This window comes from Tauraco erythrolophus, chromosome 24 (assembly GCF_009769465.1).
Source record: "Tauraco erythrolophus isolate bTauEry1 chromosome 24, bTauEry1.pri, whole genome shotgun sequence".
Lineage (NCBI taxonomy): Eukaryota > Metazoa > Chordata > Aves > Musophagiformes > Musophagidae > Tauraco > Tauraco erythrolophus.
This window is the reverse complement of record NC_141488.1, coordinates 1,904,553-2,047,696: the sequence shown is the minus strand read 5'-3', so window position 1 is coordinate 2,047,696 and position 143,144 is coordinate 1,904,553. Positions and strand designations below refer to the sequence as shown.

Genomic DNA, 143,144 nt, shown 5'->3' with positions numbered 1-143,144 from the left:
AACAACTCTGTTGAGGTTCACCCCAAAAAGCACATCCTGCTAAGTTTCTTATTTGGCTGCCAACGTAATTCTTTCCATCATAGCGACCTCACATCATCACTATTTCAGAGTTATGTGACTTTTTTTTGACTTAACCCTAACTTGTCTGGAGTCAGATAGGAGCACAGACTTGGTAATAGTGTTTTATTTGAGGGGGTTGTGTTTTTTTTAACTATTGGGTTTTTTTTTTGTGTAGCCTGCACAAAGGAGGGCCCAGATGCAGTTTTGTTAGGATGGCTGTGCCAGCAGTGGGGTATAGCTGCTTTCACCACAGAATGTGTTACCAGATACCCCATATAGTACTAATTAAACGCTTATCAAGCATATACCAATGAGGTAAGTGAAATCAGTGACCTTGGCAAGAGTTCTTATTTTCGCCAGTAAAACTGTAGATGAGTAGCATATATATTTTGTATGTAAACACAGCTTGGGATGCAACGGGACTCTTCTGCTTTCTTCTAAAAACCCCCAGCCTGCATCTTCCCAGCTGCCTGGTTGAAAACCCAGAGTTATCTCCCTCTGTCCTCTGAGCTCATCTGGGGCTGCCTGGAGCCGGGATCCCGCTCGGGAGCCAGGACAAACACTGCTTTTTTCGGGAAAAAAATACTTTTGCCATCACCACGTGGAAGAGGGACACGCTCTGCAGATCTCGCCTGCCTGATCGGTTTTGCCTCGCCTGCCGCCGTATGAAGGAGCACTTTGTTTCCCCCTTTTAGCGCCAGGGCTCAGGCTTTCGGTTTGTTACGGCAGTGATAACTTTAAAAAAAAAACCCACAAAACTACAAAACAAACAAACAAACAAAAATAATATTAAAAAAAAAAAAAGGAAAGAAAGAAAGGGGTGGGTGCGTTTTGGGGCTACATCGGGCCGTTTGAGCGGGCGCAGGGTCCCGACTGCCGCCGTGCCCGTGGAGGCGGAGGTGCCGAGCGCTGCGGGCCGGCTCCGCACCCGCGGACCGCGCTCCGCACCCGCCCTGGGCCGCGCCGGCTGGACGCGGCCGCCGAGCTCGGAGTTTCCCTCCGCTGGAAGCCCCGGCGGGAGCGGGCGGCCCCGCCGGTCCCTCCTGCGGCTCACGGCCCCCTCCGGGACGGCATCCCGCCCCCCCGCCCCGACCGGGGCTGCCTGTGTCCCCCCCCGCCGCTCCCCGCCTGCCGCCCGGGGGCAGCGCTGCCGGCGGAGCGGTCGGGCTGCGCCGGTGGGGGAGCGCCTGGATCAGGGAGGGGAGGGGGGGGGGAGCCGGGGCAGATGGGGAGGGGACGAGGAGAGCTGGAGGATGTGGGGGAGGAAGGCGGCGAGGGAGGGATGGAGAGGGGAGGGAGGCGGCGGGGCGGGCGAGCAGCGCCGTTGCCGGCAGCGCGCTCCCTCCGCCGGGCCGGGGCTCCCCCCCAGCCCCGGGGCAGCCGCGCTCCCCCCGCCGGCACCAGCTGCTGCAGGCAAGAAGCCGCTTTTGTGCTGGAAAGCGCTGGCGTGTGCGGAGCTGGGGGGGGGGGGGGGGGGGGGGGAGGCGGGGGGGACGGGACGGGACGGGACGCACCGTCTCCGATCCGCTCCCGTGGTCCAGCCCGGATGAGTTTCGCTCCCCCCCACCCCGCCCCGTGTGTGGGCAGCCGGGACGGGGCAGGGCGGCTGCCTCGGCTCCTTCTGCAACACCCGGAGCCAGCCGGGGGCTGAAGGATTCCCTTGTCTGCTCCGAAAGCCACAGCAGCTGCTTGACAACAGGAAACAATGTGTAGTGAATGGAAAAAGGGGGAGGCGCCGCCTGAACAACTTCCCTTGACATCACTGCCCAAATAAGGAGCTTTAAACTAACCTTTTCTGTTGCAGCCCGGCAGAAGATCCCCCCGGAGCCTCAGGGTCCCCACCTCGCACCGGGCAGAGTCATGGGAGAGCCGCGGCTGCAGCGCGGGGGGCACGAGCAGGTAACAGATCCCATCGCTTCGTTCCAGGCACCCACCGCTCGCGGGAGGGGGGAGACAGGATGATGTGTGCTTTAAATATACAGCTATATATTTGATTTATTAGTTTTTTTTTCCCCCTCCTTGTGTCAGCCGTGGTCGGTGCTGAGGGGGAAGAGCAGCCGATGAGGCGTAATTAAGAGCACTTGTAACACGCGGGCATGTCTCGCTGATGAGGTCACTGCAGTGAGTAACCAGGAGTTACTGGATGTCGGGCTCCTTCGTGCTGCAAACACGGAGGGGTTGTTTCTCTTGATCCGCCGCCAGACAGCCCGGGTGCCCGCCCTGGCACAGGCATCAACCAGCTCCGCTCTTAATTGGCGGCCACCTCTAATTAAGGTCCTGCGAGCTGTGGGCTTTTGCTGGCGGCAGCATGTGGTAGGGGTGAGCTGGCTGGCTGGCTGGCTGTCTGGGACGGATTTCCTCCTTATCACTTGTACAGGAAAGCAAGTGGGGAGCGCAGGGGTTGTTCTGGGGCGACACGTGATGCGAGCGAGAAGCGGCGCGAGCGAAATCCCTGCGTGAGCTCCAGGCGAGCTGACTTTCCCAACCCAGAGGCCGAAACATCTGCTGGGCTTCTGCAGGCAGGGGAGGAAGTGGGACCTGCTGGATGCAGGGAAGGAGGGCCTGTACCTGGGACTGACCCTTTTGGGTGTTTTGTCCCTTTTTAAGTGTTTCTGGCTGCTGATTAGCACCTGCACATCAGCAGAAAATGAGGCGGCTTTAAAAATGCATTAAGTCTGAGTAAATGAGTGCTAACGATTTAAGCTTCTTAATCCTCCTCGATGGAAATTAATAACGCTTTTGATGTGCCCAGAGGTGTGATGAGAAATGCAGACACGCGCTGAGCTGCTCTATGCAAATGTGTGGATTGTTATTCCGGAAAAAGGCACCGTGCATTAGTATATTTCCCCTCCCTCCCCCCCCCCCCCCCCCCCCCCCCCTCGTTTGTTGGCTAATTGGCCAACCCTGGTGAAAGCGCCTGGCACTTTTACCCAGTTACACTCTGGTGAGTGTGGGGCAGCTGACATGGTGATTTATGGTGTGAGCAACACAATCCCAGCCCTGCTCTGCTGCTGGAAGATAACCTGTAGCTTACAGGCTTTCAGTTTCCCTGGTGTTGAAAGGTTATTAGTGTCAGTGTGTGGAGCCAGTTTGAACCTTGGGTGCCTGGATGTCCTGATGGCCCCTTTGTTGTCACTTTTATCTTGCTTATCGTGTTGGGCTTCAGTGATCCCCCAGGAAGCTGTGTGTGCTTGATTGGGAACTGTCATGTTTTTCTCACAATCTCAGACCTTCAGGAACTTTTCATTCTGATTCCTGTAGGAAGGTGTTCGCTATGCTGTCAGAGTGTGTTTCCTCAATAAGAATTGGGGGGATTCGTGTGGGGTGAGACGTTGTGGTTCTCACTTGGCTCACAGGTGTCAAAAGGCTCCGAAGCCCATTCAATGAGTTGTCCCCATCCCCTTCCTGCCTTCCCCTTCTTAGCAGACAGATCTAACCAACTGGGTCCTGGAAGTACGATTTCTTTCATGCCTAGAGAAGTATCCTTCAGTGGAGGATGCAGAGATATTGGTGTAGGACGGGGGTTGGTATGTGCTGTCCTGACTCGCTTCTGAGAAGAAAAGCCTTCTGCCTCCAAGGTTTGCCATTGGGCTTCTCGGGGTGAAGAAGTATTCACTGCAGTCCGTGTTAGGGAAGGGATAAACAAAATCTGTAGAGGACTTGTGTAAACTGTGCATCAAAGAAAAAACTTCCAGAAGTGACTAGTTGATTAACCAATGAGTGCATTACCACCAAACTGCTTGCAGCAGGTCTGGGCTTTGTGTCTTCTGGGACACATTCAGCACATGCAGAAGTGTGGTGCAGCCCCTGAGAAATGCCTTTGAGGAGACCTCTCCTCTGCTGGAGAAGCTCCTGTAGCATAAAGGAAGGAGATTTATGCACCGTGGCTGACCATTTTCATCCTAATCCACAATGAGTGCTTCTAATTTCTCCGTGTCGGACATCATCCAGTTCAGAAACATTTGTGTGTCCCGCTGCAGCTTCTCTACTGGGCTTTTAGCACCTGGACAAGGGACCCTCACAAGGTTTCTTTCCCCCCTGCCCTGACGAGTGGTTACCCAGGTGCACGTGTGGCAGAAAAAGCAGAGGCAGGACCGCAGGCTCCGCTCGTTTGGTTTTCCCGTCTGAGCAAAAGCACGTTCTCGCAGCTGGGGCGGAGGAGAGAGCAGCCGGGGGGTGGGGGGGCGAGCAAACTCGGAAATATTTGGAGTTTGCTCTTGAAAAATATACGGCAGCCGTCAGTAGAATAGCTCAGTGTTCAGCTTGCGTAGTTTGCAGCGTGCGCGAGCGGATGTGGGGGACTACGAAGGGGATCCGGTGGGGTGAGTCCCCGGAGAAACGGTTTTGAAAATAATATTTATTCTGAAGCGAACAACAAAAGCGCTGTTGAGAAACCTCTCCTGAGCTGTGGGGATAAGGCATCGCTGACATGGGTGGTTTAGCAGCAAGCGGAGAGAGCAGGGAAGTGTATCCCGGCTGGGGAAATCACCGCGGCCGTCCTGTTGATTGGGTGGCAGGTCATTAATGAGGGGCTCCTGGGAACTCCCTTGCCCTACGTCACTGGCAAAGTCCCATGGCCACGTCGGGTAGCTCCTTCTGCGTTAGGAGAGCTGGCTTTGCTCCGGCTTCCTCCGTCTGCCCGGATCGCCGAGGTTCCTGCTGACGGTGCTCGGAGGAGCTCCGCCGGCAGAACTTCTGGCCACGTTTGGCTGCACGTGTTGAATGCAAAAAGCGTTTCAGCAGACTCGCCGGTTCTAAAGCGCTTTAAAGCATTTGGTTTCTTGGCAAGGGGGTTCAAACTTAAGAGGGGGAAATAAAAAATAACCCTCTGGAAAGGAAAGCAATTTCTTTAAAATATACATTCAACACCATTGTCTCTGGCTAAAAATGCTGCTTGTTAGTCGATCTTTACAGCTCTGCTGGGACCTGCAGTCAGTAGGGCCGGTTGGGATGCAGGGAAATATTGATTCTGTTTTCCGTTCCGCCCGTTACACTCACTGAATTCTTCCCACCTTTCGCCTGTTAATCCGGACGGATTCCTCACTGGTGCTCCCTCTCCTGGGCTCTGCCTAGACCACCGTGCAAGAGGACGGTCGTCAGTAGTGTTCCTGCTGTGCCACGACTTGAATTCAAGAAAATGGTCTTTCCCAGGCTGGCTTTGCACAGTCGGCTGGGATCTCGGTCTCTGGGAATCGGTGTGGTAATCAGAACGGAGATTTTTATCCTGCCCGGCTCTAATTCCGTGCCTGCATAAGGTGAACCTTTTAATGAGCATCAAAGGACGCATTGTGTGTCAGGGAGGGCTGCGTTAAAGGCACTGGGGGATTATTCAGTCATTCAGAAAACATTTGGTGAAAGTAAATGTGCAATAAATCTTCCTGATCCTCTACGTTGCCTCATTTTCTTTGCAAAGCCCTGAACCAAGCCCAGCCCCTCGTCCCTGGGCAGTCCAGGCTGTGGCTGGCTCATGGAGCACTGGGGTTTGCTTACTGCCCACTTTTCCCAGCTTTCTGAGAAGGGGAACAGGGGCTGCACGTGCCGCAGGGAAAGGTGAGGAAATCAGCCGTGCAGAGCAGAGACGTCCCTGCCTGGGACTCTTCTGAGAAACCTTTTCCCTAAGAGGAACAGTAACTAACTCGATTAAATACATCTAGGTAGTATTTTTATAATTCTTTTTTTTTTCCAGTTCAATGGAAATTTCAGTTTGAGGACACTTTCTTTCTGGGAACTGCTCAGCGACTTTTAAGCTGGGATAACTAAGAGGAAAAGATGAGTGAGACTGAGTTTTCCTACTGTCCCAAAATGCACTTGCTGCAAGCAAGGACTACTTGTTCCTCATTGCCTTGAAGCCCGTGTGCCACCTCGCATAGGCACAAAGTGCCTGTAGGGCATGGCTGGATCAGCCCCGGGTGCCAACGCAGACTAAAGCATCTTCAGCATCGTGGGAAACCTTATTATACATTGATGACAGAAAAATCTTTTTTTTGTGTGAATAAGGTTCTCAGTTTCAGTAGCTCCTCAGCGTCCAGATCCTGAAGTGCCTTTTCCACGCCACTTATCCAGACCTTCCCTTGTTCTTTCCTCGGACTTTGGAGGGTCATCTACTCATTAAAGCATTATTCAGGCTTTGTAGCCCTGAGAGGCTTTGGGGTTTCAGTTATTTTGCTCTGCTTCTCCATTAAACCTACTGATTTTAGGCAGGAAGGCAAGGTATGTCGAAAATTGGCTAGATCCAGCTGAATTCAGACATAAGATTTGGATTTCTCTGCTAGTGTTGCTCTCAGATGCATCGAGACCTGGAGGGGTTTGCTGAACCCTCATTTGGTGGTGCAGTATAGAGGGAAAACCTCAGGAGAATCCAATAAAATTGAGCCTGGCCCTTTTCACAGCAAACCTGACTTTAAGTTCCCTGAAGCCTTCACTGCCATGCTCCTACATCCAGATTGAAATCCAACTTCTACATTGCTTAGATTGTCTCTCCTGAAGGGCAAAGTTCACTACTTTGCAGAACTCAGAAGGCACAAACCAGACAGAATCGTTAATTCTATCACTACCTGCTGTCACTTTTCGTAAGAATTACCAGTAGATTTAGGTATACACGGACTGGCCTTCTTCGTCTTCAGGTGTATGATTATTCTCTTGATAGCCCCATCTATCATCAATATCGTAATGAACCGTGAGCCAGCCGTGATGAAAGGACCCGAAGGGTGTTACGCTTCCTGACCCAGGGTAGGGTATGATCTTGGGGTAAAAGGCCAAACAGATAAGTGTGTGTCTGGACACGTGCTCCTCAAAAGCGATGTGGTAAGGTAAGTTGTGGGTTGAATGCTCTGGAGGTCTGCGTCACCGCTGGAAGTGATGGTGTGCCATCTCCAGCCATGTCATCTGATGAAGGTGAATGAGTTGTTGTTATTAAGGTAGTGGGGTGCTGGGTTCACAAAATAGGCCGTGAAACTCAGAGAGCTTCTAGGAGCTTTCAAGGGATTTAGGAGGAACACCTTGGGCCCTGGACTTTTGGCTGGTTCCTCCTGCCCTAAGCTGCTGGGAGATGCCGAGGAACAAGTGTTGGATAGGAAGGCTGTCCCCATTCCCTGCTGGTCAGGGTGAGGCAGTGAGGACCCCGCGGGATGCAGTGAGTGACCCGGGGCCAAAGCAGCGGGTTTGTCACTAACGGGAATGTGTTTCAGAGTTTTCCATGAGGCATCGTTGATTCTTTAAATAGCTGCCCACGGGTTTCCTGTGTTCCCTCCTGCCCTTTATTCAGTTTTTTTTTTGGGGGGGGAGTTTGTTTCCTTCTGGGGAGATTTACTAACATAAATTAAAGCTATAGAAAAACTGAAGGTGGGGCTAAAATGAGTCGAATAGAAATAAAAAAATAAAAGTTTCGCAAAGTTCACATGTTTCAGAAAGCGCTGGGATGGCACCCACCACCTGTAGAACAAGAGCAGCTGCTGGCCTGGGTCAGCTGTGACTTGGTAAGGGGCTGGTAATTTGCAGTTGCAACCCTGTTGTCACAGGGGTGTAAATCTGATAAACTCCCTGGGAGGCTCTAGGGCTACACCGGGTTGTATCAGCTGCAGAGGAGCAAGCTGAGGGTGATGAGCTGGCTGGGCGTGAGGAAGGATGGGGAGGTAATGCCCATTCCTTAAGGGAATGCGTCCTCCGGGAGGACGAGTGCTGCATGGTGTTTCTGGAGTGGATCTCCTTACCATAGCTGCTCACAGCAGTTACTCTTTGAACACGTGAGAACAGCTAAGGGATTTCTTTACTCAAAGCTGGAGTGCTGGTCTGAACTGGGAGGTTTCTGTTGCAGGGGATGTCAGGGCTGGTAGGGGGAGGACAAAGCGTTCTTGTCTGTGTTTGAACCCACCAAAAACGCGTCGGGTCTTTGCACGTTTTAAAGAGGAAAATAAAGTTTTGGTGGTGTTTAAAAGCAAAAAATGCCTTCGTTTTGAAGATGCAGAGTGTTTGACTTTGGAACAAAGTAGTGCAACGAAAGTTCAGGCTAGAAGCAAGTGCAAAAATAGAGTTGTAGATATCTACAGAAGAATGTGAAGCTTTTCTGAGTTGGAAGGGAAGCCAAGCAGGGTGTTTAATTACCTCCCACAAACTTGCCTGTAACGCTCAGGTATTTCCTTCATGACTTTCTCAGGCTAAAAGTAACAAAACCTGAAGAGAAACCACTCTTCCCCACCGTTTCGCCACTGTGTTTATGTGAGAAAATTGGCCAGGACACAACAGTGCGACCACTGTAGTTTGGAATAAGTGTACGTTTCTTCTGGGAGTGAGGATCTCTGCTGGAAGTTGTCCTGCAAGAATTCACGAGTGTTTCTGGCCAATATCCTTCGGTGGAAAAGTGCGTGCCTCAGTTCCCACTTCTGTAAAATGGGGTTAAAAATATTCTCCCTCCCTCCCAGAAGCATTGCCACACTCCCTCCGCAGCAGTTTGTAAAACACCACAGAGCTTTTTCCACCGGTGTGAAAAATGCTAAATAAAAGTAAATCGGTACTATTTTAAACAATATTCTAAGTGCTTCATGCTACAGTGAATGGCTACGAAGAACTATGAAAACATCTTATGGTAAAGATTCACAGTCACAGTTCATGACCGCTCTAGGCTGGGGAAGCTGTTGCTTTTCAGCACTGATGGCCCAGCAGCCGCCCAAAATCTGCCAAAATGGGTAAAAGATCTAAGAACTGCCTGAGATCTTCCTCGCACCGTACGAGCAGACCCGCCAGCAGCTGGATGGTCACATCTGATAGCATCCTCCAGTAATGACTCACTGCCTAATGAGTTTGCTGCCGTGGTTTGGATCCTTACTAAGGTAATCCTCCTTAATTCAGGGAGTGTTTATTAAAACCCAACCCTTGCTGCTTTTGCAAACCTGCTCCGAACGGCGCCGTTCGCGTTCAGAAACGGCAGAGCGAGGAAGGCTGATACCATTACTGCCAAACTGCGGCGGTTTTTCGGAGCCCTAAGGCAGCACTGGTCTGGTTTTCCGCTGAAGAAAAAGCCTGCAGTGTTGGTTTTATTATGTATTATGCAGGTTTTAGGTCTTTAAAGAAGTTAAGGGAAAGTCCCAGATGAGGTGTTGGTTGCCCTATAGTCTCCATGGAATATAGCTGCTTTTTGATTCTGCGTGTCATTCATTGCCGTGGACACGGTCTGCTGCCTTCGTGTTTTGATCTGTCACCCACCTGTGGGGATTTGCTGCAAAGTTAGAAAATACTTTGCCTTCATATTTGCATTCATCAGAATTCGGAATTATTCAGAAGATAGGAGGTGGTTATGCCAAAATGTTAAGCCAGCAGTTAAATTTTTTTTTTTAAGTAAACAGGTGTAAAGGCAGAAATGAAGTGTGTGAATATAACGGAAATCCTCAAATCCCATTTCTTCCGAACTGGAAATGAGTGTTGGCTGGCAGTCGGGGATGTATCTAGCCTGTCCTGGGAGGCTTCTGGTTGTGGATGCGTCAGTCGTGTCAAGCACAAAACCTATCACAAAAAATCTCAGCTGGACCTTGTTATTTAGAGTTTGGGGTGGTTTTTTTGTTAATTTTTGAGCCCATTTTTGCTGTCGTAAATGAGAGTGATACGTTCCTAAGTGAACAGCAGGTTGGTCATGTACTTTAATAATTTCTGATGCAAATCAAGGTGATAAACGCGGTCCTTTTTTACACAGATAAGTACGCTGAGTTCCTCTCGGGGGGAAAAAAGGAGGCTCTGGCTGGTGAGGACTCTGAAAGGACATGGGGACAGAGAGCTAAAAAGGAGAAGATGCTTGTGAGGGCATGGGGAGAGGGCAGGAACTGGTGCCCTGGTGGTGAGCAAATCATTTAGGTTAAAAAAAAAAAAAAGGAAAAAAAAAAAAATAATTTCGTTCTTCTCTTGAGAGTAATAAGCCAGTACAGAGTTTGAAGCTGGTGAGGGCAGAAAATGGCCTTGGAAAGGTGTTTTGCTCTCTCTTTTGGCAAGTAAAGGAGGAAAGTCAGAGACACGGTGTCAGCGCGGCGGCAGCGCTGGGGTCGGCATCGCCGCAGCCTCCGTCCGCAGCGTGCGGCACGGGGCCGGGGCAGCGTCCCGAAAACACACACACGGTTTCACGGGAATGGGAACTGCAGCTTCGCATGGCTTCAGCCTCCGGGAACTGGATGGATGTGGGTGCCACGGGCGGGTGGTTCAGAGACACCCCGGTGCTTTGCTTCCCTGCTTTCGCAGCGGGCTCGGTGTCAGAACTCACGTTGCCTTTCCCAAGGCAGGACGCGCCGTGCGGAGCGATCGTTTGGTCCTGCTTGTTAGGTAAAATATTCTGAATATTGTGCTTGGGAAGGTGCTTTTGGAAGATGGTCATGGCTTATGGCTCTATTCACGGGTACGCCATTGCGTGCTTGCGTGCAGAGGGCACCTGCCCGTGCGCCATCACCGAGACACCTACTTAAAAAAAGGTATTTTGACTCAATTTGCATCTCTGTTGGCATTTGCACTGGGGTGGCTGCTCGGCGCTCGGGCTCGTCACCGTGAGGAGCCGTCGGCGGTGCCGGCGAGCCCGTGTGTGCCCGATGGGCGGGTGCGAGAGCGGCTGCAGGGGATGTTTTCCATTTCACTGTTATTTCTGGCACTGCTGCTTTTTCTGTGATCACGGTGGAAACTGTTATGCTTGGGGGTTCAGCAAGGAAACACTGTAAGTTCTTCTAGGGAGAAATCTATTAAGCAAGTGGCTGTGATACTGGTTTCACAAGGGCTCACTTTAATTGGGAACAGTGTTTTCAGGAGATTTTTGCTGGCTGTGTTTCTAACGGAGTCGAGATGGCAGGAAAGAGCTCCCGGTGTGCTGGAAAAGGGGCAGTTTGGTGTTTGGACTCCGGTGCTGCGCTGTATGATGGTGCTTCAGGAAAAAAAAAAACAACACCCAAAATAAATCAGCTTTTATTTTGAAGAGGAGAAAAGTTTGAAGGTAGATGGGATGATCTGGGCCCTCTCCCAGAGAAATACAAGAAGTTACGGATGAAAGTGATTTATGGTGACAGAGGTTCTTTAGATCCATTAATGGGTCCCCTACTCAACCATGGCCACAAATGACGGTTAGAGCAGACCGGGGTGGCTTCGCCACATGGCTGAGGCAGGATTTGGGATGCCAGTGTGCCACAGTGCCCAGATACAGGAGCATCTCCTGTGCACCATGGCACGGGAGTAGGACTGTAGGTGGGAGAGCCCCTGGACCTGCTGTTGCTGGATGAGCCACCTCCAGCTCCCGGGGTCACATCCTTGCTCCGCATGGATGGGAGTTTCTGTGTCACACCTTTGTGTGCAGTGAAGAGCACCTGATGCACAGGCTGGGTTTGGGGAGAAAAGCTATGTAATTGTGAAAAAAAAACCCAACAACTGAGAAAAGCTATGGCATGTGACTGTAGGGAGGGGGCTGGAGTGGGGCTGGAGGGTGAGCCTCCCGTGCTATGCAGCCTGTGGACCTCTGGTGGCTGTTGTCCCGTGTCCAAAGCCAGCGGTGAGGACATTCGTCCTGTTGCTGCCGGCTCACCCTTGGTGCTGGGCAGTCTTCTCTTACCGTAATGTATGATATGTGTGGGCTGTCTTTAACCCAGTAGCATGGTATTCCTCATGGATAACATGACATTTCTGCATGGATACGGCAACTACACTGTTCACAAATTGGGAAGACACTTCCGGAGAACTTTTAAAACTAATTTTGTAGGTGCAGCACAAAGCAGGAGGCTGTGAAACACTGGCGTTTTGTGCAAACATTAGCTGCTAACCCTCACTGAACTACAGTTTGAGCTGTTAGATTTCCCCAATTCCTCCTTAGATGCAGAAATAAACCTCTGGAAAAGAGAAGGCTCTGGGGTGATCTTACAGCAGCCTTCCAGTACTTAAAGGGGCTACAGGAAAGCTGGAGAGGGGCTTTGGACAAGGGTGTGGAGTGACAGGACACGGGGCAATGGCTTTGAACTGAAAGAGGGCAGATTTAGATGGGATCTAAGGAAGAAATGGTTTACAATGAGGGTGGTGAGACACTGGACCAGGTTTCCCAGAGAAGCTGTGGCTGCCCTATCCCTGGAAGTGTTCAAGGCCAGGTTGGATGAGGCTTTGAGCACCTTGGTGTAGTGGAAGATGTCCCTGCCCATGGCAGGGGGATTGGAACTGGATGGTCTTTGAGGTCCCTTCCAACCCAAACCATTCTATGATTCTGTGATTCCAATATTTCTCCTCTGTTTGTGCTTCACATGCTGGAGGTGGTCATTATTCCTTGTCAAGAAGCTGATCTGACCGAGTCCAGAGGTTGGATTATGCCACTGCTGCTGGTCGGAGCACAAGGACCTGACTCTCTGGATCACACCAGCTCACCTCGCTCCGCAGCCCGTCTCTAGAGGATGCAACAAGCTTTGCAACACACCGACCGAGGGATAAATTTCTGTCGTTCCGGGCGCTCATGTTCGTTGTCGTGAGCCACTTATTTATTATCAGAACATCACCATCCCATCCTAGAAATCGCACGTATTGGAAAAACTGGCTGCGTGGTCCCAGCTTCAGGGGAGCTTAAGCATCGCAGGCAAAACTCCAAGGGAAGAGAAAGGGTTACGGCGGGCAGGCGGTGAGGTGGGCTTGGGTGTGCCATGTATTTCATCTGTGGTACTTAAGAGTGCTCTTTTTCATTGGCATTTGTGGGGAGGCTGATACCGGAAAGAGGAAAGGAGGTTTTGTCTATGCTATACATATTTGATGTTTTGCATTTTAATAATTACCCTCATAAGTTACTCAAACTCGCCCCTCACTTTATTTTGGGATCTCTGGAGGCATCCTGTTTGCTTAACACTCTGAAAGTCTTTACAGCATTCAGCAAATGATTTATTGCTATTGATTTCTATGGCACCCAGTACAAGCTTCATGGCAGCGGTGTGCAGAAATTATGGTTCTTCCAGGACCACTTCACCCACCATTGAAATAGAGACTCCTCTGATTAACAGGAGAGCGGAGAGCGAGATGGACAGGCTCGTGCAGTTTGATGACCTCAGCAATTAATTATTTATTGAGCTTTTAATTTTGCATCCATCATCCTAGCTTTGTCTCCCCTGACTTTCCAGAGTAGTTGCACCGGGAGGTAAAGCATCAACAGATACCTTTAGAGAGGGAGGTTTGTAGCTTTCTTTAGAGCAGCTCAGCTGTGCCTGTGTTAACCCCTGAGAGTCCAGAGAGCAGCTAATATCTACTTTACCCCTGAGTATTTCAGGCATTCAGAGACTCTTAGTTTTAAGCCCAGAGAGCTGTGTTTTCCCCACTACTGTGAGCTGTAGGGCAGGTTGATGGTGTTAATCCGTCGTGGCCTTGGAGCTGGTGTCTGCATAAGCCTCTTTTTCGTCTTGCTGTGGACAGAGAGGAGTTGCCATTCTTCTTCTTAGCATCTCGTGTCATTTGCTGCTCGGCATGAAAACTCTGCTGTCCTTGGGTCTTGTGCTCCAGGGCTTCCAGCGGATGTCCGCAGGTATCAGGAGGACAGTTTTTCTAAATGCACAAGCAACTGTTGATGTTTTGTCTTGGTTTTTGGCTGTTTTCTTCCCTCTTTTTTGAAGGATCAAGGGTGGCCTCAACTGGTAGAAGGACACTGAGGTTTAGGATAATCTGGTGGTATCAAGCATCAGCTTTCATGGATACGACCGTTTCTTTCCTCGACTGTGTTGTTTTGCTCACGAACACAGGATCACTCTGTCTGTGACCCAGAAGGAGATATCTCATGAGCTACTTGTGGGATTTTCTTCTTCCCTTACAGCCAAGAGCATTTCTGGGACCTGTGCACACCTGATCATGTCCAGTACCTCTGGGATAGATGGGAGCTTGTGTGTAAGCCCCAGAGCTGCCGAGTCTCCTACGCTTGTGCTTGTAGGTACTGGCTTTTACAGAAGCCACCAGAAAAATGTGCAGGACAGGAGAAAAGGTGATCTTGTGCTCCTGTCCAGCCCCCAGCTGAAACTATGCAAGATCTGAGCATGGTGGAGTGCATGGAGTGGCAGTCAGAGACCGAGCAGACCCAATCCCTCTACTTCATCCACTGAAAGCACTGGAGAGGGACTTTTTACAAGGGCATGTAGTGACAGGACAAGAGGCAATGGCTTTAAACTGAAAGAGGGCAGATTTCAATGGCATCTAAGGAAGAAATTCTTCCCTCTGAGGGTGGTGAGACACTGGACCAGGTTGTCCAGAGAAGCTGTGCCTGCCCCATCCCTGGCAGTGTTCAAGACCAGGTTGGATGAGGCTTTGGGCAGCCTGGTGTAGTGGAAGGTGTCCCTGCCCATGGCAGGGGGGTTGGAACTGGATGATCTTGAAGGTCCCTTCCAACCCAGACCATTCTAGGATTCTAGGTATGTCTGTCCCTCCAGCTCCCTGATGCCTCCCACTGCTATAATGGGAGCAAGAATGGTCATTCATCATTTTAGGGGAGAAAAAAAGCACAAATCATTGAGAGGTCTCCATTAGGTGGACAGATCCTCCCACCAGGCTGGGATTGTTCTTAAAAGGTCTGTGATGTGGGAAATGAAATGGCGAATAAGGAGCTTTTTGCAGTAAAAAGTGCTTTCCTCCCAGGCTGGACAAGCGAACTGTTGAATCTGGTTCTTCCATGCTCCGCTCCCAAAGGGATGCTGCATGACCCTCGATGAGTCCAAGCAGAAAAACAGGATCCATGGGCTGGACTCGTCCCACAGCCCACTTCAGGCTGGTTCACATCAGGCGTCAGTGCCGGGAACAGCACTGCTGGGCCCCCGCGCAGGAAAACAGCGCCAGATAACCAACCCTCTTACCACAGGCTTTCTTTCCTCTTTCAGAGCTACGGTATTTTATTGATGAACCGGACTCGTTTGCTCCGAAAGATCCACTTTTCAGTCTGTTCCGTTTGGGGCTGTGGAGAGAGCTGATGGGAATCACCACAATAAAATTTTAATTAAATGCCAGGCAATAATTTGCAGCGAGTAAATTGCGGTACCTGCAGTAGGCTGTTGACATCTGTTCACGGACCCAGAGGGCCATTAGTGACTTGGAGAACCAGGAGAAAAACACAGGTCCACTTACCTTGTTTTTTATTCTTTCAGTCCAGGGCAGAGAGACCTATTATGTTTAATATTTTATAGCAGTGCCTTGTTGCCATCCTTCCTGTGAGTCATTTTTCCACAAGAAACCCGTGCTCGCCGTGTTATTTAACCCCTTTACAGGGTTTAGAGGTGGATTGTAAATCTCCTGCAGAAATGGTCTTTCATACGCTGGGTTCGTGCCGCTGCATTGCTGCACAGTGCCAGGAAGCAAAAGCTGCTTTAATATTCAGCCATCTGCACGCTCGGGGGAAGGCCGGCAGCGCACCGGAGGCTGGCACAGACATCCCAAAATCACTTGGAGGCTCAGGCTCAGGCTGGAAGCTCTGACCCAGGCTGCACTGCTTTGCTTGGTGTTGTTTTTCCCCATGTCTGAGTCCACCGAAGCCCCAAATGGAGAAGATGATAATAAAAAGCTGCATCCTGGAAAGGAGTGTTTCCAACCCGATAGTATGAGGGTGTTTGTCCAGCCTTGAGATGTTTCAAGTGATGAGATGAGTCTTGGTGGAGAGATTTCCTAAAGTTCATTCAACTCTTCCCTTTCCTTGTTTTGCCCCATCCCATGAAGATGTACGTGCCTGTGCAGGTACCTTTGGACTCTCACTTTTCACATGCTTGCAGACAGTTTTGTTCTCCCTAAAACATCTCCAATGGCTTTGCTAAATGGTATCTTGAGGTCTTTCCAGGTTTCAGTTTAAGAAAATGACTCACTAACTGTTTAGGAGCATTTCTTGTGTTTTCTCCATGTTTCTGGCCAAAGAATCTGGACCTGTGCACAGTAACACGTCGTTTTACCGATTTTCAGCAGAGCTCCTGCTGTGTAGCCTCATAGGTTTGAGGACAAAAATATACACGAGTTTCATTTAAATAACTGTAGTGGAAACTTTCTATGGAAAGAAGATACCCCAAAAAGCCCCTGAAAGAACAAAGTAATTGCCTTACAGAATGACTTCCTTTTGCTGCATTGTTTTCCGTTTGCATCAGCCATTTGTCTCCTTTGGGCTGTGCAGTTGTGGTTCTTCGGTGTGTCATCCAGCAAAAGTACAGCAGAACTTCTGTGCACAGAAGAGGATTGCTATTTTTTTTTTTTTTTTTCCTCTCTCATAAGGCAAAAAAAACCTCAACCCAGCTATGCTTTGTACAAATTAAGTCTGTGACATGAGTGGAATTTAAAAATTATGATTAGTCTTGGACGCTGTGCTCAAGGTTACACTTTTGAGTTGTCCTTCAGAGGAGAAGGTTGAAGAAAGCAAGTGGTGGCACAGAAATTCCTCATATGTGGGAGCTTCTTGACCAGCGAGATGAAAATCCTGTGGTGTTTCAGCATGTGCAGTGCAGACACGTGCTTCTGTTGGCCACACCGCAGCAAAGAGAGCTCATCTTGTCCTGGGGCAGCTTTATCCAGCTGCTAAAGCCTTAAAACCCCCTGAAGGTTCTGGTTTCTGCTTTGGACCTTGGCGTGCCTGCAGAGTTGCAGGGAGCTGCGGGAGGTGTGATCTCTCCCCTCGCCGCTGATGGCGTGGGAAGGGTGGTGTGAGCGTTCTGGTTGCTCGTTCTTGGGAGGAGCCTGGATATTTGTATTTTGGAGGCTGGAGAGTGAAATTTTCAGTTCATGCTGCTGGGAAGATGAAGATTTTTATCTTAATGGGTCATTAGTACATATGTTTGGCCATCTTATTTTTTACTGAAATAACCACCTATGGTATGCTTTCTACTCGGAGAAGGAGGCCAGTGTTCTGCAAAGAGATTCTGTTTTCTTTCTGACGCTCTTTTCTACAACTGATTACATCCTAAGCTGAAGTCTCGTGAACTGCTGGTTCAATCTCAGTCTGCAGCCTCGCTCCACTTGCTTCAGCTCAGCACAGTGCTTGTACTCTGCACAAGTGTTGAAAAGTTGAAGTGCCCAACACTTCCTCGTGCCTGTGACTCGCTTTGCTTCGCTTAATGATTTCTAAAGGCAGAGGTCGTGCTTTTTAACGGCTTGAAAATCTTCTAAAACACCACACTGAAGTAAAATAAAACCAACGAGCACCAGAAACGTGCCACATGAATAATTTTTCTGTTGTTCTTGATATGCTGTTGATATGGCTGTGGGAAAGAGGAATGAATAGAATGAATGGCTGTAGAAACTGCCGTCGACACCGTGTCATGCTTGACAGCAGATTTCTTTTGAGAACGTTGTGTTTATAATGGGTGTACAAAACTTGGGAAGGGGAGCAGGCTGCAGATCTCCTAAGCGTCTTCAAGTCAAGACATCACCGTGCTTGTGATGCTGCAGCTATCCACTGCATTGTCAGGGCTGGAGAGGCAGTTTCATGGATCCCTGCCAGGCTGGAGAGGTTCGAGCTGCCAGTTTGAGGAGGAACGTCCTGTCCCCTATGTGGAGGTGACTAATGGGGTTGCAACGCGCCCCTTCACGCCACCTTTTTGCTGAAATGCTTGGTTTGAACTTGCAGTAGCCTGCTGAGCAAACGCCCAGAGGATGAGAAAGACGAGACCTTCTGGTCAACTTGGTCTTACAGAAAGCTGTGTGGAAGTTCAGAGTTTAAAACATAGTGAGTGACCTTATGACAATATGGAGCCTGATACACAGAGGTGTATGTCTGGAGGAGAATCCAGAGAAATTTCCTTCTCGGTTGCTAATCACTGATTTCAGAGCACCATTGACTGCTGGACTTGTTTGTCCTTTTTATACTTGTTTGTGGCTTGCAGTATCTTATGCTCAAAGTGCATCTCGTTCACCTCAGAACACAGCTTCAGGCTTCTGCATGGCTTCATGCTTCCTGCCTGGGAATGTGAAAATCACAGAATCACAGAATGGTTTGGGTTGGAAGGGACCTCAAAGATCATCTAGTTCCAGCCCCCCTGCCATGGGCAGGGACACATTCCACTACACCAGGTTGCTCAAAGCCCCATCCAACCTGGCCTTGAACGCTTCCAGGGATGGGGCAGCCACGACTTCTCTGGGAAACCTGTTTCAGTGCCTCACCACCCTCACGGTGAAGAATTTCTTCCTTAGATCTCATCGAAATCTCCCCTCTTTCAGTTTAAAGCCATTGCCCCTTGTCTTATCACCATATACCCTTGTCAAAAGCCCCTCTCCAGCCTTCTTGTAGAGCTCCTTCAGGTACTGGAAGACTGATATAAGATCACCCCAGAGCCTTCTCTTCTCCAGGCTGAAAATAAATGGTGAGGGTGGGTTTAGATGGGGTGCATGAAAAGCAAAGAACCAGCTTGGAGAGATGCTCTGAGTTTTCCCAAAGCAAGAGGTTTGTGCTGTGTAGCAGGCTGGTTTCACCTGAAAGCACCAGCTCCCCAAGGGTGAGCGGAGGAGCCCAGCCTGGAAGTTCGGTCAGTCCGTCATTATATGGGCTTTAGTTTAATTCCCTAGAAGATGACAAGAAAGTCCTGGTTAGGCACGATCTTAATCTCAACATTGATGTTAATTAATCCTGATTCATTGTTATAAGAGTACGAGGCCGGGCAGGAAATGAGCAAAAAGCATTACTGAGAAAAAAAAAATCTCTGATTTCACACTTCAGGGCGTGGGGAGGGAAAGCTTTGAAGATGCTGTGTTCTTGCTGCAGTATAATATATTAACTTTTCTGGTTTTGGCTCATGAAGTACTCTTTTCCCTCACCCTTAGAAGCATCGGATGTAATTAAGCTCAGAAGCAACGGCCCTTTCCAGCTCTTTCCTGTCAGCAGGGTGAAATAGCACATAAATGGTACATTTTATTTTTTTTTTTTCCTTCTTAGTGGGTGAATAGCCACTACAGAAGTTTAGCTCCTCAGTGCTGTGTTACCTCCTGAGAACCGCAGCTTTGCTGGTACCTGTTCTCAGCTGCTCAATCAAGACCCCGGATGCTTTCAGCTGCTCATTTAAGGGGCTGCACCTTGTCCTGCAAGTCCGTTCGGGATGCAGCAGTGGTGGGAGGAGACGGGCTGCAATCCCACCAGCAGCACTGCAGGAACCCACTGGTTCATCAGAAAGCAGAGCTAAGGGTGTGTTAGCGCCCTGGTCGGAGTCATTGCAGAGGAGACTTGCCATACTGGACTAGTTGTGTGGTTTACAAAGTTGTATTCAACTTGATCCCTGGAAGTGTTCAAGGCCAGGTTGGATGAGGCTTTGAGCAACCTGGTGTAGTGGAAGGTGTCCCTGCCCATGGCAGGGGAGTTGGAACTAGATGATCCTTGAAGTCCCTTCCAACCCAAACCATTCCATGATTCTACAATTTTATGATTTTTTTTTTCAGCTAAATGGTTTTGCAAGTTTTTTAATTCTACAGGAAAGGAGAAGCAGGAAGGCCTTTCCCTGTCTGAAGGCACCTGCCAAGGGGATGGCCGGAGCAGTCAGCTGCCCAGTGTATCTGCTAGTGCCACCGTCTTCCAGAAACGCGCAGAGAAAGGTCACAGGAGCTCCGACCCTCCGCTGGCTTAGCGCAGACAGCGTGGCTGGCGTATGAATTTTTAACTTGTGTTCAAACTGCTTTCCCAGAATCATTGCCTGCAGATAGAAAGCATACAGCCTGTTAGAGAGGCCGATAGCAGCTACTTTATCCTTTATCTCAAGTGCTTGGACTGCTACTTTTTTTTTTTCCTCATTTTTCCTTTTAATCTGATATTCTTTGTTCAAAACCCAGATGGGGCAGATGCCTCCCGGTGAAAATTGGTGTAGCTTCTCAGTAGAAGTCTACCTGATACTTCATAGGATGCTCCCGAAGTAAATTGGGGTAAAGGCTGGAGTTTCAGTTTGTCAAAGTTGGTATGAAAGGAAATCTGTTTGGATGTTTATGCATCAGCAAGGCAGCAAGGCCAGCATTTATTCCCACTGGCATTTCAGCTGCTCTTGGTGATTAGAGATGCCCTGGAGAAGCCTTGGCAGTAGAGGAGTGATGCGACAGCAGTACTCTGCTAAAGCCAGGGCAGTTTTGCGCTGGCTAGCATCGCTTTGTGCTTCTGAAATGCTCTGTTTGTTATTATTTTTTTCAACTTTCCTATTAAAATGAAAACTCACTTCTGTTAAAAGCATCTGTAATGCCAGTCCTGGCACTGGATTCTCCTGGCTTATCTACAGCCGGGTGGCAGCGAGGGCTGGGTGGTGCTGGGGGGTGGCAGTGGCTGCAGCGAGCTCCTCTTGGTTTCTTGAAGTCGTTGGTGAAGATCTCTGCATGGGCCAGAGACTGCCTGTTTGCTGGGTGTGCAGAGGGGAGATTTCATGTTTTAGTGCTGAGCCTGGACCAAACTGTCCCCCAGCCACTTGGAGGAAGTTGCGAGACCTTGTGCCAGCCCAGGTGAGGTGCCCTGTTGCCGCCTCCGCTGCAGCTGTCAGCAACCTGCCAGACTGGGAGAGCAGCTTATTAAAAATCTATTTTTGCACTCAATGAAAATGGCTAAAAATATTTGCCTTCACTCATCAGCCATCAAACTGCTGCCCTCCAGCCCCATCGTTATTCCATGCAGGTTGCTTCTGATGAGAAATTAGTGCTCTGAGCATTGATGTTGCAGTCTCTCACCTGCGAACAAGTATTTCACATGCCATGTGGGAAAGCATGTTTGTTCAAAAATAAAAGTGTTTTCATATCCTATTATGTTCTGTTGCAAGCAGGGCATTTGCAAATATTTGAGCGAGACCTCTACTGAATATACTTTAATATTTCCCTCAGTAATATTAGGGAAATTTCCATTTTAAGATGATGCCACGGGACAGGGCTCTTCGTTTAATGTGGCAGATCTTCTGCATGACATTGGTACGTGACTTGGTCTCTTCAGGTCTCTGTTTCTTCTCCACAGTGTTGATGCAATAATACTTCTTTCCTCTCCCTGGTCTGCAGAGATAGACAGCAGTTGGGGAAGATGGGCTGCCTGTGTGGAACGTGGTGGATGAGGCCATGGCCTCAACTGTCATAAAGTAGTTAATTAATAACAGTTGGGTTATGTAGGTTCAGCTGGTCAGTCATTGGGTTACTTCCTGAGGTGTTTTTACCCCTTGAAACAAAGAAAATTAAGACTCCAAGGTAGACCCAGCTCCTCCAAGCCCTTTCCTGATGGACGGTGCATCAACTTTTATAATCTAAGTGTTGGAGAGCCCACAGCTGTCCTTGAATTTGTCTCTCAGTGCTTTTCTTCCCTTAGCCAGGAAACCTTTCCTCGTGTCTAACCTGTGTTCCTTGGTGCAATTTAAGACTATGGCAACTTGTGCTACTCTTGACAAGCCAAGGAAATAGTTTATTGCTTTCTGTTGTGAGCCTGTTTATGTGTTTGAAGACCATTATGATGCCTCCCTGTTGTCTTTACTCTTTAGTCCAGATTAATGTTATTTTTTCATTATTTTTCCAGTCTTTGTTTTCTCACTCTCTGATCATTTTTGCTGTCTGCATTGGGACTTGCCCTACAATTTTATTGCAATGCAGTGTCCAATATCAAGACTTTAGTAGTTCTACATAAACCAAAAGTTCCCGTTGTGTATCTGGTGAACAGTACTCTCCTCTTCATATGGCAGTGTGATGATATAAGGAAGAAATTTTTTACGATGAGGGTGGTGAAACACTGGCACAGGTTGCCCAGGGAGGTGGCAGATGTCCCATCCCTGGAAACGTTCAAGGTCAGGTTGGACGGGGCTCTGAGCAACCTGATCATTTGGGGCTGTCCCTGCTCACTGCAGGGAGGGTTGGACTAGGTGACCTTTAAAGGTCCTTCCAACCTGAACCCTTCTGCAATTCTAAGTTGGGTTTTATTACAGCAACATGACGGTGTTCAGCTCCTGTTCAATTTGTGATCCATGATAATCCTGAGATCCTTTTCCAAAAAAAAAAAACCTTTGGGAGTTGATATTTATTTCCCTTGTGACCGTGTCATTGATTATTCTTGTCTTAGCACTGTTCACCCATCATTCCTGAATTGTCTTTTTCTTTTTCTCTTTTTATTTTTCCAGACCATTTCTACAATTTATCAAGATCATTTTGAATCCTAATCCTGGCCTCCGAAGTACTTGCAGCCTGTCCCAGCCTGGTATCAGCAGCAATTTTAGTAAGCATACTATGTTCCATCATTCAAATCACTTATAAAAGTACTGAATTGTGCTAGAGCTGGGACACCTTGGACACCTTGGCAATGCAGCTCCCTGGGGTGATGGGATTTATATCCTAAAGCAAGAGATTTCATCAGCCTCTTTGAAGTTTTGTAATAAGAAATAAGTTTATTTACCACACAGGTGTCTGAACAAGACCAGTTATGTGCGGGCCCAGGAGTTTGGAACAGTAGAAGCTATTGCTTTCTTGGAAAATCAACAAGTTGACTTTTTCCTGTGTATTTGTTATGGTTTTCTTTTTTCTTTCGTTCTCAACGAAAAACTCACGTTCCGTTCACACCTCGTAGCTGCCCTTTTGCTCAGCATCTGCTTGTTTATTAAGGAGTTTTTAGGGCTGAGACCCAGGGGGAAGGAAAGCAAACGGGGTTTATTTCATGACTTACAACCTGAGGCGGCAGTTGTGGGCGATGGTCTGGATGTGTAGGACCTGCTGGGGTGGCAGCAGGTGTGTCTCCAAGTAGATGGTCTATGTCCTTTGCTGGAATTTTTGCCCTCTGGCTCGAACGCTGCGTCGCTGTATCAGTGCATTATCACCTAGGTTCATTTTGGTGGAGATGGAGAAGGGTATGGTATTCCAGGATTTATGAATTTCCATGGGGTCAGTAGCAAATTAACTCAGGCAAGAACTTGGTTCTTGGTTCTCTCTCAGAAGAAGTGTAAAGCTGGGGTTTGTTGTTAGCTGCACCTACATGTATGTGTTTGTCAGAATAGCTCTCGATTTCAAACCTCCTCTCCTCTGTGACATCTGTTTCTGAAAACTGGACCTGAAACAGGAAAAATAATTTCTACTTGCTTTTCACCTCAGACTTCAGAGACATGATAGTGAATTAGGATTTCCAGCACCTGTGTCATAGGGTCAGAAATACTATTACCATGTTGCAAAGAGGGAAACTGAGGCACGGGAGGCCAGTATTGTGTTAGGCTCATAGAGTGAGCCTGGATGAGAAATGCTGATTTCTAGTCCCCTCCTCTGTGACCCGTGTGTCTTTCCCAAAGTTACAAGAATTTAAGAAGAAATGAAGTTCTGTGAACAAAGACTTGCAATGTGATATTTCCAAGGACTCTAACTACATAAAACTGATTCACTCTGGGGGAAAAAGCCTGAAATATCACTGTAGAGAGTACATAATGTGAATGATTTTGTATTTATTCATTGCATTTCGCTGAGTGGATGAAACCTCTCCCGACGGTAATGGAATAATATTTGGATGTGCTATCTGGTATGGTGGTGTTAAAAGCAGGTGCACAAAGGGAATTCTTTTGGAGAGGGGTTTATGGTACCAGTAAGTGATTCTTACCACTGCAATAATCCTAATCAGATTAATTAGGATTAATTTATCTGTCTGGCTTTTATTTACGTCAAATAATACTAACATGTCTAAAGAATTTTGTTGAAAACCTTTATGAGTTTTAGCAATATTTTTGACTTGTTTCAGGTGGTGCAATGTATAAATCTCTGGCTGGTTGGGCTTTCAGGGAGAATTATATTACATCCAGCGTTTAGAACCATCCATTAGTTCTCCATCTCCTCTTACATCTTTTGTTGTCATTAAATCCCTCCCCTGTCACCTTTCCCATATTGCCCATCCGTAGGTGGCCCAGCTACCCCTGTGCTAATGTCTTCGAAAATGTTTCTTCTCTTCTTGCAGCTCATTTTTTGAGAATTGTACCAAATCTCCCCTCTGGCAGCTGCCTAGTTCTGCTCCTGATCTTCTAGTATGGCCAAAACCCCATCTACGTAGCATCCTTGCCCCATCCTACACGTGACTTTTTCCCTCTGGAACAATCCTTCTGTAATTTTCCACTCGTGTGTCTCACCAAAAGCCATATCTTTTCTCACATGCATATGCCACTGACTTTTCCCATCACTTTTTTTTTTTTTTTACTGCTTCTTTCTCTCACGGTTTTCCGCTTCTGAAAAGCTGTTCAGATTTTTCCCAAAACAAAACTGTATGGCGCTGCATATGTGCTTGCCCATATGTGTCTGTGTATGGAGAAGGTTGCAGAACAGTAGCTGTCAAATGAGGTAATTTTCCATCAGATTCATCCATCTATTCTCATTCCATATTTATTCACCACTCAAAAGTGAGCTTCCTTGGAAAGCTTCAATCAAAATATTAAGACGACTTTGAGTTTTACAAGTCTGAAAGTCCAGAAGATTTTCCCTGTGAGAATAGCTGCGTGGGTGCTGTGACCATTCCTCTGCATCTTCATCGTGCTGAAATTCAACAGCGGCTTCATCAACCAATTTTCCCACAAGCTTTGATGAAAGGGCAAAGAGCACAAGGAGGTGCAGAGTGGACCCAGCGTGGCCTGTGGAGTGTTTGCTCCTGGCAGAGATTTTATTATGCGCAGGGTTTTTTGGTGGACACCTGAGGATGTGGAGCCTTCTCAAGTCCTTGTGTCAGGAGACAGCTGGAGCCTGTTTTGGGGAAAGGGCACCCTGCAGCGTCGGTGCTGGGGGTGCATGTCTGCAGGGAGGCGTGCTGCTGCCATGGGCTGTTTTTCTTTGCTTTTCCATTGCTTTACTGGTGCAGAAGGGTGTACTGGAGGTGCCCAATCAGGATATGTCCTCCAGTCTTGGCACTGAGACTGAGTTTCACAATAGCAGCAGCATTTCAAATCAAGAGTCCGCATCGCGTCAGAGTGTGTTTCAGACCCAGGGTTGGCTATCAGAACCCAAATCTCTTTCCCAAAGTTACAAGCAGCTTTTTCTTTTCACTTTTTAGTGGGAATAACACTGTTATTTCCAAGATCATCTTTGTCTCGTCCCTTTGCATCCCTCTCTATAAGCCCTGGCATTTTATTACATTGCCAGTGAGGTGTTAAGACCAATTTTGAACTTCCTCCCCTCCTTTTTTTTCGGTGTTTTCTCTCGGCTTGGTGGTGTGCAGAAGTCCTGGTGCAGGGTGTGAAGTGCCTCTCCACACCAGCATGTGTATCACTGCTCTTACATCATCCTTTACCAAAAAGGAGAGAAGATGGTTTTTAACAAGGTAACACACCCTCTATTTTAAGCTGCTTCTAAAAATAAATTCCCTCGCAAGTTGGTGTTGTAGCAGTAATGCTTTATATTTTAACTGGGACTGTTTCCTTAAGATGATTCATAGAAAGAAGGTGAGCTTTACTGGTTTTGCCCTGGGGTGAAACAGCGTAGGTGAGTTGCTGGTGGTACGTGAAGGACTACGCGGCCGCGAGGACTTTTCCGATTAGATCTGCTGTTGCTGGCTTTTCCCCTAAGGCCAAAGTGTCACATTAAACACTGGACAAGCTCTTTCTCCTGGAGGTGTCTGGTAGCTAATACAACACGTTCTGTATGTGGACAGTGTCCCACAGTGCTTCGGAGAGTTGATGGCATTGTCACGTCGAATGAGAAGTAATGGCTGAGGGAAGTAATGAGGAAAGAGATGGTTCCACTGGGAAATGGAGTGGAGATTTAGAACTTGTTGGATGTGCTCAGAGCTGCAGGGAAGAAGTGTAAGAGCTAGAGATATTGGGTGAGGTGGAGGGAGGCATTGCAGAGGTATCTAGAGAGCAGTAGGCGACTTTGCCTTCCCACGCTGTCACCAGATATCTTGACATCTTGGGGGAAACAGCTTCCTTGCAGTAGCTCCCAGCGTGTGAAACAGGCTCATTGTTTTTAATGTTAAGAACAAGAAGTCTTCTCCGCTGAGCTACTTCATGGCCTCCCCTTGCCCAGCCAACCATGTGAGCAGCTCACTCTTGTCCAACGCTAAGATATGTCATCTCCTGGGGTTAGTGCACACTTAGAGATGATTTAGGGATGAGTGTAAAGTAAGGAGAAAGGACCAAAAGAACAGAAGGAGCTGAAATGGTTCAAGTCCCCTGAGTAGACTGTTCAAATGACTGTGACTAATGGTGGTTCTTGTACGTCCGTGAAAGTGGCAGGATCTCAAGTCTGTTGTCTTGAAGTCAAATGTCTTTGAAAGGCCAAATACCTTGAGAACTGTGATCATAGAATCATAAAATAGTTGGGGTTGGAAGGGGCCTTTAAAGGCCATCTAGTCCAACCCCCTTGCAATGAGGCTGGACATCTTCAGCTAGATCAGTTTGCTCAGAGCCCCGTCCAACCAGATCTTGAATGTTTTCAGGGATGGGGTGTCAGCTACCTTTCTGGGCAACCTGTTCCAGTGTTTCACCTCCCTCATTGTCAAAAATGTCTTAATCATAGAATCATAGAATCATAGAATGGTTAGGGTTGGAAGGGACCTCAAAGATCATCTAGTTCCAACCCCCCTGCCATGGGCAGGGAAATCCTCCACTACACCAGGTTGCTCAAAGCCTCATCTAACCTGGCCTTGAACACTTCCAGGGATGGGGCAGCCACAACTTCTCTGGGCAACCTGTTCCAGTACCTCACCACCCTCAATGTAAAGAATTTCTTTCTTATATCTAACCTAAATCTCCCCTCTTTCAGTTTGAATCCATTGCCCCTTGTCCTATCACTACACGCCCTTGTAAAAAGCCCCTCTCCAGCTTTCCTGTAGCCCCTTTAGGTACTGGAAGGCTGCTATGAGATCAGCCCAGAGCCTTCTCCTCTCCAGGCTGAACAGCCCCAACTCTCAGCCTGTCTTCATAGCAGAGGTGCTCCAGCCCTCTGATTATCTTTGTGGCCCTTCTCTGGACTCGCTCCAGTAGCTCCATGTCCTTCTTGTGCTGGGGACTCCAGAGCTGAACACAGTATTGCAGGTGGGGTCTCACGAGAGCAGAGCAGAGGGGCAGAATCCCCTCCCTCGACCTGCTGGCCACACTCCTTTTGATACAGCCCAGGACACGGTTGGCTTTCTGGGCTGCCAGCGCACTTTGCTGGCTCATGTTGAGCTTCTCATCCACCAGCACTCCCAAGTCCTTTTCCTCAGGGCTGCTCTCCATCCATTCTCCGCCCAGCCTGTATTTGTGCATGGGATTGCCCCGACCCACGTGTAGGACCTTGCACTTGGCCGTGTTGAACTTCATGAGGTTCTCTTCCTTAGAGCTAGTCTAAATCTGCTCTCATTTAGTTTAAAACCATTACCCCTTGCAACAGGCCTTACGAAAATGTTTGTCCCCATCATTCTTATAAGCCCCCTTTGAGTATTGAAAGGCTGCAACAAGGTGTCCCCGGAGCCTTCTCTTCTCCAGGCTGAACAACCCCAACTCTATCAGCCTTTCCTCATAGGTTCTTCAGTCTACCCGCTTGGGGACAGCCATACTGATCTAATAATTGCCACCACGAAGGCAATGCCATCATTTGCTCTTCCTGTAGATTGAGCAGCAGTAGGCTCAGCTGTGTCAGGTTGTGGTCCATGTCAACAGCTCTTGTAAGCAGTAGGTGACCCAATGGCCATGGGATTGTGAACGTGGACCTAACGGCCGTGGGGGACAAAAGAGAAAGTGCAGCTTCCTGTAGGGTGTTCAGATGCACACACTGTTGATCTGGGACCGTGTAAGGTTGCCACTACTCCTCCCAGAAAACTTGCTCTTGTGCTGCCAGCAACATGTTTAGCACTAATGAAACATCTCTCCAAGCTCCCTGCTAGAAGTCAGGTTGTGCTTGACTCCTTCCTCTTGCAAAAAACAGCCAGTATGTCCTGTCCTCTTGCTGGTACACCTTGGCAAAGGGAAACAAGTTGAAGAAGGCTTGTTTGCACCTGCGATGCCCAGTTGTGTTTCAGGGTGACACTGTACCAAACTTGGTATGCACAAGAGAAGAGAATGTCCCACAGAAGTTGCAAATGTGACTTTTCTCCTTCTCCTGACCTCTGCTGTGGCACAAATGTATTACAGAAAGTTAGTATTTCATGGGAAGATACAGAGGACAGTTATTACGTAAAGTGATGAATTTCCTGGTATCCTTGTGTACCACAGATGGCCAGAAAGTCCTGGCCATATGGAGATGTGCCCATCTCCCTGCTGAACAACAGGAAAGCAGATCACTGAAATGAAAGGTTGTATGATAATGTACGTAAGCTCACGGTTTGACCCTGTTCTCTTTGAGGTCAAAGCCCTCTCGGTGTCAGAGGATTGGATGCTAGTCTGTAATCTTCCACCTCCACTCCTTCTCACATCAATATGCCATTCAGAGCTTGATAGCACCCTCCGTTCCTGCTTCCTAGAGCTTTCTGTGGTGGCAATAACCTGCAGCATGTTGAAGTGAAGAAGACAGTGAACCTCTTGCCCTCCTGGAAGAAGTGATGAGGCTTCACCACACAATTCAAGGGAAAGATTGCTGCATGGGAAGTGGGAGGAAAATATCATTGCTTGCTTACGGTGTGGTTCTTTAGAATGGAAAAAGAAAAGCTTATCATGATAAAAGGAAGCAAAACAGGACGTCTGGGCTCAGATCTGATACCAGCTTGTCATGCAACACTTCTCCCGGATCCTGTGTTTCAGCTTTAATACAGGGATGATGCATTTCTATTTTTGTGAGGCTGTCTAGAATTTGCTGGTGCTGGACTTGAGATCCTGGGATAAAGCACGCTGCTCAATAAATTCATTAAGGTTTGAACTGGCAGGAGGGATAGGAGCAGAGGGTCAAATTAGACCCGATTCTGATCTTATTTACCGTGCATTTCAGGAACGGCTGCCTCAAAGACAGCAGTCACCCTGGTGCTAGAACAGTTAAAGAAAATCAGAACTGTTACGGGGGCAAAAGCGTGCCAGGCAGGACCTTTGCTGAGGCTGAGCAGAGGCGTCTTGTTTTCACTTGCAAGGACAGAGGCTTTTTAACCTGGTGTGTCCTTCATTTGTCTTCATTACGACAATGACAATCGGAGGGAAGCTGAAATACCCCGGGGAAATAAAAGCCCTTCGACTGTCGATGAGATCTGCCCAGCACTACAGTGCAGCCCTCTCAGGAAGTTTCTTCCTTGCGTTGCCTCGCGGTGGAAGGAACGAGATCATCGGCAGAGTATCCAAGCCGGTGAGCGGGCGAGATGATGAAACTAGTGAAGAAGTGGAAAGAGCCCCGACCTCACCTGTCTGCGCTGAAATTCAGGGGTTTAATTAGCTCAGCTGGATGCGGGGGCCATCAATTACAGCGTCTGTGCCTCCAGTGCTGTGTGGTCAGGGGTTGGAGCGGTGCGGGGACTGGGGGAAGTCCCACTGCCGCCGCCGAAGAGTTAATCCCAACATAATCGTCTCATTCTCTTTCGGAGAGGAGTTTCTCGGTGGCAGCCTGCAGGGTGAGACGCGGGATTGTGTGTTCTGGCACCCGCTTTGCGATGTGAAATAAACACCCTTTGGGATAACAGCATCCATTGAGCATTGTGCCCGGGAACTCGTCATGACACGTGTCAGCCCCGGGGCCGGGGAAGCTTCCTCCTTTTGCAGCTCAGCGAAATGTTTCTGCAGCGTCTTCTAGCAAACCAGTTCCTCCGTGCTGTTGGGGGAAGCGGCTCAGAGCTGGTCTTGATGGCTGACCTTGCTTGGTGTCCCTGCTAAAACAGCGCGTGCAGCTCAGCTCCGTTCGATCTGCCAGGCAGACGGAACAGCCACCAAATTTGCTCCCCTGATAGATTTACTTTTTAAATTGCTATAACAGCCCTGCAGATTTGTTGTTGCTTTAAGTAACTGGAACGTAGCTTTAAAAACAACAGCCCTCAAGGTGGGCACTGGGATGCCAGTAGGGAATCTGCAGGGGCTGATGGTTGCGTTGAGTTGAACTTTGAGTCTTGGGTACTGTGCACTCTGTGATTATTAAGCCCTGAAGTCGCTAAGAAAAAAAAGAATCTTTTTTCTTCTTGTTTGCAATATTTAAGAATAACATTTTAAAAATCTCAGTGTTGCAGAAAAAATACTATGAATTTTGCCGTTGACGGATAGCCAGATGTGGGCACTGGAATGTCAGCTGGTTTGCAAAGAATAGAAATATCTCTTTTTTTTTTTTCCCTTTGACCTTCAGCACCATAGGGTCTCAATGACCAGAGAAAATAGTGATGGTTTCTGGCTCCTGACCATTGCTGCTCATCAAAAGCCGTTCCACAGTGTCACAGTCACCTTCTGCAGACCGCAAAACCAGTTGCAGCTAGAAAGTTTGTGTGAGATGTATAGAAAGCTGATTGAAAAGAAGCATGTTTCCAAGAATTCTCTATGTTTTGGTTTGTGTAAGGTCTAAAATTTAAAATATGTTTCTCTTACCCCAAATAGATCTCAAGTAGTAATTGTAGGTGGGGAATTACAACATACATGGCTGGTTTTAGGAAGGGCCTACAGAGATCTGTTCTTGGCTTGTGATGGTCAGGGTATTTCTCCTCGAAGAGCAAAACCAACAGAAAAAAGTGTCTGTTATTTAGTTTTATAGATGCAGATTTTGGGCAATGAAGCTAGACAAAGTAAGCCTAGAAAAAAGGAACAGAATCTTAGCAGAGAAGAAATCAATCACTGGAACATCTTAACTGAGAACTGATTCTTCTGTGACCATTTGCAGTCTTTAAATCAAGACTGTTTTCTATTTTCCTAAGAGATATCGAAGCTCAAGGACAAGCAATGAGCTTAGTGCAGGAATGTCTGAGAGGTTCTGCAGCCTGTTTTAGCAGGAGGTCAGGCTTTATCATTTATCACGCTGTCTCTGGTCTTAACATCTGAGGATCTCTGAAGACCATGTGAGATTGTGGCATCACATTTTCAAAATCAACTGTTTAATCTTCCTGGAAATGCTTATTCCAAAAAATCAAAAGCCTTGTCTACAATATAATTGTTTTCCTGAAATTCTCCACCTGTAGTGCCCCATAAATGTGAGCATGAGTGTTTGCTGTTCAGGCTGGGGCTAAGAATAGGAATTCCCAAGACAAATGCTGGACTAACTGCACACCAGTTCATTGCTGTTAGGACTTGGCATCCCAGAATAGCCCATGGAGCCCCTTCAGGTCATAGTATTTGGTTTGTGAGCTGTGCAGAAGCTCCCTGTGAAAACAAACAAGCTGTTGTGCAGTTATCATGCAATTTATGTATTTTTACTGTAACACTTTTGCATCCAGGCTTGAACTTTCCTCTTTTTTGGGTGCTATTTTTTTTTTATTTATTTCTGGGAGCTTTCTCCTAAACTCCTGGTTTGGTTGTAAGAATGCCACTTTTGCTGTGGGAAGGAACAGTATCTTCCAAACTGAAGGAAGAAAAATAAAAAAGGGTTAAAAAAAAAAAAAAAAGAGGCATGTTTCTCTCTTTTTGAGTGTGTGATCAGATTGCGACGTGTCTGCCCAAGCATCTTCTCTCTGCAACCAGAGCAGGGCCATATTTACGCCTCGCCTCCACCACAATCCTGTTGTTCATGAATGAAAGCAAAAGACTCAAAGAGGAAAATTATGCAAAGCAGATGACCAAGACCGTAATTTCAGGTTTCTCAGAAAAGGGCTCTCACCCAGATGGCCAATTAATTACTTGAGTTCCTTCAGCTTCGGACCGGGTTGGTTTCGGGTGAGCAGGTCTGGTAGGCGGTGGGGCTTTATGGAGCCCGAAGGATGATTCAGCATCTTCCACCCCAGCTCAGGTCGGCGGTTGTGTCTCCACCTTTCTTGCAGCACCACCTTCTGGTCTGCAGCCCCGCGCGGTGGAGGAGCCATGGCCAAGCGTGCTGGGAGGCCAGCGGAGAGGTGCTCGTCCCCAGCCACAGCCTGGAAGTGGAGGAGTGAAACCCCCCGGCAGCTCATGGCTGGTTCCCGAGGTGATGCGAGGAGTTGGAGGGAAATCTAAGCCACCTTCCTGCCGTGTTTTTCTTCAGGGTTTCCGAGCTCTCGGGGTGCTGGGCTGCTCTGGGTGCTGTGCGTTGCACCCTGGTGAGCCAACGTGCGCAGGAGGTGTGGGACCACATCCTGCCTCCCGCGGCGGGGCACACCCCACACGCCCAGAGCCGCTGGTTGCAACCGAAAGGAAACGTGCAGAGAGAATGACTGATCTTGCAGACCGACTTGCCGAACGAGGGGTGAGCGGCAGGGAAAGTGGCAGATCTGGTAGCCACCTGCCCTTCTACACCGTGCCGCGGGGGACTTTTCTCCTGCCGCACCTCGTTTTCCCACCGCGGCGGCGTGAGCGCCGCGCGTTTCTTTTAATGACTTACTCTTGCAGAAGGTGTAGAGTTGTTGACCTGCAGCGGGGCTGGTGTGGCTGAAAGCTCGTCTGGGTGTTTCCGACTGTATCAACTGGTCTATTTAAAGTCATGAACTCTTCCTCCAGACCTGGCCTCGCTGTTTGTCACATTAACGAGACATCTCCGAGTTCCCCTCCTTAAGAAGATGTGACCGAAGCCATCTGTTCAGGGACAGGCAGAAGCCTCCTCCAGCACCTTTTTTGAACCTGATCCCCACTGTTTTATACTTGTGCTGACATAACTGTCCTGTTCAGCTGCCAAGCAGACCAAAGACAGCCCAGCTTTCTGCTGCTAAAGTGGTGAAACACACCTCCACCAGTGAATGAAGGTCTGCTTGCCTGCTAATGCTCAGGCTTAAAGCAGGAATGCTGGCCCCTTAATAGATTTTTTTTTAAAAAAATATTTTTTTTAACCTTTCCTAAAGAGGTTATTTCAGACCTGCCTCATCTGCAAACATTGTTTTGCACATTGAGGGGAAGGCAGAGACCGAAGTCGTGTTGCAGCACTTGATGCTTCTGCACACAGTGGGTTTAACAGGCGGTTGTCCCTGGACCCAGCAAAACCAGCTTGCTAGGAGCACTGGAGGTGCTCTTTGTGTTACGGTGGAGGTAGTCGTGGGTCGTTTTCAATAGCCCTTTAACGAAACAGTTGCTGGTGAGAGGTTTAGTGCTGTGCTTTGTAGATGGTATTTTGCAAAAAACCTGTTGCTGCCCTGGGATACAGCAGGAGAACCCGATGTGGATCCAAACGTGAGGATTACTGGGTCAAACCAAAGCACCTGGACAGAAATTGGGCTGTCAGTACTTTCAGAAAGTTCTCCTGTCATTTCTCATGCTGAGTCAGCATAGTCAGAAGGAGAGATGGACACTGGCTGAAGGTCCGTTTTGACAACAGACATCAACCTGATGGTTTTAAGTGTTTATTTTGTTGTGGTTTGTTTTTTTTTTTTAAGTAGCCACTTCATCTAAAGTTCAGACGTGTAGCCAGTTGTGATCTTTGACCGAAGAATTTCTTGCTTGCAGTAAAATAATGAGGGTTTTTTGTGATCTCCGAGCTGTTTAATCAGAGATTACATCTTAGGTGAGTTTTCTTTAAACGTTCTTCCTCCGGAGGCGTTGCAAAGGAGGCTTTTTGGATCAGTAGCTGAGGCACACGAGTAATTTCTGGATCTAGGTTCTCTGCAGGTTTAAGATTTGTTATTTTTATTTCTTAGAAAAAGATAACCTGCTTTTTAAGAAAAAAAAATCAGATTGGAAGTGTTAATGAAAATCTTTGTCCATTTTTTTCTTGCCAAAGACATTTCAATTCTTTTAAAAATATCACCAAATACACGTTTTGAAGCCTAACAAGTTTCCCTTGAGCTCTGTGCTAAGCAGAAGGAATATGATCTCAGATTTCCTGGATGACTGTGCACACAGCTAAATCCATCTTCGCTAGGGCTGTGGGACCAGGCTTTGAAAAATATTTATTTGCCTGGAAATCTTTAATATTTGACCTCCATATCATTTCCTTAATGCCATTCCAACTCAAAGCCCTGATGAGCTCAGTTGTGAACTGCCGAAAGATATTTTAAAGGTGTCTCTGGTCACCAGCGTGAGCTCATTTCTAATTAAGCAGAAGTTCACACTTTATTTCATTAGAGGCATAATAATAAATGTACACATAATTGGCTGATTCTTAATTCATTAGCTATTAGAAACAAATTCCCTAAGTCTATTAGGATTAGAAAGTGGAGCTTTGTGTCACTGAAGTGGTCTCGTTCTCCTGCTCTACATTAAGATGTCATTTTGCTCATGGCTTTGGTACGTTGGGATAATTGATCCGGTCCGTGGGTACGACAGCAGCATATACAGTTCCTGCTGAAATGTTGCCGGAAGGTTAGACCGTACGTGAGATCCCTTTCTCTTTGCTTTGGGGTAAGTTCTGTCACTTCCCAGCTGCTTTCAGCAAAAATGGTGACTTTCAGTGCCACCTCTTGATTTATCAGCTTCATCTGCAGGTACCTTCAGCGGACAGATTTCAGTGGCCAATTAAATACTAATAAAAGTCACAAAAATTGAGTCGCTTCTCATGAATACTGGGTTGTCTAATTAACTGCCTTACAAGAATAAACAGGTGGATGTTGCGAACACAAATCTCACTCGTTAGCTCTTCCTTTGATGTATTCAGGTGTCCCCAAACAGAGGTCCCCAAGGGCATTCCCATGCTGTGAAGTTCAGATGGTTTCCCACAGTTGGTTGGGAGCTGGGGGGAGGCTGGAAGTCTCATAGAGCAGATTCTTCTGGGATGGATCCTCCTGCTCGTGCTTCACTCCAAGTCCATGCATGACCTGCAGTCGTTGGACTAGATGTTGTGGTGGACTCGTATGGCTTTGTACTCCAGGACTGTGTCCTGAAGTGTGTTTCCATTTGGAGCTCTCAAATCTTTTCAGAGATAAAGGGAAGGAAAATGTAGGGAAGTGGCATTGTTGAAGGAGCCTGGAGACTCAGAACAAGGAAAGGGCAAGGTAGCACCAGACTTCTTGATTTTTAAATCGACTTTTAAAACTAGGAATGCCTGCTCCATCTCAGGCACAAGCAAAAGTCTCCAGGTCTTCACTTTGTTAAAGAATTGTCCTTTGTCCTGCCACATGGCTGTATGCTCAGTAAATTTGTCCCACCGAAATGGAGAGCAGCTCCCCCATCCAAACCCACCTCAGCTCTCCAGCAGAGCCACCACAGCCCACTGGAAGCAGCAGATTCCAGAGCGAGTGTTTGGTCTAGCTGCATCCCTGTGTGGGAGTCAGGGATGTGGAATTTTTGACTGATGCTTTAATCCAATCGGATTTAAAAGAGCGGAGACTCTCTGGTGCGGAGGAGATCCTGTCTGGGGTGGCGAAGATGTGGAAAATGCTGCTCTGGGTTTTCTCTCATTCCTGCAGTGAGTGCTGGTGCTGTGGATTCCTGAGCAACAGGTTTACGAGGGGAAAAAACAGAATAGATGGACACACAGCCGATGGGGTCCCTACATAAATATTTGCATTCATCTACAAGAAGTATCTGTTAATGAGGGGCCAATCACCTGGAAATTAACCAAAACACATTCTGGTTCTCGTTAAACGCTGCTTGGTTTCACTGGCATAAGGTGTAGTTTTGTATGTGCTTACAAGGGAGTTTTGTAGAGCTTGTGATGACAAGGAAGCAAACACTGTCCAGACTTGAAACTTTTCTTCCTACAAAGCTAAGAACATTCCCTCCAAACTCAGTCATGTTTTTTCTTTCTTTCCTGTTAAACGAATGTATATCTTGATTTAAAATTATTTCTGCTTTTTGTGACTTGGCTTGGCCTTTCCTGGCAGTACGGGAGCTCTAAAACGTGACATTTCCTTCTGAACCTCCACGCCGTTGGTGTGAGGAACACCAAGGTCTTCCAGCGGTGACGTGTCTGCGCATCCATCAGAGCTGTTTGCAAAGAGCTCGTAATTTGGAATCGTTAACGTGCATGTAGATGCGTGTGTGTGCACAGACATCTGCAGGATGTATATTTTCCTTCCGAAGTGAGCTGTGAGGCACGTTGCTGGGGAGGAGAAGTTGTACGAGCTGCACCACCTATGGCAGCTGGTTCTGCGTTCCGTGGTGGAGCCGCTTCCATCTGCCGGTGCACGGCGCTTCAGCAGCTCCGCGCTGCCTGAGAAAATATTTATCTTGAGAAAAGTTGTGTTAATTAAACTGACTCTTCTACCAATTCCCCGGCCACGTTACAAAAACACAGCAAAATCTTTATCAAGGAAGCTTTGTGAGACGATAGTGGCACTGGGGACAGGCAGGAACTTGCTCAGTGTGTGTAATATGTGTAATATGTATTTTTCTTTTTTTTTTTTTTTCCATTTCTGTTATGTGACAAAATACAAATGACTTTCAGTATATGCTCCCAACGAGTCAAGACTGTTTCTGTAAATAGGAGGTGGCCAGCCTGGTGATAGGATCAGAAGCTCTGTTTTCCTATAGGGAATAAAAGGACCATTTTCTTCTCTTTCTGGCTTTCTTTTCATTGAGGAGAGGAAAAACCCTATTGTCTTTGGTCTTGAATCAGTGGGGGAAGTTTCCTTGTTGAATTATTTCCACTGAGATTCCAGGTTTTTTTTCACTTTCACTTACACAGAAATCTTTCAGCATCTCCCCTTTGTGTTTGGTTAAATAAGATGCAGACTGGCATAATATGGCGTTGTGTATTGATGCTGTGTCCAGAAAGTAACACGCTACTTAAGAAGATTTGATTTTTTTTTTCTTATCGGGGCTGTGAACAGATTCATTAATTCCCCCATCTACATCCAGCTTTTGCATCATCCTCATTCAGAGAATTAATAATTTATTTGTATTTCTATAGCATCTTCTGTCCTTACTGGATGTTAGAGCACTGAGGAACTTGGTTAATTCATAGAATCATAGAATGGTGTGGGTTGGAAGGGATCTCAAAGATCATCTAGTTCCAACTCCCCTGCCGTGGGCAGGGACACCTTCCACTACACCAGGTTGCTCAAAGCCTCATCCAACCTGGCCTTGAACACTTCCAGGGATGGGGCAGCCACAACTTCTCTGGGCAACCTGGTCCAGTGCCTCACCACCCTCAGAGGGAAGAGTTTCTTCCTTAGGTCTCATTGAAATCTCCCCTCTTTCAGTTTCAAGCCATTGTCCCTTGTGCTGTCACTCCACACCCTTGTCCAAAGCCCCTCTCCAGCTTTCTTGTAGCCCCTTAGGCACTGAAAAGCTGCTGGAAGGTCTCCCCAGAGCCTTCTCTTCTCCAGGCTGAACCGTCCCAACTCTCTCAGCCTGTCTTCATAGCAGAGGTGCTCCAGCCCTTGGAGCATCTTCGATGATGTGTCATTGATGCTTTCAATGCATCACTTGGGATGCTGGAATACCGTGCATGGGGAGAGGGCAGCTGGGTGAGAGCACGCAGCAATCTTGCTCCGTACTGCAGGGCAGCAAGGAAAGAAAAACCTCCTGTGCAACAGTGTGGGAATTTCAGGCTGTGGTTGCCTGAAAGGGCTTATGGGATCTTTAATGATCAGTCGTCAGGTTTCAATCACAAACTTCCATCAACCTACCCAGCCTGGAGCAGCTGCTCCTGTGGGTAGGGCGGCCGTCCGCCGCACCTCCGCCTGGATTTCCCTGCAGGGCTCCGAGCGAAATACCAACGTCTTCCAGATCTTGATGTAGCTGGTGAGACCTGATGAGGTCATGACCTGAATTGATGCAAACTGTTCACGTGCCAGGATTGCCCACCTGGCATGCCGTGGTCTGGGGAAGCGAGGCAAAAAAACATAAGCTTGCTTTTTGCTGCGTGGAGAAGAAAGCTGCTTTCTTCTGGCTCCGAGCCTCTGGGCAACCTGCAGTTCTGCAGAGCGAGTAACTCACCCTGGGTAGTGTGGAAGCAGCACGGCTTCTGGGTGGCATGAGAAACGGGGAGCCGGGCAGGCAGGGCAGGGTGCCCGCTGCCGTCTGCTCCCATCACCTGGCGCATTGTGCGGGTGCGCGGTGTGGCTGTGCGCTCGCTCTGTTGTACGCTGGTTTTGGTGTTTGGGTTTTTTCCAGGAGAAGGGGCTGGAATTAAGGACAGATAGATCCATTCCCACGGTATTATAGTTTATTGGGCAAAAGTGACTTCTTTCTGCTCTCTCCATGTATGATGAAGGCTCTGCTCCTCTCTCCTCCCGTCTGTTCTTGCAGCTCCCCGGGACGATGGCAGAGCAACGAGCATGTTTTCTAAAACCAGAGCGATGGCATGCTTTGTTGCAGGGCTACTTTATCAGGCTTGATCCCTCTCTTCTTCCCTTAACGGGGGAGAAAAAACCCAGCAAGAGAGGGCAAAGCTTTTCGTGTTTTCTGTGGAAACTTTCTGCTGAGCATGTGTTGGTTGTGCTGAAGCCGTGGGGGAATGCTGCGGCGAGGAGCCCGTCGGTCGGCTCTGCGAGGAGCTCTGGAGGTTGTGGCCTGCGTGTTTTTGGCTTCTTTCGACATTGTACATGTCAAATGGGATACTCCAGATTTTCCTGGCTGCCTTTCAAATGCCTCTCACCTTTACCAGTGACTGGCATTTAAACTCTGGAAGGATGCAGCCCTTGGCGCGTTCCGACAGTTTGCTAAAACCCTGTAAATTTACTTTGTTTTCCCAGAGAGGGAAATGACAAAAGCCCATAGATATTTAATGATTTTTTTTTTTCTAAGTAGAAACCAGAAAACATTAAAAGGAAAAAAAAAAAAAAAAAGTAACTGCCTGTGGGCTAGCCAAAACAAAGTATGAACATCAGAGTTGGGCTGTCAGTAATATATGACGGAAATGAACCTGCCACCTCCTTGGTGAATTATAGCAGAGGTCCCCTCCATGCCATCCAGACAGGATGTGAGATGCTGCATCTGCCAACTGCAGAGCCTTGGCTTGGGCAGGAGCTGCTCCTGCCTCCAGCTCGGCTGGTTCCTGCTTTGTTTCCCATGTGTCAGCCAGTAGCGACTGTCAGAGCATCTTCATCTGCCAAGAGCAATGGATTGCAGGAACCAACGGAAAGATGCCCTTATGTCTGCAGGGCCTTGGAAACGTGTGTGTGGGGAGGGCGAGGGTGGGTGGAGGTGGCTGGATCACCAGGCAGACCATCGTGTGGTCTTCGGGTGTTAGATCGGGGTTTCTCTTTGCCACCCCTGCAGGCTGGGGGCTGGGGCCCAGCGCATTTACAGGGCACTGTTTGCTGCCCACTTCTACCATCTCATGAACATGCTGCTTGAGGAATACCTGTTTTTCCAGAGCTGTTGTGTATCTGAAGGGCACAAAACTGAAACTCCTATGTAATCTTGCATGAATGAATTAATCAGGAAAAAAAAATCAGGTCATCAGAGACAAGGGCATCAGTCTGGGTGTATGTACATGATGGCATTGAAAGGATGGCAAACCAAAACTGATGAAACCTAAGCATTTATTTCTGTTTTGTCAATCAAAGCCAGCCTAACTGAGCCTTGTGTGTTGTTGCATAGTTTGGTTTGGATGTAGATGCACACAAAGGTGCAAAAGCATTCAGGAGTGGATGCTTCATCGCCTCGTTTCGCTCTGCCTGTATGAAGAGAGGGAGCTCGGACTGCAATTCTGCACGGGGATAAATGATAATGCAGCTCACCGACACCAGCGACCTCCATTCCCAGTGAGAGATGTTGTTTGTATAGAGATGGTTTCTGTAACGTTTCTTCTCCTCACTTCTGTATTCAAAGTGAACTGGAAGCTTTTTGTGATGTCAGCTTGAAAGATCACTTTGTCATTTTAGTGAGTTTATACAATGATCTTGGAGTCTGTTTTGATTTTATTTTGCTTAAGTTTTACGGCGTTTTGCTTAATTGCTTCTGCTTTGTTGTTAATGAGACAAAAAGCAGTTTGTGTAATAGCTCACAAAGTAAAATTATCAAGGAGAAGAGATGGAATTTGCATGTTAAAAGTTTGGGGTTTATTGTTTTCATTGTCTTCGAATTCCTCATTTGGTTTTGTTCAGTCCTACAAATCTGCTGTGCCCTGTAGACAACATCACTGACCTGTGTCCTGCACGCACATCCTTAGGGCAGACTTGTCTGGACCGTGGCAGAAGGATGAGCTCTCCGCGGGGCAGGATGGTACACAGCCCGTACTTGCACGTGATCAGAGCAGCGCCTTGCTGCCCCCGCGCTCCATCAGTCCTTCGTTTCTGGTCCCTTCTGCAATCAGCCACACACAGCTCTCTCGTCTTACATTTATGACATACACCAAAATTCCTCTTTTTCCTTATTGAGGAATGGCCTCAACTCCTGCAGTAACCAACTGTCAGAAAAACAGAGACTGAGTTAAACAATACAGCTAATAAGCCCATGACACTTTTTTTTCTGTAATTTTTTTCCTTTACTGAAGCCTGAGGAGAATACTGCTCTCACAAAGCCCATGAAATGCAAAATAAACTGGAAAGGACATTACATTAATTCAGCTGATGAGCGTCATGCAAGAAGCTGGAACATGCAGGCTTGTGCCTGGCGTTACCCCTGCTGCGGAGAGCTGTGGAAGGCTGAATGAGTTATTACTAGCTCCAATCTGAAAAGAGCACAGTTGAAACTTTTTTGCAGAGCTTCCTCTGTGTCCTTATGAAGCAAAACCCTATAGGAGTGACGTGGTCTGGCATAGGGTCTAAATCATGGGTGGTAAAATCTGTGTCTGTAAAACATCGGAGAATACTCTGCAAGGAACAAGAATTCATCTCGTTAGTACACACTCCTGACTTCCTTGCTGCTGCTGCCTCTTTTCTGTCGGTCAGTACAGTACTGCTCTGTTTTACATAGTGATTAACTGACCATCTAATTTACGTAGCTGCAGGCATGCCTGCTGGGTAGCCCCTTACTCCATGAACTGTTCTCCTGAAGTCAATGAGAGAAGAGGTTCCAAATCTGGTCCCTTATGGACAGCACAGTCCAGGCATGTGAGCAGGAGCCAGGACCAAGGACTTGCTGTGTATCATTTCAGGGTAAAATTAAACATGAAAAGCGCCGGGGTGAACTTTTTTCCATGTTGGTAGTTGATTTGGGGTCCGTTTTTTTTCATTGACTGCTGAAATCCCTGCTGTGTTGCTGCGATGCTAATTTTGATTCTCAAATACAGATGATGCTCTCTGCCTGCAACGCGCCGGCGCTCTGGGTCTGGTTTGGATTTGCATAGGACTCGCCAAGATGTGTGCAGTGAGCCCAGACTCCTGCGCAGGCACAACAGCAGCTTCAAGACCCGTGCTTCATCCGTCTGACTTGCTGCAGGTCTGCAGGCCAGCCCGGCCACGAGGGTGCGATGGGGCTGCCTGGGACCATCCCTTGTCCCGGTGCCTGCTGACAGGGCTTTTCAAACTGGAGCCTTGTGCTATGGGACAGCGTTGAGCGTGATGTCTGAAAGTTGGCCTGTTATCTGTTTCTTAACATTTTGGCAGCCTGACCTCCATTGCGGTTCATCTCTTCATTTAACTTCCCATACTGCACTTCCTTCTGCTCTGTCCCAACCCTTGAGTTCACCAGACAGTGAGGGGAGGGAGTTCCTCAGGGCAGGAGAAGCAGGGTGGTGACTAACTGCAGTGGCAAACCTCCACCCTCCAGCTTTGGAGCAACTGAGGCCACTCTTGTACCAGTAAATAAAAGGAACCAGGATCCTTCTTCTGACCCTGAGGGCCAGTGACATGGAAAGACCTCGCTCCATCTCAGTGTCTAGGCTTTGTGTGTGCTCTCTGCAGAAGGGTGAGCTTCATCTTGAAGCGAGATTCTGCTTCTCACACAGCAAAATGATCTGGGACACTCCCTATATGTGCCTGGGTTTTGCATTGCACTTGCAGCATCCACCGGCTGGTTGGCTTCTGCACAAGGCAAATGCAGAAGTGAGCAGCCAGTGTGCAGCTACTTTTGTGCTCAGCAAGACTGGACATGGCTGTGTGCATCCATGGAAGAAAAGCAGGGCGGTCTCTGAGATAAGGTTCGTCAATAAGTCAGGGGAGGGTCAAGGGAAACCATTTTCAGCTGATCCCTACAAAGCTTGCTGGCCATGAGACCAGGGACTGTGGTATTGACTGAAACCTCGTTCCCCACTGATTCACCCTGCAATTATGAGATCGAGCAGAAATCATAAACTCCATCTGAACTGTAGTTGTCCCTTCCTTTTTTTTCCACTCCTGTGGTTTGAAACTATGTAGGAACATTTTGGAAGGTTTCTCAATCCATGTGCTTAACCATAAGTCTCAGCGGGGGGAACATATTATCGGGGAAAGGCAATTCCTGCTTTGGCTGTATGCAAGACACGTTACCTTGGAAAGAATCGCCATCTCGCCAATAGCTGGCTTCTCACTTTTGGTTTGGCAGGTCTGGAGTGTTCAGTTCGGCTGAATTTTGAAAGAATTGTTACGCAGCAGTAGTTTCAAAATATTAGTTTACTAATGACCTTCTTGCACCAATGAGCATGAGAGAAGTGAAAGCAGCAGAGATTTTTACGGTCCTCTGGAGGAGACGCGACGGTGATGCGCGTAATCCCTCTTCACAGTCACGAGCGTTGAATGGCTCTTGAGGGTTGTCTTAAACATTGCAAGAGAACGTGGTTTTCTTGAGTTTTGTTTGCAAGAAAACAGGATTAGGTTCATTACGAGTGTAAAAAAAAAACCCAACAAACCTTCTGGAATATGAGTGGTATATTGGCATGCGCCTCCTGTCGGCGGGAGCCTGCCTTCAAATCCCAGGTGCTCTTAATGATGGAAATGATATTCCTGAAATCTCCTGCTGCCGAGCGTGTGTTTGCTATGGTAAAACGGAGCAGCCGTGAGCTGGTCCAGGCGGGATGCACGAGGCTGTGTGCAGGAGCTGGCTCTGCCTTGGAACCCTACCAAAGGTTGGCGTTGGATGTGGCACGGATGGGTATCGGCCTCTAAGGTAGGACAGAACTGCCGTTATCTTCTGCTCTTGGTGAGCGTGACGAGGAGGAAGGGAGCTCTTGGCTGCTGTTTGCCATGTCTGGGTTTGAGGAGCAGAGAGCCTTCCTCCATCCCCGGGCTTCTGGTGGTGTTCCTCGTCAGGCTGTGCAGGGCTTGCTGCTTCTTTTTCTTCTAGTTTCAAGGTTGATATTTCTGGCAATATTTAGCTCTAAAATATGCAGATTTTGCAATAATTATTAGTCTGTTCTGACTCAAATGTTTTTCTGGAAAAACTGTGTTATGTTATGAAAATAGATTAACCCTTTGCTGGCAAAGTTGCTTTTGTTTGTCTGCCTTCCTCGTGGTGCAGGTACCGGTGCCCGTAGCTGCCTGGAAAGGTGAGACGGGAAGTCACGGCAACCACGTGGGGCATAAGCAAAAATTAATAAACGCAACCTTCATTCCTAGACTTTTTAATGAGCAGAGGAAGTCTCCTGGATGTGTTCCCGTCTGTTTCTAGTTATATGGATCCCCGTTTATCTCTGTGGGTCTCTCCCTTCCTGTAGTGTCCGAGGGCCTCACGGACATTAATGGATGACTCACAACACATCTGTGAAAGAAGGAAGTATCCCCGTTTTAGAAATGGGGACTAATGCAGACCGTAGATGAAATGACTCGCCCGGTTTCACACAGGAAATGTGTAACCGAAGTGGGAATTGAACCCAAGTCGCTTGAGCTTAGCACCGGAGTGCCTTCCCCCTCGGCAGGCCCGCGGCAACTCGGCAGATGTGGCGTGTGGGAAATTGGTTTAGGAATCGAACGCCTGAATCATGTTGGGAGATGCCTGAGTTTGTAGCTTTAAAACAAAAAGCTGCTGCTTCCTAAAAAAAAAAAACCATAAAAAATTATTCATTTTCTCACAATCAGCTGCCACTGAGGAAGAATAAAACTCGTTCTGTGTGTCTGCCCTGGACAGAAGGGAGACCTGGGCGGCGCGTTCCAGCCACGCAGGGCTTGACCGGGTCAGGCAGCGGCGAAGCTCAGACCGCCCCAGCGAGTGGATTCCCCCGGGGAGCACGTCCAGCCCCACGGCACTGCCCTTCCCGCTCGCCTGCGCCGTGCCGGGGGCTTCCTCGGGACAGTGCCCGTACCCCGGTACCGTCTGCTCCGTCCTCACTGACAGCACTGGGCAGCCCCTCCATGCCTGCGGCCGTGCCCCCCGCGGCTCTCGTCCCTTCCCCTCCCCTCTTTGCCTTCCTCGGTCCCTCCCGGCCCCGCTTTGCCGGCGGAACAGGACACGCAGTGGGGTGCGTACAGTGTGGGACACGTATGGCGTGGGACACGTACCGTGTGGGACATGTACGGCGTGGGACACGTATGGCATGGGACATGTACGGCATGGGACATGTACGGCGTGGGACATGTACGGCGTGGGACACGTATGGCATGGGACACGTACGGCATGGGACATGTACGGCGTGGGACACGTATGGCATGGGACATGTACGGCGTGGGACACGTACAGCATGGGACATGTACAGCGTGGGACACGTATGGCGTGGGACACGTATGGCGTGGGATGTGTACGGCGTGGGACACGTACGGCGTGGGACACGTATGGCATGGGACACGTACAGCGTGGGACACGTATGGCATGGGACAGCAGCTGGAGACTGGGTTAGAGGGCAGGGGGCCGCAGATGGAGATGAACCACCTGAGCGATATTCACACTTCATACGGATACGCTCATGTTATCGTCGAGCCGGAGGAGCACAGAGGGAGACATCTTTTGCCAATCCCGAGTGTTGCTCCGAGCAACGGAGGATGCACTTTTTCTTTCTGTCACTACCTTTTCGACTGCCTGTCCCCGCTTAGGGAAGCAGCAGTTGCCCCAGAGCACGGGGGGTAGGTGAGTTGGAGTCGGCGTGGAGGTCCCTTTGCCCTCGTGCACGGGGCTGCGCTCATCCCAAGTTGACTCCATGCGCCTGCTTGGAAGAGCTTCAGCTCCCATTGGAGCAGAGTCCTCCTGTCTCCAGGAAAAGCAGATGTTGGAGAGGCAAGAGGAGCGCTGCTTGTTCATGGCCCCCTGGGGAAGAGGGGAGGAGGATTAGAGCCCCACAGCTTCTCACCCCCTTCAGTGTAGAAGCTGCTGTCATAATTGACGTGATGCCATGGCTAACAGTGGTTTGGGGAATTTCTTGCTCAGGGATTGGCCTGAGGACTGGCTGTCCAGAGTGGGCACCACGGACATGACAGTGCTGTATGGACTAGGAATGGGCAAGAGGATATTAGGAGCTTTTGCAGAGCCCGTTAGCATTAACTGCTGCTGTACGTCTCTTCCAGCCCAGGTGCATCTGCTCTGCTTCCCTCACATCCACCTCCCCTCTCCTCTTTCCTCTCCCAGCGTGTAAGCTGCTCGTGGCAGCACTGAGCGTGTCATTGGGACGTGCAGGTGGATAAATTGTGGCTTGCGGAAGTAGCGGATCGCTGGGTCCAAACCCTTCATCAGCTCTGGGTATGACCAAGAAATACGGGTGTGACCCTGTGGTCTCTTGGTGCACAAAGTTCAGCAGTGGGTCTGTGCAACTCACGGCTCTTCACCTGCAGAGCACAACTCCGAGCGCTGGGCTGAAGGTGGGAGCAGGACCCAGGGCATGCTCCTCTCTCCATCGTCACACAGAGCTGCAGGGTGAAGGGCCTATTTGTTTCTCCTCTCTTTGACTCGTGACCACCGTGCTCCTGGCTGCAGGCTGGGCCAGCCCTATCTGGGAAGACAAAATACACCACACTGGTGATGGGGCTGGGACAGTAACATGGGACATGTAGTGACAGGACAAGGGGCAATGGCTTTAAACTGAAAGAGGGCAGATTTGGATTAGATCTAAGGAAGAAATTCTTCCCTCTGAGGGTGCTGAGGCACTGGAACAGGTTGCCCAGAGAAGCTGTGGCTGCCCCATCCCTGGAAGTGTTCAAGGCCAGGTTGGATGAGGCTTTGAGCAACCTGGTGTAGTGGAAGGTGTCTCTGCCCATGGCAGGGGGGTTGGAATGAGATGATCTTGAAGATCTCTTCCAACCCAAACCATTCTATGATTCTGTGATTCTGCGTGGGATCCAGCTTCCTAAGGGGCAGGAGAGTCAAGTCTTGCATTTCACTACCATGTGCTTCATGGTGGTGCAGGGGACATCTCTTCTTTTATGAATACTGCACTCATAACACCATGGAGGCAGCAGCTGATTTCAAATACCAACAGGATTTAAGTGCTTTGAGTTGTTATCTGAGATTTGGCTGGATTTTGGGAGGCATGGCCCCAAGGGAGGTGAAATTTCAACCCTCTTCCCAGCCAAACGAGTGCTCCTTGTCCCAGAGTTTGTGGTGGCTGCAAGGTTCAAATGGAGTTTATGACCATTCACCAAACTTCTTTCCACTTTGAGCTTGGGATTTGGGAGGAGACAAGGCATTCAGGCACTTCAGTGCCACCCGTCTGCTGCTTTGCTCTTCCTGAACTTACAGCTTCTGAGAGGCTGGATGGCAAAACTGGAATGGAAACCTAAGTAAGTGGTGAAAAAAATGACTTTTTTCTCATGACTGTGGTTGGGCATGCTCCTCAGATGAGAGGAGGCTGCTTAGCAAAGTGTTCAGCTTCCAAATTCATTCTTCTTTAGATATTTGTATGTCCCTCTCTGCCTGGACATAGTTGGTGTCTGTGTACGTGTCCATCGGGATGTCCTGGCACATTCCCAGGGGTTCCGCTGTCTGGAGCAGTGGGCTGGTGAGGTGGCTTCCTGCTGCAACCCCATCTTTATGCAACTGGTGCTGGCACAAGGAGGTGGCACCAGGGCTTGCAGCACTGCGTTTTCAGGGGGAGGAAAGGGATGGGGAGGTGGAGATCTGAATAGCGTGGTCAGGTCTGTGGTAGCAGGAGGTTGGAGTGATAAGGAAGGTGCAGTCCAGAATGGGACATAATATGATAAAAAGGCAAAGTGGAGTTGAAGGCAGATTGAAGAAGGTGGCAGGAGTGAAGCTCAAAACTTTGGGAATACTTGGTACATGGGCCGTAAAGTTAGAGATTGTCCTGCAGCAGCCAGTTGTGGAAGGGGTTACTGACTCTGAACATGAAGCTCCTTGAAGCTTTCATAAATTTGTCACTAAGCCTGAGAAATCTTAAACAGCTCATGAAAACCAGGGTTCTGTGCAGTCAGAATTGTGTTCTGGAGGTGCAAGATGTGCTGCCACCCTTTGTTCCTTCCCTTGTTCGGAAACGCTGTGACCATGTAGGAGAGGAAGAGAGAGGTGCCCAGTCCCGATGGTGTGCGTCTGTGCGCCAAGCTCTGGTCATGGGTGCAAACCTCTCTGCTGCAGAGTGGGTGGCACAAGTGCCACTGGACGCAGGATTTGGTGATGGGGATATCAGCTTGGAGGATCCATACGTTCTCCCATAGCATTGCAATGCTTGTGTCTGTGAAAGAAATGTCTTTTTTTCGTTGCATGTAAAGTGTTATTCCGAGCATGGTCCATACTCAAGGCCCTTTTTCAAAGTAGATCTTCACTTGGAATGTTGCTTTCCTTTGCCTAAACCTGACCCACGTGCAGATCAATGTTAGGAGCTTGGTGGAAGGTAAATATGGAGGAACTGAGTGGTTTGCTTAAAACTAAAGATGGTGTAAATGCAGAGCTCAGAACTAAATGCGAGCTTTGGAGGAAGGGCTGCAGCACCTGTGTGCTGATCCGAACCCTCAACATCTGAGCAGACCTGAAGTCCAAACCAGCGGCAACACTGGCCAGGCTGGGGCTTCCCGTGCAGCCTCCTCCAGGAGGAGGATTGTCCCGTGGCGACGTGTTTCCTACCAGCACGTCACCATCAGGGCAAGCGCGCGCGGGAGGGGAATGCAGTCTCCAGGGGCTTCTCCAGCTGTTGGGACCGAGTTTGTGTACTGTTTCGGTTACCAAGCAATCCTCTCCATCAGGGCATCTGATGTAAGTCCCGTGTGCCCGCTGCTGAGATGGCATTTTAATATACGCGCGTTCCGATTCCAACGTGCTGTTTCTTTTACAGACTGCATTAAATCGTGGGCAAGCAAAAGAGAGACACCGTCAAAATTGCAGACTACCAAGTCCACTGTAAGTAATCTCTTTTTTTTTTCCCCTAGTGATTTATCCTGGACGTGTGTGCTGCCCTTTGCAGTGCGCTCAACCAGGGAACAGGACTTGCTTTTCTGTATGTCTGGTTTACTTTGCTTTTTCCTCAATATATTGGAGAAACTTTTGCCTGGTGAGTCCTCCCAGTGCTGCAACAGCATTTTATCTTACTGAGTTTGGTTAAAAGAGGTTATGACAGGAGATCTGCCATTGCTGACCACTCTTTTTGTAAATCCCTCTCAGTTGTGAATCACTTTGAATATCTAAGGTGGCATCTCCCTTTTGTTCAAAGCTACAGTTGGGATCTAGCTGGAAAGACCACGATTCTGCCCTACCACCCTGTGCTTTGCCCATCGTCTTACCTGCTTTTATAAAGTGTGGATTTGCCTTTTTTTTTGTAAGAACTGAGGAACATCATGAGCTACTGAAAAGAGAGATCTGGTTTCCCACAGATGTGCCTCTCCAGATTGATCCATCTGTAGATTAAAAAGAGGTAAATGCTGAACGTGGCTATTCCATACACAGGACGTTTTAGTGGCTGCCAGTAAGAAGGGAGCTGTACCTGTCCCTCAGTGGTGCAGAAATAGGAACTTGTGCTTTGCCTGGTTCACTCACTTTCACAAAACTTGTAAGATTTTAAGATATATTTAACATATGTCAAAATATGTTGGTCTGGTTAAATTTGGTTAAAATTAGCCAAATGGCTAAAAAGTTATCATGGGGAATAAGCAGGCGGATTTTCTAGTAGCACACCAGGCAGAATCCTGGCACCCTTAAAAACAGGCTAAAATTTGGTGTATGGAAGAAAATACTGTTATGGTTGGAATAGTATAGAAAAGGCAGAGTTGTAATAGCTTCCCACTAATCACACGGGATCTTGATCTGGCTGGGACAGGATCAAGCAGCAGAGAAAATCATAGAATCATAGAATGGTTCGGGTTGGAAGGGACCTCAAAGATCATCCAGTTCCAACCCCCCTGCCATGGGCAGGGACACCCTCCACTACACCAGGTTGCCCAAAGCCTCATCCAGCCTGGCCTTGAACACTTCCAGGGATGGGGCAGCCACAACTTCTCTGGGCAACCTGTTCCAGTGCCTCACCACCCTCAGAGTGAGGCACTGGAAAAAAAATCCTTGCATCTCCTCGAGTATTGCAAACAGCAGAGTTTGGCCACCAAAAGGGTTTTAATGGCCCACTGTAACAAGGAGTTTCAGTGTCCTGGAAACAAAAGGCAAGCGACAGAGAGCCAAGCACTGCAGTTTTCCACATGTCGCTTGAAAGGGATGAATTCTGGAGGCCAACCACGTTGTGGAGAAAGTCCTGATGCCTTCCAATGTCCGTTCAGCGATGTTCCCACCTGGAGCTCAGATCTCAGGTGCAGCCTGCAGCATTTGTCTTCCCACTTATGGGGGGGGGGGTTCAATCCCAAATCCAGTGGTAAAGAGCTTGTTTGGGAATGCACCCAAACTGCTGCATATATGTGGTGATAGTCGTGATAGCTCCAGGCACAGAGGGACCAGCCTGAGGCTTGACACTGGTTAACTCTTCCTCAAACCCTTTGGGAGGACTTAGGTGAGGTTTAGGATTGGGAGAGACTGTGTGCCTGGGCTTCTGCAGGAATTCATTTCAGCCGTAATCAGGTAATCCAAAATACCAACAATTGTGACTTTCTGAAAGGGCTTTTCTAAGCATTTTATCTCAGGCTTTAGGGTAAAATTCTGGTCTCCTTAAAATCAGAAGGAATTTTGACATTGATTCCTTTCATCAGGGTGGCAGTCTTTATTTCCATCATTGCCAATGAAACGGGCATTTCTGTTCCTCTTCGCTCCATTGCATTTCGAGTAAAGCCCTAAGAAGTTACGTTTGAATAGAAATAATAGCTGGAATCCCCAGTTTTAGTGCCTGTACTTTGGATTTGGCCACAGACATGCAATGTTAGCAGCTGGAAACCATGTGCCATAAAATCCATGGGACTTTTTTCTTAAAGACTTGCTGATGTTGTGCCAGCGCCGTGCACCGCCTCGCCGTGCGTTAGCTGCTGTTGTGCTGCTCTGCAAAAAACGCAGTGCAGAATACATGCTAAGTGAAAGTGATAAGCCAAAATAGTAGAGGCGTAGTACATGACACAGAGAAGAAGCTGCCCAGGTCAGGAGGAGGAGTTGAAAGTAAAAGCAAAAGATGTGCCTTTTCTGGGAAGTAATGGGAGAATTGGGAAAGTGTAATGAATATTAAAAGGTCAAAGTCTGAAGACAGATGTTAGCTGTGGTAAAGAGAATAGAAACTGGAAGGAAAATGAGGAAGGAAAAAAAAAAAAAGAGTAGGTTTTCCCAGCTGCATTAGTCCCATTTAATTTCTAATTAATATTAATAATTTCTAAATTCCCTAATTTCAGTAGGAAGGGGTCCTTGTGCAGAGGAGCTCCGCGGAGGGCTGGCCCACACCAGCCCCCTCGTCTCTACCAGCTGGAAGGATGCATCAGGCAACAGGGAGAGCAGTGGGAACAAGATCTCTTATCTGATGTAGAGCAGTGAGATGCTCCTCAGCTGCTCCGGGTTGTATCTGAACAGGGCAGAGCAGTGTTGGCATCTGCAACCAGCTTTTTGGATGCTCTTGTTCCCTTCCACTACTATGCCTCTAAGTTCGTAGAGGAGAAACCCTCCTACAATTTTTGGCTGGGTGGACTTCATTTTTTCTGCTGTTTTATTTTGCACTGTTGAATTTTCCTTGGAGAGGTATCAATCTGGAGTAACTGCGTCCAGCTAGGAGAATTATCTTTTTGCCATTGCCCTTCTAGGGGCTGTTTCCAGTAATAGAAAAAATATGTAGAAAGTAGCCTGAATTGCCCCAGAATGGCTGAGCTCGCTGCTGTAGGCAGCAGGTGTGCTTGTTTGTTGACCAATTCTTTAAATGTTAACTTTTGTGCAGAGTTCCTAACAAAATCAGCTGGGGCCCACGTGTTCACCAGAAAAGACTGAGGATGGTCTGAACATTTGGGATGATATTGAATCATCTCAGGAAGCTTCCTTACAACCCTGATTATTATATGCCTAGGGGTGGGTATGGAGGCCATAGGAGAAAACACAGTATTAGAATGTTTCTCACGCATTCTTGAGTTGGCAGTTCTCAAACGTGAGTGCCTGAGCTCGTGGGAGGCAGTGTTCACTTTGCGCTTGCTGAAAAAGTCTCTGCTTGAATCCATTCCTGCCAAGCTAATGTGCTCGGTGTGTCATGAGTGGGGCAAAGAAGAGCATCTTGGGCAAAAATCGATGTGCTAAATCAGCTCCACAACTGCCTTTGATCTTGAGTAAGTCCTGTGCTGTAAGTAGAGTGCTCCAAGTCTAGCCCAGGCCACGGCTGCTGTTAGTCAGCACGGAGGAGCTGGCACTCTCTAAAAAGGGGGTTCAAAATGTAATTAGTTACTCCTCATAGTAATGAGCCCATAAACATGAGGCACCTTTCTTAGCAAGTTGGGGCAAGTGCAGGAGCTCTGCGGGCCCTGGGAAGATGCAAAGCTCATGCTGGAGGGGAGCAGAACCTACATTTGGAGAAAAGGAAGGGGAAGTTTAAGGATAGGGTTGATTTTATGTACATTTACCGAAGATGTGGGTGTTACAGCTGGTGAAATAAGCCACTGACTTGATCAATAAGAGATGACATCTCAGGGCAATCAGTCTTACTGAACTGAGACCTTACTGTGGGATGCATTGCCCCATTGGGTCCCTCACTGGCACCTGCCTCTCTCAGTGATAGCATAGGGAGGTGTGTCTAAGGACTTGAACCCTGACTTTTGGCCATCTAAGGTTAGCTGAATTCAATCCTGTCCGAAGAATAGCCAGTTTTTGACCACTTTTGTAAGGTCTAGTTGATCAGGATGTATCCTAGGGTGTTGTATCTCTAGACTCTGCTAAATTAAACTGAGTTACCTTATGCTCCACGTCTCTCTTTTTCCACTGAATGTGAAGCATCCACAGGGTTGCAGGAATTAATAAGGAATGAGTAACCCTTGGAGGACTTCAGACTGAACACAACCAGCCTCTGCTGCTCGCTTTTCGCTGTTGCTCCTCAGGATGAAGTTGGGCCGTTGTGCAGCTGAAATCTCCATCTCCGGTGCTTCCCCGTTTTGCTGGGTTCACCCTTCAGCCCCATCCACGCACCCTCCCCCTGCGTGGGGCAGGATCAAAGCAGCAGGGTTTTGAGCAATTTCCCATAATTAAACCAATGCAGTTCTGTCAGAGCAAGGCCCTGCACCCTGAGGCAGATAACAGCTGTGTAAGGAATGAAGTTGTTTCCTTTCTCATTATGAATTACACGTATCAATTTGCTTCACTTGAAAAGCACCATCCTTATTTTCCTTAGGAGTATCCCACCCATTTTCTATTCCATCTCTTGGTGATGCTGTCTCATTTCAGTGGAATCAGAATATTTCCTCCCGGAGTGCCTCGTTAATAGCTGTATTTGCTGACAAGGGTGGCAGGTTTACCAGAGCCTCCCAGTCCAGTTCATTGTAAGAATTTTGATATCCTGCCTGTCTGAAATATGTGTGTGCTATGGAAGTTGGATTTGCACCATTGTTTGGTAGCAAAAGGCAGGAAATTAAAGAGGCAACGTTTCAGTAAAAGAGTGTGTGTGCTTTCTCTTTACCTGCTATTGTTGTAAATGACACTGAAGATTACGGCAAGCTTTGGAGCAGATTTTATGCAAAAAAAAGATTTGCTTTTTATTTGTCAGTGAATGTATGTGCTACATTAGGCAGTGCTTTGTATTTAGTCAGCTTTACTGTGTAGTCTGTTTGGAAGGGAAATGCAATTATAAAAATTATAAAACCATGAACATTTGCGGGAGATTAGAAAGAGTTCAAGTTTGAAGCCATTTTAATACATTTTTCAAAACTGTCTGTGTTTCAAGTTACTGTCTTTGGTTACTGCTACGGAGCCAGGTTATGTGTGCAGTAAACTGAGCATGAGTCCCTGAGGTTTGACTTTGTACAATTTATGCTTCGATTGGCATTCAAAGTAATGTCTCATAAATGGTAAACATTCAATCAGTTATTCTGAATTTCTTTTGTGCCAAATATTTACTGTTATCCTCTTTAAAAGTAGCAGCATTTAATTACTGAAGTACAAATGCTGAAGTAATTTTTTCTGTTTGTTTTCTCTTGGATGTAATTACAGAAATGTGGGAAATACTTTTCCAAGGCTTTTGAACTCAAAAGTGGAACAGAAGGAAGACACAGGGGGACATACACCGTTCAGTGTTATTTTCCTTGCACAGGAAAAAAAGATCATTATGAGATGAGCACTAAAGTCTCAAGTTTTCAAAGGTTTGCATAACAAACAAGAGACACATTGTGGGTTGCATCTTGACTTTGAAGGCTTGCCACTGTCAACTGAAATAAGATGGCAAGGTTTAAAGCCTTAACCAAGTTCACAAGGAAAATATTTGGACTAAAAGTTTTGGAAAGTTTTCTCTCTTTGAAGTAGTTTGTCATGTGTTACCAATGTGAACTTTATTGACCTTGAAACTTTTTTTTTTTTTGAATCAAATAGCAACTAGTGACACTTTAGTAAAATCTTAAATCAACAGCCATCTCCTGGCGGCTCCAGCTTCGTAGCAAATGCAGGCAAAACAGGGAATCTACAGAAGAGACCTTTATTATTCGTAAATGAAGCCTGCCAAAACCTTCCCGAAATAGCATTCAAAGACCCTTTTAAGGTCATGGATCCTGAACAAAGCCAGAAGAGCACAAAAAAGGCTGAGGAAAGTCCAAGAAAGAGGCTTCCCAAAGGAGAGGCTTTCCAAGCCAGTATTTCATCTGCAGCTACGTACCAGGGCAGCTCTGCTTCTTCACAAGGAACCCCTCTCCGAGATATCATATCGCAGCAGCACTTTTCTGGTTCTTTGCCGATTCCGAGAGAGGAGTCTCAGGAGAAGACTGGACATCAGAAGCAACCTAAGCCTTCCTCTTTTGAACATCCTCCCCACGTTTCACAGCTTCAGCAGCACGCACTGTCACCAGCATTTATGTCTCCTGGGAAACCAGAGCATGTCCTTGAAGGTCCCACATGGCAGCTAGTTGATCCAGTAAGACCAGGTCCCTCTGGCTCCTTTTCATCACCCGGGCTTCACTCTCAACACAGCCAGCTCTTACCTTCCCATTCACCGATCATTCCTGGAGAGGACATGCCGTCCGTTCAAAAGGTCTATATCCCTCGCCCTTCGCAGGTTTCCTTAAAACAAGCTGAGGAAGTGCACAAGAAGGAAAAGAAACCTCAGAAGCCAGGCAAATATATTTGCCAGTACTGCAGCAGGCCTTGTGCAAAGCCAAGTGTGCTCCAAAAACATATCAGGTCACACACAGGTGAGAGGCCATACCCTTGCATTCCATGTGGCTTTTCTTTTAAGACTAAGAGCAATTTGTATAAACATAGGAAATCTCATGCTCATCGAATAAAAGCTGGGCTGGCCTCAGGGATCGGAGCGGAGATGTATCCATCGAGCTTGGAAATGGAAAGGATTGGCGGGGAGGACTTCGAAGAGCCAACAGAAGGAGAAAGCACAGATTCGGAGGAGGAAACGGGTGCCATGTCAGGCCATTCGGTAGAGCTCTCGCCCAGGCAGAAGCACACCCTGTTGTCCAGTAGCTTGCTGAGCGGAGGGAGCCAAAGCTCCAGCCATGACCGGTGTTCGTTGTCTCATTCCAGTATGTCTCAGTCTCTTGAGGACACCACCCAGTTTGTGGAGCCGTCGTCAGACCACGCTCTGAGCCATAAATCTGAAGATACCCATACTATAAAGCAGAAGCTTGCACTCCGCCTAAGCGAACGGAAGAAGGTCATAGATGAACAAGCTTTCCTGAGCCCCGGGAGCAAAGGGAGCACCGAGTCAGGCTACTTCTCAAGATCAGAAAGTGCAGAGCAGCAGATCAGCCCACCAAATACTAATGCAAAATCTTATGCCGAAATTATTTTTGGGAAATGCGGTAGAATTGGGCAACGGACTGCAGCGTTAGCTGCAAACACAACCCAGGGGTTTCCGCACCTGTCTACCGAAGAGAAGCCTAGTATGGTACCGTTATCTGTGCCTAGGACACAGGTTATTGAACACATCACTAAGCTAATTACAATTAATGAAGCTGTTGTAGATACCAGTGAAATAGATAGCGTTAAGCCTAGAAGAAGCTCTTTATCTAGACGTAGCAGCATTGAATCTCCAAAGTCTGGTGTATATAGAGAACCGTTTCAGTTTGATATCAAGTCTGGTTCCAGTAGCCAGTTGGATGCATCGAAAGTGTTGGCATCCCACGGTGAAAAAATTAAGCCCGAACAATCATTGTTGTCACTTCAGCAATCCCACAGTGCCACAGAGACAGTGCCTCTCCTAAGAAGCCACTCAATGCCTTCTGCTGCATGCACTATAAGCTCCCCACATACCTTTAGAGGTAGCTATTCATTTGATGATCACATCATGGAGCCCGAAGTCTTAAGCCGCAGTCAAGCGTTTTCCTCCCATCCTCGAATGCTAAAACGACAACCAGCTATTGAGCTCCCTTTGGGAGTGGAGTATGTCTCAGAGGATGTTAGCTCTGCGAACAAAGAAACTGTTTCTAAACCTCCTGAGGAGCCTGAAACCAAGGAAAGCGATCTTACCAAAAAGTCACGGAAGGGTCCGAAAGTTAAAGGGTTCATGTACGAGTGTAACATATGTGGGGCTCGGTATAAGAAAAGGGACAACTACGAAGCCCATAAGAAATACTACTGTTCAGAATTGCAGCTCTCAAAGCCTCGTTCTTCCGCTTCCCATACCTCCTCCGAGACTGAGAAGAGCGTTGCGGACCCTGACCCCTGGCCCCAGATGATGCATTACAAGCTAGGGAGCAGTTTGGAGCTCACACCGCTCCGAAAAAGACGGAAGGAAAAGAGTCTCGGTGACGACGAAGAGCCTCCAGCTTTCGAGTTGTCTGACACTCCCTCCTCCAGTAGTGGGCCAGGGACTCAGTTTGCAAAGCCGGCGTCGTCTGATGTCGCTTTAAACCTAACCCGAGAATCCATTAAGTCACCAGCAGATCCGGGTAAATCCGCACCTTCCGATGTCAGTGCCGGCTTTCATTCCAGGAATACCAAACCAGCTTCGAGTGCAGAGGGCAAAGAGAGAAGAACAACCTCAAAGGAGATCTCCGTCATCCAGCACACGAGCTCCTTTGAGAAGTCAGACTCTATCGAGCAGGCGAGCAGCTTGGAAGGAGAAGACAAACCCTTGGCACAGTACTCATCTCAGCCGACACCCCAGCACAGCCGACCGCCTCACTCCCTGCAGCCCAAGCTGGTACGCCAGCCCAACATCCAGGTCCCGGAGATCCTGGTCACGGAAGAGCCTGACAGACCAGAAACGGAGCCAGAGCCTCCTCCGAAAGAGCCAGAGAAAACGGAGGAATTTCAGTGGCCGCAGAGGAGCCAGACCCTCTCTCAGCTCCCTGCAGAGAAACTCCCACCAAAAAAGAAGAGGCTGCGGCTGGCAGAAATGGCTCAGTCCTCTGGAGAGTCCAGTTTTGAATCAGTCTCTCTCACCCGAAGCCCAAGTCAGGAAAGCAGCATATCCCACGGCTCCAGCCACTCCGTGTCGTTTGATCGTGAAGATCACAGCAAGTCGGAGTCAACCAGCCAGCCCTCTGAATCCCACCCAAAGCCTCCTGGCATCGGCTCACATATGTTGACGGTACCGAGCCACCACCATCATCCCAGGGAAATGCGGAGATCTGCTTCTGAGCAGACACCGAATGTGTCCCATCCTTCCCAGATGTCAGAGACCCGCAGTAAGTCGTTTGACTACGGGAGCTTGTCGTCCACTCCTGCCTCAACCCCCGGCCCCTCAACCTCCTCGGCTCCACAGGAGAGAAGGAAATGCTTCCTAGTGAGGCAAGCATCCCTCACAAGGCACCCAGAGCATGACCCAGACTCGGCCCCAACAGGCCGGCCAGAGACAGAAGATCCAATTCCTTCTTCAAGTAAATCTCCTTCGACAAGTCTGCCCCATCAGCCGACGTCTTCATCCCCTTTGCCCTCTCATGGGACTTACCCAAGTGAGAAGAGTCAGCCAAAAGACAGCCCTCAGCCAGCGTACACCCAGCCGTACACAGAAGCTCTGCAAGTGTTTCATCATCCCCTGCCACAGCTGACGCTGCATGAAAAGCAGTTCATGTCCCCACAAGTTTCTATCTTTCCCTACCAGCATCTCCTGCCGCAGCCGGGCCAGTCTGCGGAGCTCTTCGCTGCGCACACCATGTCTGATATCCTCTCTGCTCAGTTCACCATGCCTCAGATTCCTCCTTCCATATTTCAGACCCCACCGCTGCCTCTCCCGCAAACGCTCATCCACCCAGGCCCAATTCACATCGCTCCTCCCTTGATGTCTCACCCTGCCGAGGTGTCCTTCAGGCAGCACCCTTCATTCCTGCCGGTGCATTATCCTGGCTCCTCACCAATCCCTTCAGCCTTTTTTCTGCCTCTTCAGTCTCAGTTTGCTCTCCAGTTGCCAAGTGAAGCTGGTGGACATTTACCACAGATCAAATCCAGTTTATTCCCAGCAGCAGGAACCTCCAGCCTTTCTCCGTGCACAGAATATGGCTCAGACAGCAGGTTGCATCCTTTGACCTGCACAACAAGTCCTTCGGTGACCATATCCGCATCTCAGCTCGTCGTTCCTACGCGGTCAGACCCAATGGTGTCGCTGGTTGTCCCCGTTCGCATACAGACAAACATGCCGTCCTATGGGAGCGCGATGTACACAACGCTTTCCCAGATTCTGGTAACTCAGTCTCAATGCAGCTCCTCTTCTATCATTCTCCCAAAATGCGATGATCGCCAACCCAAGGGTACCCTGGTCTGTAGCGCCGATGTTCATGGACTGGGCTTCGATCTGGCGCAGATGATCACAGAAGATCAAAGAAGCATTTTCCAGAGCCCTTATCTGAGAGTGCCCCTACCCTTGCCAGAACGAAAAGGCTATATGCCACTCACCTCCCCATCAGACAGTGTCCTCGGACTGGAAGGAGGCCCATCGACAGTCGGCGGAAGCAAAAGGATGCTCTCTCCAGCTGGTAGTTTGGAGCTGACAATGGAAACACAACAGCAGAAGAGAGTGAAAGAGGAGGAAGTGTCTGAAGCAGAAGAGAAGTTGGAAGTGGTGAAGCCACCCAGTGCAATAGAAGAAGGGAAAAAGCAAGATAAATCTCATTTTCTTGCAGAAAGCCAAGGCAGGGTCGAGGTTGAAACACCACCTACTTTGTCCATAGAGCAGTCAGAGCCAAAGGAAATCCCAAGTACTTCGCAGCAAGACGTGTCCCATTCAGGTTCTCCAAGTTTTGAGGCACGAGAAGAGTATAAGCAGCCAGCTGGCAAGCAGTTCCTCAGCAAGGCACCTTTGCAACCCGTGAAGAAAGAAGACTCCAAAGAACAGGTGGAGCAGTCTCCACCAAACCCTCCGAGCCCTGCGCCTCTGCCTGAGGTCACGCATAGTGCAATGAAGTCTCGAGAAGGTACGGATACGAAGAAGGTACTTCAGTTCCCCAGTCTCCACACAACCACTAATGTCAGTTGGTGCTATTTAAACTACATAAAGCCAAATCACATCCAGCAAGTTGATCGACGGTCTTCAGTGTACGCCAGCTGGTGTGTTAGCTTGTATAATCCAAACCTTCCGGGTATATCCACTAAAGCAGCCCTGTCCCTCCTGAGGTCCAAGCAGAAGGTGAGCAAGGAAACCTACACCATGGCTACTGCTCCACGTCCAGAGGCAGGCAGGCTTGTCCCGTCCAGCTCCAGGAAGCCAAAAATGACAGAGGTAATGCAATCCTATATATTTCTCCTCATCCATTTGGATACGTGGGAAAAGGGGGATGAGGGATGGGGAATTGCTGTTTTTAGTTTAGTAGGAGTTTATTCATCCCTCTCTCAGTTTGGTAAGCACTTGTTCTCAGTGAAACTTTTAGAATGAAGAAGCTAATACCTACTGTAATCCAAAAAAAAACCCCAAACAAAACAGAAAGGGAAGCCTGCTGCAAGGCAATGTGCCGTATTTCCTTTCTCCAGTTTCTACTTGCCCTGTAATCAAAAGAGCATGTAGGGATCACCACCGCACCATGAACTGCTCGAGCACAAAGGATTAGACTCGATTTGCATTTGTCTTGATATTTCAAATAGCTTTACAACTTTTTTCTTTTTTTTTTTTTTTTTTTGTTAAATAAATGCTTGTTATATTTCCCTACATTTTGCATGTTATAAATGGGAAAGGATTACCTTGGGGAAATGGGATTCTGTCTGGTTGTACATCTACTGATCTTACGTTAATGAACATGGAGAGGCATGCTTAAAAGTATTTAAAAATATTAAAGGGAGATTTGCAAGTGTATTTGGGCCCCCAAAGAAGCGTAAAGGCTGCAGTGACATTTATAAAAGTGCCTCAGTCGGTTAGACACGGACTCTTGTTAAAACACTCGTGTCATTTAGTCCATTTAATTCATGTCCTTAGCTGCCTACCCGCTTCTCCAGGTATCTAAGGATATTTTATATGGGACTTTGGAGTTAAAGGGAGAAAGGCAAATGGTTTCACGGCGACAGAGCTCACCAGAGGCATTGGCCATATGGGCACAGGAGTCTTTAAGACACTTCTGGTAACTGCCTGATGTTCTGTATCTCATTTTGAGGCCAGACTTTTCCCCTCTTGGTTAATGCTGAACCATACAGATCCCTTTAATCCAGATCATGTTCGTGTAGATTGGCAAACAGAATTGCTCTAAAGATTTCGCAAGTTGATATTCATCTCAAGTCAATTTATATTGATGGATTATTCATTTTATTTCTGTATCACAAAATGAACTCTGAATATTAAATTTATCATAATCGCTGCTGCAGCTGCTGCTTATAAATATGTCTTAAAATACACAGTAGAGTCTCTTTGATTCAATAAATCTTTATTTCTATTCAGCATTTCCATCATTCTTCTGCAGAAATCCAAAAGACAGAATTTCTGGGGACATAGGGGCAGATAATTACCTGTGCAGTGCAATAACCACACTAATGCTTGATTTATGCAGTCTTTTTCAAAGGATTTTATCTGAATGGTATCGTACCATCCTTGATTTCATTCTCTAATAGAAGTGCCTGTGCTCCTCTGAGCTTTGCTCCTTGACATGGTGCTAAGATGCACACCAAGTGTGCGTTTCAGAAATATGAGACCCTTGCACCCTGAAGTTAAAGATTAAGCTCTAGACAGGAATGTTTCAGTCCTTAGTCATCAAAATATATATTTCACTGCCTGCATTTGCTCAAAAGACTCAAAAACCTTTTAGACAAAACTGTATAAGCTGACCGGTGGTGAAAGTTAAGGTTTTTACGATAAAATTTGCAAAAGTTAGAGATTAACCTGCCAAATTCACCTAGAAAATGGTGCAGCCTAAATTTAATATTAGTATCTGCTGCTTAAAGGAGTGGAGTTTGCAGAAATTATGTTAATTTCAATGGAGATAAATTGACCTTATGCCAAGCAGAGAGATAATTTTTGATTAGATGATCAGTGGGAGTGAAATCCTCTAAAAACTAAACGTTTTTAAAATACATATGTCTGGCACAGATTAGGACATAGCACTGCTGGTTACTCAGGAAGATGCGATGAACATCAAAGGTTGAAAGTCCAACCTTCAGTTAACTCTGCTCTAGCTATTGCCCTTAAATATTTCCTTCTTTCTGTAACTGTAAGTTGTCAGTCAACAAAACAGAAAATGTAAAACAGCTCTAATATTTTGTACAATTATGCATGCAGCAAGCTACCAGCAAGCAGCAGTACTGTGCATACCGTCTACGTTCTTGGCTTGGTTCATAAATTACCAGTGGGATTTACCGAGCAGATCGATTCCGAAGTGACTGCAGGCTCCAGCGTGCGTGTAGGGGTGGCTGATTGCACTGTATCGGGCTTGCACACTGTGTAAATTAACGAGATTGTAAAAGGGGATAGTAGTGACTGTACGATTTTGGCTCTCTCTGGTGCCTTTCATCTGTCTATGTTTTGTGCTTTCAAAAGTTGCAATAAATGAATCTCATGCTACATCTAGAAAGTCAATTGTTTTGTATTCCTCAGTAAATAAGGAACTGAACTGGGAAGGTTGTGGCTAGCATTGTGAAGTCGTAACGCCCAAGGTTTAATTTTTGAAGGTGGTCAGTGTGTCTTCTGCCACTGGTTTCCTCTGAGCACAGATGTCTCCATGCCCAGACACCAGCTCGAGACCGTTTTTGCTGTTAAATTGTTAAAATGGTTCCTGTCACAGTTCTGTCCTGGGCTGATAGCCCTCTCCCAAGCAATTCCTGGGCACATCTAGGGAGACAGGACCAGACAAACCATTCAGGGGACCGGAATGGTCAGGACCAGACAGGGATCATTCCCAGGAGGCATCTAGGAAAGGTGTGTGTGTCTGGTTGTGTGGACATGGGCTAATTTGTGCGAGCTGACCCCGAGGGCACAGAGCAGTCCCGGGTGCGTTTAACGCTCTAAACTGAGCTCCTGAAATTAGTGGGCAAATTTGAAATGTTTGACTTCAGTTTTGCAAAGCTACTTTTTAGTGAGTCCATCCCTCCTCCTGCTGCAGATCTGACGGTCATCCCAGCAGCATGCTGCTGTGGAGGCTGGGTTACGTCCCACTGAATGTTGTGTGTCTCAGTTTGAGCTAGTCACTCTTGGCTTCCCATCTAACCAAGAGAGACAAAGAGGCACCTCTTGGGTGATTCATCGCCCCTTAAGAGAAGTGTCCAAGGTAGGGCAGATGAATCACCCTTGAGAGCTGCCACTCTTTCCAGCTGCTATAAAGACTCAAGGGTGACCAGCTCTGCTTTAGACTTCTGCCAGTTCGTTGACTACGTTCAGGCCAAAATCCTTCTAATAACCCTGGTCTTTTGAATGCCTTTAGTCTTTTCCCATAAATTATGTATAAAATGAGGATATGGGTAATTCAATTGAACTTCAGAGATATTCTCGTGTTTGTGTGAAAGCTAACCTGGGTGAAAAGAAATCTGCTTTCCTGTGCCAGAGCTTTGGAGACCCCTGTTATTTGTACTGTTAGGTTGTAGGGGGGCAACATCCCAAGATTTCATTTCAGATAGGAGGAGCTCCTCTTGCATCGTACAGACCTAGAGAGGCAACTCTGATGTTTAGGACAGTGTGCTGTAACAAATAACATTAAACATGCTAGATGAGATGTCAGTGCACGACTTTAACCTGGGTCTAAATGAGGGGTGGCAAGTTTAGCAGTGAAAAACTAAATTTCACCATGGGAACATCTGGGGAGGTTGAGGATTATTTTCTCCCATTGGTTTTGTGGTTTTCTCTGTACTGTGCCTTTGGCAAGAGGGTTTCGGTGAAAGGAAATCACCCGAGAGCTTTGACTGGCAAGTGATTTATATCAAGTCTAGATGGCTAAAGTCCAAATTTGTGTGAATGTGCGTGTATGTGGGGGAAACCCAAAGCTTGAGGTTAAATGTATGAATTCTACAGATGCCTCCTCTCCAGAATTTTGTAGATGTATATGTTAGAGAGAGGATTATCCAAGAACAGAGCAGTGGATTTGGGAACAGAGACCCATGGCTCCAGCACACGCTCAGAGTGACCCCAGCCAAGACACTTCTCTCTATGCCTCTGTTTTCCAGTTGGCAAGAGCTGGAAAGCATTGAGCCACCATGTGCAGAGGGTGATTTAAAAACTTGTAAGCGGTCACTGTAAATGCATCATAACCAGCAGGGCTCAAAATCCCGAAGCAGAGACCCTATTTGTTAAGAGGATGGCCTGGTTACTGCACTGAGCTGTCAGGGCAGCATGTGCAGTAGGATGCTGGCCCTTTCGGAGGCAGCCTGCAGTGTTTGATCTGTGTCTGTCTTAGAGTGATTTTGTATGTAATCGATGATTGTTTTACTCTTTTGGGGAGATAGGTTCATTTGCCTTCGCTCCTTTCTAATGAAGGTCGAAAAGACATAACTAGAGCTGAGAAGGAAGAGGATAAGAGAGGAAAATCAGAAGAAGAGGCTCTTGTAACCAAAAGAGGGGAGCCCGTCAGGATCAAGATCTTTGAAGGAGGGTAAGTGTCTCATTTTGTTTCTCTCTCTGTGTCACATTGTGTAGAAGTTACTGTTAAAAATGATGGCAAGTCAGTGAAGGTGCCACGTGGAGGTGAGCAGGAGAAGGCCACATATAGTTGGATTTCAGCTTGCTTTCCACAGCCACTGTAAAAACCAGACCCTTGAGATCAGTAGATACTCTGGACTGCATTAATTGTCTTTTTCTGAGTTGTCTTCAAGTTAGCAAGCACCTTGATCTCTTTTCTGAGCAGATGGTTGAGCCAAGGCATCTGAAGAGCACAAATACATCCTGTAGCGATGGGAGTGTATTCCCTATCTTCTAAATCTTTCCAGAGCCTTCTCCTGAAAATGATGTTGCTAGCGGTGGTTACCATTATGAGGAGGAACTGGGGAGATCTTTTCTGATGCCTAGGTTTTGGGTGGGGGAGAAAAAAAGAATTGTATTTATGTGATTTTAATCCCACTCAACCAAAGTTGCTCAAACCAGAATGGATGCAAGATCTAAATTTGATGTATATCTTAATTCTCGGCTCCAGGTAATTCTTCAGTAATTCAGCACTGGTCTAATATTGCTGTTTATCTTTTCAAAAGTAAAAAATCAGTCAATAAGTAGCATGTCTGTGAGATACAATTAAAGTTCCTACTTCAAGATCATCCTTCCTGTCTGTTGCAGAAGGGGCCAAAGAGATATGAGAAATCCCTTGCAGGATTCATCGGTTCTGCTCTTGCCATTGGGTGGTCTTGTTTTTCATGTGTTAGAAAAAAGGCTTTAATTAGTCAGTGGTTGTGGTTTTCTGCTGTTACCAGCTGAAGTTTGCTTTTATTTTAAAATATTTCATTAGCAGATGATCAAACCAGCTAACCAAAGAAGTAAAGTAGCGCTTTGGGAAAGGAAACCTGCTTGTTTGTTCAGGACAACTCACCTCTCACCCAGACGTAGGCACCGTGTGCTCAGCTTAGGTTTAGATCCATGTCAGCGGTGAGTGATGAAGGCAAAGAGCTGAACCAGTAAAGGAAGAGCCTTTCCCCATCATGTTCTCGCCAGGGGCAACCTGGAATGGTTATGACATGAAGTGATTCAGGGAGGGAGCCAGGGAATGGCCAGAAAGCAGCAGACTGAGAAATGCGATGGGTTTGGTACGTTGCCATCACCCTCCGGTGGCAGATATGGCCCATGGGACCATCTGAGCGCTGGGGTTTGTTGCCTTGAAGCCCATGAGAAGCCTCCGTTCCCCTCGGCTGGGTTCTCCGGGAGCCGCGGCCGTTTCAGAGGCACTCCTGGACTCCTTTCTAGACGCGGTTAAAGAGTTAATGTGAATGAAAATTACTCTGCCCCTTCTCAGAGCAGCTTCATGGAGGTTTTTTGGGGAGAGCTGCGGGGGTGTCAGTGCCGGCTGCCTCCACCGAAACGTCTCCGCGTCCCTGCGCTCGCGCGGGGAGGCTGTCTGCGTCCCCGAGCCCGGCACAACGGATGCGGACTCACATTTTCTAAACGACAGACACAAAATAAAGCAGCTTCTCCTACACCTTCCGTGTAAACCAGCATCAGGGAACGTATTAGTCATCCCGAACGTATGCTAGGTTTTATTTTAAAGTTCCTGCAGCACTGGCTTAAGGCAGCCGTCCTTCTGGATGCGAGACAGGATGTAGTAGCTGTTTCATGCCAAGCACAGGCACCAATGGAACACACCGGGTCGCAGAAATAAATTTTATATCTAAATCACATGGCACGGGCGCTGCGAAGAGGGGAGGCAGGACAGGACAGGCTGTTCTCCCGAGGTGCTCGGTGGGCTGAGCCTGGTTCCAGCAACGCTTCCGGTGTCAAATTGTTCAGCCTGAGCAGCCCGTGTCTGCGGGGGTATGTTCTCTGCCTGCAGATGAATCCGCAGGGTGCCTAGTGCTTTCTGCAGGACACTAAATGGACCAGACCTCTTTCCTGGCCATCCCTTCAAAGTGTTTTACAAAAAGTGCATCCATTCTCAAGACCTTTTTTCACTGTCTTTTTTTTCCCCCCATGAAAATTTCCTCCTTGTCTCGTTCTTTCCCTTATTGGTTTCACGTGGTCTGCTGCTGGCTAGACCCATCCTTCCAGTTGGATGCAGTTGGTTTCAGATCTTTTGGAGCCATCCCATGCTTTGTTGCCTCAACCAAGAAGGTAGATTATAAAGAAATGCAAGTGTTGCCACATAAGGTGAACTTGCAGCAGCTCTTTTTGCTCCTTCTTCCCCTCAGGTTTTATTTCTTTAGAGCTCTTGCCTTTCTCACTGCCTTTTTCAACACTTGCTTTTCCCTCTGGGCGGTCTTCTGGCCTCCCCAGTCCCATAGCTGCCTTTCCCCCATTGCTACGTTGCTTGTAGCACTGCCAGCACCAGTGCTGCGACTTTCCCTGCTGCCGACCAGCCTGCCGGCTGCAATCCTGTGTCTTGGCTTTCAGAGAAGACAAGAAAAGCCAAATTTCATGCTTTCATCCTACCCACTGCCCATTTTTAAGGAATGAACCCATGAACCTGCCGAAGGCTCTTGGAGCCGTGCGGGGCAGCTTGGCTTCCTTCACGAATTCTCTCTCATCTGAAGGTGTCTCCTCCCTGGCTGTGAAAGTGGGTGGTTACTTTGCTTGTGTTTACCCACTGGGTGTTTTGGAAACAGCAGCTTGCAGATTCCTTGAGCCTTGAGATGCATTGGTACCTGGGTTTAGGATCAAGGCTCAGTGATGCCATGTATGGAGTGTGCCTGGGCTCAGTGTCTTCCCTCATCACCCTTTCCATGAAGGATGTCAGTTGGTCTCTGTTTTGCCATCTCAGGATGTGACCACTGAGGCTGTCGAAAGGACCTGGGGGATGGAGGTCTTCAGCTGCCATCGAGTTACTCAGCCATGTCAGGATCTGCCTCCCTTGGTCTGCTGTGAGGGAGAGGGCCTGTAGTCCCTTTGTGTTGTGTCTCTGGTTTCTTCGGGACCACAGGAGGGACGTGTGAGGTTCTGCCTTGACTTTTCCACAGTTAACTGTAGATGGGCTGCGCAGAGTTTTCTTATGGGCTCCTGTTTAAAGAACAAATTCCTCTTAGAGAGCAAGTCTTAAGATCATTCTGAATGTAATTTCAGCAGTGACTTTTACTTGCAGTTCTGAAATTTTGTAGGACTGGATATCCCTCCATTGCAACCAGCTTTCACCCCCACGAAGACACCCTGTGTGCTTGGCTGGAAAGGTGGTGGGAGTCGTTGAACATCCCATGCACAGACTGAGCGTTGCACAGTCTCGTTCAGTTGTGTCTGGGAGAATCATGCCATTAAGCATCCAGGTCAAAGTTTGTGCTCCTGAAGGAGCTAATAAAAATATCTATTGGACTTGTCTTGAGGGACATTGTGGTGATTTTGAGCAGTGAAAATGATCTTTGAAGGTCAAGCTGGCCAGCACTGCTTCAGAAGTGCTGTGATTCCTCAGTGGCTCTCTGTCACCTTCATCAATCCATTCTGGTACTTCGGAGGCACCAGGCCCATTCTGCAATCTTACATCACGAAACTGTAGATTGGTATCGACCTGATTTGAGAGTGAGGTCTGTGATGGTATCATGTCAGGGAAATGTTGCCTGTTTACTGTGCATTAGCGTTACCATGATGAAATCTGATAGCAGTGGGGTAGTTACAGTCAATATATGTTCTTCTATTTCATAGCCAAGCTCTCTGTGCTTTTATGGGGCCCATCAGTTGGCTTATTGCACTAGTTCATTGCAACTAATAGGGAAAGCAATACCAAGATATAGAAGGTTAAAGACCACTAACCCTAGCTGACCACCCCAAAGCAGTGTCATGCAAAATGAACACTCTCTTTGGAAAACTGTTCCATTTTTTTCCCTCTTTACGGAACAAAACTTGTGGCTGCAACCTTAGGGTTGCAGACCTGAGGATCCTTGCATTCATACCTTAAAAAAATACCTCCCCTTCACACCATCCCATGTGTGCAAATCCACACATGAGCCAGAAGAACCCATGGCAATGGGTCTTTTGACATTAAAAGAGATGCTCATAGTGCTGTTGTGACCCAGGCTGCTCTAGACTTCGATTTGGTCTGAGACAGATATGAATTAAGGTCCTTCACTCCTTGTCCTCACCGGTGAGTAACAGTGAGTTGCAGGTTCCCCAGCCATGGGGTCTTCTGAACCATGGTCATGAACCCCACCTTAAATCACTGCTCCCTTGGGCCTGGGCGAAGGGAGTACAAATAACTGGAGAATTGTATGAGGTTTGACCATTGCATTCCCTAGAGAGCTCCAGGGCTGAAGGGATAGAGGCTGCTGTGTTACATTGTCCTCTGCCTCCATGCCATGGGGCTGCTCATGGGATTTTAGGCAGGTGGGAAGAAGATGGACCCATACATCTGCCTCCCTGAGCCTGTCTAGCGAGACACTTTCCGCTGGGTTGAAGGAAAATGGAGAAGCCGTGAGACTGTTTTATCAGACTTGAACATGACTGCTAATTAGTGGATGCATAAGGAAAAAAACCAAACCACCTTTGGAGGACCAATTAGCCGTATGCAAACTTCCCTTCCCCCAGCTCTCTTCCCAGTTCTTGCTGTTGTGGACTCACTGGGATCTGTGGTCAGCTTCTCTGGGGTGATCTCACTCCATTTCTATGACCGGCCACAAAAACTGCAGCTCCCACCTCCCGCTGACACACACCTAATGGAAAATCCCTGGCACAGCAACGCCAGAGTTTTATTACCCTAGAGAAAGCCTCTCTCTTAAACAAGCAAAGTTTCTCAGCGTGTAACTCCAAACCCCTGCGTCGGACCCGCTCCGTTCGGGGGATTTCCTTTGCTGCTTAGAGGAGTTCTAAGAATTCACCGTGTTTATTTTGCAAGGAGTCGTTTATCCCAAAGACACTGACTTGGGCACGCACGTCAGCAGCGCAGGAGGAATCCGAGCAAGCTCATGTCTGTAGCACATCCCGTTGCCGGATGCCCCAGCGTGAGTTAACGGCTGGTGCTCCTTCATTTACCTCCAAAGCTGCTTGAATCCTGGAGGGGAGCTCACCTGGCAGCCCCGGGGCGATGCCTCACATGGGTGTATATCTCTTCGAAGCAGGGCTGGTGTTAAATAGTCATATTTTACTCCGTTCTCTGTTCCCAGGTACAAGCAAAGAATTCCTGCAATTTGCATTTTCAAGTGAAAGGGGTTTTCCTGAGGCTGGCCGCTTTGCGCGGAGGAGAGAAATTGGTGTTAAAACTTTCTTGTCGGGGCTAGTGGTGCCAGACTGACCACTTGGCCTTAATTTGAGTGGCTTGTGGGGTTTGGTTGCTGGATTTTCCCCGTCTGGAGAAGTGCTGACCAGGCATTGCTGTGCTCCCTTTAGGCAGCCCTGTGGCTGCACAGCCCTTCTGGAAACCTGGTGCTGCGTGTGTCAAGCTGCTCTCTGAAACAGGATTTTAAAGTCTCGAGCATCAGCTTGTGCACAGGTGTTTATCCTGATTCTGTAAAGGACCTTTTAAAAAAAAAAAAAAAAGTGTTTCTTATGTGTGGAATTTTTTGTTTGTGTTTCAAATAGGACATTAGAGAGAGGAGAGGAGAGGAGAGCTTTCATGCCACTGGCTTTGAGACCAACAGGGACAGCCCTGTTGCCCAGGCAGATCTGAAAACAATTAACCAGCTCGTGTTAGGGATGCTGGGAAAAAGGAAGGGAAGAGCATACCCTGATTTCGTTAAGGCTCATATGAAAAACGACATGTCAAGTGCTGGCAGCTCTCCAGGAATCCCCGTCAAAGTAGCCGGTCCCCGCTTCCCTCAAAGGGGCTGATGTTCTGGGGGTTCCTACCCGTGGGGTCTGGGTGCAGCCCGAAGGGTCACGATGCTCACGGTCACCAGGACCCGTCCTCGTGGGTACTGGGGGCTGTGCCCTGGCACCGAGCTCCATCGGCGGGTAGCATGAGCCCCGTTTCTCATGCCCATTAAAAGAACATAAGGTCTCTTTTGAGCACCATACGTTTACACTCCCTCTTTTTTTTTTTTTTTTTCCCCTGTAGCACAAGAAAAGCACATTTTCAGCTTAAAAAGCTAACAATCCAAAGGAGACAAGACACAGGGTGGCAATTTAAGGAAGGGCGGATTTGTGAATTTTACCGATGCTGACAAGATGAAAGGAGAAATTGTTTGAAGAGACAGGTTTGCAGGCAGTGGGAACGGCAGCTGGAAAGGTACATTCAGGAATAGCAGCAGATAAAATAGCAACTAGAGAAAAAATGTTTTCAAAATTAAAGGAATATATGCTTTTGCTTTGCAAATTGTTGCATTCTGACTTTAAAATATTTTTAAAAGCCAATATCAAGAAAAGGTTGAATTTGACTGGAAGCAAATGCTTTTCCCTCCTATAATACATCTTCATGAAAATTTGGATATTCTTTTTCTTTTTACTTTTGGATTTAAATTTAAAAAGCTATTTTTCACTGATAATTCAGGGAGTAGCCAATCTGAAAAATCCATTGTTTTCAGTGGTCTGTTCAGGAAATCTTTTCTTGGACCAGGAGCAACAAGGCAGCCGGCAGGAACGAGTGCACGGAAGAGGAGGAACGCGCGGATTTGCAGGCAGAGTCGGCGCAGAGAGCAGCAACACAAAGGTGTAACTTGCTTGCTTCTGATTTTGGGCACCTTCGAGCCGCTGTCGAGATGTGTCAGATAACAGCCGGTGTGTCTGGGAGAGCCGACAGATTTCCTTTCGGAGGGAAAGTGTGGGACGGCTCTGTACTGGTGCCAGTTCCCGAACCTGCCGCTCAGCAGCCGGTGCTGCTGCCAAGAGCTCTTGTATAAGTAACCTTGTATAATGCAGGAGTAACCTCGAGTAATTAACTTTCAAACAGGTTATTAATTTCCGTCGGGGGCGCTTCTGGTTGTATAACCGCTACTGAAGCTTCGTGCAAGATCCTAAATGTTGTATTTTTGGGACAGTGCAGGGCTTGAAGCACTTTGTATTTTCCTTGCAACCTGTGAGTTGGTGATACCTTCCCTGAACGTTTCTCAAGGCTCTGTGCAGTGCAAATCAGCATCCTTCATGTTCAGCCTCCTCTTTGATACCTCTGGTTTCCCTCTATGAAAGTGGGTGCAAAAAACCCGTTAGATGCTGCGTACGTTTCGGTCAACTGAGCATGGACCCGCTCTCAGTTATCATCCTAGACCTGATACAGCTGGATGAAAAAATATTTGCAAGCATGGACCCCAGTGCTGATCATGCTTTGGGTGTGGTGATGACCAACCATCCCTGCACCACCTCCTCCATGGCTCCGAAATGCAGGATGTCCCCCAGTGCCTACAGCTCAGAGCACTAGAGACGGTTTTCCTTTAGTACCAGCTGTGTTTGTGCTGAGCAGTTCCTGAACATCCCGTTCCCTGGCCTCTTGAACGTATCCTGGAGACAGTGGATGGTGGTCATTAGAGCAGATAAGTGTGACTTGGGGATGGTGGACCCCTGACTCACCATGACTCTTGGATAAGTCATTCTCCTCTCTACATTTCAATTTCCTCGTTTGTGAGAGGGGACACACAAACTCACCTACTGCTAAGTTTGTTTATATTATGCCTTTAAAATGTCTTAATATTCCTCAGTGGGAATTGTTAATGTTTCCTGTCCGGAATATCTCCTCACTTCACTTGACAAATTGTGTTCATTCTGCAGCTTATTCCTCTTTTCCCAGGAAATTTGATAAACACAGAAGGATTTAGTCTAGGTTGTTGTCTGGTTTTCTTTATTATTTCTTTTAAATTATTTTTGCCTGTACAGCCAACTCGCTTTCTTGACACATCCTGCTGGCAAGAGCTCGTAATGCAGCTTGATGCTAATTTCCCACAGCCAATTATTAAAAAATGTTATTTCCAGTTTCCTCTCTGACCTTGTGTAGGATGCTCAACTTTCTGCAGGGATTTCTTTCCTCCTAAGTAAAGTTCCCTGTAAGCAGCCAGTCAGCCCATGGACTTCCCCAGTGTGACATGGTTACGGTGGGGCAGAAGCTGAGTACGGTCCTTGGGTGGAAGATGGAGCTCTTCCTGAGGCCAGCATTCCCAATCGTGTTTTCCCAGCCTCTTATTCCACTCACCATGACTCTTATCTTCTCTGTGTTACACAAAGACAAAAATTCCCATTTGCTTTCAGCCCAAATAATGAAAAACACAGACTTAATATAACAGTATCAAGGAATTAAATGTCTTTGGTGCCTTGCACAAGTGCTTGGGGTACCTGTCTAGGGCAAACCTGCCTTGCTGGCATTGTGCTGTGTCGTATTTGGAGAAGAAAGGGTGCTCCAGCTGCCAGGCTTGTCAGTCTCCTGTTGTAGCACTAAATTAATTAAAAGAGAGAAAAATGCCACAAGTTGGTGCCAGCAAAGAAATGAAGAGAAAAAGAGTGTGAGGGTCAGAGATGATCTCAGGGCAGGGAAAAATGACATACTCATAGGAATGGGTGCATGCAGGTATCAAGTTAGTAGCACATGCGTGTGTGTTTGCATTTCCAAGGTTCATAGAATCCTAGAGTCATTTGGGTTGGAAGGGAGATTAAAGTCCATCTAGTTCTAACTCCCCCTGCCATGGACAGAGACACCTTCCTCTAGACAAGGTTGCTCAAAGCCTCATCCAACCTGGCCTTGAACACGTCCAGGGATGGGGCAGCCACGACTTCTCTGGGCAGCCTGTTCCAGTGCCTCACCACCCTCATTGTAAAAAATTTCTTCCTTAGATCTCATCGAAATCTCCCCTCTTTCAGTTAAAAGCCATTGCCCCTTGTCTTATCACTCCACACCGTTGTCCAAAGCCCCTCTCCAGCTTTCTTGTAGCCCCTTTAGGTACTGGAAGGTGCTGGAAGGTCTCCCCAGAGCCTTCTCTTCTCCAGGCTGAACAGCCCCAACTCTCTCAGCCTGTCTCCATAGCAGAGGTGCTCCAGCCCTCGCATCACCTCCGTGGCCTCCTCTGGCCCCGCTCCAACAGCTCCATGTCCTTCTGATGTTGGGGACCCCAGAGCTGAACGCAGCACTGCAGGGGGGGTCTCACAAGAGCAGAGCAGAGGGGCAGAATCCCCTCCCTTGACCTGCTGCCCACGCTGCTTTGGATGCAGCCCAGGACACGGTTGGCTTTCTGGGCTGCCAGCACACGGTGCTGGCTCATGTTGAGCTTCTCATCAGCTGTACGTGCCCTCAGTTTTGTAAGAGTAAGCTTTTTTTTTGCAGTTTAGTAAAAGACAAGCTGGACACTTTCCTTTGTCAGGGGTTTGAAAATGATAATGTAAAATAATCCATGTGGAATCCTGAAATAAGCCCGTGATCACCTGGGCTGTCCTTCTGCATCTCAGGTTCTGAGGCATGAGACAATGTCTTATTCTGAGCCGCTGTTTGATATGGGCCAAATGTCTGGAATAATAAGCTCTCCGTGTCAGCAGACTATTTATGAGCTTGTGGCAAACACCAAGATTATAGGGATTTCACTTTATTGATTCAGTGACACAATCTCTACAATTAATTCAGCGGAAAATTTGAGAAGGCAAACGTTTTTACCAGGTTTACTTAGGATTAGCCAGTTCTTAACATCTGCATATCCAGGCAGCCTGTCCTATGCAGAAATGTAATTTATAGAAGCTCTTTAACAGATTCCAAGTACTGTGCAATCAATTAGAAACCCGATGTTCAAACAGCCAGACGCAGACCTAACTGCCTATTACTCAATCCATATTCCACGAGGCAAATGGCAGGAAGATGACTCTGAGAATATAATTGTGAACTGAATTTTGGGACTTCCTTTTCTGTCCCTTTCTAATGATGAAAACATTACTTTTGAGGAGACAGGTCTCTTCTCAAGGCAGATGTTAATCTGATTCCTGTTTGGTGACTTGTCGGGTGTTTTGGTTTGTTTGTTTTTTTTTTTCAGTCTTCCCAAATGTAGTAGTTGATTTTCAGTTCTCTTTGTTATTGACTACTAGAGAATTCCAGTGATGACAGATGGGATGTGAAATTCTTGGAAACTTTCTACATGATGGAAATGATAGAGGGCCGAGAGTAAAGTGTGCCTAAACCGTATTTTCAAAAAATAACATGCGTTTAAGAGCATGAATTCTATGAAATCCAACTACTGACTAGTTATTTCGCCTACAGAGGGACCACGTTCCTGAGACTGGGAATTAAGCACTCCCCACTCCTAGTTTGGATTCCAGATTTTACTTTTGGAAAAGTTTTACTTTCTTGCATAATTTGGAAGTGAGCACACAAGTCATGCTGATGGTAAGAATGCTTGTAAGAGCTAAGTAGAGCCTGCTACATCCTTAAGTAGTGGGACTGTGAGAGCCAAACGCTACATTTAAGAAAGATTTTCCAAGTCTTCCTGGTTTGTTGCTGGAAGGAGAGCAGCTTAGCTTGTGTGCTTTGTCCTGATATAGCCCATGATGTAACTGGTTCGTTGATGGTTATGAGTATCCTCCTTCATCAGCACAAGTGAGGGAGGTGCAATGCCATGGAAGGAAGGTGAGGTCATTCCTCCTCATGGGGCGCCGTTGGGCTGGCTTGAGGGAGGAGAGGTTGGAGGGACGTGGCAGGAACAGATGGAAAGAAGACCAGCAGGACCAGAGGGAATGGGCAGAGGCTGCTGCTGCTCAGAAAGCCAGCGAGTTGCTGGAGGCAAGAATCCAACTGCAAGGATGTGGTGGGCAGGGCTGCATATGAACTTTTTCTTTTTTGTTAGATTTGTTTGTTGTTTTTTTTTTTTTAATATTCCATCTTCCCCAGTTGCTTTTCACTATTTAAAAGTTATGCTTCCAGTTTTTTAATGATAAAGCCTGTTTACTTGCTTTTTAGTTTCAGTCTTGTTCTGGGGAGGATCTCACGAGGCACATGGTGCAGGCAGATGCATCTCAAACCCGTAGCCAATCTGAGTCCCATGATCTCTGGATCATGGCAGTACTAATACGGTGGCTGCCAGCCCAGCTCAGTTTCTCCAGGATGGAGGAGTGGGGAGAAGCTGTGATTACTCACTACAAGTGTTTAAAGTCATTTCCCTGTCCTGAAGGACCTGCTGCTGCTGCTGCTCAGGCAGTTAAACACAATCAATTGAGTGAAAAGAGATCTAGTTGGAGATATCCCTGTTCCTTGCAGGGGGGTTGGACTAGATGACCTTTGAAGGTCCCTTCCAGCCCTAACCATTCTATGATTCTATGATTCTATGATGGGATGGGGGGGCATCTCTTTAAAAACAGGTGAGAAATTCACACATATATGTTAAAAAATACGAATCCAGACTGACGGGAACTGCCTTCTTCGTGTGTAGAACCTCAGACAAAAGGCAGTGTGACCTAATAGGATATTTTTCCTGCTCTGTTCTGCTGGTGTAGAGATAAGACTGAAGAATTACAAGATTTTTATGAAGTGGAAGCAGGGGTGCTTCAACGGCAGGTTACAGGCAGGGTCTTGGCTGACTCTCCTGATGATGTCCACCTGCCATCTCTGCATGGGGGTTCAGTTTCTCAGAAGTTCTTGTGTTTCCAGATGCTTGGGTGCTCTTGTCTCTAAACTTTATTCAGACTTGGTATGTCAAACATGGGGGAATAATCAGATGTGTGTAGCCAAGTTTTTATAAGCCTTTCTGTTTGTTGGGTGCTTTGGCTTCTTGTAGACCTCGGACATGATTGAACTGGTCTGTGTAACTCTTGGTTGGGTTCGCAGCACAGTAGCGGCGCTTTCAAAGAGCGAATATTTCTTGCAGATGTTTCAGATCAGCAGTTGAAACAGTGGTTTTCAATGTTTGTGAATTTCTTGCCATTCTTATTTAAACAAACTATTTGATGGCAGAATTATGTGGTTTTCAAGGTTGCGAGAGGCTGAGCACTTACGCCACCCTTCTGAGATTCAACTGTATGCATTTTGGTCCCCTTGCAAGACCAAAGAGCATGAGGTTATCTGCCAAGTGTTGGTCTGAAGTGTGCCAGAGCAGCCTGTGCCTGCAAGCTGGTTTTGATAAAGTAAGAGCCTCTCCCATATGTGAACTGAGCAAAGACCTTCATTACTAAAAATCCAGCCCTCTGCTTGGCAGGAGAGCTGCTGTGGGCTGCGACCTGGAGGCTGTAAGGTGATTGGATTTGGTCACTGGGGAGGGACGCCGAACTGCACGAGGTCCCTGCGTCAGGTGTCGTGCTGCCAGAGAAATGCAGGACCTGAAAGTGAGCCTTGGGGAGTTTGGGCTAAAGGTGGATCAGTTTTTCTCAAGAATTCAAAAAGTCTGAGTAATGTTTGGCGTGTGCCTACTCAGGCAGTGCACAACGCAGGGGGAAAGTCGATTTTTGCATGGCTTTGTTATTGCCTTGGTTTGTGGGGGTTTTCCTTCTCTCCCAAAATGGTGTAATGTTGAGAACTGCAGTTACATCTCCTGTGTACGTGGGAATGTAGGGTCACAGTACAAATGAAGGCTAATTAGTCTATTTACCCAGGCTGTAAATGGCTTTGGGTTTTAGGGCTGAAACGTGCCAGTTTTGCTGCAAAGTGTCATTAATAACGATAATTTATTATGAATTCAGCTCTTCACATGTTGAGTCTTGAGTTAAATTCGTTGAACTGAAAGCTGAGCATATCGCTCAGAGAAGGGTTTAATCTTCCAAGGTGCTGAGTAACGAGCAGAGCTCGTTGCAATCATGTAGGTATTTGTGCCTGGGCAAAATTGGACCTTTCTGTGGATGTCACTGTATGAGTTTAATCAGCTCACTTGTAGCATCCAAGAAAGAGAACTGTGGCCCTACCGCATGGTTGCACCATTAACGCTGGTGTTAAATTAAGAAAGTGCTCATGCATCACAAAGGGTACTTGCAGGTGGCAGCAGCCTACGGAAGCAGAAGATCTCTGGGAGGTGCCAGTCGTGCACTGGGAACATTTGCAATCCGCAGCAAAGAAAGCCGTGGTAATTTCTGACCCCGCACCGCTGGGTCCCCGCGCGTCGCTGTTGTGCAGCAGCTCTCCAGGGCACCTCGGCGTGGAGCACGCTCAGGTCTCTCTGCTGAAGCTTAGAGAGTTTTTATTTCTTGCAGTGAAGAGTAGAGAGTTGAAACAGCTTCTAACTCTACATCCCCCTCCTTCGGAAGGGACTTCATGGTCCTCCTTTTCCTGCACAGCCCGGAAACGCTGGAGAGCAGAGGACGTGTCAGCAGTAACGCAGCCGGTTATTTTTGCCCAGACAGTCTCTGCGGCCCTCCTGCTGTCTCCTAAGAAGCGGGAGTGTGTCACCAGAACCACTGAAGCCTCCAGCAGCTGAGGTCACATCTGGAGCAGCGGGTTCGTGACCTGTGCCTGGGATCAGATGGCTCCGAGCTCCTCTGCAGATGGCCCCGGCAAGGGAACTCCCAGCTGGGTGGTGATCCCATGAGCACTGGTGGTTGTTGGCAGCCTCCTACCGCTCGATGTTTATCTAAGAGAGGGGAAGACGAGTGGTTTTGAGGAGTCGCCTCGGATTCTTGCAGGGTTTAGTGTTGTCTTGTCTTCAGCACGTCTTCCAGCAGAGCCTTAGCTGGCAGCAAGCCCACGTGTCCCATATGAAGATGTGTGCATGAGAGACCCCAGGAGCACGTGTGTCCTTCCCTGGCTTGCGAAAAGTCCCATAATTGTAAGATAAGCAAGGCTGGCTGGTTTTGTAACTTTCTGGAGACAAAAATGAATGTATTTTGGTCTTAGCAAAACTGAGCATGATGTGCTGGTACATTTGACAGACTGCACGCATGCAAAATATGTAGAGAAGGAGTTCTAGGCAGAGATTTATGTGATGTTTCAATGTTTTCTTTTTAAAGGGAAATATCCGGAAGTGTTAGTGCAGAAAGGGGTTTCCTGAAAAACATGGAGAATGTCTTTTACGCCCCCTGGGTATAACACCCTCTGAGTAGGTTGGGTCTTGTTGCTGTTGAGCTCATCAAAATCCACTTCCAGGTGGCAGCTCATCTTGAAGGAGGGTCCAGAGATCTCTTCCCCATTCCTTGGGGGTTATTCTGACTCCCTGCACCCCAGCCTTTCTGCTGGGTGGGCAACAGCTTCTCCAGGGGCAGGAGAGGACATTGAGCTGCTTCCCCTTGTCACATAACTGATCCCTCTGCAGAAAGCCAACGCGGGTGATGCAGCCTGACTTTTTTCTTCTCTGATGAACGTGTGCAACACCAGCAGCTGTAAATGGGATGATGCCACCTAAGTGTTCAGGTCCCTGAAGGATTCCTGTCTGCGTGATTGATTTGGCCTGGGTAGGCGGCTTGGAGGTGAAATGAGGGGAATCCTGCCCCAAGTAAGCATCAGCTGAAGTTTATAACCTGGAAGAAAACATGCTGTGCTGCAAGTTCTCCATCCTCAGCACCGTTGTGTGATTGCACTCGCCAGCAGCACCATCCCACTGTTTTCTAGGGGAGCTCTCTCTGCGTGGGGCTTTTCCCTGGTACATTCAGGCTGGGTTTGCATTTTACCAGCTCTTCATACGCAGCTCTGGAACACCACCTTCCCTGTCTGTGTAGAGAAGAGACGCTCTTCTGACTCCTCTGCTATATCCTGTTCTGCGTGCTGAGAGCGGCAATCTAGGTCTGCCTCAGTCCGTGTTGGAAAACTGAAGGAAAAAGTAATTTCCCGAGTGCTTTGTCCGGATAGTGTCCTCTTTGTGTCCTCTCACTGCCCCCTCACTCCCTGTCACATCAGACCCACGCTGGTGTCACCACCGAGACCCTCACGGCTCAGCACCACCCTGCCTGCTGTCTCTTTTTGGTTACAAAAACGTCACCTCCTGCCTCTGAATGGTGACAACGCTCTCCACTCCCCATGTATTACATTTTCAAACTTTTCTTCCCTGCTGGAAAGAGCTCTCTGAAAACATCTGCCAACCTTCTTTTTCCTCCTTCGACTCACGTCTACTCTATCTACATTTAGGCTGCTGTGCCAGGACATTCCAGCGCATCCCGCTGTCCTGTTGTTTTCCCATACTATCCACCAGTGTCCATCTGCTGTGTCTTCATATATCCTTGGGGCAGGAGCTCTATAGGGTACAAAGCAATTTTTTATTCTATGTGCAGTGCTTGCATAGAGGACTTGTAGGCACCATGTTAAGATAAATAATAGAGTTCCCATCTTGGAAAATTTTCCTCTTTGACGTGTGCAAGGTACTGGGCCCACGGCACTGGGGAGCACAGTGCAGAAGGGGGCTGGCGGGGCTGAGGAAGACTCGTTGTGAGCCGTGAAGAGAAGCTGACAAGAGCAGCCAGTCTGCAGCGCAGAGACACAATTCGCAGGATCCGTAGGCGCTCAGCCGTCATTACCAGCTCCTCGCTCGTATGAGCTACCAGGAAACAGTGACAGCTTCCAGCCACTACTGCTTTGGGCTGGAGACTCCAAGTGAAAGCCCTTCATTGTCAGCAGCAGACCTCGGGGCTCTCAGAGGACTTCTTTAAAATATATTTTTCATCCTGTTTAAACACTCCCCCCCCTCCTCCAAACGTGATGATCTTCCCCCATTTGCACACACAAACATTGGCACGTTTTTCTCTCTGTGTTATCTCAGTGAGATTTCCATGGGAAACTTTCCAAGGAGGGATTACTTCACAGTCCCTTTCAATCCACAGGGGAGATGACCGGACCCGCCGGCATTTTCCATCAGTGACCTGGGAGCCGATCTCCTCCTCCCACCACCTCCGTGTTCTTTGGAGAGAAATCCGTGCTGCCGGTGCGTCTCCGTGCCGGCGCATCCCTGCCTTACTCATTTCCCAGCTGATCTGCTCCTTGTGGCTCTGATCTCACCCACGAGCGTGGCAGAACGTCTGGGAACAGACGGACCAGCGCGGTCCCGTGGCCCTTGAGGGAACACAGCGGGGTGCGTTGCATCCATGAAGAGTGGAGAGGTCCCCCCCGGAGCGGTGAGACCTGCGGCGGCCGTTTGTGCCCAACGGCGGTGCCGTGAGAACCGCGGTGCTACTGGGGCTTACGAAAACACGTGCGTGTCGTAGATCTGTTCTCTGAGGCTGTAAAACTGTATCTGCAGAAATGGTTTCTGAAACGAGCAGGATGTAAGTGAGACTATCCGTGGCTGAGGAATATTTAGAGACTTCTGAAAGAAATTACTTTAGAGCGTGCACAGTACTGCTTAAGCTACAGAAGAGTGTGCTCTTGGCATAATCATATTTTTTATTATTATTATAATCATTATACACTGAAACTTCTGCACAGCAATTATCTAATGCACCAGCTAAAAGCAGATGCCTAAGAGAGAGATGTTTGGTTTGGGGTTTTTTTTCCCCCTTTTTTTTTTTTTTTTTTTTTAATTTCAGTTACAGAAAAATTACTGGGAAAATAGCATTATGGGTTTTCCAGATTTTTTCCTCAATAATTGTGGTATCTTATGTGCTTCGGTTCCAAGTTAAAAGATGGAGGTTTTGAACTGTAGGTCCTGCAAGCACAACTTTGGCTCTGCTCACCTCCTCACACATCATCATGGGTAATGAAGGCTCTGCCCCTCGTTACCCTTGTCCTGCCCTTTCCTTCAATTGCTTTGCATGTGTGATTGGAGCTGCCTAAATCGTTGCATGGATTATGTGCAAGAGTGAACAGGATCCAGCTCCCTCTCTCTGGGCTGTCTTGGTTTTTGCAGCAATAGCAGAAGAAGGAAATCACAAACTTTTTTCAGTTATTGAAGTCAGAAATTCTGACTCTGAAGATGCCCCAGGGAGGAGCAGTGAGATGGGAAGGGGGACTTCCAGAGGCACTCCTCACTCTGCGGTGAGTGGCCCTGGAAAGCCACAGGGTGGTTGGAACTTTTCTGAAGATTGCGTGGCTGACAGTGGATGGTCCTTAGGGATGTGTGATTTTGTACAGATGTGGGAATAGTAGTCACCAAACTGTTTGCAGAGTGCCTGGGCTGGAGGAGCGAGCTGCCTAGCTGGCAGGGATTCAGTCGCTTGGTCAACGATTCATTTACGATGCATGGACCCAGTTCGTGCTGCCTGAAGCAAGTCTCCACTTGACCCTGCCTATAGCCTGTGTCCAGGACCCTCATGCTAGCTTGAGGGCTGGTTGGATTGGAGCCCATATTTTGGCTGTAGAAACACTAAAAGAACATCTCGATGTTCATAGTTTTACATCCTGTTGTTCACAGATTCAGCGGGACGGATGACCTACTGCCTCTTGGCAGCTGTTTCACAACACAGGTCCTCCCCGTGGGTCGGTGATTCCTCGTCATTAGTAGAGTCAAGTAGGGCTTAAAATGTTCTTATCCCACTAGTCCAGATGAGTGCCTGTGGGTCAAGACACTTCACTCCAGCTCATCTGGAATCTCTTACCTGTCTAGAATCGGTCTGAAATTTGGTAGGACAAAACTTTCTTATGCAGTTTCTGATGTTTCTGCTGTCCAGTTGGACCAATGGTATCTCAGGCCTTCTTGAGATTAGTCCTCATTTCCTTGCTTGGCCTTGGCAGGAGACAGGAAGCACAGGAAATGAGAAATAACTGAGTCAGTTCTTACAAATTGGTTTGTCTTGGATCCAGCTTGAAGGATGGGTAAAGACCTGGGACGAGTCTGAGGCTTACATTTCCTTGAAGCATTTCTGTATCTACCAAACTAATGTACAGAATTTCATTAATAATTACAACCCTTAGGACCTGTAGAGCAGAATGAAGGTTGACGTGATGATCTACATGTAGGTGATAATCTAAGCCCAATCCATTAGATCCTCTGGGATGTTGAGATCTCATGATAACCTAAGTGGCTTTGGGTATGTTGTGAGTGGTGTTTATATCTGGAGATCAGAAATTCATCAGCCATCAATCAGTGGTGATAAGGGCAAGGACAGACCAGAAAGTGATACTTACTGGGTATTTTTGTTCCTAGTGATTCTCAGATTGTCCTTACTATGCTGTTGTATACAGTTTTGTTACCTTTTGGGAAAAAAGAGACCAGGCAGCTGGACTTGCTTTTGTTTACTACGTTTCAGTATCGCCAGAGGCTTTTTGGCTTTCGCGCTATAGAGATAAATCTGGTCTATTATTATTATTTATTGTTATTACTTATTAAGAGCTTTCACTGGGGCTTTGAACCTCTCTTAGGGAAGTGTCAAACTTGGTAGAACTGGTCTATTCCTCTCCACCTTCCAGCAGCCAGTGGTCAGGAGAGCCAAGGTGCATAACTCAGAAGAGTCAGCTGGCAGGAAACCCCCAGGATCTTGCTAGCGAGGAGAGGTCATCCGACATCTGCAGGTCAGCCGCAGGTTAGCCCAGGAATCACACCTTGCAAGAAACCTGGAAGGACTCAGCTGATGATGCCAGTCCCATCCATAGTGCTTTCTTGCCCAAGTCTTTCTGAAGGGCTTGAGACTCCAAGAGGGACCATTTCTCCTGCAGAAACACCCTGCTGCTTCCAACCAGCTCCCTGGCTTCTGCTGAAGCTTCACATGGGATTGGCAATGGGTTTGTCTGGGCTGTCTTGTGAAGATATTTGGAAATCAAGCGTTTGTCTTGAAGAACTTATTCCATAATGCGCAGGATATCAGGTTTACGTCCAAGATTCTTTGAAATCGAGGCACTTCCTGTTATTTCAAAGCATAACCAGGCCACCGCTTGGATGGGGTTTGTGTTATTGTTAATGGCAGGCAGTCTTAGACGTTCAGGTTTTATTGTGCCAACAGTTTATGGATGGGTATTCATGTCACTGGTGAAGAAGTGAATGAAATCCAATACTCCCTGCAGGGCTCTTGCTGGAGCTGCTGGAAGCCTTCTACACTTGGAGGAGAAGTGTTTGGGTTTCTATTGCTAAGTAACAAAAGGATGGGGATAAAATCGTGAACAGCACCCCCCTCCCAAGCCCCCATACACCTACACTGTAGCCTCTTCCTACACACTAGGGAGGGAGACTGTGTTCCCCAGGGAGAACGTCTCTGGCGTGTAATGGTGGAGGCGGAGTAACTTGAAAGGAAGTTTTCTTTCACCCTTCTTGTTCTTAAGGATTCCTCCTGTGATGCTCCTGAAGTCTATCGCTGACTGAGCAGTGGGAATGAAGATGTAGGAGGTCCCTGTAAAGGCATCCTTGCCAAAGTCTTTCAGAAAGTCTTTCAGAAGTAAGCTTACATGTAAGGAAGATGGGCTGAAGCCCCACGAGACAACAAACAGACGTGACAAAGCAGACATCCATCAGTGAATGGGTTTAGTCTGAGCCCTTTTTGTGGCTCATTTATATAGAAGAACTATTTTTTCTTATTCTGTCTGTGGAAATCTTAATAATAACGTGATTAACAGTACTACAGTTGGCTGATACTAAAGGGAAGCTGGAAGATACCAGTGATCCCTGTGTTACATTGCAGCCTTCTCTAAGAGCAAGGAGTAGCATCTCCACTGCTTGCAGGGAACTTCTGAAATTTGCTTGGTTACCTGCACCAGAAAATACCTTTTTTTTCATCTTGTGAAATACAAGTTTTACTCACATAAGAATGGCTGAAAATTCCTTTCTTTCACTTGGAGTACTCAGAGGATTTAAGTAGGTGGCCTGGCCAGACAGTATGGAAACCCAAGGATCCTTTAAGACAGGACATCCATTGCTGTCAGCACCGAGGACCTTAGCAATGAACAGGGGCACTTGGCCAGTGGAAGTGTCTTCAAGTTGCTAATGCTATTAAAATACCAGGTTCTGTAGCTTCATGTCTCATGCACTCTGATGAATGACAAAAGGTTCTTCATTTCCCATTTGAGTGATTAGAAATGTTCATACTAAAATGCATTTATTGATGTTAAAAAATAATACAAATTTGGAAATGTCATATCACATCTCTTCCAAAGCTTGTCAACATTAAAAACAAAATCTAAAAGATCATCTTCTAAGTTGTGGTCAGACTTATGGTTAAGCAGGCGAACTATTATGTAGTAGCTACTAATTTCTAATTAATAGAATTTGCAACTTTAAGTGCAGATATGTTTTATTTTATTCTATGGTTTATTTCTACAGAGATTTTTTATTTGTAACATATACTGAAATTAGAAATAGCGCCTGAGGCATGATGTCAAGACGCTTCAGTCTGGAGGCAAGGTTGGTGTGCAGACTTGGTAACAGCAGTTGACATCTCCGAGACGTGTCCAAGCCATGAAATGAAACGTGGTGCAGAAGTGCCTGAAGTCTGGGGTGATTGAATCAGTCCAGTTTGGGGTAGGGCTGATGGATGCACTTGCACAAAGCTCCAGCACCATGGGCAAACAGCCTTGGCCAGTCCATCACACTGGTGTGGAACTGGTGGCTCAGGCTGTGTTCACCTTACTGATCCAGATAAAATCATCTCTGGCATCGTTTAGGCGAAAGGTTTGAATTTAGGGCTGAAAAGCTGTCGATGCACAAGTTTGGTCTGTTCAATTCTTTTAACTCCTGAGTGTTCCTTGTTGTTACTGAGATCTTCTTTGTCGTTTACTTGGTCTGTTCATGTTGCAACTCGCGTCCCACCAGTAACGTTGGCAAGCAGGCTATTTCTCAGACATGAAATAAGCTTAGGAACCACAAATCAACACTGGATGTTGTTGATCTTGGTCTCAGTTTCTTTCCTGCTTCTTGTCTTGATTAGTGAAGTGTATAGTGGTTTTCAAACGCCCCATTCGGATCCAGCAGCACTGAACCCCACTCCGTCCTCCCAGTGCAGAGGAGTGACTAACCACAGGAGAACGGGATGCAGGGGAGCCGGGCTCGGGGTGCCTCGCTCCAGAGCAGCAGCAGAACAATGCAATTAAATTTCCCCTGTGTGGTGTTTGTCTTAATTACTGGTTTTCATTGTGTGCAGAAATTTGGCGCTTTTTTTACACAATTTTTAATTTTTTTTAACACAATTTTAATTTTTTAAAAAAATTTTTAATAATTTTAATTTTTTAATCTAAAAATGTGCAACATGACTTTTTCTTCTTTTAAAAAAGAAAAAAAAACACACAAACAACTAAAGGAACAACCAACCTCATTAGGTATCAGCTTTCTAAGACTCACCACAAAAGCAATTAGCATTCAGGCTGACCATAAAATATGTTTTCCATGTTAAAGACCTTACAAAATCGGCTGCTACACTACAGATTTATTGTATTTATTGTACAGATTTATTGATGGCTCTTTTTTTTCCTGCCTGCCTACCAGTAATTCCAGTGACTGTGGATGGGACAGCTCCATTTGTGGGTCAGTGATCTCTAAAAGCAGAGGAATTACTTGCAGAAGATGAAGCAATAACGGGGTGAAACAATGTAAATATAATTTTGGACAGAATACTAGAAAAAATTTCCAACCCAGCCTTCTGTTAAGTGTCAGTTGAGTTTGTTTCTCAAGTGAAATGATGAAATTCCACTTTTTAATAATTTAAAACTAAGCGATGTAGCAATGGAGAGCATACAAGGGCAGTGATTTTTTTCTGTCCCTGTCCCTGTCCCTGTCCCTCTCCCCAGGACCCACTGGTGTGTTCCTTTGAGGTGTAAGTTGTGATTGAGATACTTACTCATTTTTAATAGGTTGGAGAACAAGAAGGTTTGTATCAGATGTGATGACAGAAGAGAAAATGCATCTCTGTAGTGTAGTCCCCGCAGTCAATGGTTACTCACCTTGTCCCATGGCAGGAGTATTAAGCTTTTTTCACCTTGACTCGTGCTAGGTAACTGGGACCGGTCTGATATCAGCACTGTGCTGCATCTTAATGACATGGTGTCCAGCAAAAACTAAACCTGGGTCAAAAATGGAGCAAGCAGAGCACTGTGAACCCCTCAGAACGGACAGGCGCCGTGCAGAGAGCTCGAGGAGGAGACAACCGTGTCTGGGAGATGGGTGGCTTTAGGAAGAAATCCTCAAAAATTGAATCTTCTGGACCAGCCCATGCATCAGGCCCAGAGATGTTGAGCATCTTCTGTCTATCCCTTTCAGACCAGGAGAGGGTTGAAAGCCAGAGAAAATTAATCCACAAATGGAATAAACTTTGAGTCACAGGAAAGTATTGCTCCAGAAAGCAGATTTTTTTTTGCCAGAATATGGCTATCGAGAGACTCTACTGACTGTTACATCACAGATCTACTTAATTCTGTAGTGTGTGCATTTCAGCAGTTAATGTATGGACTAATTAGAGACTGAAGCACTGGTAGTATTTACCCATGTAAGTAATAACCAGCTCAAATCGAGATTGCTGTAAGAAATGGACTTGACTTTGAAAAGGACTCAATTTCTGCTGGGCTACTGAAAATCCTGCTTTTCAAATGAAACAGTCAGCAAATGTAAAAAATGCTAATTAATAGCATCAACCTTTCAGTAAATGGCGTAGAAAACAAATCTTCTTGAAGTAAGTGTGGAGGTAGATATAATGTGATGGTGTCCCACCTGAACTACGAGGTGTGGTGTGTCTCCTAAAAGCCTGCTTTGGTCAAAACCGGGTGGTTCTTCATACAGGCACACACAAATACACCACCAAAATGCATTTATGTTTGCACATCTCAGAAGCCAAATCCTCATAATGATAATTTCCTTGAATTTTTGTAACTGTGCTAAGATAAACTCTAGTGCATGTTGGTAGGAGCTTCAAAATGGAGGGAGGGGGTGGAGGCTGGAGGTACTGACCATGCAACAAGAGTAGTTGGCAGGATGTATTGATATAGGCACTTGCTTCTTACGTCGGATATTTCCATTCAACATCCTCGGTACAGTTTGAAATAATTCTTGAGTTGTAACTGACCTCAATCCAAAACAGTTTCATCAAGAATTTGATGGTGTGTTTAGGACTAACAACTGTTGCAGACCCTAATGTGCCTCCAAAAATACAGGTACTGCAGGGAGTTCTGAGAAGTGAAGTGCTGGAGTAAGGCCATTAAACACAGTCCTCCCTCCTTGACATGACAGGCGACAGAAGGACGAGAAGGCAGCCTGTAATTAAAACAGTGATGGCATCCAGAATCATTCCTAGCACTTGGAAGAACAGTTGCAGGAAGAGCTGTTTTGAGAACAAGAAGTATCTGTGTCAGACAGAGTCACTTAGAGTCAGATGGAGTCATTAACGTTAGATTCTCTGGAAATGGTTTAATCAATTCTGATGGAGGCGGAGGAGGAAGAAATGGGATTGAGAAAGGTCATCTATGGGGATTTCCATGCCAGACTTTATCTGTCAATATTTTATGAATCAGCTTTATGAGTTTGTGGCGGTTGCTTTTTTTTTTTTTATCTGTTGTTTTATTCTATTTGTATTTGATCTTCAAGAGGGAAAGGTGGTGTTGGAGCCGTGCCCTGGGAGCAGTGTGCATGCTTATCCCCGTGGACTTTTGTATCCTGACCTAACCTGTCTGACTGGTGCTGGGAAAAAAAGCCCAGCCTTGTGTTAGCAGTCATGCAGCAGTCGTTTATTTATAGGGAAATCTTTGGAGATGGGCACATAGCGGTGGAAGGTAGACCTGATGCTTTGTGGTGCTGCTATCATGTCCCTGTCATTACACGGCAGCAGCTAATTACTTTCTTTTTTCTTTCCTATTCATGCCACCGTGGTGGTGGGATGAGGTGTTTGGATTGCGTGTGCTCTGCAATAACTGTTTGACTTTCGCGTGGCATCTTCTGAGAATAGGGACACCTGGCCCAGTCATGAAACAAGAAGTGAGAGGCTGTGGAAGTTTTTGCATTACCTCTCTGCTCTTGCAATTGGACTTAATGGAAGGGAAGCCCAGAAGGGACTAATTAGCCTGTGCACACAATCGATATAATTCCACATTTCTTCACGCTTAGGTGGCTAAAGCTGACCACCTGGCAGGGATGATGCACGCACGTTGCACTGAAATACTTTCGCCTTGCAATGAATGTGCTTTCATTTTTTCTGTCTGGTTTCATCTCTAATTGCATTTTAGTAATCAAACCCAGATTTTCAGCTTGTGTAAAACAACGTAGTCCTATTTACATTGATTTTTTTTTCTGAAATAAATGTGGTTTTATAGTGGTTTGCAATGTCAATTAAATGATTAAAGCATAGAGAGGGTGAAGTTGTATAACAGCAGATAGAGCCATAATGAGTGCAACTGTAATTTTACTTCTAATAGACTAGAAGAGGCCTGATGCCACAACCCAAAATTGAATCAAGCTTTCACTCAAGCATAACATTTGGACAAGTAATATAAAACTGCACTGGTTTTACAGTTTTATGTCCATATACAACGTTTGCTGGCGTTGTGCTTGCTCTGTGTTGGATTAATGGAATTGAAGGAAGTCTCATGGCCTGTCTTGGACATGCCACACTGCTCGAGGGCCAAGCTCCAGGATCAGAGATCAAATGATACAGCTGTTGGTGGAGCTCATGCAGTCACAGATCCTCTTGTCCCTGTAGCCCACAACGCATCTTCCGTCAGAATAGGCTCTACTGGCAAAAGGATTTGCTTTTGCTGATGGGGACCTGCCTTTAAAAGTCATTCTCTGGCACGTGTTTTTATGCTAGTAAAAGCTTCTTATGTGGATTTGGATTGTTTATGCATATTTTCTGCATTGCTTTCACGCTGGCTGTTTGTCTACCTCTGGAGACCGCTGTGTGTGTTACAGAGGTGTCAACATTTTTGTCAGCTCATCCAGTGAATTTACAGCAAGAAGCTGTGTCCAGTGAAAGGTGCTTTAAAGGCTGAACATGCAAGAGTCGTTATACTGCTTAAATCACCCTGATCTTTTGTGCAGGACAAAACTACTTGAAGACACTGCCCATCATTTTTCACATTTAGCTTAAATTTTCCATTTCTTCGTTTCACTCTGTAGTTCTTAGGATAACTGTCAATAATAAAGAAATGTCTCTCCGTCCTGATCATCACGTACATCTTTCCAGATCATTAGCCTGTCCACCTTTTACTGTCTGTGGTTCAGTACAGTGTTTGAATCGTTCACTTTTTGTATGCTTTCCTCCCAAATCGTCTTTGCATCCGTCCTCTTCACCAGAGATGTTGTTTCCCTCCCATTTTTATTTAGTTTGCTGACATCTTTCAAATTTCGAAATGTAAAAACCTGGACACAGTGTCCCAGATGTGATCACATCAAGAGAGATTGCCTTTGACTTGATGTTTCTACAGGGACCTCCCCCCATCCTGGTGGTCTGGCTGCCTTGTCACAGGGCAGTGCTATAGGAAACAACTCCTGTGGCTTCTTTCCAGTGATATATGGGCTCTGCCAGCACTCATGTTCTGTAGGCAGGCTGGAGAATCACTGATCTGCTTTTGGACAGTGTCTTGACCACCCATGGTGCCAGCATCACTTCTGAAGCAGCTGGCATGTCCCACGCAGCCCCAGTGCCACCGAGGTCGTGCTGGCAGTGCTGTGATCACAAGGAGCACACTGCGGGGATACACCCACTTTATTGTTTCCCATTCAAAGAAATGTGGAAAATTGCCTTAGGTAAAATCTGAGCTGTGAGGACCCACCAGGGATATTATAAAAAGCAGAAAGGGTAACTTAGGCCTGAGCTGTCCTGTGTGATGATTTTTTTTTTTTTTTTTTTTTTTGTGATGCCATAAAATTTCTCCTCCTCCTATCTATGCTCAGATTCCCGCAGCGAGGAAAGGAGCGGGATGCATTTATTCCTGAATTTGCCTTTAGAGTTTCTTGCCGAATCAAAGTGCATTTTGCAGTCCTGGCGATCAGCATTGCTGGCAAGCCACGGGGACGTTTCACTCTGCCAAGGAGTGCTGGTTGCCATGCAAGCAGACATGCTGTCCTGTGCTGTATGTGTGATCGTGTCCGTATGAATGGTGTGCCGGTCCTCCAGCCAACGGCTGACCTCATGGCTCGCAGCACAGAGGGGGTTTACATGCAAGAAACCTGATGGTTCTTTGATCATCAACTCTTTTTACCTAAACAAGTTGGATTATCATAAGCAACACCTTCCTCTTTGAGGTGCTGCACTTTGGTGAGGCTAAAGACATTCCTGGGCAAAATACTTGGAAGGGTTTCTTTGAAAGAGTATAACTTGCTTTTGATGTGACTTGAGATAGAAATAACAATATTTGATGCTCATATAACTTTACCTGTTCAGTTCTCTGTAGCAAGATTAGTCAATTTTGGTAGATTTTAAAAACATCAACAGGATGTCCTTGATTGGTACCTCTCCTGACATAGACAAATGGGGTTTCCATCGGCTAATACTGCATTCTTCTTCAATGCATTCCAACTATTACATAAAGATATTTCCTGATATGTGACAAATAGTTGGTGTGTGCTCTGTACGTGGATGGGACATAAAGGTGAAATGTCAGCAAGTCCAGAACTGCTAACACAGAGAAGAATATCACAAAAGGGCATTTGCAAAGAAGTTCCCACTTTATGTAGTAAAATTAAATCTACAAAAATGAGTTACCAATCTAGGTATTTCTACTAGTATTCATTATTTGGTTATGAGAAGTTTTATAGAGTCTAGGGCCTGGAAATTAGCTCTGAGCTTGGAGCAAACGTTCCTCTTCTGGGCTTTGCGTGGCATCTTCACAAAGGTCTTGGGTTTAGAGATGAGCCTCACAGTCATTTCTACATAAAAAAAGGCACAGACAAGTTTTAGCATGCTGCCCTACAGCTACCTGTGACAGAACATGATCCTGCTTGCTTTATGCAGAGATGTAATGTCCCGTTCCAATGGGAAAACGTGGCAAGACCTGCTCTTTGGTGCCAGTGCTGGTGGGCTGTCACACTGCCCAGGCACTGGCCAGAGAACTTCCAGAAACTTGCTCCTGCCCTCCTGACAAGCCCTTCACTTTTCAGCAGGTCCCTCAAGCCCCACTGATGTCCTCTCTCTCAGTGTAACAGGGCTGGGGAGGAAGGGCAGGAAAAGCCCCCAACCAAGTTGATTTACACCATGCCTTTTTTCTGCACAAGTGGGCTCATCATCTCACCAGGGTGACTTTCAGAGTCCAGGAAACATTTCTATAGTTGTTAGTGCCAAGTGAAAGGGGTCCATGAAGGGAAAAGCAGTAAATCCTGACTTTGGTTTCCTTGATCTACAAAGATCTGAATCACACCTGGGACCTGGCCCTGAAAATCTGAGCAACACTTTTGATTTTGTTTAGTTAATGCAGATGATTGCCTTCTTTAGTGTTAGTATCCAGTAACAGTGTGAATTTAGCCCGTGTCTGCTGGATTGGAAAGGAAGTTTATTCCAAAATATGGGAAATTCATAGCCAAGTACCAACTGCATTTCCTGTTTTAGACTTTCTGGAAATGGTGATGGCTCTTAGCCAGTCCAGCTACCCTGTTCTGCATCTGAAGGGATCTCACTTTACTCCTGTCTCCTCCTTCCTCATCCAGTGCTTTACCTGCCAGTCCATACTGTCTCTTGCCAATCCTTGCTCTTCATAAACCGATCACATTACCTACACTTTATTTTAAAGACACAAATTATAGAAGTCATCAGATGTTATCTTTTCTCAAAGGTGTGTGTGGTCGTTCCCTCCATATTTATGAACAAACTTGGAATGGCCACAGAAACTCAGGGATGAGATGTGTTGGTCTTCCATGTGTTTCTTGTTGCTGCTTGTGCAGAAGAGACGTAGCCAAAACTGCAGGTTTTTGAATCAGACACCGAATGTCTGTGGTCAGCAAGTTCGTTGTGGTGTCTCTCTGCTTTGACCTTCTGTCCTGCAACCTCAAGCAGCCAAGTTGAAATGTGTGAGGAAGCTGAGCACAGCAGTGGTCCTGAGAGGGATCTGTGTTTCTAATACTGTAATCTGCTGTCCACCATCAGCCATAACAGAGAGGGCTCTTGGTAGGGCACATCCATCCACCTCTTCTGCATCGGCAAAGAGCCCTGTGCACTGGAGACGTTGCAGCACGTGGGGATGGGAGCGATGCATCAGCCCTTGTGGGATTCCTCATGAGTCCAAGCCAGCTTGGACATTGATCTTTGGATTGATGCTGATTTATTATCTGAATTAGAGTCCACTCAAACTGAGGGTCCCGTTGCTTCAGGCACTGTGTTGTACCTGTGGCAGAAGGTTTACCCAGGTTTACCTGTGAGATGGTCATCTTGGATAGCATAATTCTTCCAGTGTTAAATGTTATTTGACCTGCTGATCGAGCTGGTTGCCCTTCCTGATTCAAGGGCAAGATGATGTTGATAGTAACACCTCCATACCAGGCTTCTTTGCGTAAGTCCAGTCCAGGTGGCAGTCTCAGACTCTTGTCTTCTACAGTTTCGCTGGAGATTGGGAAGTGTTGTTTGCAAAAGATCCATTACTCCAGACAGAGAAGAGGGATTTCTGTGCCAGGTCCTCCCATGTCCATACCCAGCTCTTTGTCTTGCTGTACCGTACTTCAGAAGTTCCTTTGTTTGTCTTGGTGCAATATCTCTGTCTGGTAAATTGGAATACTAGAAGGTTTTATGATGCTTTTAGAAACCTGGAAATGACATTGTCTGGTCTGGATTTTGTAAAGAAATCCTTCTGTTTGTTCCGCTGTAGCTTGGCTTGAGATAAGAGAGGTTTCATAGTAACTGTCCAGCCTTAACAACACACCTCTGTAGGTGGTGATCCTTGACATAGGCTACAGTCTTGTAGGGTCTCCCACCAGGTGTTTCCCTAGGGTATGCAATGGGTAGGGATAAGGACTTCTGCTGCACATGCAGTGCCAAAGTTGGTATCGCAGGTGTCACCGTGAAAGAAACGCTCTGATCATCTAGTGGGGAGCTGTAAGAAAGGCAATAAACTTACTGGTAATTAGTGACATTATAATAATTACACATTTATCATTGATCTGGCAAATTTTGCAAGTGGTATAAAACATAAATTAGATTAGTTAATATCGGGGCAGACTGTCAGGGACTTCTGAAAGATTTAGTCAGGCCAGATGAGTGAGCAGCCTGACGAGAGATAAAATGTGCCATCAATAAAACCAGAAGACTTACATGGAAGGCAACAACTGGAGCTACTCAGTTCACTTGCCCATGAACTAAATGCAGCGTCTCAGGAACGGGATCAGATATCTGATACCTGTTACTATGTCCCAGAAATCCAAAAAACAAACAAGTGGGTTTAGCAAATGTCAAAACCAGTCAAGGAAATACTTGTTCGGTCGCCGCAAAATTAACCAGGGGTGTTCTTTACCGTAATACGTTATCGAGCTCACAAATGGTGGAAATGCAGAAAACGAGGCTGCCTACATGCCACTTGCAAATAATGCAAGTGCAGCTGCTGTGCAGAGGCTGTGACCAGCAAGGTCACATCAGCAAAGACTTTGCAGGGCGAGGTAAATTGCTGGCGGTTGGAGAAAGTGGGAGAGAAGGGGTGGTTCAGCCCAACCATGTCTCATAGCGAAGCAACGAGTCCCCCAGAAACCTGCTCTCCCTTCCTGCCTGTGAACCACCAAACTTCCTTCCCCCGCTGCTCTCCAAGGTTTTATCGTGTGGTTTGCAGCCGCATGAAGATTTTGGATGTTGCTCATAGCGCTGAGGGGGGGAAAAAAATGTGTCTGTTGCTAAAAAGGATAGTCAGATATTTGTAACAGCAGATATTAAGAACTAAGCCTCCTGAAGCCTACAAAGGAATAGATACTTCCTGGGTTTAGACTTCGATGAAGTTTAAGGGAAAGAACTGACACAAAGCTTTCTCCAGGTTCTTGTTTTCCTGTTGTTGGGTTTCTTGTGGCTCCTGACAGTGATGGCCTTTTTTGGAGCCATCAGGTCTCGGAATCTGGAACTGGCTACGGTAGCACCGATGCTGCCATGGCTGTGCCGGATCCTCTTGCTCTGAAAAGTCTTTATAGTGGTCACACAAAAGTCAACAGTTGTGCATTTACTAGCAGAACACAGCAAATAACCTTGCAAAGATTCATCATATAACTGAATTTTTGTCTTTTTTGTGTGTCTGAGAGAACTGTTTCCTAAATTAGTCTCTGAGCTCGTCATGGCCATCGTTGCAGTACTAGGTGGGGGCTGTGATGCTCAGGAGGAGTAAGTTGCTAACAACAGGATTATGAATTCCACAACGCTCCGGAAGAGAAGCCCAGATTTGCTGACACAAACTCCGGCTGTGGATAGTAGAGGGATCTGGTTACAGCAAACATTACAGAGCAGGAAAATCTCTTGTCCAGGGTAAATCTTCACGTGAAGTGAGCTGTCATTGATTTGTCTTTCTGATGCAAATCCTACGACCGTATTAGATCCACAGAGAAACCAGCTTCCTATTGAAATAATTATCTCATAAACATATTACAGCCTTCGATGCAGACAGATGGCATTTGCCGCAGCCTTCTCCGTGTTACGGCAGTATCGCCTCCTTTGCTTTCTTCTGTTGTTTGGTTTGGTATTTCTTTAGGTTACCTTTCTTCTTCCTCTTTCCCTCCTCTCCCTGTGTGTTTTACACATGGTCTCAGGGAGCTGTAGAAAAATATCTGCGTTGAAGGATGGCTGAGTCTCACGGAGTGTCAGATAAACTGCAATGTCTCATTTCAGATTACATCACGTGTCCCTTTTTATCCAGGAAAAGCCAGCTTTAATGAGGCTGACAGAGGGACTATTGGACACAAAGAACTTGCTTAGAGATTTCCATGTGAGAGTGTAATTAAGGGTAGTGCAAGTACAAGGCTGATAAAGGAGCAATTTCATTTTTTAAATGGCAAGGTGATTACCAGCATAATGATAGAAAGAAAGGAGGGGCAGAAGGAAGCCTCAAATACATATTTGAACAGAAAAGAAATGAGGTTTCCTGGGTTCTTTTTGCTGCTTTAGTGTTAAGTCACAGACTGAATGAAGAATGAACCACCCCGACAGCTAATGATGTGCCCCCAGGTGTCTGTGTGGTTACATGGAGATGGCTGGACGTCCTGGGCCGGAGGCTGGCAATCAGCCTGTGCTCTTCAGACACCAACTCAGCCTCCTCTGGCCAAATAGTGAGAACCTGTGATGAAGGGTTTTTGGGTGGGTTCGTCGTGCGAGTTTTTGAGGGAGTGTAGATGGCATTGCTGTGGCTTCAGTTACAGGAGGTAAAGTGGAGTATCTGGGCTACCAGATGACTGTGGTTATGGTCTGGAGAACTGCTGAGGCTGAAGGACAGAAATACAAGGAGTTGGACACCAAAACCTGGTTGTCCTGGTGCTGCTACTGACATTTCAGGCTAGGTCGGGCCTATCAAGAACCCCATTTTTCCTCTCTCTTCTCTAGCCTGTGTCTGCACCTGCATAGGATATCTGTTATCTCATCACCTTAATGCATGACCAATTCATTGTCTTTTAAACATCTGCTCACACCTCTCCTGTGAAGCAAAGTGGCTCAACCTGCCTCTTCCAGGTAAGACCTTGAGGCAGAGAGACCAGGACTTGGCAGGAGGAGAAGGGTTTAGCCCAGAACTTACATCTTCCAAGTGTCATCCAGGAAGATTATTCTGAATTTCACGTGCGGTAGGTCCCCCAGACACCCACGTGGAACTGAAATTACCCGTACATTGCCTAAGTGAATGGAAGACAATGGAGCCAAAGCCACGTGCATTCTGGTGGGGGATCAAGGGGCTCAGGCACTGTGACTTACCTGCTTTTAAATCCACACTTGTAGGTAACTGGGATGCATTTTGTTGGATGCATTCTGTACAGAGCATGCCTTTACCATCGTATCAGTTCAGGGCTGGATTCATTCTTTGTGTATTTGTGTGGTTTTGCTCATTTTTTAAATGATTTTTTTTTCTTTGCATTATAAAGGCATTGTTTTTTTTAGGCTTTACTATATCTTCGCTTATTTAAGTGCTCAAGTTATTCCTAGTGCTGCTGTTTCTAATCAGTTTGTCTTCAGTCTGGCTGCTGTTTTCTCACCATTCTGGTTTGGAGTAGGCTTTATTGGGAAGATACTAAAAGGCGACTGATGGTGGTGTGTGTTTTTGGATCCTCTGTAAAGATGCCTTGGAAGGCCTGATTTTCAAAGGTGGATGTTTGGAGATTTCTGAAGACCAGACATAATTCATACTGGGTAGAAAAATGAGTTGCAAGAAGTACCATGCTTCAAAAATTTGGCCTCTTAAAAATCTGAGGGGACCAATTTCGTGTTACCTTATTCTTCTTGTGCTGCAAGTACAGTACAGGAAATTACAGACTCCATTTGCTAAACAGCAGGAGGATAAATGATTTCTCTCAGTCTCACGAATATTTTTCAAATCCACATCATGTAGCCTTCCCTATGCACTAATGCGTGGACAGAAACAAATGAATGTACAATGTGAAGGAAGGATGACCCATCTTATTCTCTTGGGTAAACCTAAGTCCTGATATTGTGCCAAAGATAAAAGAGACTGGAGTCTGTGGTGTTTACATTTAGCGTTAGCACAACATATTTTAAAAATGGATGTTTTCTTCTCTTTGTGTCCATTCTGGGTGTCTCATCCCACCAGGAGTCTGTGCAGGGACCACAACTTGCAGTGTGGCATCACAAGTCTTCTCAGATGGCTTTTACTGTTGTCCCCATGGGTGGAAAAGGTTGTATCACGAGATGTTTAGCTAGGACGTGTTGTCTCAGTACTTTGCATAGTAGAGTGACAGACTGTGCATGTTTTAAAAGACAGTATAGGCTGAGAGAGAGATGATTCAGGCAGCCAGGCTGGACTGTGACACGTCCTATTCAGACTATTATCAGTGCCTCAGTTTGTGTTTGAGGATAGAGAAAATCAGGACATCGGAGTGACCCTGTGACTTACCTCCGACTTTGAGCTATTTCTCTGTACAGAGAAGCAGAGGTAGGATGTTGAGGTTGGATGCTCCATCCCTGGAGACGTTCAAGGCCAGGTTGGACGAGGCCCTGAGCAACCTGATCTAGTTGGAGATATCCCTGTTCCTTGCAGGGGGGTTGGACTAGATGACCTTTGAAGGTCCCTTCCAGCCCTAACCATTCTATGATTCTATGAATCTATGATGTAAGAATATATTCCAGAAGAGGAAGGAGGCATCTGGGCAAAAGCTTTTGAAGGTATTTTGAATTTAGCCTAATTACCCGCAGCTAGCAAATGGTAAATGAGACTGGTGGTGTCAATAACATGCTGAATTAATCCAGGAAAGTTGTGATTACTTTATAGGTGGGAATCTTCTTTTTTTTTTTTTTTTTTTATCATGACACCTGTTGCTCATAGGTACAAATCAAACGAAGAGTATGTGTATGTGCGAGGCCGTGGAAGAGGGAAGTATGTATGTGAGGAGTGTGGAATTCGCTGCAAGAAACCCAGCATGCTGAAGAAACACATTCGCACGCACACAGACGTCAGGCCATATGTCTGCAAGTACTGTAACTTTGCTTTTAAAACCAAAGGTAAGAGACAGTCAGCTCCTAGATCCTCTGCTTAGTGTATTGACTTACAAGCCTTCTTGGGGGCACTGGTGAAGGGCAAGGGAAGGCCTTGCCAGGGTCTGGAAAACCCCAGGAGTTGGAGGGAGGGGGATGAGGGAGTCTTAAATTGGCTGAAATTTTCAGAAGAGGACCAGCCGTGCGTTAAGCTGATGCGCGTCGCAGTGGAGAGCACTGGCTGCAGAGCATCCATGCATTCCTATTTGTGCTTCTTAAAGGGAATGATCCTGAAATACAGCTTCACTGGCAGGGATTTATAAACAAAACCATCCCAGAATGAGAGCAGGAGCTCCTGGGTACAGGCAAACATCCCTGACCAAGCACCTGGAGACAGCCTTCAGGTGGCATTTTATGCTCGTGCTCTCAAGACCTGTGTTCGCGCTGCACATTTTCATCCTTCGCAGTTGCATGTAGCTTCAACATTTTCTGTATCATATCAATAGACTTTTTCTCTAAAGACCTCCATTCCAGGACATCTAGCCATCCACAGACTCACTACCACCAGATGTTCTTTGCAAGTGACCTTCATCATTGCTTCAGCGAGCGTGCGAGTAGACTTTTATCAGGCACGTGCAAAACCATGTGCAAAAGCAGAGTCTCTTCCAAGAGACTGTGGGTAAAGTTTTCAAAAGTGCCAGAGGTGCCCAGGTCCCTTTAACTTCTCAAAAGAGTCTGGCACCGTGGGTTTGACAGCTCTCCCCTCCATCTTTGGTTGCAGCAAGTCTTGCAATAAAGATGTTGAGTTTGGTTTCTCGGTCATAGTTTGACATAAATAGAAAATGTCTGTTGTCTGTAGCTCCATCATTGCAAATCTCAGAAAATGACACAGTTGAGAGAGTGATTTACTCAAGAAGAGCGTCAGCCCTAAAAAACCAGTGCTACCCAAGAAAGCAGCGCAGGGCGGGTGTGGGGAGGAGGCTCTAGGGGCTGCTGTGCTTCCCCAGAAGCGCTGATGCCCCGGCACGAGACAAGTGACCCAGACACTGGGTGATTCAGGGTGGGCAGTGCCCGGAGCTGGTGGCTTTGTTGGTGCAGCTGGCGGGTGATTTCTGGGTAAGGACGTGTCGGTGAGCACTGGGTGTATGGGAGCATGGGGAAGTGATACTGCATTGGAGGCCATATTCCCATCAGACGCATGCAACAGATCCAAGCGACGGTTCTTTCTCTCCCTCCCAGCCTGGAGCTGTTTCCGATTCATTTTCTTTCTCTTTCCCTCTTGCTTTTGTTACTTTGTCCTGAGGTTTTCCTTTGAGAGGTGAATCCGTTCAGCCTCTTCCGTCACTTCACCTTGCTTTCCACCATGCTTCTGTTAGGCTTTTATTCAGGATGCTGAGATCAAACCATCCTTTCCACCATCTCTCTACCTGCTTTGCTCTTCATCTCCGCTCCCTCGAAGCGCACAAACTGTCAGCGCTGACTGTGCCCACTGCACATTGCAAAGAGATGCCTTCCTCCAAGGGACATCCCTTCTTCAGCTTTGCAGGAGACTTGCATGAGGAAGGTAGCATGGTGATGCTGCCTTCCAAAAATCAAAAACAGTGTTGGGATTTGAATGCAAAACTCTCTGTTTGCCTATGGATGCATGAAGGGGCAGAACTCGCCCAGATCAGCGATTTCAGGAGAAATAGTTGCATGATGGTAACTTGGAATTGCATGAAAATGACTCTTTGCTGGAAGGGGTGAGTCAGAGCCCCGGCTGCTCCTGTGGGCATGCTGATACTCCGCAGAACTTTGCAGCTCTTGGGTAAAAACTGTTTGCTTTGCTGATGGAGGACTCTTGGAAGAGTTACTGAAGAGTGAGATAAAGATCAGCCTTGCGTGCTGATAAAATCACCAGTTAAAGTCCAGTTACAGAACCATTGCTGTGGGTGATGGAGTGTGAACCAGGGGTTTTGCAGAACGGGATGTTTCACAGCTTTTTTACTGATCTAGAATAAGTTTGTTTGTGCCCTTCTTCATTAGACCCCCCCTTTCTGGTGTACAGTTTTGCAACCACAGTTCACTGCAGAATGGAGAAGCTGGAGCTCTCGCTGCCGGACTGCCCTCGCAAAAATATAAGCTGACTTGAAGCACTTTTAGAAATCAGCTTTCCAAAGTTAATTTTAGCCTTCAGCGTAAACTCAAGGGAGATATCTGCGGAACCGTCTTCATTTTGGCTGTGGTAGATCTCTCCAGCATGATCTAATGCTCAAAACTCTCAAGTAGGCTGGAAGCAGTTAAACATGGCTTTTTTTATTATTATTATTTTTAATGAGGATCTTTATCTGGTTAAAATGTACCTCTCCACCACCCCCCCTGCCCCGGAAAATCCATATCTGTGTTCCAAGAAGTGGGAAGACTTTCACAAAAGAAAGAGCTTTAAATGTTTTCCCCTTTTGACTAATTATGCTGTTTGTCTGCTTTTTGTGCATTTCTGTCACTGTAAGCAAAGCTGTTCCTTTGGGTTACAGAACTGCAGGGAAATTTTTTTTTATTCTTATTTTAAAGCAAATCCATGAGATTTTTGTGTGCTTACTTAGCTGATGGAAACAGCAGTCTTGGAAATTCGGTTTGTAAAGATTTATTTGATTTTACGTTTCTGGATCAGATACAAACGTGCCTCTTTAATGAGGTGTCCCTACCTCCAGGTAGTAGTGCTCTCCTAAGAGGTTTGTTACTGTGGCCTCCAAGAGTTTTAAGAGAAGTTAAGCAGCTTCTTCATTGTTTTCTTACCAGGAAGGAAACAGAGAAAAAGTTGCAGTCTGACAATTTTCCCTTTCAAGAAGGTCAGGGAGAGCTTTTTCCCTTGACCACCTTCCCAGAGGGGACACAGGACCCACCAGCCTTCCCTGGTCACTCACTTCCAGACCCTCGGGGGAAGCGCAGCCCCTTTCTTCACTCCTTCTCTTGGGCGACTCGGGGATGTGGGTCCGTGTTGGCACATTAATTCCCCTCCTCTGCAGACATTATCCTTTTCCAGAGCTATTTTCTGCTCTCACTCAGCCTCACATCAGACTCTCACGTCCTGATTGCTTAAGATTTCTGAAGATTTCTGGGTAAACTGTGTGGAGCAGCTCACTGTGTCCGTGCCGCTGCCTTTGCTTAGAGGTCAGGAGGGACAAGGAGCTTCATATTCATTTAAAAGGTGCTTATGTAAAGGACATCAGTGCCTGTTGGCTGGAGATATCCATTTGATAGTCTAGTCCACTCGCAGTTTCCAGACACCAGACTTCTTCATGTCCTCAGCCATAGTCTTCCTTTAATGAATTAGTTTGCAGTTCCTTAAATCAGCACATGACAGGCACGGAGGTTACTGAACATGTTAATATATTAAATGCATTACCCCCTCAGCCCTTAAAGGCGAGGTTATGGCTGCACAGTTTGTTATTATTACTGCTCTAGCAGACTCAGCGCTCTGCTAAGCCTCCTCTGGAAACTTAGAGAGCAGGTCCAACTGGCGGAAAACTCCGAAAGAATTAACTGCTGTTGTAGCAGGGCAGGTTGATCTATGCATTGGCAAAATGTCCCTGCACCCTGTGTGTGCTGGGGCCCTTCCTTAGCAGCTGGGAAGAGGGAAAAGGTCCGAGCATCCCTGCAGAGCCACTGCTGGGAGGAGGCAGCTTTGGTCCCGCTGCCCCTCGGGATGTCACAAACCTCCGATGGGATGAGGACAGAGTTATCCTCAGGAATTTACTGCCTGCTCCCTTGTGTGATGCAGCGTGAGGCATGTCGCTGGGAACAGAAAATGACCCAGTGGTCCAGACAGGAGATGAAACGCTGCGAGCAAAAGGCCTCTTTAACTTACCAGGGAAAGGTTGGGGAAAAAAAAAAAAAAAAAAGGGGGAATGAGGGCTGGAAGTCAAAGACTGGCGAATTCAAGTGAAATATTAGCTGTTATTTTTTTAAACGGTGCAGCTATTAAGTCTCAGCACAAACCTCTATGGGAAATATGCTAATTCTCTCTATTTTGAAATCTGTAAATCCAGCCTGGGTGCCTTTCTGGAAGATCAGATTTTGGCTAACACAGGCTTGATCCAGAAGATGGCTGATACTTTATAGCCCGTATCAACACAGGCAGGCAGGCTCGATCTTCAAATTATCTTCTTTAATCTTTAAGCCAATAAGCATAAAAGATAATAACAAAATTTTTAAAAATTTAAATCTTTTGTCCCATAAATTACATAAATTAAAGTTTTCCTTCTTAGAAGGTCTCACCTGGGGACATTATATTCATGCAGGGACCTAAATCAAAGCCTGTGCATTATTTAATTCACGCATAAAACCTGTTTCAAGGTTTTATCTGGGATGAAGAGTATTGGCCTGTTGCTGTTCTCTGTGAGTGAGGGCATCTCTCAGCAAAATGGGAGTCTACCAGTTATAGAGTAGCTGTTGCTCTCCTTGCATATTATTTTAAAAGAGGAATATGAAAATATTTAAGCCCTGGAAGGCTGTGAATGTTTGTATCACAACATCACCTTGGACGCTGAGATCATGTAGTTGGTCATTTCTTGGGGTATTTTTTGCTGTTAAATTGTTCACATTTAATAGGAGAAATAGAAAGCATGGTGTATGCCCAATACAGATGGGATAATTTTTCCAGGAATCTTAATGTTTCTCTTCCCTACTTGTTGTTTTAACTCCCCCACTTTTAAAATACGATAATGGATATTCTGAAAAATTAATTTCCCTCTTTTAATTTAAATGGAGATCGCTTCTAGTCCCTATTAAGCTGCTTAAAGTGCCTTTGGAACACTAGAGTTTTAGCTTTCTCAAAACAACACAAGTATTTAAGCTGCTTTAAATCCAGAATAAGACATCACAACATCAGAAGGGCTTAAGCAGCCGGTAATACGTAGTTACAAGCAGGCGTAATGCGAGCGCTGTGCTGATACTGCCTGTTCTCCAGCACAGGGAGAGTTGGGGTGGGGTCACAATTTCCACGGATTCCTGGTTTTTGGATATAGCCAGTTTATTTCAAATCTGGGAACTTTTTGTTAAAAAAGTCCTTAGTGAGGACCACTTACCTGCTTAGGGTTCAATATAACTGTTCTGCTATTTAAATCCAGCTTCCCTGCCTGCTAGCTTCTCTCTTGCTCCTTCCAATGTTTTTTTTTTCACTGTTTCCAAGGAAGCCTGCTATGAGGGTTGGTTTTGGGGTTTTTTTGTTGTTTTGTTTTGTTTTAAAGTTGAGAGCCAAAACTCCGTAAGGCAACAAGTAGCTGTGAGTCCTTCCTTGTAGGATTCATATCCAGCTTTTACTTAGGCAAAGTGGTGTTGATTTTCCTGGAAATTTGCCAAAGGACTTCAGCATTTAATCCTGCCAGCATTAATTAAAGGGTCTAGAAACACAAACTGTAAGAAGAATCCTGATAAGATAAATATCATTGTCCTCCAAATTGCTCCCAAGATGATAACTCAGCTTCTCTGCTGCTGTAAGTAAGCCTTGAGCCTTTAAAGTCCTTAAAATGATGCAAACTTAAGTCAGATGAGAATCCAGCCCGCTGAGTCTCTCTTCCCTGAAGGATAGCATCGCTATTTTGTTGGAATTTCTTCTTGGTGAGCACGCAGGGTGCTGTGCATGGATAGACCGTGCACCAGCGGGATTCGCACCGAGGCTTATCTTGTTATCAGCACGTGTGGGCATTGCCTCATCTAACGCAATGAGGGTGAAGGGAGATGGAAAGCAGAGCAGAAAAAAGCAGAAGGGGGATGAAAGCAACAGTTGCTATGAATTGGTCCTTTAGTATTTTGCATAAACTCCTTTGCACAGGGGTTTTGGCGTTGCCTGCGCAGCGCCTTCCAGCTCGTGCCTGTGCAGGCAGCCTGGGTGGGGAAGGGAGAAGAGAAGCCATGGGGTTGCCTTGCACGAGGACAGTTGCTTCCAGTGAAGGAAAATAAAAAAGGAAGTGACCCTGATGGCTTCTGGCAGAGCTTGTCAACCCGAACCGTTGCTCAGGGTGGAGCTGAGATGAAGCAGAGGCTCAGCGAAGTGATGAGCAGAGAGCTGTGGGCTGCCCGTGGCTGCCCAGGTCCTGCAGCAGTAGAAGGCAGAGCATGTGTTCGCTGCCAGCGGCACTGGAGTGAAGGCAGCAGGGAGGACGTGTGTCCCCAACCAGCCTTCGGACATCTGCAGTGGCCAAGGTGACCGCTGTATGCCTCTGAGGACCAGAGTCCTTCCCCCAAGTGCAGGGTGGCTGCAGTCTTGCCCAAAACGTTGCATCCAACAGCCCCCCCAAAGTAATTAATGTTACGCCCTCGCAGATTAGCCAAAGCCAGATGCGTGAGTTTATGAGCTTGTTTTGGGGATGTGGTAGCACCAAAATGCCTGGTGGACCTCCCCTCCCTGCTCTTCCCACCGCGGGGATCACGGCTGAATTCCCGAGGTGCCACAGACCGTAGTTTAACCAATAATCCTGGCACCAGGCGTTTCCTTGGGCGTATTTCTGTGTTTATCATCATCGGAGGGAATCCAGTTTGGGATTTTCTGTGCTAACCGAGCAGAGACGGGGCGTTTTTGCCAGCCAAGATGTGATGTGCCGTGATGGACAGGCGGCAGCAGCAGCGTTTGATTTCAACACACTGAGTCAGTTTGGGTTTTTGCTAGTGAGGTCCAGTATTAAATTCCAGTTCCATGAGGCCACAATTTGGACTCGTTGGATACTTCTCGATGAAAGTTTTTCACTTTAAAACAATGGTGATTTACTGGAACCAGAGGTGTCCATGACAGCGTGCTCTTGTCTGACTGGGTGTCTTTGGGTCCACAACAAAACTCTTGGTCCAAAGTGGAGAAAGAGAGGTCTTATTCCGAGCAAGGACCTGAGCCAAGCTGGCCTCATCCTCATACCCGAGTGTCCTAACCATGGGGCTAAAGGTATTTAGGCACAAAGTTTTAAAATAATAAGACTCTCTTATTGGAGCTGTTTTGCTGCATGTAAATTATTAAATATCCCTTGAATCCACATCCTAGATGGGTGCCAGATACACAAGGATATATAGTCAGCCTTTGTCTGTCTTGGTCTTTCCTGTTGGAGCTATTCCAGTTTGTATAAAATGGGCTAAATAAATAATTCATGGGCTAAAGAGAAACTAACTTGGTAGCTAGATGGTTATGGCACTCTTCTGAGATGTGAGGGCGTCACGGGTAATTCTCTGCTCCAATGAATAGTTGCTTATTTATTTATACTATCCGGAGCAGCAGGAGGAGAGGTTGATAGAGGCTCTCTATACTCCCACCCAGCTCAGGGACCAGGGGACTCTGTGGATTGCAGGATACCAGCTGAGGGACCTCAGTCCTCAGCTGAAGTTTATAATAATGTGTGAGAATTCATTTTTTCCTCAAATTTTTTTTTTTTTTTTTTTTGGTGATAAAAACAAGCCTTGTGTTCAGCACTGCTCTCAAGCGTTAGTGAACAGGAAGGCTCATGGCTCATCGTATCGCCGCGGTGAATTTGGAGTGCTCAGCCAGCTCCTGGGCTGCCCTGGGAAATTAAACTGCCCTTGGTGGAGCTTCAGCAAGGGGCCAGGTCTCTTCTCATCAGCAGCTCAGCCTGTAAAGAGGTGTGGGAGAGGAAAGGGCGAAATGAGACATTTTTTCTTCATTTCTCCTACCCTTTATTTTCTTTCTGTTCTACCAACCTACCTTTTCCCCCCTCAATAAAGTTTCCTCTTTGTTCAGCATTTCCCTTGGATATAAGTAGGGCTAATAACAGTCTAATTAACATGCCTGTAATTTGGGAGTTAGAATTAGCGAGGTGCCCACGTGTTATCCCATCTCACAGTCTCAGAGCAGTAACCAACATCTCCGCATCCCCATCCCAGACCTCCCTTGCAGGGGCTGCTCTTTCCATCCCGGCCCCGAGGAAGCTCCCATGCTCAGCAGGTTTTCTCCCTGGTGCACAGGGTTTTGGAGAGTATCCATGACTCCTCCTGCTCCAGGGAGCTGAGTTTTGCCTGGTGCTTCGGTGTATGCCAGAGCATCTGAGCCATCCTGCTGGGTTGGACGGGTGATGGGAAGGTTTTTCCCTGTTGCTGGCATCTCAAGAGCTCATTTTGGTCCTACGAGTCTGCCCCGTGGTGCGAAGGAGCTCCTCACCTCCAGGCAGCTGACCCGGTGTGCTGGGATGAGGTGGGACGTGATCCTAGATTGAGATGCATTTCTCTTCCCTACTTTCCTACCATTTTTACTTGCTGCACCATCACAGCTGAAAGCAATCCAGGGCTTTTCTTCCCCCAAACCCCAAATGTGTACCCCAACTGTTTTTTTCAGGTTGCACAACACGTGAAAGGTCACACGACCCTGCCAGCACCTCCTCTTCCACCCCAGTGCAGCAGCGAAGGAACGACAGGGAGGGCTCAGCCTTGTGTCATGGGGTATTTGCAGTGAACAGTGGTTTGGGGAGAGTGAGAGACCTCCTTTGTCTGATTGAGAGCCAAATTATTGACTTGTTACTGCTGAGCTTGGGAAATGAAAAAAAGAGAAAAACAAACAAACAAACAAACAAACAGCCATATTGACCAAAACATGTTTTCTGCTTCTTTTCAGGGAATCTGACTAAACATATGAAGTCAAAGGCCCACAGCAAAAAATGTCAGGAGATGGGCGTGTTGGTATCTTCACTGGTGGATCTGGAAGCCGAAGAAGGTAAAATCTTTGATGTTATAGACCTGCTATTGCTGCTAAGAGAAAGCAATATCCGTCAGGCAGGAGACGTGCTCCACACATCATCCTTTCAAAGACATGGAGCAGTTTTTTTCACCCCAGGCTCCTTCCAGCACCCGAGGCGGGATTTCTGCTTGCATGGAGTGGGTCATCAGACCATCCTGGGAGGCTGCATCCGTGGGACAGTCTGCGAGCCCCTGTCTCCATCCTGGTGGTTGTACGTGTTTGTCTGAAATATTTTGGCTGGCTGCAGACAGAGGCAAGAGTAAACAGACGGGTAGGGAGCAGCCTGGTTTTGGCCCAGCGCTCTGCATATAATAATAAATAGTGGATCCGTGGCGTGAGAAGGTGCTGCTTGGTGTTTCGGGGTGTCTGTAGCAGGGGGTTCAGGAGCCTGGCTGTGCTCTGGAGGTGCCTGGGTCTCTTCTGTCCGTAGAGGGAGTCTCCAAAGCAGCAAAGTGAGACTCTCTGGGATGCATCACATGAAGCTGTGAACCCCGACTTTGCTGCTGCGAGAACAGTCTGGTGGGTAAAGGAGCAAAATCAGTCTGAGCCCCCCCTGGTTAGGATCTGACAGCTGGAGTGCTGAGCATGAGTGTGGGGTGACCCTGCGGTGCGTGGCCCACGCAGGCTGTGGTGATGTTCTTGCAGAGGGGGTGCGCTCCTGTGATACAGGAGCATTAATGACTCGGGGGAAACCTTCCTCCTGAAAGGGGCTCCAGAGAAGGACTTTTCCATAAGGATCATCTTCAAGGGACCTGCCCATCTTACTGTATTTGGCCAATCCCAGGAGACTCCGAATTTCCATTGCAAACCTGGACCCTGTCTGGAGGGACTGGTGCACACATGGGCTGCTGCCATCTCTGCAGGCAGACCCAGCCTGGACCCTGCACCACTGGAGACCTCAGCACACCAGGATGGGGTGTGAGCAGCATGGGGACAGCTGCTTCCCTCATCCTGCACTCTCATGGGTCTTTCGCATGTGTAGGAAGAAGGTGAATCACCCGGGTCAGTGATGACCTGGAAGATTTCTCAGTAAGGGAAGAGCTTGCAGAACTAAAATAACGTGGTACTTTGACATTAATGGCATTATTCCCAGCACTTTACGAGAAAATACGTTTGCCCTGACTCACGTGCTCATTTCTTTCATGTGCTTATGCGCGAACACACACACACAAAGTCTGTCCAAGGCTCTGTAAAATTCAGGAGTCTGTCTGTGCTTTGAGAAGGACACATGACTCTCTTATTTAGTAATTTCCGGCCTGGTTTGTAGTATCTGCAGCTGAATTTCCCTGAAGTCATCCCGAGAAGCAGATCTCCTCCTGGGAGGCTGGGCAGCATCAGCCAGGGGTGTGGTGACCATAAGCACTCCTGTCTCCATCAGAAATGGTGAAGGAACAGTGAGGAAGATCTCCAAGTTGCGAGATGAAGGAACATGAGGAAGTCTCATGTATACTTAGCTGTTTGAGCTAGAAAAAGATTTTTTTACCCAAATTATTGGAGGCTGCGCTCCGACAGCTGTGAAGGGTTAGGATATGAGTCTCCAGGGAACAGTTAGAAGTTTTTATGATTGTTATTGTGTTTCCTTTAGCAAGACCCTGAGTATCTGGGGCTAGAGCCGCAGCGAGGGAATGGTGGGGAGGAAGCCTTAGGGGTAGCAGATCTCAAGTCCTCATGAAATTTTGGGTCATCTGCATTTACATTCGACAGGTCGTTTGTGTTTACAGCACATAGGAGCTATAGAGGGAAGAGAGGCTCTCTAAGCACAGGTCTGTCTCTGTCCCAGTGTGTTTATTCCTGGATAAAACGCTTAGTGCCACAGAGCAGGGCGGTGGTTTCTGTTTGCATTGCGTTGCAGGCTGGTCATGACACTGTTGACCCTTCCTGGCTGCCACCCCCAGATATCCCAGTCTGAAAGCAGGTCTTGTGGCTGTCTTTAGCTTTTTTTTCCCCCCGTTTCCTGTTTCCCCCCTCGCGTCTCACCCCAGACAATTTTGATTCCCCCGTCCCTGCCACAGCCCGCAAGGGTTTGTTGACAATGGGTTAAAATGAACTTCATAAAACACATGGCGCCAGGGTTATTTTTATAAAGTGAACATCAGCTGAGCAAGTTCTGGAGACGGCGCCGTGAGCCAGGGAATGTTAACTCGGCAGGAACAACAAACAGCGCTTATCACCCTGGTCCCCTGCTGAGGTCGAGTCCATCAGAGGCTTTATTGGGAAAGGGGCTGGTTCCTGGGACATGGGCAGTGCCATATGCTTCCTACTTTATAGGTAATTAAAAAATCACTAAGTGTGTTTCCCTACGAGCCCATGGTGGGAATGGGGTTTGCTCTGCTGCAGGTCGCAGCCGTCCGTGCCGTAGAGGGAGCTCATGGTGCACCGGGCAGGTGGTTCACAGGGCTGGGGGGCTGTGCCCACCGGGCAGCCCTGGCTGCTGGTACCTTCCAGGGTGCTTTATGTCTCAGATTTTGGATGTCAAAGCTCAGAAATGCTGTCCCCTGCAGCATGCTGTATCCTTGGGGTCGCTCCACTTTGCTTAAGTGGACGGTGCTGAGGATATTTGCAGGCATTGGCACGCCATCCCCTCAACTTAAACTGCAGGAGCAGTCAACCAGCCATCTGTGGTTCAGACCATCTACCACACTTCCAAAAAAATACTGAGTGCAGTTTGGGAATTAGCATGGCCCTGGGACCATTCCTGCAGAGGAGGTTGGATGTGCCACCCTGCTTTGGAGGCACAGAGGTGCAGATGCAGGGCGACCTGATGGGGCTGTTGGGCTTGTGTCACTGTCCTGGGACAGACATGGCTTGGAGAGCTGATGTGACTGTCCTTGAGCTGAACAAACCATGGCTTAATTTGCCAGCAAAGAACCTGTAGGAGGTATCTGAGAAGTGCCACTTGTTCACCGGTCCCAAAGCCCGGTGATGCCCCAGTGCAGCGGTACCATGTCCTTTCAGGCTTGGGTTCTGGTTCAGGTCAGGTGTATCCAGCTGAGTGGTCAGGGGACAAGGACATGGCAGAAAGAAGCAGCTCCATGACATTACCAGATAACCGTGCCCCCTTTCACAGTGCCTTCACATGTACAGGGATGGACAAAGGGCTGTCCCAGGTCATGTGGAATAACCATCTAACCAAGGCTAAGGGTGGCTGACCTGGCTCTGCCTCGAGGGATGGCTGGCTTCCTTTTAAATCTGCTTGAACTCTTGGGCTTTCCCCAGATCTTCAGAGCAACCTTTCGATCAGGCAGAGACATGCTGAACTTGGCCGTGGCCTTTCCAAAAGAGGGCATGGCCAAAAGAAAACCTAGTCAGGGATTTTGCAAGGGAAAATCCCCAAGGGAATTTCCCCAAGGGAAAAGTGTTGGCGTGGTGTGAGCAGTGGGAGGCTGCTCCCATGTGGGATTGCTGGAGAACGCCTTCAGTCTGGGATAATCGATTCACTGATGGTCTCCAGAAACCTCTCCCTGCTGTTATACCACCCATCGGTGACACTTCTGCAGGTCAAAGCTAGATAGGGAAAGGGGAAAGTGGCTGCTGAAATACTGGTTGCGTGGCTCTGAAAAGAACAACTGTTATTTTAAACCTTTCCATTATAGTCGATTAGAACTAATGAATCATATTAATTGAGTGTCACTTCTGAAAACCTGCAAATCAGAAATCTTGTTTATGTTACGCGTAATTGCAGGCTTCTGAGGACAGAACGGCAAGGGCTCCCTTCCCCAGTCCAGGGGAATGCTTTCATTCATGATTTCCTTCAGTCTTTCATCCCTGGGCTCATGCAGGGTTAATAGCAGTGAACTCAGCAGCATGTTGTAGAAGAGGTGTGAAAGCCTGTCCAGCCTGTAAGGTGATGGGATCACTCTGCTTGTGAAAATAGGGGCCTGGCAGGTGAAGAGACTGAGCCTTTGGCCTCACAAAAAGAGTAGATCTCAACAAAAGCCAAAGAATCATAGAATCACAGAATGGTTTGGGTTGAAAGGGACCTTAAAGACCATCCAGTTCCAACCCCCCTGCCATGGGCAGGGACACGTTCCCCTACACCAGGTTGCTCAAAGCCTCATCCAACCTGGCCTTGAACACTTCCAGGGATGGGGCAGCCACAACTTCTCTGGGCAACCTGTTCCAGTGCCTCACCGCCCTCAGAGGGAAGAATTTCTTCCTTAGATCCCATCAAAATCTCCCCTCTTTCAGTTTAAAGCCATTGTCCCTTGTGCTGTCACTCCACACCCTTGTCCAAAGCCCCTCTCCAGCTTTCTTGTAGCCCCTTTAGGTACTGGAAGGCTGCTGGAAGGTCTCCCCGGAGCCTTCTCTTCTCCAGACTGAATAACCCCATCTGTCCCAGCCTGTCTTCATGGGAGATGTCTGCCTTGTATCCCCAGCTCAGCTGGGAGAGCACTTGGTGGAAAGGATGAAACCATCAGCTGGGGAAGGTTTTTTTTTTCCATTATTAAATCACTGATTCCTGAATACTTGTGGTTGAACACATGGTGGTAGGACACCTACTAAGCCCAGCAAGGAAAAGCCCTACCTGGACTGCAGAGAGCAGGAACCCATTGGCTTTCAGAAGGGTGTCCTCTCCTGTTGTTGCTGTTGGCTGCTCGCTGGAATGTGTTGCACTGTCTGGACTTCACTGCATTATGCAAGCAATCGGTGTAATTTTAGAATTACAAAAAATACAGTCCCCATTTCCTCTCATTGATGGAAAACTGTTTGTGTTTGCATAGAGGGGACAGTCTGCCAGGAAGGAATGCAGAAAGGTGAAAACGGGAAGGTGTGGTATAGGAGGATGTTTCCTTTCTTTCCTTCCAGCTTCTTTTTCACATGGTTGAAGCTAACACTGGCCTTTTACTGAAATTTCAAATATTATGCCTCATGAGTAAGGAGGCTCATTGCTTATAAATACCAAGTAAATATTAAGTAAAGCAGCCAAGGTGGTCAGAAGATCATGTTTTGTGATGTAATGGTTGGGGCTGTTTGGATGGATGAGAAAAGAGCACGAAAATGGCAGAAAGGTGCATGAGGAATCAGAGATCACAGCTGCATCGCGCATCCCCTGCTCCCAGGAGAGCCTAGCAAGGACTATTTTAATTAAAAAAGACAAAAAGACGATTTCCATGTGACACAAACCAGCATGAGAAGATTGCTGTGCTTTTCTTTGGGGGCAGTCAGGGAGGGAGCAGCAATTCCTAAAACTCCCTGGATTATTTTTCAACTGGAGCTATGTTTCATTCCATTGTTTTTATTTCTGGTTAAGAGGCAGGAGAAAGTAAGGGGTGTTACTATAAAAGGAGATTAGACTATAATTCTTCACTCCTGCGTTGGTTTGGCTTGGTGTGGTTGCACCAGTTTGATGGAATAACCGAAATGCAGTTCTCAGACACAGCCATTGACAGGGCACGTTTTCACCAGCTCCCTCCCTCTTCCCTTCCTCTGTCTCTCCTTCCCTCTCTGTCTTCTCCTGACTTGCCCTTTCTCTGCCCATTAGCTCAGCAAAACGCGTTTCGGTTGCCAGAAGCCGGGGCTCGGGGCTGAGCTCTCTGCCTGCGAGGAGCATGTTCCGAGGCCAAAGCAAACTCCCTTTGGGGCTGTCCCAGGACTCACGGAAATGTTTCCCTCGGTGGCAAATATAAACAACTCCCCAGTGCGGAGCTGGCTTCACGTTTCCCTCACTCTGTCCTTCTGACCTTGCTCTCCAGCCTGGCCAGCGCTTGTCCGCTGTGTGACTGGGGCCAAAAACGGAGACCACACAGGACAAGGCTCTGTGGAGGCTGTGGCTGTATCTGCCTGTCCATCCCGAAGCCCACAGATGTCAAACCCCGAAACCAGAGGCTGGGACTAGCTCATAGCTCTGGTAGTGAAATGCATTCCTTTTCCAAGCAAGAAATATGCAGAGTTCACCCTACAGCCAGGAGAACTGGTCGTTTGGAATAATATTTGTTCTGAACTCAGATCCTTTGGGAATTTGCAAACAACCCACCGCTGGATCCTGAGTCCAGCAAACACCATCATTATACAAGCATTTCGTAATACAAGGCAGGCTCTTGGTGGAGAGCTGCTGACTCCGACTCGATGCTGTAGGAGTTCTGTGGTAGGTCTCGCTTCATGGACTAGTTAACAGATACTTTTGAAACAGGGTAGGGAGCAAATGAGATGCATTTCAGCCTGATTCTTGGATGAATAATCAGCATCAATAAAATATGTGTCTTATTTGAAAGCTCATTGAAAGCTGGAAGGGGGCTTTGGACAAGGGTGTGTAGTGACAGGACACGGGGCAATGGCTTTGAACTGAAAGAGGGGAGATTTCGATGGGATCTAAGGAAGAAATTCTTCCCCCTGAGGGTGGTGAGGCACTGGCACAGGTTGCCCAGAGAAGCTGTGGCTGCCACATCCCTGGAAGGATTTGGGGGGATGGTTGGATGAGGCTTTGAGCAACCTGATGTAGTGGAAGGTGTCCCTGCCCGTGGCAGGGGGGTTGGAACTAGGTGATCTTTGAGGTCTCTTCCAACCCAAACCATTCTGTGATTTCACTGATAGTGCCAAATACTTCACAAGTGTTTACTCATAAGGCCTGTTATTCAAAGTAAACAAAACCAGACTTTTTATCCATAGCTCACAGTGACTTCTCACTGTGTGGCCATGTCCCTTTCTGAAAACCACCCTGCCTGCTGCAGGCAGGTGTGGTCCAACCTCAGTGTTAGCTCCATTTAATTTCTCCTCTGTCTCGTCCTGCTGACAGATGGCAGATCTAAATGGAAAACCTCAGTGTTCATCGGAGGAGAAACAGTGTCCTAGGCTGAACTGATGGGGAAAAGAGGCCAGCAGTGCTGCAGTTGCTTACCTGGCTTCACACAGGTGTCAAAACAGCATCCAGGCCCTCTCCTTCCAAAGCTGGGGACCAAGCGTGTCCCATCGTCTTGGTGCTTGGCACAAACAAGAGTTTGAGAAACTGGTATTTTATTAGCCCCTCCAGAGCGGTGGGGATTTGCAGGAAATCCTCCTGACAGTGCAATTTCGTTGAGCTACAGTGACATCCAGTGGCTGTTCCCGATGGACCTCTTCAGCCTGAGCTTCCACTTCTGCCGCGACCGCTGCACATCTGGCCAGGGGAAGTGTGGATGCTCCTTAGTGCAGAGCCGAGCCGGGTGAGCCGGCAGCGATCTGCTTGGGAGCTTGGTGCTGATCTCAGGATCCTTAAAGCAGAAGAGAGATGCTCTATTTTTACCCACAGATACATTTCAAATCCTGTAGGATGTGCATTTTGTGTACTCCTCGCTGTTTACAAGGTCTTATTAACAAAGCATCTCTGTGCAAGGCCTTCCACAGACAGCCAGCAAAAACCTCTGCCACGAGCATCTGCATCACAGCTAGAATTTATCAAAATAGGGGAAAATCCACACAGGTTCTTTCAACCCTATCATTTGCTTTTTAATAAAAGTCTTGTCTTGACGTTTAACTGTCACGTAATCTGGGCAGGAAAAGGCCCAACATGTGGAGGATGGGAGCAGTCATTCCAGCAACTTTCCCATGCTTTGGCAGCTGTAGATATTTTGTGGGCACCATTGCAACAAATACTCATAAAAAACCCACCAAAGGATGATAGTGCTGCTGTTCTCCTCACCTAGTAACAGCCTTTATTTTTGCATAGACAAAGGCAGGCAGGTACCCTGCGGAGGTCCCAGCAGAAGCAGGGACCGATGGCTGCGTGTGTTGACAGATCAATGGCTGGAACCAAAATTAGAGTAGAGCGGGAGGTCCCAAGGGGGGGGTTCAGTGGGCTCTACTGGGATCATGAGGAGTGGAGCTGGCACAGAGGGCAAGACTGCAAGATTCAACGCATGAGATGATCAGAGCTAGGAAATAGCCAGGTCCTCCCTCCTCTTGTCCACTTAGAACTTTTGAGCAGATTTAGCACAAAAGTAGTCCGTGTATGTGTGTTTTACACTCTCTTTTTTGTGTTTGCCCATCCTTTCAGGAACCAGTGAAGACCTATTCCAGGACTCTGAGGGGCGGGAGGGATCTGAGCCAATTGAGGAACACCAGTTTTCAGACCTAGAGGAATCTGACGATGATGATGACAATGAAGATGAGGAAGATGAGGAGGAAGAGGAGAGTCAAGATGAGCCACCTTTAAAGTTGCCGGAAGGCAAACATACCACCCTCCCGATGCACTCTTCAGGTGGCTCTCCATCTTCTCAAGAGGAAGGCACTGAAATAACATTGCCCTTAGCCCAAGAAACTGTTTCTGGCAGCCAAAAAGTAGGTGAAGGCCGGCAGGCCTCCTCCTCAGGGCTGGAAACAAAGTGGTCAGCAGACAGCAGTGACATTGCTGTGTGCCACAGCTTCTTGAGTCTCCACAGACCAGCTTTGACCTCCACTGAACAATTGGCTTCTGCTGAAAGAGAGTCTGTCACAAGGCCACAAATGTCCTTAGTTATGGACCTGTCAACCTCAAAAGACACCTCCCCAAGAAAAAGGTGGTCTCCAAGCCAGGACTCTGGCAGAGGTGGTGGCAGCAGCAGACCAATGCTAGCAAGAAAGCACCTATTAACCAAAAATGAAACTTCACCGAAACGGTTTTCACCAACTGGAGAACTGTCTTCTCTAAGGTGCCTGTCTCCGGGGAGAGGGTTGTCTCCTTGCCAGCGTGTCTCTCCCAGGAGGGAGGCATCTCCACTGAGATGTGCGTCACCAAGACTTGAGCTGTCGCCCAGCAGGCATCTTTCCCCTAGAAGAGAGCTGTCACCAAGAACATACCTTCCACCAGAAGGAGAAGTCTCCCCTGTGAGGCACTCGTCGCCAAGCAGAGAGATGTCATCAGTCAGATATTTATCTCTGAAGAAAGTCTTGTCTCCAGGCTGTTCAGAGTCGCCTAGGTATCCATCCCCCGGGAAAGAGGACTTGCCTGGTACTAGCAAATCAGCAGCAGATGACAAAGTTCAAAGCTCATATCAAGCCCAGCATGGGATATTATCTTCGATGCCTCTACCTCACAGGTTCTTTGGCAAAAACGTACAGCTCTACGAGTCCAAGCTGGTAAGTTCAAGCCCCTCCTGCCTCTAGTCTCTGCAGTATGTTCCCTGATATGTTTTCTGACGATAGTTGCAATGCAGACGTCCACCCTGACTGTGACTGATGTCACAGGTAACCCAGAGAAAAGTAACAGTGGGCAGCAATGGGTTTTGCACCCATTTTGGTCCTGCCCATCTCAGTTGAAGAGAAATAAAAGTTGTCCCTTCTCCAAGGGATTATTTACACTCCTGACCCAACCAGTCTCCTGCTGAGACAAGCAGTAAGAATGACCACTTAATAATAACAAATTGTCACTAAGAGGCCTTTTTTTTCCTGAGAATTTCATACTCATTTCTGAGATTTCACCAGCTGGGGTGAAGCTGTGACCATTTTTCACTGGTCAGTGACCTGAACCAGATCTGAACTGGCCATTGCACTCTGGTGCTGTCTCCTGGGCTACGTACATACGCAGCCAATTCTGTTAGATTAACTGCTGAGAAATGTTTGTTTGGACATCTCTGATTTCATCTCGCTTCTCTCTTCAGCACAGAGAGGTGTTTCCCACTGGGTCCAGAAAATTATTTAATCTCTCTGCTGGACATATCAAATCCTATGGGTAAAGGAAAATTGCGTGTTCCTCCCACTGCTACAGGCAAATTAGACGTCGGGTTTGGTGGAACGTTTTCCATTTCTACTGAAGTGCCTGGCTCTCCTGTAATTTGTGCTGATGAACATGAGATTCGGTTGCTGGAGTTGCTCTGCTGTGAAACTGGTGTGAGGAGAGACTCAAGCCCTTAGGGACTGGACTGGGAAGAGAGAGGCCTTTATACAACCCCTGGAGAACTTGTCACAGCAGATGTTGACCCAGGTCTTCTCCAGCAAAGCCACGCTGCCCAGTGTGCGTTTCCTCCATGTCCATGATAACGTACCGCCTTCTGGTGCTGCCTTCCTTCTGCTTTCCACTCTGTTTGTCTTACCTTCTCAGAGACTATCCTTTGGTTTAGGTCCAGACGTTTGCTTGCTTTAATGCTATTGCCCTTTCCTGTCGATTAACGGCTTGTGGTGAATCTCAGGGCTGTGGAAGCCCCAGTCCTTCAACTCTAAAGCATCTCCGTCAGGAAGACTGCCCACTGCCACTACTTGTAGCAGATCCCCTAAGCTCCCTAGTCCACAGTAGCAGATAATATTGTATATCCCTGCCCATCTGCCCATTCACACCCTTTAACTTACGCTCGCACATACATACATTTTTGCTCCATTTTGCTGCCCCTTTTTTGCACCCAAAGTCGCCACTGTTGCTTTTCTCATGTGCCTCCAAAGCAACAAGAAAAAACCCAAACAGGAAACTTTCCCTTTACCAGCAAGATGAACACTGGACTTTCGTTGCAAAATAACATTCCTGGTAAGGTTGCAAGAGACGGAAAGATCAGAGGTGGATTTGTCAGATCCCAAACGGAGCTCTGCGCTCAAAACTAGTGCCCTTAGTGCGTTACTTAGAAACTTGGAAACATTCTGAGCTGAGCTTCAGTGTAAGGCTTTCTGCCAGGTCATCCAGCATCAGGCCTGACCATGACCATCTCCCTTCCCACTGGCTCTTGCAGTAGGTAGTCTCTCCTTCTGGTGGCTCTTGCACCATTGAGATTATTTGTTCAGGGGTTTCCCAGCATCCCTGTAGTGATTCTGCCAAGACTTCATGTGGATAAATGAGATTTAGCAAATGTTTGGGCTTGTTACTGCTGACCAAGTACACACTATCTCCAGTGGTTCTTGCTTTCTCTTCTCTTCTCTTCTCTTCTCTTCTCTTCTCTTCTCTTCTCTTCTCTTCTCTTCTCTTCTCTTCTCTTCTCTTCTCTTCTCTTCTCTTCTCTTCTCTTCTCTTCTGCTGCTTTCTTCTGTTGCCTCTTCATAGAGATTCAAGGTCAGGCGATTCTCAATGGTCCTGCAAAAAAAAATATGCCCTCCAGTGAATCCTCACATTTTGTAACTAACCCCATCTTAATGGAAAGTTGATTTCAGTTTCTGTTGCTTCCTCTTCTTGGGAGTCCTGTTTAGGGGCTTAGTTATAACCTCATCACTAATTAATCCGTTTCTGTTTAGCCACATATCTCTCCATGATGTACATTAGGAAACTATGTGAAGCACCGAGAGAGAAAGAGGAAAAGGTAAAATGGTAGGGTCTTAATCCTTGATTTCTACAGACCACACCATGAGGGTGGTGGTGGGGACCACACTGATGGGTGTGCTTTGTCTCAAACGAGAGTTAATGCTATCTCTCACTCGGTCCAAAACATCCTTGCAATTAGCAGCTGTATGGATGTAATCCTGTTTTAAGAAAGTGCAGTAAAAAGAAATGACATTATTCTGGGCTCTCAGAAACCCCTTGTACTGAAAGGGATCCAAAGCAGCTCAGATGGCAGAGGACACTGGCATCCTCTGCCAGGATTTCAGAGGCAGCTCTGAAGGACAAGGGGCAATGGTTTTAAACTAAAAGAGGGCAGATTCAGACTAGATATAAGGAAGAAAATTTTTACGATGAGGGAGGTGAAACACTGGAACAAGTTGCCCAGAGAGGTTGTAGATGCCCCATCCCTGGGTATGTTCAAGGCCAGGTTGGATGGGGCTATGAGCAACCTGATTTAGCCGAAAATGTCCCTGCTCATTGCAGGGGTTTGGACAAGGTGACCTTTAAAGGTCCTTTTCAACCCAAAGCATTCTATGATTTTATAATGATCCAAGCCTGAACCAAAGCCCTGAACCTGTGTCCCAGCAGATGGTGGGCATATTTGTGAGCAGAAGGCAAATGCTGTGGGTAGTGTTGCTCCTTACCTTAAAGGTTTGGGTGTCCAAATCTTCCTCGGTTGATTGACCTCCCTTGAATTAGAATAAAACATTAACAATACCGATCCTTACGGTGAGGATTAATGATGCTAATGCTGTAACTTGTACGTCGCACTGATTCAGCTGTCTCTTTTCCCTCTCCGGTGCAGAAGATAGAACCACGAAGCCCAACGTGCTCACCTGGCGTCACGCAGCCCGTCTGGTCCAGACCCTTGCAGGCACCTCATGAAGTACATGTCCACGCTCCCAGCCGAGGGGAGGAGAATGTCTTCAGCCATCTCCCGTTGCATTCGCAGCAGCTCACAAGGACCCCGTATCCTATGATTCCCATTGGGGGCATCCAGATGGTCCAGGCGAGGCCAAGCAGCCATCCCAGCTTGGTGCCCAGTTCAGTCGTGTCCCTGCAAGCGGGATACTTTGCCTCTGGCAGCAGCGGCTTCGCGGAGCTCAGCCGGGCTCCCGAGAGGGATGAGGAACGGCAGGTCCCGCGGGAGCCGTCGTCGGCATCCGTCTCCCCGGTTGCGAAGGTTTCTAAATACACGCTGTTCCCAGAGCTTACGAGCAGTGGTTACTCGGAAGAGAAAATGAGGACTAGTGAGCTTGAGCAAAAGACAGACCAGGAGGAATACAGGGTAAAAGTGTTCGCTGAGTGCAGCCGCGCGGAGCAGGCGGGCTGCTCGGCGTCCCCGGCCAGCCCCAGCACAGCCGACGAGCACTCTCCAAAGCCTTCGACGAGCGGGGAAGAACCCTTGAAAAAACCGGGCAAGAAGCAATCCGGCAGCTCGAGCACTTCTTTCGAATCATCCTGCACTTTCATCTCAGATCCCCCCTCCCAGCTGTTGGACCGCAGCAGCAGCACCGGCTGCCTCTCCGAGCCCTCACCGAGCCATCCGCACGCCCAGCCGTTGGCCGTCCGGAGGAGAAACCTCTCCGGAGAGCCCAGTCGCCAAGGGGAACCTCCAGGAAGAGCAGTCCACACCTAGAGCACGCAGATTAGGTCAAACTCAAAGCAAGGTGGATGAAAACACGGGAAGTACTTAAGCCTCCACCATCCGTTCCACCTTTAGGCTTCCTATGTAAAATCAACAGACATTTTCAACACTATTTCCTTTAGTATAATCATCGCTATAAGAAGCACTCTAGAGAATGACCAAACCCATGGAAGATTCCTGGTTTTCTTTGTCCCAGTCTGGTATTATCTCCACATGTATGCAGTTACTTGTGCCTTTTTCTATACCTTTTGTTGCTTGAAATGTACAAAAATGTTTGAGGCTGTGAATATTTTTTTAGAGTTTTTTGGAAAGGGGTTTGTTAGACCTTGTCTTTTTTGCCATTTAGCTGTGCGTTATTATGGGCCTGAGAGATGCAGAAAGGAAAGGGTTAAGCATTTTAAGAGGAAGAAGATGCACTGAAAACAAACAAACAAAAAAAAAAAAAACAGAAAAACATTTTTATATTGATTAAATGATTAAAAAAAAACCCAAAACCCTTGCTCCTGTGTACAGAAGTTTATGATTCGTATTTATTACACGCTTTATTTAATTCTCGCAAAGTGCTTGGTTGTTTTTTTTCTCGCATCCCTCTGATTGCCTATGGTTGTGCTTTAAACAGTTGAGACTGCTTTACATTTGAAAAAACGTGTTTACCCTGAACTTGTAAATGAAAGTAGCACTTCCTTGAGTAGGGGGAGGTTCCTTCCCAGCGAGAGAGATTGTCACTCAAAAGAGAAAATGAATCTTGAGCATCCCTCCCTCCTGCAGAACCCATCAAAGCACTTTTCTAAAAAGGGACAAAAAAAAAAAAAAGAAAAAAAAAGGTTTTCTTCAAAGATTTAACTGCAAGAACATAGGAATGTATCGAATGTAGACCTGGTGCCAGGAATGGCATCTCTCGCTGGAAGAGCCGGCCTCTCGCTCGCTTTATCCTCCCTTCGCTCGCCGCGCACGGCCGCTCCGCGATGCCCCGCGTCGCCCCGGCAAAGTCATGCCTGTGCCTGAGAGCCCCTGTTTCCTGGGGTTTGGAAGCCCTCTGTAAACATCCTCCCTCCCTTTAAAGTGGAAGTAAACTCAACCTCGCAACCATTTTTGCTCCGTAACTTTTCGTTGCGGGACAAGCTCCCTCCATCCCATCCCCGCTCGGTCCCGGCTGGTTTGGCTTCGTGAAGCTCCAGGGATGCAGGAATGGTTTGTGCTCTGCTCGTTTGCACGCCGCGGCTCTGCAACTCACGAGTGACTCTCGGCGTCTTATTTTCGATGTATTTATTTATTTAAGCGGGACGTCGCGAGCGCGGTCCTTGTTGTGCAGGTGGGCCCTTTTCTGGTCTTTCAGAAGGAAAAAAAAAAGTGATGCTGAGCGGTTAGTGTTTGCAATCAGCTTGTTATGCATGCATGGTAACTTTTTCCAGAGGCAAATTTTTAACTATGACCATCCGTAGCGGAGCAATGGCCTCTACTGCCAGTAGGTAGGATACCAAAAACAGAGAGACCCGATGGAGCCGTTCCTCTCTGTCATCTTAACACACTTTTTAAAACACAAACGCTCAACACGTGAGCAGACAGCAGGCTCTTTACTACTTCAGAGGGTTTTCTGGTCTATGGAATCTGTACAAACCTCTTTTTTTTTTTATTTTAACAAAAAAAAAAAAAAAAAGAAGATATAAATATTTAACCAGTGGACCAGTTCTTTCTTCTTTCAGAGCTGTTCCAGTTTATCGGGTACGTAATACACTTTTTAAAAAAAAAATAAAATTAAAAAAAAAATTAAATCAAATAAAATCCTGAATGAGAACATATTTCCTTGCAGACTTGATGAGCTATGAACTGTTCCCGTTTCACGGGGCAAATAATATAAATTTTTTAATAATCATCTGTGATTTTTTTTTTTTTTCCTTTTCTTGTAAAGGGAATTAAGTACAAAAGAAGATATCATGGAAATAACATTAAGGCTGTGACACTGACCAAAACAACATCCAGAACCCATTTATACCTTAATTAGCACTTTTATCGAGTTTCCCTTTTTCGCATCTCCCTCTCTTTGGCTCCACGCCTGGAAGCTGGTCCTGCTTTCAAAACCCGGCCAGATCCCACAGCAGGAGCAGGGACTGGGAGTTCAGTTCAGCTTAGCAACTCTGTTCAGTGAAACCTTAAGCACCAGCTTAACTCCTCCTCAGGCTTTAAGCATGTGCTTAATATCAAGACGAGGCGCATGGACCACTCAGCCGAGGGTCGGGGTGAGCATCCCTGGGAACCACCAATGTGAGCATCCCTGGGAACCACCCATCAAATCTGGAAACAGTTTTGACTTCCCACTTCTGCCACTTTTCCCCCCTTGCCCTTGTCACATTCTTAACATTATTCCAAGGTAGCTTTTCGTATTTAATTTTTTATATATATATATATACACACACACATATATATATATTGACTTTGTACATAAAGAAAAATCGTGCAGCAGTCGTGCACTCAGCACCCTGGTTTTGTTCGGTGCATTTGACGTGAGCTTTGGGCTGGATCGAATTTGCTCGGCTTCTTTCTGTAGCTGTATTTTAACCCTTGACCTGTTGATACTTGACATGGGCTTTTTTTTTTTTTTTTCCTACTTCTGTCATTTCTGGACAGAGGCCAAAAAAAAAAAAAAAAAAGCCCAACAAAACCCAGAAGTCCCTCATTGCATCGGATTTTTTGCTTTTGTTGATGTGGTTTATTTTTTTTTTATTATTATTATTATTATTTTTTAAAGCTTTCCAGCAGCTCAAGATGAGTTGAAGCTTTCTGCATCTCGGCTGCAGAGCATCCGGGCTGGCAGCCGGCGCTGCGTGGGGCAGCGGCGTGTGTGACCATCCGGATGCCTTCACAGCAGCCAAAAAAAAAAGCAGGGAAAGGATTTGGGGAAAGGGCCGTGCAACAGTGAGGTGCTCCCCGGGTCATGCCCCGCTCAGATCCCATACCCACCACCTGGCAGCCACGGAGTGGGCGCGTGCAGAGACCACTGAAAACTCAGGAGACGGGCAAAAAAAAATCGACCAAGGCTGTGCCAAGTCTCGACCCGATTCGGCTTCTCGGCGGAGCGGCTGCGGGCACGGCAAGGGAGGCTCTGGCTGGGGTGAAATGGTGCTTCATGCTATACCTAACGGGCGCAATATGGCCTATTGGATAGGCAAAAAGGATCACAAAAACCACGAATAAATCTATATTTAAGGGCTAATTATCACACTGACAGCTCAGAGCTCCGCGGGAAGGGTGTCCTCCTCCGCGCCGACACCAGCATCTCCGTCTGTGGGCAGGGCGGGCGTCCCCGAGGGGCTGCCCCAGCCCCGCTGTGACATCGTAGCGTGACCTCGTGCGAGTCGTGTCTCCCCTCTGCCTCCTGCTCAGCCAAGGAGCACCGTGATGCAGCTCCACTGATTTTCCTAGAGTTGCACGTTGTTGACAGCGGGGCTGAAGATCCAACCATCACTGGTGGCTGACTTTCCTACCCAGGGCACCTGTTGTCATGCTTGGTGAAAGCTGTTTGCGGGTCACAGCCTTTAGTATCACCCTGGGTGTCTGTTCCGCCTGCAAAATAGATAAATCCTGATTTCCCTGCCACAAGGGCTGCAGGGGTGGGTCGGTTTGTATCTGCACAGATGCTTTGCAGAGCAGTTAACAGTATTATTTGCAAGAGAATGTACTAATAATGCAAATAGGCAAATTAAAAACCAAAGCCCAGCCCTTCCTTTTCATCAGTGGAAACAAAACCCCCTGCTTTTCTTACGGCAGAGGTTCTTAAATTTATAGTCTGTGAAGGTACGTGGCCTCCAGAGACTGGCTGCTCCTCTTCGTTATGTAGCTGGCTAATCAGCCAAAACCCTTCTCTGATATTTCCTTCCCTGGTAAGCTGTTTGTGTAGCTCCCGTGAATGCAGGTACTCAACGGCAAACGGATGCTCTCGCATCCAAGAACTTACTCTGCATGGAGGACTTGGCCCATGCTCTTAAATAACTCCTTGAAGCAGTCATGTTACATACCAAGCCTTATATCCAGAGCTGGTAAAGCACTTGTACATTGGCTTCAGCTTCAGCATCTCCGGAGTTGGAGTAACTTTTTGTGCTTAAGTATGAATTTAGCTTTTTTAGTCAAGGTACAGAGCTTGCAGGACTGAGTAGACCATGGGAGGAGGAGAGAGGGGCAGTTGGCTCCCCAAAATGACCCCGTGCCTTGAAGCAGACCTCTGTCAGCTCTAATTATTCACAGGCTGTTGGCTGGATACCCAGGAACTGCAGCAGGAAACTCTTAAAAGTAGTGATGAAGTAGCTGCGACTTTACAGCTTATGACTGGGAAATGTATTTCATCACCTGCTCCGAAGGGGTGACATTTTCAGCCCTGGAGTCTACCAGCCCACACCCGGCACTCGCTCCAGCCCCATTGAAGCCACCGGGTTTGCCGCGGTGGGTCCCGGTGCCCGTTGGCTCGCTGAGCCCCGCGGCTGGATGTGGCAGGAGGCGGCTGCAGGCAGAGCTGGGTGATGCCACCCTGCAGTCAGCCGCAGCAAGCGGCCCCACACCCTTCCAGTCGTTGGCCACCGGCTCCATCGGAGCGACGTTAGGCACAACTGGCCACCACCACGTCGCTTTTCTTCCACTTCCACCCAAATCAAAAAAAATCTGCAAAAATGTTGGGTTTCCCTTTGGCTGGCTTTCACTTTTACCTGGTTTTTCTTTTAAATCCTCAAATACAGCATCTGAACAAGCAATATACTTGGTCACACAGAAGTCGTTAAAATTATCCCGATTTCATGCAAATCCTGACGATTTGATCTAGCCCTCTTCTGCTGTTCTTGCAATTGTTTTTCATTTGTTGACTTTCATCATGTGCTTTCTTTTTTTTTTTTAATATTTCCATCTATTGCACAGTATTTACAAATAAAACCGTATTGTAAATTATTGCAAAAAAATAAAAAAAAAATAAAAAAAACCAGTCCTGATGGCATAAAACCAATCTGTTTTCATTACTGAGATATGATGGCACTTACGATCACTTTAGTAAATGTAATGTAAAGAATAATAATAATGTGTACGCAAATTAATATACATGGTCTCATGTAAGATAAATATTTGCCTTTTTTTCTAAAAGGTGTATGTATTCTGTAAGTGGAATAGTCTGTAGAAAGTTTCTATATGTTCTTAAAATGGCAATACATTCCAAAAAAGGTACTGTAAATATGTACAGCGTACAATGTAATTTGGTAGTTTTGCCTGTAATTTTATTTTAACTCCAGTTTCTACACTTGCATCTTGCAATGTCTGTATGGTTATATCAGTGCAAAAAAAAAAATGCAGGTAAAAGCACAGTCTGATGTAAAAAAAAAAAAAAAAAAAAACACAACAAAACAAACAAAAAAAAAAAACACAAAAGGAAAAAAAAAAAAAACAACAAAAAGAAGAAAAAATACTCAGTATTTGATGTTTGTGACCCTTATTGTAATGACATCTGTACTGTGAATGAGAAGTTTTTACAAGTATAATATTGCCTTTACTACAGCTCAGATTGTCTGCTCAGTCTGAGCGTATTTTTAAAAAAACAGCATGTTGGAATAAATTTTAAAGTCCCAACATATTACTTCTTGCATGACTGGCAGTCTTTCATTTTCATTTGTTTAGCACAGTCAGGGACCCGGCTTGTAAAACGATTGGGGCCAAATTGGGATGAACCGGCGCTGAGCCGGCAGTCGAGCGGTTTCTGCTGGAAACACCCCAGTTGCATGCCGAGTGCTGCCGTAACAGAAATGCCACAAACGTTTTTTGTTTCCCAGTATTTCCACCTCACGTGGCAAAGCGACGCGGTGGATGCTCCCATGGGGCTCTGCAGAGACCGACCGAGCTCGTGCACTGATCTGAGACCTCCTGCAGGAAGGGTTTGCAGGACCATGGCTGGGGTTGGGTTTTTTAAGAGGGTGCCCTTGCTTGCTGGGTCCCCCAAGGCTGGGTTGCTGCGGAGCATCCCGTGGTGGCCGCCTACGCCGTGGCTGTCCTGTGGGCTCTCCGCTCCGGCGCAGCCACGTGCCTGCCTTCCCTGCTCCCTCCTCGTCGCACCCCTCCAGACCGTCCTTCTCCCTCCAGGGCACGTCTGGGCGTTTCTCCCCACCGCGTCCTCGCCAGTTCAACACGTCGAGGGCTCTGACCCAGGCAAGGCCGGTGCTCCACCCCAGCTCTTAGCCAGGTTAGGAGAGGCTTTGCAAGCCCTGGCAGCGCTCCCTCCTCTGCCTCGCCAGCGTGCCAGGGTGCTGCTGCCCACGGCATCGCTGCTGCAGGGCTAGTCAGGTGAAAAGCAACCCAAAAGAGAGTATTTTGGAGCAGGGAGAGAATCTGCACCCCTCCTCATCCTCTTTTGCCTCTTTGGTCTGACTGCAGGGAGCAGCTCGGGGTCTTGCTGCACCCCAGCATCGCTGCCAACACTGACCTTTCCAGCTGTGTTCTCCAGCTAATCATAGAATCATGGAATGGTTTGGGTTGGAAGGGATCTCAAAGACCATCCAGTTCCACCCCCTGCCATGGGCAGGGACAAACCTTCCACTACACCAGGTTGCTCAAAGCCTCATCCAACCTGGCCTTGAACACTTCCAGGGATGGGCAGCCACAACTTCTCTGTGCAACCTGTGCCAGTGCCTCACCACTCTCAAGGGAAGAATTTCTTCCTTAGATCTTATCGAAATCTCCCCTCTTTCAGTTTAAAGCCATTGCCCCGTGTCCCGTCACTATACTCCTTGTCCAAGCCCTTCTCCGGTTTTCCTTGTAGGCCCTCTTCAGTACTGGAAGGCTGCTATAAATCACCCCAGAGCCTTGCCTTCTCCAGCAGCAGGCATCCCATCTCGGCAGCCAGGCTTGCCTGAGGCTGGTCTGCCGCCAGCGCTGCTCCTGAAATGAGCACGACCATTAGAAATAAAGAAAAAAAAAAAAAAAAAAGGAAAGCCTGTAATTTCCCCCTGCTAATTGTCCTTACAAGGAAGCAGGCTGCCTTCAGCCCTCCGCTCCCTTTATGCCTCAATGAACCCTTCTGGGCAACTTCCCACCTGCTCATCTTCACCCCGTCGCCTCCGGCGGTCTGACCAGCCTTTGATGGACGTTTGCAGACAAGATCAGAGACTAAAGCAGGGGGGCTGGTGGAGGGAGGCTTTGCTAAATAGGTCGAGGAGAGAAATCTCTGTCTGATTCCTGTCCATGACCGTGAAGCTGGGGCCGCATCCGCCAGCGGAACCAGCTGCTCCCTGTGCTCCCATCAGAGCCCATTGCCTGAATAGTTGGCACCTCCGGTTCTGGTTCTGAGCACAGTGACTGTGCTGGATGAGAGATGAGGGAAGGGGTGGGGAAGCTCATCTGGTCTCCATTTAGTCTCTCAAAAGCCACATTTCTGCATGAAGAGGAGGGAGAGGTGTCGGTGGTGAGGTCATGAACCTCTACCTTCCTCCTCTCCCAGAGCTGGCCGGCTTCGCAGCAATTACTGTTCTTTCATTTATTCATCGCTCACTTGGGAGGAAAGAGCGAACCAGTCCCCAGCACTCAATCGGGAGCAGGTCCCTGCTCTGTGCCTCAGTTTCCCCAGCTGCAGACAGCAGTCGTGGACGCCTCGTAAAGCTATGAGAAAACTCAAGGCCTGAAGATGCACAGCTTTGGGTGACATCTCCCCAGGGTTTTCCCGTATTGTAAAGGCTTAGAAAGCTGTGAGTGGTGGGTGCTGCGTTCTGCATCCCTCTGCTCCAGAGGGTTCCCACTTTCTGTTGTCCCTGCTCCAAGAGTCTGCTAGATGCAGTAGAAACGGATCCAGCATTTCAGTCCATGCATCCAAAGAGCCTCTGAGGGCCCAGGGAGATGTGTGAGAGTCAGGGCTGGGGAAGGTTGGGTCTTTTACTACCCCAATAAATCCTTGTGTTTGCTTTATGGTGGTTGAAGGAAAGGAGCATTGGCTGGAGGCCGTGGGATGGTGACGTTTGTTCCAGATACGCTGCCAGCCCCTCCAGTGTGTGCTTTAGCCACTGAATGGAGGAATGATTTTTCCTTTAAAAAAAAAAAGAAAAAATCGTTTCCCCAAATGCTTAAAAACAGAGACACTTTAAAGGCAGCCAGAGCTGCCTGGAGAACGCTGCAGCTAAACCCCGCTGATCTCCCAATCCTGGAACCAATTTGGTTTACACGCATCTCCAGAGTGGCTCCAATTAATCAGGTGTCCCAAGAAATTCCTTTCCCCTAAAGAGCCTTTGTTTTCTAGACACAGAGACCAGACATTTCCTCCCCTGGGAAGCCAAACATAGTACCGAAATATTAAGAAACCTCTGGCTGATGTTTCGGGCTGGTTACCCCCTGGGAAATGCCGTTACAGATCCGTGTGAAGGAGGGAAGGTTGTGACAACCCTGTAGGAAGTTCAAACTGGTGCCTCTCTCTGGGAGGCTGAAATTTCTGCTGTTCTTTTGAAATATCCGAGTGCCCTGGTGAAACGATCTTTCCTTCTCCCCAGGTTCAGCCTCAGCCTCCCAGTAGCTCGGGAGCCCGACTTGAGAACCTGGGAAGATGAATTCCTCTTGTAACCAGGCCTTTGTGTGCATGGCAGGCATGAAAGCACCTTCAGAAACCTTCACTCCCTGACCTCTCACAAGGGTCTTGTCTGAAGAATCACAGAATGGTTTGGGTTGAAAGGGACCTCAAAGATCATCTAGTTCCAACCCCCCTGCCATGGGGACTCTCCTCTGGACCCACTCCAACAGCTCCGTGTCCTTCTGATGTTGGGGACCCCAGAGCTGAACCCCCCACTGCAGGGTGGTCTCAGGAGAGCAGAGCAGAGGGGCAGAATCCCTCCCTCGACCTGCTGCCCACGCTGCTTTGGATGCAGCCCAGGAATGAGCCAGACTACCCAGCCAAGGGGTGGGTTTAAGCTGCACCACATTGGAAGATGTCTGCCAGCATCACTACTGGGACGAGCTGGTGAGCTTGTGTAGAGAGTGAGCAGGATGGCTTTAACAAAAAAATCAGTCTACGTGTTTTCAGTAACTCCTCAGTCTTGCAGAGAGCTGCACCAAAGGGAGCTGCTGGCGTGGGAGGAATAACAGAGGGGAAAGGACTGGGGACGGGATGAAGTAATGCCTCCAGGGAGATGCAGCTGGACTGAAGCCGAGACAGGGTGGAGGTGGGTATGAGCAACTGTCCGCACCAAGACCCAGCCCTGCCTGCAAGTTTTGGTTGGTTTCTGGTTTTGCTTTTCCACACCAGCATCAGTGCAAAGGGCCGTGCACCCTCCCCTGAGGGATGGAGCTGGCAGAGCTTGCTGGAAAAGAACTGGGAAGGAGAGGCTGAGCGTCTCTGAGGAGGGTGTTGGTCTTTGGACCTGGCATGGAGGGTCTGGGTTGACAAAGCTTGTGAGGAATGAATAAGGAGTAGATAAACCTCAGATTCATTATTTCATCTTGGTGCTCTTTCTTACGTACCTCTGAGTGTAGCAGCATTCCCTTGCTTGGAACAGAGTGGCTTTAATCCACTGCTGGCCACAGGCTTCCAGGACAAGTGCCTTTGAGGCCTTGGACTTGATGGATTTTCCAGAACATGGGATGGATACCTAGTGACCCTGGTGCCTTCAGGAGCAGCTCTGGCTGTGCCTGTGGTCCTGGTCTCCCTTGAAGAAGCGTGTCCTAAGCCACGGAGAGCCTATGGAACTCCTTAACCTGCGCTGAGCTGGTCTTGTCCAATCCTGCGCATGCCTTGGGGTGCTACATATTGGGGTCGTGTCACATAGGGAGGAGACCCAAGGGCTGAGAGAGTCAGGAGCCCCAGCCCTGGGGATATTGGGACTCCGGTGAGCTGACGGGAGGAGGGATTGCCGGGGCAGGTTTTGGATGGGCACTGCAGATGTGGGCGCTGGGCAGGGATACAGCCCTTTCTGCACCTGCCCCACATCCCCTTGCTGTGGCTCGGACAGACAGAAGGAAGGATACGGGCGAGGACACGGAGGGAGCGGGTCGGTGGCAGTGAGCCAACGCATGACATGGGGCTGTGCTGCAGAGATTGGCCGGGCACAGCTCGATGTGTGTCTGTGTGTCCAGCACTCAGCGCTGGGGAACAGGACCTGAGGCAAAATGTGTGGTGGGGGGAGGCAGCCCCCCCATCCCTCTGCCTGGGGGGAACTTGGCCTCCTCTCCGCTGCAGCCAGATGGTTTGGGGCCGGAGCCGGTGCTTTCTCCCATGAGGAGGTGTTTTTGCTGGAAGGGCTGGCATGGCCGCCACGGGCTGATGCTCGTTGTTATGACAACAGGAGGAGGTTGCTGTGTGCAGGGCTGAACAGGGGAGGAAGGGAAGGAAAAGGCATGGCGGTGGAGAAGGTCTTAGTCAGCAAGGGGTCAGGCAGAGGCACGGAGTTAGCATGCACAGTGCGGGGATGGAGGACACCCCCGGCCATCGTGGGGCATCAGGAGGTGCCAGGCTTTGCACCTTCTCTGCTGGCTCATGACACCACTGTGCAGAACAAGGGTCTGGGCATGCCTGCAATGCTTCACGCTGGCAGCATCATGCATGAGGCTGGTGGGACCTGTGCAGTGGGTAAAAACTGGGAAAATAATGCCCAATATGACAGACTCTGCTTGATGATTGCAGCAGATCACTCCTGGGGAGCACTGGCAGGCGGAGCATGACTTCATTCTCCTTGCAGACATTTTTTGGATGGTTAGCAAGACAAATAAAAAAATCACCTCATAACAAACTTTGTGTCCTGCTGGAGTCACCAGTGCCCTCTCACAGCCTTTCCTGCCCAAAAGGGGTCGGCACAAAATCAGGAGATGCAGGAAGCTGCTGGGGTACGTCCATGGTGTCAGCTTGGGCTTTTCATTTTAATCAGGTGTCTCATAACGTGCACTTCTTTTTAAAACCACAGCTCCTGGACTCGGATGATTAAGTGAAAACCTTGGCCTTCAGCATTAGAAAGATGCAAACAACCGTGTCCTCTGGGTTATGGAGGAAAACTTGGAACTGTGGCCACTGTGTGCTTGCCAAGAGAGATTAACACCCATGCGAAACTCATGACTCTGACACTGCCTTCCTGTGAGACCTGGTCATGTCCCTTAGGAATGTGGTCCTGACTTTTCTAAGGGGAGTATAAGAAAAATTTTCAAGGTCAGACTAGATAAAGGCCAGAATAACCTGGTCTGACCCCCTAGCTGACCCTTCTCTTGAGTCCCTTCCAATCTGAATTACCTATGATGCTATGGGTGTACATCAGTGTGTGAGGAACAGTTAAAGCCTTCCAGGTGCTCAGAAGCTACAGTGAAGGCAACACCATCCAGACATTTCTCCTGTACCCTGGTGCTCAGGAGCTTGGGGGTCTGTGAGTCAACCACATCCTACAGCTGCTGTCCTCTGCAAGCGCAGTGTTGAAAGGACACAAGTAACTTGCCCTTAGGTCACACCTTTAGCCAGGAAACCATCAACTGCTTTAAATCTCAAAAAAAAGCCTATGAGATGAGTCAGCTTTATTGTTCCTCCAATTACAGATCACTACAGAAAGGACATGGTTTCAGCAAGAGGTGGCTGTGGGTGAGAGCGTATTCTGTGTATTATTTATCTCAGAAGGTCTTTCCCCATTTTAGCTGCAAGTTGAAAGGCAGCTTAGGGCACAGACATGCCCAATTGCTTCAACCCTAAAGAAATGCAACTTTTCAGGTGAAATATTTGGGTTAGGAGATGAACTACTAAACTCTCAGAGAGAGCAGTGTTGGGTTCGTGGTCCAAAGATTTGATTAAAGTTTTGTTCCTATAAATGTGTGAGCACTGGGAGCTCCCAGACACGCATGCCACTGCTGGCTCCAGATTGTTCAGTCCTGCAATGTATTTAACTTACACTGGAATAAGGTTATTAACTGGTAATCTAAATTTTCACCTTAAAAATAGATTTCTAATTATTGTGGCTGTGAAAAAAGCTGGAAATCATAGAATCATAGAGTCCTAGAATGGTTTGGGTTGGAAGGGATCTTCAAGATCATCTAATTCCAAACCCCCTGCCATGGGCAGGGACACCTTCCACTACACCAGGTTTCTCAAAGCATCATCCAACCTGGCCTTGAACACTTCCAGGGATGGGCAGGTCAAGTCATGACCTTGTATTTCCTAATGTAAGGCAAATATGAAGAATGCAAAATGTACTATCCCTTCCAAATCTAACCATTCTATGATTCTATGATTCTATGATTATTCTTTTAACCTTCCAACTTTGAAGATTTCACTTAAGACTTTTCAATACATAGTGCCAACAGTGCCACATCTAAACACTAAGCTCCAGTGGAGGAGATCTCGAATTTTAAGATCACTATAACCCAAAAAGGGTACAAAGTCGTTAAAGTAATTAGGCTAGATAAAAATCAGACAGTGCTTGAAGATGTGTGGTCAAGGAAGGTCTTTTCATATTTTTTGACAAGCTCCGTACCAGCACCTTTTGGTCTGGGGCATGTTACCCATCTGGTGGCTGATGGCACATGAGCATCCTGGTGCTGGCCCATCACTCAGACAGTGCCAGCTGGCAGGAGGTGAGTGTGGGGAGAAGAGGAGATAAGGGTTATGGGGAAGGTACATAGGACATGCATCAGGAAGAGGATGTCTAGGATGGATCAAGGTATGAGGGGAAGCCTCCAAAGTGTGGGTCCATGTTGCTGAGTGGAAGAGCTCGACTTCTTGAGGTAGACACTGCAGTGGTGGCTGATGGCATTTGAGCATCCTGGTTGATCCTCCTCTGGGATAGATAGATAGACCACAGTCTCCTCCCAGCTCAGCTTCTATGACTTCCTGACTCTTTGTGAATGTTTGTGTAGTTATCATTCACTTTCTGAACTCCTTCTTCAGAAACAAGCCCCACAATTCCCAAACTCTCACATGGCCATGAGCCGGTGCTTTAAATCTTCTCTAACTCAGCAAACAGCCTGAGACTCACAGGCTACTCACAGCAGAAAAAGTAATGGCTATTGCTAACAGCAAACCTATCTTCCTGGTGCTTTTATATATCTGACTGGAGACCTAATAAGTGCTGAATTGGTGTGTGATTTAACGAGTCGAACTTCAAAGCTGCTGTTTCAACACCTAATTCACTCATCTGGACTAATAACTGAAATGGGTGGCATTTTTTTATTTCCTTCTAGCAATTTATTATTTACCCAGTTGCTTTACGGCTCCTAATTTAATAAGTGCAGTAACCCAGGGGTACTGCTTCAGTGAAATCCTGCAACCTCTCCTATGAACTGCTTTGGTGGACACCAGAGGTCCCATTATAACATTTTAAGCCCTTTATGCCATTGACAAGTAAGAGATCTGGAGCGCCGTGCACCGTCAGCCTCCATGTCCAAAATGTGCCAGCAGCTGCTGAAGTGGAAGAATGGCAGTGCTGGGTCTTCTCATGTGGGTTTGTCTCACGCAGCCTGGAGAGGAGTTAAGGGCGGTCGAACATGCAGCAGAGAGAGATGTACTGCTCCTGTGGATAGAGCCAACGGGCACCTGAGGATGGCAAAGCGCATCCCCTCGAGGCAGCATGGCTCATTTTCATAGAATCATAGAATGGTTTGGGTTGGAAAGGACCTCAAAGATCACCTAGTTCCAACCCCCCTGCCGTGGGGCCCTCCTCTGGACCCGCTCCAACAGCTGCACATCCTTCATGTTGGGGACCCCAGAGCTGAACGCAGCACTGCAGGGGGGTCTCAGGAGAGCAGAGCAGAGGGGCAGAATCACCTCCTCGACCTGCTGCCCACTGCTTTGGATGCAGCCCAGGACATGTTGGCTTTCTGAGCTGCCAGCACACATTACCGACTCATGTTGAGCTTCTCATCACCCAGCAGCCCCAAGTCCTTCTCCTCAGGGCTGCTCTCCATCCATTCTTGCCCAGTCTGTACTTGTGCTTGGGATTGCCCCGTGCAGGACCTTGCACTTGGCCTGTTGAAAGAGCCCTTTCTGGGCTCTCTTCTCTGTTTCCCCTACCAGGGATGTCTATGAGGGAGCATGACCTTGTCCTAGCCCAGTATCTTCCTGTGGGTTAAAATTATGGCCACAAACCCCACTCTGCCTTCTAGCAAGGCTGAGGCATAAATCCCAGAGAGTGACTTTTAGAGGTCCAGAGGACTTTTTGTTGGGGGATAATCAAGGACAGAATTTTCCAGGATCCTTCCGGGGACATCCAGACAGCTCTGGGTATGAGGGAGGGAGCCCAAAGCACATTACTGTTCTTAACCTCCATCTGCCCAGGGAACAGGATAAATAAGAGGTCTTTCTGCCCTTGCGTTGCACTGACAGCTTCTGCACTGCTGGATCATCAAGGATTGTCCGTTTGCTTTTTCACCGGCTTCATCCCACCTGAAGCATCCTTTAGGTCATGCAGCTCACTGGGAGAAACCTGAGCTGAGCTGTCTTGCTCAGATGCTCTTCAGGCGTGATCCCTCTGAGCTGTTGCGTTCAGATCTGCTCGAAGCACAACCCGCCGTGTTCGTAATAACCGCCGTCCTTCCCCTTCCGCGTGTCTCGTCCCGGGGTTTCAAAGCACTTTTGCAGACATTAAAGAGCAGTTCCCCAGAACCCCAGAGGCTGCAGCTAAACCCAGCTTGCTCTGAAACGTTCCCACTGTTGCTGTGATACCAGTGAGAGCTCGCACCAGTGGGAGCCTTTTTATTACAGCCTAACCCAGCTCAGAGGTTGGGTCATTTTACAGATAAAGAACCGAGCTGGAGATACAGCTATGCCAGGATCTTGTTGTTAGCCACTGGCAGAACAAGGGATGCTGCTTGGGATTCATCATCTCTTTCGGCAAAATCACATCCTCCTTTTCTGCACTTACACCATCCTTCCCCCATTCCCCGACTTCTCCATCCTTCGGGCACTGGCCGTGCTCTTTGCAAACGTGCAGCGTTGAAAGTGTTCCGGTGTTCCGCAGCCTGTCCGACCATCAGGCGGTTCTGCAGCAAGGGAAAATCCTAACAAACCTGCAGCAGGTTCCCCTGCTGCTAATTAACATCTGATCTATTTTCCTCTGGTTTCAAGCGGGAAAAATAGCAGTGACCCTGGCTCGTGCTGCGAAGAGCCACATTCCTGGCCCATGAGCTATTCCCAAAAGACAGCTCTGAGAGCATCCAAGGCAAAAACGCTGCTCGCTTTTCCTAACTGAAGTGCACAATGAAAGGGGGCTGCGTTTCCCATTTTGGGCTGCTGATAATTGAAGCCAGCAAAAATTGCAGCCAGATCTTGATTTTAGAGGTGAGCAGGCAGGGACCTGCCTGGGCTCCAGGCCACAGGGCTGGGCTAAGCTAGGGAGCAGCACAAGCCATCACCCCTCCTGGGGTGCATCAAGGGGCCATGCCTGGGGCTCCAGAAGCAAATAGAAGCTTCAATCACAAGCCCCTCTGCACAGAGATGCACTGGTGATCTGCACTGGCATGGAAGGGTGTGCTGGTGATCCTTCTGCTCAGGGAAAAAAAGTATGTTCTGGAGAGGATCAGGCTCGGGCACACGGCACACGCTGCAGGTCTGGTTACAGTCTGGCCACACCAGCCTCCAGCTGTGCTGCAGCCAGAGGCCTGGAACTAATGTGTGCAGTCTGAAAGTCCTGAGCACATGGTGATGAGCTGCAACGACGTGGGGTTGGTGCCCCACTGGGGTCTGTAGGGACCATGATGAGACCAGTGTTCACAAGCAGTGCTTTGTGAGCCCAGGGCATCCTAAGAGCTCCCCAACTGGAGCCATTCCCAGCTGAAATGGGCACAGAGCTGATTCTTTATTTCACCCTCTGCTTTTCACCCATGGGCGGCAAAATCGTGGAGCAAAGTGTCAAATCCATGGGCAGCAAAATCGTGGAGCAAAGTGTCAAATCCCACAGCTGAACACCTCCAGCTCTGTGTGTGCCTCCCGGGAGGGCTGGCAGGGAAGGCATGTTCCAGTGGGAGGGCTGGTAGGGAAGGCATGTTCCAGTGGCTGGGATGGGGCTGAAGGGGAAGAGAAGTAGCTAATGGACAACTTTTTCTTGCTGGCACAGACCCCCACCCTCCGCCACCTTGCAGAGGGGTATGGAGGATGTTAACTGCAGGGTACCCGTGCGTGTAACCGTGTTGGGGGTGCACCCAGCCGGAGCTCCTGGGGTTTGCACTTGGCTACGGAGACCCTGGCTGATGTGTGGCTGCAAGGAGCTGCGTGTGACAGCTCTTGTGCATGTGCAGATAAATATGCATCTGGTCTAGCTCTGGGTCAGGGTGCACATGGGTTTGTCAGCTGCACATCACTGCGCGGTGCCAGCACCTTGCCTTGCTCGAGGGATCAGCACCGCCTGCCAGCTGTCCTGGCCCATGATGGATGTTGTCACCATCTGTCCATGCTGGAGACACCCGCTTGCATTCCTCTCTGAGAGCAATGGCTGGCTGATGAGCAAGGGGGGCTGCAGGTTCAGTAGCCCCCCTGGCCAGTGAGCTAAGCAGCTCTGATGACAGGACAGGGCAGTGCAAGAGGATCAAGCCACAGAAGCCAGGAGGGCACTGTTTAAGTAGATTACAACAAGAATACTGTGGAACATCAAGATATTAGTGGCTATTTAACTGAGCCTGGGCAGCCTTTCTAAGGGAGATCACCATGTGCTGCTTGGGAGTCCATCCATGGCTCTGTCTGGGGATCCAGGGACCCATGGCTTACTCCTGGGACCTTTGCAGTTTGGGCTGCTGCTCCACAACCAGCCCCTTTGCATTCATTTGGCTCTTGGCTGTGGTTGTGCCTACCTCAGGTCTGCCAGACTGTGGTAGCTGTGGTGGTGGTTTCAGTGGCATGGCCACCAACAGAAGCCAGCTGAATGTCCCAGCTGGTTCCCCACAAATCATCCATCCAGCAGCATCTTGACCTTGCTGGCCGGGTTTGAATCACTCCAGACACAGCGGATGGCTTCCTGTGAGGACGTGCCATGTCCTCAGTCTACTGTGACACTCGGGCAAAAGGAATCTGCACTTAGATTTCTCAGGCTGGAACCCACACAGATCTGGGTCCTTGTCACAGATTTCCTTCATTCTCTTCATTCTCCTCCTTGTTTGACTAAAGATGCCCACAGCCCTCCCCAGTCACCCTCAATGTCCCTTGGCCCCTCAATCCCAAACCCTGTGAGGCACTTGGCCCACCAGCATCCCTGCTCTCACCTTCAGCCAGTCCTTGAGCAGCATCACCTTAGCAATAAATTCCATTTTCCCACTGACCCTGCACACAGAACAGTTAAAATCAAGCCAGTCTGGCCATCCCTGGTACCACCAGTGTCCGTCCACCCTTTGCACTACTAGACATATCAGCCCTTGTTTCTGCAGAGCAGTGACGATGGCGTTGGAGCCATTGTCATCTCAAAGGCCACTGTTTCCTGGGGGTGGTTGCTGTGTCCTGGGCACAATGATTCCTTGGGGCTCGGCAGGGTTTGCAGCCTGGGCAGAGGTGGCCGCGTGTACCCTCCGGCCACGTCATCGCTGCCTGTCTAATGGCTGGATGGTCTCACAGCGGCGATAAGAGGGGATCGGATTTCTGACAGATGGTATTAAAATGAGCTTGCAGGAATGAAACATGAAAAGATTGGATTAGCACGGGCGGGTGCTCATGCCAATTACTGCTGGAGCGCAGCCCCACTCCTCGCAGCCCCGCATCGGGCAGGTGTGTTCAGCAAAGACTTCTCTTTAAGAGAAATTAATGATTTTGCTCGAGCACTCTTGTCTCTTTAATTAAATTGCCTCGGGTAGCTGTCAGTCAAGCCGTGCAAGTACAGTCCTGCTGCCAAGCAGCCGTTTGGTCAAATGAGCATTTTATGCTTGTGATGCTCAAGAAGGAGCCAGAATCACCATTAGCCCCCATGGGGGTGGCACCAGGAGCAGGGTTGTCTGGAGGTGTCCCCGTGCCTCAGCAGTGGGGCTGGGAGCAAGGCCCGTGATGAAGAGCCATCACCCTGGAGAAGGAAAAACCCTCATGGACTCAGCTGCTGCCACAGGCATCCTTGAGCCTGGCATGCGTAGAAGCAAAGAATTTGAGGCCAGATGGAAGAAAAGATTGGGCCTTGGGTTTCACTAGATGTTCCTCTGCCTCAAGCCACATCTTCACAGCATGCAGCAGGTTTCCCTGGTGGGATCTGGTTCTCCCGTCTGCCCTTGTTCACAGCCCTGACACTGTGCTACTGAGTCAGGCAGCCCCCAGACCCTCTCCTGAATTATAATTATGTTCCTCACAACTGAAACAGGACCCTTTCCAGCTCCCTTTAGCCCAGCAACCGCCCAAGTCTGAGCCCATCTTGGTCTTCCTCTGACCACATGCCCTGCGTGGGTCACCTCAGCTGGTGGGACAGGCTGGGAGCCCATTGACAAGGGGATGGAAGGAAGGAGCATGCCCCTTTCTGCTCTCTCTATCCTAGAGCCCCACGGAATCATAAAATCATGGAATGGTTTGGGTTGGAAAGGACCTTCAAGATCATCTAGTTCCAATCTCCCTGCCATGGGCAGGGACACCTTCCACTACACCAGGTTGCTCAAACCTCATCCAACCTGGCCTTGAACGCTTCCAGGGATGGGGGCAGCTCCCTGGCGTGAGCTATCAATTGAAGGGTCGAAGCGAATTTTCTGTTGCCCTAAGACAAGGCTGTTTGGTGTCGGTTATGCTACAGGGGAGACCACTGTGATGCCATCCTGGCTGAAGCCCCCTGACTAGAGCAGAGGGGCAAGAGTTGTGGTTTCAGGGCTTCTCTCCCCAGCACATTTCCCCACTTCATTGCAGAAAATCACTCCCTTGCCTCCGGGCTCAGTTTCCCACCCGCAAAACACAAATCCCAGCACCCTCAGCTACGTAGAGGAAGCAGATCCCCGAATGATTGACACAGAGGCAAACGTGCCCCGATGTCAGGTTGGAGGCAGAAAAGGCTTTGGCACCGGGCACGAATGCTCGGGACCATGCTCGTGGGGCGCGCGGCGCACCAGCTCCTTGCGTTGCATCAGCCGCGCCGGGCTCTGCGGCAAGCCTGCAGCCAGCTCACAGTTGGCAGGGGCTCTGCGTGCTTTGGGAAGTGAATTATGCATGTCCACGGAGTGCCATCTAGTGGGATTTTATTTTATCATCCATATTTCCTTAAAAAACTGCGTTTCCTCAAAAATACAGCGTGGTGCATAGATTTGATGCACGTCCGAGAGGAGAACACAAACTCGTTAATGCAGATTTTCCCCATCGTGCAGTCTCCCAGCAGCTCCGTTCCAATTGTGGTTTTGCATCTCCCTTCCTTGCATAACGTCTGCATTTTCCTGGCACGTTGTCAATCTTGATTTAGAGTGGAAGCTCCACAAGGAAAATATTGCATGTTTTCACTTGTATTTAAAGGGCCCTGTAAGTCAGTGGTGCTACGGGGTGGATAAGTACTGTAAGATCTAGATCTTCTTGTGAGAGACCCTACAGAAATGGCTACATCATCTCTAAACCTACTAGTGTGTATATTTATGTGCATCTCTCTGTGTCTGACTATGTGTGACAGAGGGAGAGGGAGGAAGAAAGTGTGTGTGTTTGTGCACACGCTTGTTGAAGTGCACATTTTATTTCTTTGAAAACACAAAGTGTATCGCAGCAAGCACAGGTAGGTGGGGTGTCTGCCTGAGGCACAGATGTGTGTTTCACCGAGGGACATATGTGTGCTCTCCACGCTGGTGACACTCCATATGAAATGCAAGGGAGAATTTGGCTCCTTGCAGCATGCCAGTGATCTGCTCTGCCTGTCTCTCCTTCAAGCCCAAGAGCTTTGTGCCAGAGCAAGCCTGATTCTTGTGCTCGTGGTTATTCCACCCTGGAGTCAGGGAAGGTTCATGATAAAGTGGTAGAACACTGGAACAGGTTGCCCAGAGAGGTGGTGGATGCTCCATCCCTGGAGACGTTCAAGGCCAGGTTGGACAAGGCCCTGAGCAACCTGATCTAGTTGGAGATATCCCTGTTCCTTGCAGGGGGGTTGGACTAGATGACCTTTGAAGGTCCCTTCCAGCCCTAACCATTCTATGATTCTATGATTCTATAAAAACATCTCAAGTGCTTTTACAGCCTATTTGTGTCCTTGGAGGTCCCCATGAGTCGTTGGAGGTGCTGGGCTGCATTGAGAGGACTTGTTGGGAAAACGCAGGGAGACACCAACAATAGAGACAAGGAGAGACCAACAATAAAGGATGTGGCGTTGGAAAGGGCCAGTGCTGTGCTGAGGCACAGAGTCGAAGCTGCAGGAGACTTAGCCCTTTGGAGGCCACGTAAGCTACGATCAGGATTTCACTGGACGCCTCTGTCTCTCCCTTCCAGTCCTTCTCACCCAGCAACTGGTCTGACACCAAAGCCTGACTCTGTGAGCTGTGGAGACTGCTCTTCTCTGCTGGCTGGTACAGAGAAGCTAGAGGACGTTACTTCAAAGAAAACTGGAGAAGTAACGGGGGATGCACCTTCCAGGATCAGTCCCCAGACCTGTGGTCGGTGATGCTCTCTGCATCTGAGTGACCACCCATTCAGGTCACTTGTGCTAGGAACAAAATGCAATATTTTCCTGAAACAAAGTGTCACAGGGCAGTGGGAAGAGGCTTCATTTGCTGAAAAAACCCTTAGGTTTGAAAAACATTTCTTTTTGTGGTAGAATACAGCGGAGACGCCATTGTAGCTACAGTATGCTTAGGCATTAAATAGAAAGTAGGACATTGTGGTCTCAGCACTGTATGACCATATTTTGAAGTATATGTATACATACACACATATAGTATACATACACATATGTATACCACATAAATATCACACAGAGACACACAAGTATGTTATACAGTATTATTTCTGATATTTAAAAAATATACAGCAGAATAACTGCAACCTGAGTTGTCCTGCCTATTCTAGAAGTGTGGTGGATGGCTGATCTATTCTGGCTGTTGAGGGAGGTAAGAGTTGGCAAAAAACGGTGCTTCACCTTCCATCCTCTAGTTGTGCTTATGGTCTGGTTGACTGAAGTCTTAAAAATCAGAAAAAGAATAATCAGTCTATGAATATCAGTTTGACCTCAAATTTGCATTTTCTTTTAAAATAAAAGGGTAAAGGCGAGACTGTCAGAATGGTGTTGTATCTGCTGCCTTTTGTGTGACCAGTCAGGCCCTGTGTCAGGGTGCCAGTCCTAGATAGCATTAATCATATTTTACTCATTCCTTACTCAAATCACCACCCACAAATGACTTTCCTGAGAAAGAGCTGAGTAAAGCCCTGACAATTTAACAACGTAAAATGGTAGATACCTAGCAATCTCCCTTGCTTTATCTACACACTCATCATCAGGATGTCTGAAAAAGGCTACACTGGCATCATCACTACCCCCAGGAACGCCTGCCTGCAGCATCAGACCCAAGGCACGGTTGTGTGGCAAGAGGGGTTGCCCACGATGTGGCTTGGTAATGCTTTGGAGAGTCAATCCAGGTCAACAAGAGTTGTCTCCTCTGTGGCATTTCACTGTTTCTTCCTCCTACCCAGGATGGCCTCATGCAAGGGAAAGAGAGAGAAAGGCTTCATTGATCTCAAACCCAGTTGGAGGTCTGGATTCCCAAGTGGGATCATTGGCTCGGAAAACATTTAGCTTGGCTCTGGCTTTTGTCTCCGTACTTTTGGCTGCTAGCGGTCGCTCTTATTTGCTGTAATTCATCCTCAGATAGTCCTGGTGCCTGGAGGAGACTCACTGTGAAAAGGTTCTGTGTTTAATCACTGGATCAGCCTGTTGCTCCACTCAGGCAATTCTGGCTCGTGTTTCTCTTGTATGGGAAGAAAAGAGCAATTGTTTAATTTATCCTGAGTTCCCCCGTCTCAATGAGGCTGATGATAGTAACAACACCACGGACTGGTGCTGATAGCAGAGCACAGCGGTGTACTGCAGGTGTGAGTCACCACCAGCCTATCACTGCCACTGCTTCAGGACATGCCAGCAGCATCTTAAAAGGTCATCACCTGAAATGATTCTGCCTGTTCTTAAAATTACACCCAGGAGCAATTAATTAGTCAATGGGATGCCACAATCAGAGGGAAAATATCCTGGCTGCTGAAGTTCTTTTGGGATTAAGGACTTCATGGTGTACTCCATCCATGGTGGGCCCACAGCTTCCTCATGGTCCACTGTTGTCTCTCCAGGAGAGCTGGGCTCGCGTGTAGGGTTTGCATTTGAGGCTGGCTCAGGCTGTTGGGCACATGCCATAACCTGACATGCTGTTTATCTAAAACATATTCCAACTTAGACCAGTCTGTTCTCAAGAGACCTTAGCCAACAGCCAACATGGAAGCAGCGAAGGGGCCCCTTTGGGAATTTGGCCCAAACAGAGTCAAAGCTGTTGGTGGCGATCCAAGAATTTTAATTGATTCTGCCAACACACACAACCCCCAGCACTAGAAGGGGCTCAGTGTTGGCCCGCGTGCATGAAATCTTGCCCCGGGGCCTGCTAGTGTTGTGAAACTGTTGGCATGCTCAGCACCCGGCACTGGGGCTTAGACCATGGTGGAGGGGCTCTGCTTGGCACCTTCTGCCAACAACTGCTCCCGTGGGAGACTATCTACACAGAAGAGCATCCAGACGGGCTCTGCCGAGAATGATCACAGCAGGGACACCGTTGGCTTTGCCTCTGTGTGAGCGTGGCATAGAACCTTCACTCGCCCATGGGACAACTAGTTGGGGAAAGCTGCTCCCAGACCTGTAGAGAACGAAATCATCAGAGGTGGCTAATTAACATCCATGGCCCTTTACACCAGCATCCTCAGGACCTCATGAGTGCCAACGAGTGTTGCAAATGGTGTGTACCACAAGGACCTGGTACTCTAAACTCAGCACAGGAACGCTTGGCACCCATTTTGCATTGGCACAGACGACCCAGAGAAGGATCAGCCCCCTCCAGGCTGCCTGGTAGTCTCTCCTAATTGAGGTGGGGATGAGGGGAAATGGGGCATTGGGCCCAGATTCACTATCTCTAATTAACTTCCTTGACTCATCCCTGCTCGCTGGTGTGAAGCTCCAGCTGCTGCTGCACTTGCTGCCCCTCCAAGAGCACAGGAAGGAATCACCTTCATCCGATGGCTGCTTGGTTGAGGGAATGAAGCAGCTCGGAGGGAAGGTAGATATTGCTAATCTGTATGAAGTGGCATGTTTATACGGGGTTAGTACACGCAGGCTCTGTGCAGAGGATATTTTTCTCTGGTCTCCCCTGAGAGAGCTGGGATCCGGTGAGCTTGGCGGTGCTGTTTGAACAGCCTTTGTCATGTTGATTCTGGTGCCAGTCCAGAAAGTGGAGAAATGAAAAAGAACAAGGAAAATTAACCAACTTCTGAAAAAAACTCTGATTGATAGGCTTTTGCTTGACAGGGGGCACAGGAAGAAGAGTCACTGCTTTCCTCCAGCACAATTTTACCAGTCTCCCACTGCTTCTCTTCTTGCACATGAACCACTGCTGAGCCAGACAGACAGGGAAACAGCTTGGGAGCTGCCCAACTTTCCATGGAGGGTTGCCTGGAGCTCTGCTCCTTGTCCTGAGGCTGCGATACCCAATGCTCCAGGTAGCTCCTAACTGGAGCCTGTAGCTCCAACACGTTGAAGCTGTGTTTGGCCCTGCCTTACATCACCACGATAGAGCCAGCAAACGGAACGCGTGTAATCAAGAGAGGCGAACGTGACAAGAGCGATAACTCTCATGCCACTCTGCTTGCTCACCCAGAGTGAGTTGGGCAGAAGCTATATATAGAAGCGAGATATGCTAATAACTGGCACGGGAAAGCCTTCAACGTCTCCATTCAATTCATTTACACCTCCCACAAAGCAGACAAGCCTCTTTGAAGGGCTGCCAACCTGTTGCCATCTGAGTCAGTCACTCTCAGCCACAGCTTCTAGTGCAGCCTCCGCTACCGATGTCATGCACGTCCAGGGCTGGATTCACAGCTCGGTTACCTCCACGTGAACTGCTGAACTGAGGTCACGCTGGCATTGCTAAATCAGCATCTGGCCTCTCCATCCCTCCAGCCTGTTGTCAAGACTCCCAGATCCTCTGGCTCAGCCAGAAGCTGGCATAGAAGATAATCTACCCTTGATTTTTGGAGCTCCATTTGCTGGTCAGACTTCACGAGTTCCTTGGTAAAGGTGACCAGCAGTGAGATTACCCCAGGAACAAGCTGCACATTAATGAAACGCTGAAAAAGTTTTGCTGATGTCAGAAAAGGGGACATGTTTTAAGCATTTGGACATTTTCTGCATGGCAGTATTTTAATTGCTGTATAAATAATAAATGTTGTATATTGTAATAGCTCTCTGCAGTTGATTGGTAGTAAATGAGTGCTTGAGACAGAATGATTTAAGAATAAATAGCCCCAACCTGAGTTTTACCCATACACTGTCCTCCATGAGACCTCTGGAAATGTCAGTGCAAGATGCAGGCTGGGTATTATGTCAGGTACAACAAAAGTTTGGCATCTTTCTGCCCATGTGTTTTTCCAGGCTCTTTTTCATGGCTTTGGCTGGGGCAGGAGAGCTCAGCTGAAGATGCATGGCCAGCCTCTGACAGCCACAACGTGCACTGCGATGGTGACAGCAAGCCAAGCCACGATGCCCTGATTACGGATCAGCAGTCAGATGTGAATAATTTTTGATCCTTAAGAACAAGGCTGGGATTAAACCTGGTGACATAAAAACACCAGGTCTACCCTGATAGCACTGCTGCAGCCACTGCCTTGCAAGGCAACGAGGGAGACAACTGTGAGATACCTCCTGGTCCTGTGCTTAGGAGGAAAGCAAATAATATCAGAGCTGTGATCAGTGCTGGCCACACATGTCCTGGTGGTTTTGGGCAAGTCACACTGCAAAGTTACTTGGGGCTGTATGCAGTTTGCCTAATTTAGGTGTCTAATTCAAGTGCTGCTCTCTGGCAATTTTGCATGCCTTGTCTCAGGGATGGTCAAGAGAGAGAGATGGCCTAGAGTACTTGTGTCCATCAGAGGAGAGGCCATTGTCTTGGATAATCTGCAGAAAGATAGCCAAGTAGCCTGATTTTGGTATTCCTTTCTGTGGACAGCATATTGCCTACGTGATTCCAGAAGTGTCCACCTCCCCAGTGAGAATATAAGGATGCTACTGGAAATGGCAGTTGTCTTCAGCTGGGAACCAGCCTTGCTCCTGTTTGGAGATGGTGGGCAGCAGGGTGGGCATCATGTCTCCAGGGGGAACACACCTGCTGATGCAGCCCTTCTGCCTGCTTTTTTTCTACCCTTTGCATGAAAAAAAGAATAAACAAAATAAATACATTTGCTGGAGCTGGAATTGGATCCAGCTCTGACCCCATGCAGAGAAGTGTTATATCCACAGGGCAGCGAAATCCCTCTCCTGCCCCAACACTTTCCACCAAGTTCCCAGCAGCTCAGCAATACCAGAGTGAGTGCAAACGGG

The 143,144-nt window shown here is 47.7% G+C and overlaps 1 protein-coding gene across 1 annotated transcript; it reads left to right on the top strand.

Annotated features, from left to right (window-relative positions):
* The first annotated feature begins 53,589 nt into the window (after window positions 1-53,589).
* LOC104383984 (HIVEP zinc finger 3) lies at window positions 53,590-117,757 on the top strand. Its single transcript, XM_086625889.1, is given in 8 exon segments — window positions 53,590-58,710; window positions 62,841-62,986; window positions 96,017-96,192; window positions 104,750-104,848; window positions 112,842-113,902; window positions 116,866-117,653; window positions 117,686-117,708; window positions 117,711-117,757. Coding segments are annotated over 8 exon segments (7,461 nt in total).
* Window positions 117,758-143,144: the final 25,387 nt, after the last annotated feature.